The 144,179-nt window shown below is 48.6% G+C and overlaps 1 protein-coding gene across 4 annotated transcripts; it reads left to right on the top strand.

Moving 5' to 3' along the window:
• Window positions 1–72,561: 72,561 nt before the first annotated feature.
• LOC144949594 (uncharacterized) lies at window positions 72,562–133,191 on the top strand. Of its 4 annotated transcripts, none has more exons than XM_078879549.1 (6): window positions 72,562–72,708; window positions 105,913–108,753; window positions 114,735–114,869; window positions 117,065–118,609; window positions 121,133–121,240; window positions 122,707–122,811. In XM_078879549.1, the coding sequence occupies exons 2-6, from the start codon at window positions 105,951–105,953 to the stop codon at window positions 122,757–122,759; spliced, it is 4,644 nt and encodes a 1,547-aa protein (XP_078735675.1). In that variant the 5' UTR covers window positions 72,562–72,708; window positions 105,913–105,950; the 3' UTR covers window positions 122,760–122,811. The 4 variants fall into 4 exon arrangements, with proteins under 4 accessions (XP_078735675.1, XP_078735674.1, XP_078735676.1 ...); XM_078879547.1 differs by lacking the exon at window positions 122,707–122,811 and adding an exon at window positions 132,164–133,190 and having other exon boundaries at window positions 72,563–72,708; XM_078879548.1 differs by lacking the exons at window positions 114,735–114,869; window positions 122,707–122,811 and adding an exon at window positions 132,164–133,191.
• The last annotated feature ends 10,988 nt before the right edge of the window (window positions 133,192–144,179 follow it).

Here is a 144,179-nt window from a genome sequence, read left to right as displayed (position 1 = left end):
GTCGGTGGGCCAAGTGTCGTTGAGCGGCGCGGTAATTGCCGTGGTACCACTGCCGCCCCAGCCCCGCCGTGGCGCCACGGAGGATATATCCTCAACCTGGATTTATTCATACTCTCTGGGTCTTTCGGTAAAAGTCACGTACGTTGGTTCAAAGAAAAGAACAAAAAAACTACGACGTTTCGATCGCAACACGAGCGTTCGTCATCAGGAAGAAAAAAAGAGCTAGTTGCGTTGCGATCGAAACGTCGTCGTTTTTTGCAATTTTTTGTTATTTTTCTTTGAAGCCATCTACGTGACTTTACCGAAAGACCCAAAGAATATGAACCTGTATTTGCTTTTACGAAGCAAAATAGGCGTGCGTGTATCAAAACAACAGCATGTTATGGTGCTGGTTATTAGAGTAAAAAAGGCTTTGAGACCGTAGCCATGAAACATGTTAAATGGGGCCGTTTTTTTTGGAGGGGGGGGGGTAAGATTGTATTTTTAGGAATGCCAGCCCCGAGGGACACTTTCCGCAAACACCCGTACCGAGCAAAGTGAGCCCCTCCACTTAACGGCAGTGACACTGTAATTGTGACAAATAATGGTTCGCTCCCATTAGCTGAGCAACGCACCATTTTTTGTACGAAGGTGCTTGCAAAGTTCATCCTGGGTGGTAAAAGGCAAAGGTGCAGCCCTGTAATTGCGTAATAATGCCGCTGTAAAGACCCCCCCCCCCCCCCACTCCAATGGAGGGGATTTTGGCCTACTCTTCCACGCTGGCCAAATGTTGTTGACGAGGTGGGGGTACCCATACTTGACCCCACTCCACACGACCTGCCGCTCAACTCTGGCCTACCCATTTATGCTGCTGGATGAGGGCTGATGTAGTGGGGGGGGGGGGGTGTAAAAAACAATGTTTTGGCCGGGGAGGCTGAACTGCAGTGGCCTAACCGTTACAACCACCGCGGTTGCATCTATCCTGGGTGGTGTTAAAAACGTAATTTAACGTGAGTTTTTTTTTTTACATTAAGGGACTGCACGCACGGAAAGCGGTGCACAAGCACAGGAAAGAACCAATGAGGCTCACCACATTCATCAATAACACTGCCGTCACCATCATCATCATAATCGTCAACATCAGCATCAGCAGTGATTTATTCACTGCTGGACGAATTCCTTCCTATGCCGATCGTCATCCCTCATGGCTTTGCAATGGCACAACCCAATGAATGGAACATTTTTGCCAAATTCGAATGGTGACTTCGGCACAAAAAAATGCCTGTTGCTTTTTGCATGACGTCACGGGATTGTTTTAACGTCCACTGTGAACGTAACGGAATCTTTAACTTTTTCTGTGAAGCAGACGGCACGTACAGTTGTTTTCATTTACACTAACGGTATTGACCAGGGCGGCCGCTGAGCTCGAACCACAAACCTGAACTCTGTGCTGTCCAGTTGCGCCCCGCCAACAAAGATTGTTTTGCGTTTAGCAAAACCTGTTGCGCTATGGCTCACCTTCATCTGTGTTACTGCCTTCTGATCGAAAACCCCCCCAATTTAATTGGCTACAATTTCAGACAACATCTCTTCTCTTAGAATAGAGAGAGAGAGAATAAACATCGCCCGACTTGTCGAATGAGATCGCTCTTACCGCTGCGGGCGCCTACAAAAAAAAACCGAATTTATTTTCTGTGTGTTGTTGTAAATGCCCCTGGAGGTTAGGAATGGCCGAAGATGGGCCATCGCATCCCCCATCCCGTGGGGTGCCTCGCGGTCCATCGCTCTCTCTCGGCCGCTTCTCAATAGGTTTAAGTGGCATTGCAGCGCAGCGTCCTAGCGGTTCACGTGCACGCGCCATCTGCGAATCTCTCCTGTAGGACCCGTGGTGGCGAAAGCCTCGCGCGGTCAACATTGGCTCCTGCGCGTGCAATAAAATCGGACTGCCCGTGTCTTCCTCTCCCTCTGTTCTACTCCTCTCCTGTGCTGAGATCGCACGCCTTGAGCCTCGCTGAAAGCTGAAATTGTGAAGTTGATTACTAAAAATTTGATAAATAAACAATTAAGCAAGCTACATTCTCCCCGCCCCCCCCCCCCGAACAAAGAGCGTGACCGTCAAGCGTAGTGAGTTGATGGTCTCAGCCCACTCAGCGATTACGGAACGCCCTAACCATCACAATAAAATTTGGTTCTGCACTTTGGTTTTGCAAAATTCCAACTGAGATTCAAATATATCGCTTTAATTATCACGCCATGTGCGTCACTCCCTTTAGCAGGGCGGTGTGGAAAAGCACTACCTCTCAGACGGTAGTTTTGCGATATCATCTTCCGCGGGCCGTTCTTCCAACACACGGTGGTGCGATATTCCGGAAGAGTTCCGAATGGGGAATCTTCATCTCATCGGACGGTGACGTGGCCCAGTCGTGGCGCGCGTGCCACTCGTTGCAGAGACTTGCTGTTTGAGCCTGGGTGGGCCCCCCTGGTTAATACTCTGTATCAATGCCCCCCCCCCCCTCTGGTTAATACTCTGCATCAGTGGTTCTTAACCTGGGTTGCACGCTGCACCCCGTGGGGGTGCGAGACATGGGCAGATTTTTTTGCGAAGATAAATAATCGAAAATCAAAATTAAGCAGGGGCACGTGAGTAACAACTTACTTTGTTTCATCAAATCCTACGTACGTATTAACATCGCACGTGTTTAAGCGATTGCGAACCAAAGGGGTGCAAGGCTGCAGTGAAGGTAAAGAACCACTGCTCTGTACTAACCGTACAAATACACTCACGTCTGCTTCCCAGTGGACGTTAAAGATCCCGTGAAATTTTATATAAATAGAAAAACAAGAGGTGGTCACGTTGCGAGCTGGCATCACGGTACAAATTTGTCAAATTTGATCTCTTGCTCTCAGTTCACTTCGAGTTGATCGTCGATTATCCGGCTGCTTCGGGGGTGGAGGAGGCGGCGCCGGAATTTCAAAACGCCGGATAATCACGACGTTATGGTTGTAGGTGTTGTCATATGTTTATGTTTTAAAATGTGTTTACTATGTGACATTCGCATCAATAAACATACAAATAGACGAAAAAGTATCCGATTTTAAAACGTTACTGTACCGATTTTACAGCTTTCGTGACTGCAGGGATTCATCTTCTTGGTTCTTTCGGTAAAGTCACGTAGAAGGGAAATAATAAAATAATAAAAATAAAACATATTAAAATAATTCTCACGACGTTTCGGCCACAACGCAAGCAGCCGTCCTCAGGTGAAGAACAGGTCTGTCGGAAAGACAGCGTCTGAATGACGTCGTGAGAATTATTTTATTATGTTTTATTTGTATTATTTTATTATTTCCCTTTTATGTGACTTTACCGAAAGAACCAAGAAGAAGTTACTGTACCCTACTTACTTTTTACTCGAACGTACTTACCACTCCAATCCCAAGTACTCTGCATGGGGTGATTTGTATACGCGCAGTGTTTTCATTATATAATTTGTACGTAGTATATAATGTACTGCATATAATATTTGAGACTTTTTTTTTGCCACGCAAACGGTGCCGACCGCCGGACTGAGTTTCAGCCTCAGGAGCAGTTTCGCCGGATCGGATAACTTTGGAAGCAGCCGGATAATCGAACGGTGTCGGATAATCGACGATCAAACCGCAATTGGGGGGAAAAGGCCACTTAAGCAACATCATTTCCCGACTGGCCGATGAATCTCCACGTGCATGCCGGTGGCACGTTCAACATTTGTGCCGGACTGGGAGGGGTTCCCTGCCACGGGGCATCTCAACGTGTGCTTCATGGTCGACGCACCTTCGATTAGCGCTCGTTAGCCGACGTACGGTGCGAAAGAAGTTCAACATAATGTTCATATATACGGTGCGGTATAAATATGAAGTGGTGATGATGATGAACCGGGAATTGAATTGTTTGTGGTGGGAGGTGTGAGGGTGGGGAGGGGGATATAAATACACAATAGCTGAATTATTGTTTCAATGATTTTATTTATTTTAATAGTTATAGTTTCTTTACAAAATAATGCCAAATGGGCCAATAGCATATGGCCAACGGAGGCAAAGAAGAAAAGCCACATCAAGAATGTATTGTTTAGACGTGAAGGCATTTACACCCAACTGAGTGGAGCAGTCGTTTGAGTTACTTTTGATATATTTTTTTGCAAAAACAAACCTTAATTTGCATTAATTAGTCCAAATTACCATTCAGCGATGATTTAACTGCAGCCAAGGACGCGTGCGCACGTGATGTGCACAATACCGCGCACTTAATAACCTTGAGCAAAGGCAATTGCAGATGAATTACATTTGTAAATAACTAAATAAATAACCCGTAATAACTATGGTCACTTAGGTAGTGGTAGCGTGGTTTACGGTTATTCCGTTCGCTTGCTATTTTAAAAAAAATATATATGTGAATATAACAACAAAAATTACGCTCATGGAGTAAATGTTTTCAATTGAAATATCTCAGAAAACACAAATCTCAGGGAGCGAGGCGAACGCTGAGAAGGGGGCCCAATTACGCTATTAGACGACATAAATCAGTCCGATAGCATCATTCAATTTGGCCCTGCGTAGCTGATCAGGCAAAGCAAAAGCGCGCGAGGCTGCAGCAACACACGCACGAAAAAAAAAACCCCACACGCACACAACAAGGCGCGTAATATTACACGATCGGATGGCCTAAATGGAAAACGAGCTGTGCATGAAATTTTTAACAGGTACAGTGCCTCTTCCCCCGCCCCACCCATCAAAAATAAATATAAATAACCGCAGCACCTGACATTGTAGTCTCAATGACCACTCCGCAGTTTGAAAGTTAAATATTTCCACCCTCCACCGCAGCTTCTTGGTTTAAACGACTCCAGTGATTGACCTTTCTGAAACACGTGGGGCGACTTCTGGGTTTAACGACTCCAGTGATTGACCTTTCTGAAACACGAGGGGCGACTTCTGGGTTTAAACGACTCTAGTAGTTGACCTTTCTGAAACACGCGGGGCGGCTTCTGGGTTTAAACGACTCCAGTGATTGACCTTTCTGAAACACGTGGGGCGACTTCTGTGTTTAAACGACTCCAGTGATTGACCTTTCTGAGACACGTGGGGCGACTTCTGGGTTTAAATGACTCTAGTGGTTGGCCTTTCTGAAACACGTGGGGCGACTTCTGGGTTTAAACGACTCCAGTGGTTGACCTTTCTGAAACACGAGGGGCGACTTCTTTGGTGCTTCTGGGGTAACGGAACGACATCTTGTCACTGAAGAGAGTCGCACCAGGGTGATGATGATGATAATAATAATCCCACGTCCTCCGCTGCGTTGTTGCCAATCAGGGTGAAAGGGGGGGGAAAAAAGTGAAAATGCGGCTATTATTTATATTTAATGAACCCTTGCCTAATTGTAAAAGCGGCAGCGATTTCATTTATTAATGGCATTCATCACAAATGTACATTAAATGCATTAACGTTCTACTCGTCTGAGTTGTAATTCAATCGCGTGTATTGTGCTGGTGCGGACACACACACATACATGTCGGTATATATTGTGGTCGCTATTGTCTATCTACTGCTGGATGAGAGGTTTTTCCCCCCAAAGCCTTCGTCAATGACTCTAGTGCCCGTGACGCCCAAAGCCAGGACACGCAGGCTTATTATTTTAACTTTCAGAAATCACAAAAGGTTATTTCATTATTTTCACAAATGTTCAAACTGACTTCCATTAACAGGAATAAAATTAATTTAGGACTTAAAAAATAAATTACGGCTGCCTTCTTCATCTCCAGCATACAGAAACACTACATTGAACGCGTACATCTTTCGGCAATTTTCTTTCTACTTTTGAACGCCGTCTGAAGCTGAAGAAAAAACTAAAATATTCATCTTGATAATAAACAAAATATAAACTTAAAAAAGAAACACATTTAATATTTTAATGCCAGCGTTCAAGCAAATGAAATAACCCCGTCTGAGTTACTAAAATAAAGATAATAACCCGATGTGTCCTGAATTTTGGACCACCCTGTGTATCTATAAACTTCTGTCTCCGGCACGGACCACCTCGTTTGGCTGCTGCTCCTTTCATAGCCTCGACCACCGCCCATCGTGCCTTCCTCTGACCCACACTGCTGAGGTTACGCTACGTACTTATCTTGGCAGTCATGGTAATAATAATCATAATTTAAAAAGATAAAGCGCCCTTAAACAATCGTTCTCAGTGGCGCTATGCATTGAAAAGTGGAAAAAAAAGTAAACAACAACCGAGTAACGAAAAAGTGAGAAAGACGGTTGAAAAATAACCGTCGAGAGAGAAGGACATTTTCAACAGATACGTTTTTCGTCGAGATGCAAAGACCTCGATGTGCGACGAGTGGCAGACTTTAGGTGTTGTCACAATTGCCAAGGCACCGTCATCACCCCCTAGTGTGAAGCCTAGACCACAAACTGCTGCGTTATGTTCCCAAAAAATAAATGTTTTTTTATTTTTTTATTTTTCTCATTCTGTCTTTAATTCCCAGAATTCGCCTCTCAACGCTGCCTGGGCTCTGCATTTGTCATATTTTGTTCCATTTTACGTCGTTCGTTCTATTTCGATTTAAAGCTTTCGTGACTGCAGGGATTCATATTCTTGGTTCTTTCGGTAAAGTCACGTAGAAGGAAAATAATACAATAATACAAATAAAACAATAACATTATCACGACGTTTCGATTACAACACAAGCAATCATCATCAGGTGTGAAAAACACAGCAAGAAAATTTGAAAAAAGTGGCGGTTTTTTCAAATTTGTGTGCCAGCGTCATGGTAAAAAAATTACAAATTTTAAAAAGTTATCCGCGAATTACTCTGTTATGAAATGTGCATCGCAATCAATAGTCGCTCTCTAAAGTAAAAAAAGATCTTCTACTCAAGTAGGCCTTCCTAGGTAAACGAGCGTAACAAGAATGGAAACCTTGACATTTCTCGTTATTACCATTCTTCTTATTCTTCGGTCTGGCATTGTTGGTGATTGCCACAGATTACAAATTGATGTCGAGATTTGATATCCCGTTTCGACTGCTTCAGGAGTAGCCGCGTGTATTTGTTTCAGATCGCTGTTGAATGATCCGATTGGGCGGTCCGTTCACGCTATGTTTGCACGGTCTCAGATGTCGCAAAACGCATTCAGAAACCGGACTCTCGTTAATTTTCCACTCATTGAGAAAGTGTTCACATCGTCCATGGATTCCAATTTAAGAAGGACCAGGATCTTCCTTGGTAGGTCAGATCCTGGTTGGAGGATTGTCGTGGTCGCTCACGTTGGGATTTGTCATCATTAGTGCCGGCACACGCCTGTCACCCACCCGCTGTGGAGCCGAGGGTTGACGGCCCGTACAGATGGTGTGAAACTTCATTCCCTGCGGCCGTTGAGGTGCCATACCCTGGCTTGCCAGGAGAATGCGGTACAGGAAGTGTGGATTATAAAGTAAACAATGTTTTTTTTATTTTTTTTGTTTTACCAGGTAGGGCCCGCAGAGCTGTTATATTGCTCTTTTTCAGAAGCCACCTGGCCACACGAATGAAAGCTCAACGAAGTGGCTTATCACGTGGAAATATAAAGCAGCCAAATATTCTAAACGCACGTTGATTCTAAATGTGGGTGGGAAAAACCGGAGAAAATCCACGCGACCACGAGGAGAACATGCAAACTCCAAATATGCAAGTATCCGGGTCGGGATCGAACCCACGACCTACTGCATAGAAGGCGAGATAGTTAACATCTTTCAACTGTGGCGCCCCATCTCCATCTGTCCCACATGTATGAGATAGAGCGTTGTCCCCTCGCACTCGTGTTTTTTTTCTCTCTCCGAGAGCTCTGGCTTCCTCTCATGTGTGTTATCACTGATTAAATGGCTGATACCATGTTTAATATATAGAGGATGCCAGAGCTTGGGCAATCTTTGGCGGCGCCAGCTCACCGCCTGCCTGCTACTTACCTTCCAACTTGTCTGTGGTTCCTCTCCAATTGTGAGATGCAATTTGCATGAACGACGACGAGGACGCGATATAAAATATTATTATTGTAGCTGTGCCGTGTTGTGCGCACTAAATAACAAAGGTGGGGTGGGGGGTGTGGGGGAGAATAATACTTAGTGGCAGTTCACTGTACTGGGTCTAAATGTAGCCACGGGGCTGCCTGGCTGTTAATTGGAGGGTGATATAAACAGGAGTGTTAACGAGCAGGTGCGCGGGCCAATCTTAATGAGGTCTCGTCACATTGATGCCGGAAGTCAAGTGCATAAACTAGCCGGAGAATTTAGCGGTAATAGTTTTGAAACTCGTGAAAATTGGAGAGAATTATTGACAGCCTCGCTCCCCGTTTTATGTTGTTTTCTATTTAGTGTCAATGCCAGCTCTATGCAAAACATGATTGTGGCACCGGATTGTTGGATGGATGCGCCGTTCGAAGGCCTACATCTAGCAGTGAATAGATCAAGGCTCTTGATGATGATGATGGTGCTGTGATGTTTAATACATTTTGAGGTGGCTCGAACTGACTGTTTCGCAGCATGTGGATGCTCAGTTTGAATCCAGATTTCATGTTAGAGTTGCGATCAAATGCTGATGGGGAATCTTCTCTGCCATTCACCAATGTTGAGTTAAAGGGTAAACGCGCGGTCCTGCATGTGCTCGCTCACGCCACTGTGGATGGAAGGGCCTCTGCTGTACGGAGCTCTCTAAATAGCCCCTGCAGAGGATATTTGGCCTCCTGTTTGTGGTCAAGAACACTAATTGCTGACACGGCGTGGGGAGGCTTTCGTCCAGTATTTTACTCAATGGCTGTAACACATTCCTGCGGAGGGAGCTGGTAGGAACGTTGGGTTGCTCGGTCAATGGCCAGGGTCAACGGCGGCGTGGTGTATTCCGCAAATATTGCCGACTGTGAGGGCGGGCACAAGCCGACGTGAGTAGGTTAAACGTTGAGTTTTATTAGGGCACCACGGGGTGACCAGTCCCTCCCCACCCAGCTCCACCCCTCCCACCCTCCACCCAGCCCCACCCTCCCCACCCATCCCCTCCCCACCCTGCCCACCCAGCCCCTCCCCACCCAGCCCCTCCCCACCCTCCCCTCCCCACCCAGCCACACCCTCCCCACCCTCCCCTCCCCACCCAGCCCCTCCTGCACGACGGACGGACGGACACAATAATCCCTTGTGGGTTGGTGGAACCAGTGGGTTCCTACCAGTATAAAAATTACATATTATGATTAAAGTTAACAATATGTATAATACTATGCTCGTCTAAAATATATACCGAGTGTATTTCATTTGGTTTAAAATATAACAAAACAGGAATATATCTTGGTGGGTTGCGACCTAGTTACGAGCAACATAAGACTGCTTATTGTTTACTTGTAAGAGTTCGTGAAATGTGGTAATTTTTCAGAAAAACAAACCCCAATTTTGATAGTTGTAGCATATTCTGCACAAATTCAGGTGATCCGTAAAGCTACAACGTTTCTGGGGCCTTTCAATGTGAACACGTGGTGGTGGTGGTGGTGAGCTGACAGAGCCCCTGCTTCCACCCCGCCTACTTTCACATAGCCACACCCACTCTGCCACTAGCACAGCCACGCACAGTGAAGGGCCCCATGTGCTCTTCCTGCCCATAGCCTCACCCACTGCCCACAGCCCCCACCCACTGCTCATAGACCCCCACCCATTCCTACATAAGCCCCGCCCGCAATCCACATAGCCCCGCCCACTGCTCTGTTAGCCCCACCCACTATTCTGGTAGCCCCGCCCACTACCACGGTGGCCCATCCCACTACACGAGTAGCCCCCACCCACTGTTGAGGTAGCTCCGCCCTTTGTCCACATTCCGAGTCGAGCGAGAAGCTAAGAACGTTTTAGAGCCAGGCATGTCCAAAGTCCGGCGCGCGGGCCAATCACATGTGGCCCGAGGGCAGATTTCATACGGCCCGCAGCTTCGGTCTTATAACGTGTTATTTATGGCTCGCTAGCTCTGTCAGAATAAATACATCATAAAACTCATGGACATGTAAGGTATTCTATACAGTTTGTTCAATGTTATCTGACTGAATGAAAGGCAGAATTGCGTTTTTAGAGTTGTTCCCGTCTGCCTGAGTGGCTTATATTTGGTTACATTGTCATTTGAAAAATAAAGGTAATTGTGACAATGAAAATTGTTTTACAACGGTGTGTATTTCCACCTAACTTTTGTGGTTAAATCAATGTCAAAAGGAACTATTGGCCCCGGGGCATCTTCACTTGATCGAATGTGGTCCTCTTTGCAAAAAGTTTGGACACCCCCTGTTTTAGACGAAATCGAGATTTTCACGACAAACTCTTTAAGACACCGGGAGCAGCATTTCTGAAACCAGGGGCTGTCCCCGGCCAAACGTGGGGTCGTTTGATCGCTTGCTTTAGTGATGTGTCATCTCCTGGCCCGGGAATCGTCAATCAGTGAAATATGCCATCCCATCTGCCAGACTGAGCGTTGCGAACGGGACATCGTGAAGAGTTGCCTTCCTCGTCTCATCGTTCAGCCTCAACGCCGGCACTGGGGTTTGACGCCTTTTAGCAAAGCGAGATATATTCTAGATTTGAAGCTTTCGTGACTGCAAGGATTCATATTCTTAAGGTTTTTTCGGTAAAGTCACGTAGGTAAAACATTAAAATTAATAAAAGTAAAATAAAATAAAAATCACGACGTTTCGGAGGCAACACAAGCTTCCGTCTTCAGGTGGAACCGTCACAGCCACGACAGCTGTATCCTGCAATCTCTCATTTACCTGATACAGCTGTCGTGGCTGTGACGGTTGTGTTGCCTCCGGAACGTCGTGATTTTTATTTTATTTTACTTTTATTAATTTTAATGTTTTACCTACGTGACTTTACCGAAAAAACCTAATAATATGAAAGCGAGATATATTTTTTTTCCGCTTTCCAACTAAAATTGAAAGTGTTTATGCATGAGCTCCGTCATGCCATCCGTCCGTCCGTGCGTGCATGCGTGCCACCATCGGTCCGTCCCTCCGCCCTGTAAACGGGGAGGCATGAAACCAAGATCCAGGCCGATTCTCGGTGGCTGCCCACACAGTCTGGAACGCCACCCCCTCTGCACATTCGTGGCATCACCTGCCTCGTCTCGACCTTCAAGGGACTTGTGTATATATATACTGGTTGAGGGTGGGAGGAGCCAAGGTAGGCCCTGAATATTATTTTTTGTGAGGTTCGGTGCGGCTGAAGCACGCTGTTAGGAATGAGCCTTTGTTGTGTAAACTAGGTGCTTGATGCAGTAATCGTGCTGTGACGGTTCCACCTGAAGACGGAAGCTTGTGTTGCCTCCGAAACGTCGTGATTTTTATTTTATTTTAATTTTACTTTTATTTATTTAAATTTTTTACCTACGTGACTTTACCGAAAAAACCTAAGAATATTAATCCTTGCAGTCACGAAAGCTTCAAACCTAGAATCTTCAAGGGACACTTAAAAAAACTCACCTCTGCGACCACGTGCTTTCGAGTGACTCTGAGCTTGGCTCCGCGCCTCCCAGTTGGGGCCGTTTTGTCCGCAAAATTTGCGCGCGTTACAAATTGCATCATTATTATTATAACCCCTGTAACGATGATCCAATGAGAATGAAACGTTAATGCAGAAGTGTGTTGTTATTAGGGAATTCATCATCATCATGATCGATGGGCAGATAGCCCGTTGGTGTCCACTGCGAATTTCGTTATTTGTTTTCACTTTCCTCCGTCTTGTGACAATACGCTCAAGTCGTGGCCACATCTTTCTGGCACCAAATCTCTTAATTGTCGCCGTCAAGCCATCCTCTGTTGGGTCTTCCTCTCTTTCCGGTTCATTCCAGGGGAATTATTCGGGAATTATCCAGTCGAAAACCTGTGGGCAAACGCACGTGGTAACGGAACTCATTATTCTCACGTGTGTGCGTATGAGCTTTCCACGCTCGTTACTTTAACGCGGCATGCATTTAGCCTTCATCATCAAACACTTGCCGTTTCTCAAACACACGACATCGGACAGTGCCCATTCATGCTGACAGCCAGTGCTGGTTCCATTACCACCGCTGTGGATGCTGACTTCGTAAGACGTACTCTTAGTTTTTTCGGTAAAGTCACGTAGGTCAAAAATTAATAAAAATAAAATAATAAATATCACGACGTTTCGAAGGCAACACAAGTCTCCGTCATCAGGTGGGACCGTCACAGCCAGATTTGCTGTATCAAGTAATACAGCACCTGATGACGGAGACTTGTGTTGCCTCCTAAACGTCGTGATTTTTATTATTTTATTTTTATTAATTTTTTACCTACGTGACTTTACCGAAAAAACTAACAGTATGAATCCTTGCAGTCACGAAAGCTTCAAATCTAGAATTCGTAAGACGTATTTTTTTTTAAATCAACCTTGGTGGGAGCATGATGATGATAACGATTACGACGATGGTTGAGCCTGACTGGGATTAGGACTCATATTCTCGTGATTGGAAACACTGCCTCCAATCACGAGTTTTTTTTAAGCCAGATGAGGAAATGACACATTCCTTATGGCTAGAACGGTGGAATTTTTCTAACTGCGCTATGAACCTGTAAGTACGAGTTCCATTCCCGGCGATGGCTAATGGCGAGTGATATTTGAACTTTTTATCAGTCTTATCCCCCTTTCATCAACCTGCAATCACCAGCGTGGTGTTGTACGGTCAAACAACATCCATCCTGCACCTCCGGCTAGCACGGTTGGCTACGTGCGGTGCGAAAGAAGTTCAACATCCATGCGTACAACATCGTCACTTAGCAGCATGTATATAAACTATTCACGTGGTGAATTGGCAACACAATAATGTAAACTTTAAAGGCAATCAACCAGGTGCGCAAGCAGAGTGTGAGAAAGTTTTTTTTTTTACTACCATTAATCATGTTCGTACTATGAATCGGAATCTGGATAAATACGACTGAATGATAAAAACCATTGTGCTTGGCTTTTGTAAACTATGAAAGTTATTTATATTGGTTGGAAATTGATGCAGTTATTCAAGCTCTTACGAGCCAAGGCCTATTCTTGTAAATGGGACAGCTACACTGGGATTCTTTATAATCTATATCGCTGCATTTTGTATTCATGTTGAACGTCTTTCACACCGTACGTAACCAGCCGTGCTAATCGGAGGACTACAAACTAACACACAAATATCAGTTCGAAAGAAATTAGTTTTCAATCTCGATGTTTTACTTGTCTGAATTCCAACCATCCGATAGGGTTTGCCAAAGACGCATAAACCCGTTGTGTTGATATAACAAAATACGCGGATAAACAAAGAGATATTATCTTGCGATATTTTGCGCAATGGCCCTACTTAACGGCACTTCGAGAGGCAAAGTGCTGGCGCAACGTACTCCATATCATGAGGCCCGATAATAATTAAATACAACAAATTAATTGTGTTGGCATTAGTTTAATTCCCCTTGTGTGGACTGCAAGTTGAATTAAGGATGTGATACAAATTGCCGTCATGGTGCCGCATGTTCACGTGTGTGTGTGTGACTGCGTGGATATACGCACACTGGGAGCCGTGGCGCAGTGATTAACGCACTTCGATACACCACAAATGCTTTCCGCAGCTGTCAAATTGATCGCGGGGCGTTTTTACACCCGACACGGCTTCGAACGCCGAGCTGCCCCGTCGACGCAATCCGCTTTGGTGCAGATTTTTTTTTGTTGGCGAGCCCATTCGCAATTGTCATCTTATTACTCGCACATCCTTATCGGTCGACCCATTTTGTTAACGCCGATAGATTAAACAAAGCCGACGAAGTCTAGCGTTGCTATCGCGCGCGCTAAAATCAAACCTCGTCCGATGGGGGACTGGGGTAGTGGCATAGCACGGTCGGCATGAGCCCTGTTCATTATCATCGGCCATGATCGATGCACTGCTGGATGAAGGCCTTCACAAGCTGCGGCCCATGTTCCACGGGTCCTACGGTGTAATAATCCACCCAGCACCTGCACACGATCTGATTTTCGTTGCTCCGTCTCTTCAGGAGGTCCCTACCCCTAGGACGCGTTCCAGTCCTCTGCTGCCACTGCGCCATGAATCCAAAACCACTGGCGATCATTTTGTCAACTTCCACGTCTCAACAAGGCGACTTCGTTGATTGTCCTGCGTATGCTCTCCAATCACGGCGTTCTTATTTCTCTCTCCCCTTTGTAATCGACCCTGCCGTAAGTAATGCAATGTGGGGTGCGGGGGGGGGGTCTCCCTATCCAGTCAATGATTCCCATGTCTTTGTGGACTGGTGCCGTGAAACCTCTGGCCCGTAGAACCCCTGTGCAGTTGCACCGCCTATACGCTCGGACAGTTTTCGCCTCCCTGGTCGGGATGCGGTGATCCGTCCTGGTTTTTTTTTTTGGTGAACGGCTGGGGGAATCCTTGGGACGGAGGAGACCGATATGTTTCAACGGAGCGCCATTTCTGCGACTGACATCAATCCGAACCGAGCGTGAATTACAAAACGGCGCATCGTGCATCAACCCACATTATCTGCTCAACAATGCACTCCCTCGCAAAATGCAATATATTTTTCCCTCTCGCTCTCTCTCTCTCTGTTCCCCCCCCCCCAAACCCCCCGTGATTTTTGAATAATAGAGGTCACACTTTTCTTATTCAGGCAGAATGTCTGTTTAACAAAGTTTTGTTGTTGTTGTTGTTGCAACCATTTAAATTCACACGCATCTAATGATACTTGCAGTTCGGAGTTCGCACGCACATTTCAAAATACATCTGACCGTTTTCGCTGTTGTCTGCGAATATTGCTAGTTCATTAACAATAATATTAATAATTATGCTCGTTTTTCAGAAACATATTTAAAGCGATGGCGTTGTTGTGTGTGTGTGTGCAGTCGTTAATGATTGTGCTGAGAGCAGCCACTGATAAGAACGAGGTTTAATCCCTGGTGGCTGATGCATGGATTTGAACTCAGGATTTAAGCTGGGGGGGCCATGAGCCTGCTACAGCACTCCGATCCCTCCCCTGAGCCACTCAGCCAACTCAGAATAAACCTTTCTAATAACAAACTGCGATAATCGTAGAGATGGAACGTGAGCATGTTGAACTAGTTTCGCACCGTACGTAGTCAACCACGCTCATCGAAGGTGCGGGATAAGGACAAAAAACTAAAACATAAAACGCAGTTCTAAGGAAATTAGTTTTCAATCTAGATTTTAAAGTGCATAGCTCCAGTGGCTTCATTATATTGGACGAAAGAGCGTTCCAGACGGCCGAGCCAAAAGCCGCCGCTGTTAGCATTATCGGAGTTCGCATGATGATGGTTTATGCTCCCTGACGAGGTCAGCGAGGCATTTTTGCTCGTTTGTAGCAAGCACTTCGTGTGTAACGAGTATGACCTCGGTCGATGTAGCAAATCAATCGACTAAGTATTCTAATCCACTTATATTTGTTTCGTGGTCGATTTTTCTGACCCCTTTAAAAATGGTGGCAGCCCCTAACCAGCTATGGCAATCGTTGAGTGGCTCACGCAGCTGATGACGTCATCAAGCCTATCACCTCCCGTCCAGCGGCACTCTGACCTCTGAACCACTCATCCACCGCTCTTCAGGGAAATTTAGTGGTTATTCTGTCGAGGCACGCTAGTCACGGCCATGAGAATGTGGAATTCCCAGCACTGGCTCAACCCTGCCCCTATTGGACATGAGAGGGGGTGGAGTGGTGGCGGAGTGCTTAGCACACTGCATTGTGAACCCAATGGTCTGAATTTGATTCCTTGCCACGGCTAACATCGATGATTTCTGAACTGGTTCTGGGCACCTCGCCCTGTATCACCCCGCACTGACCAGCACGGTGAAGTATGGTCAAACAATCTCCATGACCCAAACGGGATCGGGAGACCTTCGTCGAGCATTATTTGTTTTAATCGATGAGCAGAGTTGGCATTTTAATGAATGAACCTCTGTAACCTGACACCTCCGTGGTACGTGTACCGAGCCCCGTGAAAGCCACACGTACACACGTACAACAACCACAACGACACATCAGACATGGATAATACACACCAGGTGGAGCGGTGGCGCAGCGGTTAGCGCACGCCAGCGGCGACCATCAGTGCGGGTGATATTTCAACCAGTCCTGGGGTTCTCCGCACAACATTGGCTCTCTCACTTCAACAACCCGCAAATGACTCACGTACGATGACGCCATCGCCAAGGGGCCTTCATCCAGCAGTGGATTGACAACGTTGGTTTCACATTACGCTGATGGTCTCTTGACCACCGCCACCACCATCATCGTATAACGTCGCTTGAGCTAACACCTGGTTAAATAAATAAACTTGACGATTAAATATTCTGATAAACCCACAACCACACACACACACAATGGGCAAGCCAAACATATTTGAGAACCGGATATTAAAAAAGCCACACAGAATCCACCACGCATTACAATAATAATGATAATAAAAACAAACATTTGAATGTTAGTAATCGCTCGCTAACATCGAGGGCGATTTCACGTCACAGCGTACGATCGTGTTTTTTCTGCAATGTTTTGCTGTCTTTTCTTGGATTTTCTGTTTGCACTCAGTCACATATTCACTATAAGATGTTTTTTGTTTGTTGCGGTTGCACCCGATTCAAGAGCCGAATGGCTCACAGGGCTATACCTAATAAATGAACTTGAACTTGAACCGAGGTGGCGTTCCGAAACGTTATCGGGATTGGGCTGACTTTCTATCTCTTTCTCTCTCTTTTAGGACATCGCATGCGTGTAACACAGAAACAAGAGGGCGTTTGAAAAAATTAACCCGTAAAAACAAAGTTTTTCACTATAAATCCTTTATATGCGTGGCATCGGTTTTATTTTATTATTAATTTCTGTTTTTCTTGAGTAAGAGTTTCATTTTTATCACATTGGTATTTTAAATTAAATATGAAAAAAAAATGTCCTAAAAAGTGGAAAATTTTTGAAAAAATTTTTTCACGAAAATAAATTGTCACGCACAACGAGTCTGTGTGCAAAATGTCAGCTCGATTGGATCACGGGAAGTGGGTTAAAAAACGACCGAAAGATTTGCACGGTCGTAAGCGCGCAAGCATGCAAGCAAGTGAACTTAATATAAAGGATTTAAAAAGGCCCAAAGACATATCCACGCAGCCAGAGCAAGACGCACGCACGCTCGCTCGGCGTGCGCGCTCGGAACATACTGCGGTAAATTACTGGAGAGGGTTACACTTTCCTAATATTGTTAGCAACTGTATCGTACGCGGGGACCCCTTGTGCGCACGACGCGTTGCATGAATGGCGCGTGTGTTTATGCGAATCGCGAGTAAATATATACAGCGCGCTGACATTTTAATGTCGGAAAAGTGGATTTAATTTTTTTGGCACGCCTCGCCGAATTTTTTCTTTTCTGTGTCGTTGCTGTAAGGGATTTGTTTGTTTCAGAAACCCAAGGCGGGCTAATGTGTATCAGCTGCCACCAGTTACGCTCGGACTGGTTTGTAAAAGAAAACTTTATATTTTTTCTCTCTCTCTCTCTCTCTCACACACACACACAAGGTTTGGAAAATGTTAGCGAGCGGAGTGTTTGGAATTATAAAGTGATTCATGTAAACATTATTTTGTTTAAATTTTTGGTGTTTCCGAAAAACAAGCGCATTATTAAAGTAACTCGCGGGGGATTGCATTGTAAGTCGTTCCATATTGTGGCCAAACATTCTACCCCAGTGCTATAGAAAATAAAATCTCAGTTGCAACACTGCCACGGCCATTCACTGCGCAGCCGGTTATTGTTGTTGGGTCCTTGCTTAAATATAATTGAATTATTATCACACGAAGGAAGCGCAATAATTTAATCTTGAGTCCCTGAGATTTTCTGGAAATTGTGTATTTGTACGAGTTATTAAAATAAAGATTCCTAGGGGTAACGTACTTATTATATTTAATATCCATTCATTTGCAACATGCCTCCGTAGCATAATGATCACAGCACTATACGGAAGTCGTGTGTTCGATCAGTTGAAACGATGGTGCAAACTTATTAAATTCTACCCCCCCCCCCAACAACCTCCCCCATCCCGCAGCGTGGAAAAGTAGACCAAGGTATTCTCGATCGGGACTCTTTCGAGCTGTCCGCTGTGTTGGCTCTTCCGGCAGCAGTCACGTGAGGAAGCAATTGCAGGGTTGTGCCTTTACCTTCGATTAATTGGTCATGTTTTAGCTGCATGTGTATAGAGTGATAGTCGCATTGCTGTTGCGCTACAATCGATTACGAGTCCCAGGTGAATCGGCCGTTACCTGGAGCATCAGTAAACGCCACGTGCTAAAACAGATTCCTGTGCATATCGAATGCTGCCTTACCGTACTGCGTTTACGATACAGAACAAAGGTCACCAGTGATAAGAGCAGCAGAGCTTCTGTCAGGTTGTGGGTTCAATCTCTGCCCAGGTCCGTCCCAGCTCCACCACCGTCATCATCATCATCGCCATAATCATCTGTCTGCGGTGGGTAAAATAAGTTATCACCTGGTGAGGATTTGCCAATTGGCACAAAAACAACTAATCAATAAGTCACGGCCATTAATCAATCCGCCGTTGGATGAAGGCCTCTCCAGGGAGTTTCATGGATGTATGTAGAACTTCTTTCGCACCATACGTAGCCAACCGTGCTAATCGGAGGTGCACGATGGATGTTGTTTGACCGTACAACACCACGCTGGTGATCGCAGGTCGGTGAAAGGGGGAGAAGACCGAGAAAAAGTTCAAATATCACTCGCCATTAGCCATCGCCGGGAACCGAACTCATACTTACAGGTTCATAGCACAGTTAGCGAACTACCACCGTTCTAGCCGTAAGGAATGTGTCATTTACACATCTGGCTGAAACAAAAACTGCCCCAACGTTCCTTTAAGCATGGCGCATACTGTAAACATTACTAAAGTATAATTATTGTAGCTTGACTGAATAACTTCCATCGTTTTCGCGATCGTCGCAACCGATTATTTGTGTTACAACGATATTTGACGTCAATGTAGTTGTTGTTGTTGTTGGTCTGGCCCAAAAATCTGTTGAAGTGCTATGCCCCTGCTGCACTGCTCGTGGTGTAGAGATGACGGGAATGACTCCATTAGTATTATTGCTCCTACCACTACTACTTAAATAATGTGCTGATGTTGCATTCGCAGATATTACGCATGAATTTTCCCCAGTGTCTGGCAGAGTAGAACCCGCGCACACGCGCACACACATTCGTGTTCTCGGTAGGTCGGTCTTGTTTTTAAAAAAAGAAAAAATCTCTTTATACATATAAAGCGCAAAGGCGGAACATTTTGCTCTGTCGTGCATCGGTGTAGCATTGTTTGAACAGGTTATGTATTTAGCAAAGCCGGGAGAAAAAAAACGCATGGCTACATTGTGCGGTGATGTAATGCATTATTTATGTTGTTGTCCTTGGAGGAGGAAATGGATATGACGGTTTCTCGAGTGTGTGCATTTTACATATACTTGTGCGTACGTCCATGTGTGTGTGTGTGTGTCTTTGTTATGCGCTACATCGGTGACGAATATCTGAACCAGTCCTGGGCCTCGTTTAGGTCGCCTCAGCCTCAAATTAGGTACCTGGTGCGGTATGTAAACATCAACAATGGGGAGACAAAGGCGGCCGGGTGTGCTGCTGGCTACTCACCCCCTCGTGTACCGTGCCGGCTTTCATAGGTGCTTGCTAACAGCACTTGCCTCAAAAGTCCGTTAAGGCTATACGGGGGATCTTTGTCTTTGTTACAAAAAATATAAATACATGGGCGTACATGCTTCTGAACACACGCAAAGGCGTGTGTATGGAACATGCCATTCTATTGATTCATAAGCAGATGACATCATATTTAAATTCATCATCATCATGAAGCCACGGTCAATCCACTTCTGGATGAGGGCGTGCTCAGTTTCAGCGCGGTTCGTTTGAGAGCGGATTAAGCAAGTGAGCTCGTGTTGATCGTCTGTGAAATGTGCACTCTTGTACGCGTGTCTGGGTAACACAAACCCACAGCTCTACGCACGCACGCACGTGTGTGTGTGTGTTTTTGAGGCGTGTGTGCGATGGAGCGGGTGGGTGTCGGGGAGAGACGCGGCGGTGATCCGCGTCCGTCATTGCGTGTGCGAGTTAGCCAAGGTCACGCCGGGGTCAACAGCTTCATCACAAATGCTGGTAAGGGAGATTGTCAGAAACGGGCACCGAAGCCGTTCCTCCGTACAATCCCACCCCCAGTGAGGATGAACCGCGAAGGCGATGCTCAGGATCTGTGCAAAGCGGAACGGAGTAATGGCAGCGTCAGAAGGAAACTCGCGCCCTGGGTGATTACGCGAAAGGGATCTGCGTGCATCGGTCAGGGACCTCCTTGCTGTGCTGCCCTCCGATGGCTTCATCGTCAGCTCTGCCTGTTGAGCGGCACAGCGGGCGTTGTGGTAACATCCTAGATTTGAAGCTTTCGTGACTGCAAGGATTCATATTCTTAGGTTTTTTCGGTAAAGTCACGTAGGTAAAACATTTAAATTAATAAAAGTAAAATAAAAATAAAATAAAAATCACGACGTTTCGGAGGCAACACAAGCTTCCGTCTTCAGGTGGAACCGTCACAGCACGGAAGCTGTGGTAACACTTTGTGTGTCTCATAGCAAGAAGGGCCTGGGTTCGAATCCTGATTCGGTCATCTGTCTGTCTGGTCTCCCCCCTGTTCTCTGCGGGCGACACTGGTTTCCTCCCAGAGCTAATAAAAACAGCGTCAAGAACGTTAGTCAAACATCCCAATCCTGAAAGAATTACCTGCAAATTACTCAATTGGATTTACGCACTGCAGTAGCAACATCACCCCCAACTACGAAAACTTGGCAGGGCCCTCCTGAAACAGATATCTTGAGTCGCAGGGAGGCTCTCCTGAGTAAACCAGCATACCAATAGCGATAATAATGTTGTGAAATGTGTAACTAAGAGGTTTTGCTTAATGTTTAAAGTTTATTCTCCATTGTGTTACGGCGTATATAATGATTTGACTGAGAATAATTTGTTTTCTCATCGCAATTTTTTTCGGATTTTTATTTTTATTTTGCTTTATTGTAACAGTTAGCAACACTGAACATTCAATCCAGAAGTCACCAGTTCGATTTTATCTCCCCACGAGGCAGTACATACAATGGGGAAAGCTTCTTAAATCTCCCTTCAACGCCTCTGTCCACCCTGCAGCAGTGTGAATGGGTTCACCTAGGCGAGATGTTAACTACCTCGCCTGGTATACAGGAGGTTGTGGGTTCGATCCCGACCCTTACGCCTGTATATTGCATGTCTCTCTCTCTCCCCGTGGTCGCGTGGATTTTTCTCCGGCTCCTTCGGTTTATTCCCTCCACATTTAGAAGTCAACACGCGTTCAGAGTATTTGTCTGCTAAACATTTCCACGTGAAAAGCCTCTGCATTGGCCTATCACTTGCGCCAGGTGGCTTCTAAAAACAAAAAGCTACATAGCTCAGTGGGGCCTTAGTTGGTAAAATAGGAAAAATGATTTAGTTTAGTTTAAATAGTTTAGAGTAAATCCAGCGGGTCGCGACTGGTGGGTCAAGTGCGAGGGCCATTTACACCACGGCAGCAATCCGAGCATCGTGCGGTCAAAAAAACCTCTCCAGCTCAGCGTTACTTAAAGTAAAAAAAAAAACCCATGAGCGGTGTGCGTTTAACGTTTGCGAAGTGGCACAGTCTGGGTCGGAGTGTTGCCTGAAAAGGAAATTTTGACGTGCGTTCATTTAAGGGGGAGTGGGAATAGCGGGTCAATGGAGCATTTTAACGCACAAAAAACCTATTCATCTGGAAATTATTTTGAACTTTATTTGAAAAGGAAGGGGGGGAATATATATTTATATATAACAAGTAAAGACCCAGATTCTGCCGGAGGGCAAGGAATAAAAAAAAAACAGGTTTAGCGAACATTTTGGCGACGGGATATAACGAGCGCGACGGAATGCTGATAAGTAAAAATTTTACGCGTGCAGGGACACACTTGCGTAGAGTATGCGTCGCCCGGATTTATTATTCTAATTATTCTTCGTAAAATTTAACCGATGTTATCCCGATTGTGCTGTCCGCGTCATGTCGTGAGATGACGAATCCATGCTGACGGCTCGCAGGGCAGCGCAGCCCTCCCTGCTAGAGAACGGCCCCACGGCAGCGGATATCACAGAGCTAGTTCGGAGATCCGTTCTACAGGTCACCTCTGGTCTACACAGCAGAGGGCAGCGCTCTCCAATCGACTCTCTGTATGAGAGCAATGTTCGTCGCATTCCAATCAATCCAATATATATATAAAAATAATATAGCCAGGTTAACTGCAGAACCCAATTAATGTGAAAAGTTGTTTTTGGCATTAGTGACCGGAATGAGACCATCATCTCACTGCAGTACTGCAGTGGAGTACATGGCTTCACCAACCCAGGAACCCAGGATTTCCCCTACGGCGCCAGCTCAGCGCTTCTGACCTTTGAGCCACGTGGGCACCGCTCGGGTTTATTTTATTCTAGAAATCATCTCATTCCCTAGACGGGAATAGTCAGCTAAAGAGGATACCCAAGTAGTTAATGACGAAGAAGAAATGTTAATCCGCTCACGGGTTTCACACAGCGATGCCAGGAGGTGCAAAATGGCATTGTCATAACCTTGGGAGTTTGTTCATTTCAAGCATCTGACGTTCTTGTTCTGACTTTTTGTGTTGGTTCACAGGGCCAGGTGGACAACCCAACTTACGAGGGCGGTTCTAGCCATTCCCTAGACTTTTTTCACGCACGCAAACAACCCCCCCCCCTCCGTTTAATCCCAACATCGTTGCAGGTCATCTATATCTCAAGATAATCTCCACTAGGGGTGGGCCAACGATGCCAATCAATGACATGATGAAATGTACAGACCGCGTCTCACTCAACGGTTCAGCAGAGAGACGCGTCCCTCTGTGTGCCGCTGGGGGCATTCCGGTGTTTGTGCATGGGGTGGGGGTAAATGATACGCTGTGGATCGAGACGGCGCTGGGAAATCAATGATCTGGCGATGCTTCTACTGATGCTTCTGTTGCTGCTTCTGCTGTTGTATTGGCAGTGGTGCACAAGCACAAATAACAACAAAGCAATTCGACGCACTTGTCAATAAGGACGTGTCGCCTTAAAGAGGACAAAATGCATGATATGGGCACCGTCTCGGGCAATGTGCAATGTATGAAGAACGACCGTTGCAATAAACCTGGACGATTGTATAATCTTCCCTCCATAGGCAGTACTATTGACAAACGTATTTAGCTTTTGTTTTGTTAGTTTGTGTTGAGCAATAGGTCAGCTACGATGATCCTGGAACTACAACTCGCCGCTATGCGAGCAGAAGTCTGGGAATGCAGAGGTGTGGACTCGAGTCATGTGACTTGGACTCGAGTCAGACTCGAATCATGAATTTGATGACTTGCGACTCGACTTGGACTTGCATAACAATGACTTTGTCCCACCTATGAGATGTGGACTCGAGTCATGTGACTTGGACTCGAGTCAGACTCGAGTCATGAATTTGATGACTTGCGACTCGACTTGGACTTGCATAACAATGACTTTGTCCCACCTCTGTGGGAATGACAGGGAGGCATCCTCGCTATCGTCCTCTAGACTGCCCGATGGTCACCTTAATTTTCCGAATGAGACTCCATCCCTATGTGACCCCTCCTCTCTCGGAGCAGATGCTTGCAAACGAACACGGGACGAGCACAGCAGAGACAGGAGCAAGTTGGACAGGTAGTGTGATGATATTCACGTGCACCTCTTTGGCAAGCCACTGCCGGACAGCGGCCTTCCCACCCCCGTGCAATGTCGATCGTGGCAGTTGTTTGACCATACTTCGCCGCGGTTAGTGAGGGGTCAGGGTACAAGGCGGGAGGTGTGGGCAGGGCCGGATTAAGATTGTGTAGGCCCCTGTGCTACAGGTACTGTGAGGCCCCAGTAATATTTTTTAAAGGAAAACAAAGTTAAGGAAAAAAATGTTTTTTTTACAAGACTAACAACAAATAAAATTCAGCATTCACAAGTGAAACAACTTTTCACTTCATCTCTGGAGGCCTTCCAGCCGGCGGAGGCCTCTGGGCTGCAGCCACTAAAGCCCCCACGCCTCAATCCGGCCCCGGGTGTGGGCCGGACCGGTTCTTCAGCCATCGCTTGTCAGTGATGTCAGCCGTAGGCACGAATCGAACGTGTCTTCATAGATATGCGCGCTCGTTGAAACTGCTGTGTCATGGATATTTTACTCGCGGTTTCACAACCAACATTACGATTCGCAATTGTTTTCTTTTGGCTTAGATCATCGTGGAGGTATAATTCCTTAGTCAAGGCGCCCTTCCTTCTCTAACCCAGCTTAAATATACGCTGCCAAGCTTGGTGGTGTTCATTCAGACGCTGTCTTTCCGACAGACCTGTTCTTCACCTGAGGACGGCTGCTTGCGTTGTGGCCGAAACGTCGTGAGAATTGTATTTTAATATGTGAAATTTGTATAATTGTATTATTTCCCTTCTACGTGACTTTACCGAAAGAACCAAGAAGATGAATCCCTGCAGTCACGAAAGCTTTAAATCGACAAAATGCCAATTATATTCTTAGGGTTTTTCGGTAAAGTCACGTAGGTAAAACATTAAAATTAATAAAATGTTTTACCTACGTGACTTTACCGAAAAAAACCTAAGAATATGAATCCTTGCAGTCACGAAAGCTTCAAATCTAGAAAAAAATGCCAATTAGTTTGTTTTTTTCACTAGAAGCCTCCACCACCCAGCGCCAGAGCCAGACGAATGAAGTGGCCACGTCGTGGGGCGAACGTGACGATGGATTTGTGGGGTTGTTTTCAAATCAGCAACACCGGAGCAAGGCTGCAAAGCAAAAAGCGAAGTGTTGACAATTGTGTGCGACGATTCGCTGGGTGTTACATCCAGCATCATCAGTCGCGAACAAAAGCTCAACTCTCGAGTGCCGTGTAATTATTACTCTCCAACAATGAAACGGCAGATGGTAAAGAATAACGATGGAGAGGGATGGAGTTACACCGTCCGTGACGACGTCCACGACGGCGATGACGACTCGTTGATGAAATCAGCCCCTGTGCAGGCTCCTGGGTAGATGGGTCGCCACGGTGGCTATGAGATGTTGACTACCTCGCCTGGTATACAGGAGGTCGTGGGTTCGATTCCGACACTGACGCCTGCTGCTGTATATTTCGAGTTTGCATCTCTCTCTCTTTTCCCCCCAATCCCCCTCGTGGTCGCGTGGATTTTTTTTGCCGGGTCCTGCGGTTTCTACCTCCCTCCACGTGATAAGCCACTTCGTTGAGCCATCATTTGTGGCCAGGTCGCATCTTCAAAAGAGCTGCATTGCTCAAGTAGGCCTTGCCTGGTGAAAACAAGTTAATAGTAAATAGATTATGACATCACAGGGGCATGAGATGTGACGACGATAACGAGAGGAGGTTCCTTCATCCAGAAATGGATTGACCAAGGCCGATGATGATGATGATGATGAATAATGGATGATACCTTCACAGACTACCCTGTAATTTTTGAACAAGTGCTTGGAACCGGCATGAATTGAAAACGATAAGCCGTGAGAGTGAATGGAACACGTGAGTGTGTGTGTGTGTATTCATTCTTCATATATCATCGCGGCTCTTAAACGCTCGCCAACTCCACACACTGTACCATTCGGAATCACTATCGTGTGTGTGTCATCGCGTAAATATATAAACGTGTCGTTAAAACCCGCCACCACCCGACACGGCCAACTAGTAAGGGTTGTCACGTAAACAGAACGTGGCCAATTCGTCACTAGTACAGCACACCGGTGTGTTGGAGGGCCAAGCCACAAGATTTACAATCTGAGTACGACGTGTTAAACTCATAGTGTATCGTGTGCGTGTGTGAGTGCGTGCACAAGTGTGTAGTGGGGAGCGGTGGTGCAGCGGTTTGCGCGCTATGACACGAACCCGGCGACCCGGGTTGCAATTCACGCATACCGCCAACACCGGTGACAATTATCTGAACCGGTCCTGGGCCTCCCCTAGGTTGACTCAGCCTCAAATGAGTACCTGGGTAAAAAACATCACCACTGGGGAGACAAAAGCGGTCGGTCGTGGTGTTGGCCACCCACCCCCTCGTGTGCCGTTACGGCTTTCATAGCTGCTCGCTAACAGCACTTGCCCCAGCAGTCTGTTAAAGGCTATCTATACGGGGGATTTGTATCTTTGTTTGCTTAAGTGTGTGAGTGTGTGAGTGAGCATTTGAGTGTGTGAGTGAGTGTGTGAGTGTGTGAGTGAGCGTGTGAGTGAGTGTGTGAGTGTGTGAGTGAGCGTGTGAGTGAGTGAGCGTGTGTGAGTGAGCGTGTGAGTGAGTGTGTGAGTGTGTGAGTGAGTGTGTGAGTGAGTGAGCGTGTGAGTGTGTGTGTGAGTGTGTGAGTGAGTGAGCGTGTGAGTGTGTGAGTGAGTGTGTGAGTGAGCGTGTGAGTGTGTGTGTGAGTGTGTGAGTGAGTGAGCGTGTGAGTGTGTGTGTGAGTGAGCGTGTGAGTGTGTGAGTGAGTGTGTGAGTGAGCGTGTGAGTGTGAGAGTGAGTGTGTGAGTGAGTGTGTGAGCGACTGAGTGTGTGAGTGAGTGTTTGAGTGACTGAGTGTGTGAGTGACTGAGTGAGTGTGTGAGTGAGTGAGCGTGTGAGTGTGTGTGTGAGTGAGCGTGTGAGTGTGTGAGTGAGTGTGTGAGTGAGCGTGTGAGTGTGAGAGTGAGTGTGTGAGTGAGTGTGTGAGCGACTGAGTGTGTGAGTGAGTGTTTGAGTGACTGAGTGTGTGAGTGACTGAGTGAGTGAGTGATTGTGTGAGTGAGTGTGTGAGTGAGTGAGTGAGCGAGTGAGTGTGTGAGTGAGTGTGTGAGTGAGTGTATGAGTGTGTGAGTGAGTGAGTGAGCGAGCGAGTGAGTGTGTGAGTGAGTGTGTGAGTGAGCGAGTGAGTGAGCGTGTGAGTGAGTGTGTGAGTGAGTGAGTGTGTGAGTGAGTGAGTGAGTGTGTGAGTGAGTGTGCGAGTGAGTGAGCGTGTGAGTGTGTGAGTGAGTGTGTGAGTGAGCGAGCGTGTGAGTGTGTGAGTGAGTGAGTGAGTGTGTGAGTGAGTGTGTGAATGAGTGTGTGAGTGAGTGAGTGCGCGATCGAGTGAGCGCCTGGGTTTTGGCCCGGCCACTCGACGCTGCGTATCTCGCACGATAGTTTTAATAGTACTCTGGGAAGCGAGTTGTTCGCCCTGTTAAATAGATTAGTGCGTAAGTGTCTCTCGCAGTGACGTCAAGAGGATTTCATTAGCCTAGCCGAGCCTGTGACCCGATTCCGATAAGCCCCTTACACTCCGACCGCTGCCTAGGTTCTATGGCCCCATCATTGCCAATATATGGGCTTAAACTGAGCCAACAACCTGGCCATTAGAAATCCGCGGAAGCGATGGAGTGGTCAGTGGCAGGCAGAGCAGCGCAGTAGTAATACAATATTTACGAGCCACATTCGTAGACAACACTACCTTGAATAAGGAGCGTAAATGTGCGTGCGCAACAGGGATGTGCGGTCAGGGGAGGCAGAACCTCGCCTGTCATACTCCAATGAAAAGTAAACAAATAAGAAAATTAAACGTAGTTAGAAATAAAATAAATCACTTTACCGGAAGAACCAACGAGCATGGATTCCGGCAGTCACGAAAGCTTCAAATCAAGATTGAATAAAAAAAATAAGATTTTTTTCCCCCACTGATCTGTGTCATGCCATTTCTGTATGATTCCAATCGTTTTTAGAGTCAAAATCGCCAAATTTGCGGAGCTCCGTTGCAAACGCAGGCAGCGACGAGCTCAGCCTCCACTCTGATTGTGCAACCCCGCAGACTCTGGATGGAGCGCGGGCAATGAGCGCGTGCTAGTTGCTATCTCCCGGTAATGATTTGAATCATACAGAAATTACATTTATAACACAGATCAGTGGAATTTTTTTTATTTTTTTTATTTTTTCGTAGGCTCTGCCTCGCCTGCCAGCACATCCCTGGTGTGCGACAACTTCCAACACAGCAACAGCGGCATCACCAAATACCGCAATTTGTTTAATTTTGAAGTATCATACGAAACGTGGTATAATCATTTTGACAACGGAAATGTATTGTGCAGCGCTATTGCGCACACGTTTTTGGATGTACTAAATCAAATGCGTGCCGATTTCTTTTTTTTTGCAGTTCATTGTCACTGATTAATGATCCCTTTCTTTGTCTTACTCCACTCCAGCCACTGGTGTCAACTAGAGGGAGGCGCGTTATACGTGGGCGTCACGAGGGCCATCTGCCAGCCACTCGCCTCCACCTCTGTCACTCATTCATCATCAGCAGCAGCAGGGACAGGGGCCTTGCTCAATCCTCTCCTGGATGAAGGCCTCCCCCCCCAAGCCGTCGTCATCCCTCGCGATGTGACGATCCGTGTAGCTCCTGCGCACGAGCATGGCTCATTACTCCATCTCCACAGAGGACATCTTCTCGGGCGTGCTTCACTCATTTGGCTGCCACTCCATCGCTACTCTCGACCACAGGCCAACATCCCTTCGTAATTGTAACGTCAAAACAAGAAAAAAGTGAATAAAGCGGCCCGTTTCGATCGTTGAAAAGTACATGACGTTTATCCACGAGCTGATGCGCCAGGAAGAGGAATATTTCCCAAGTATCAATCTAGATTTGAAGCTTTCGTGACTGCAGGAATCCATGCTCTTTGATTCTTTCGGTAAAGTCACGTAGGTATACGTGACTTTACGTATACCTACGTGACTTTACCGAAATAACCAAAGCGTATGGATTCACAAGTATCCTTTTGCTTTGACTCCTCATCCGCAATGTGTGGCAATACGCAAGGGGTTCCGGGGTGTGTTTCCCTCCTTTGACTGTAACTCCGACGTTTGTCTCGCCGCTTAAGAATCATCCTCACTAGAGGCTCTCATTATCAACCCTTCTCCATCTACCCACCCCCACCACCCCCCTCTTGCCACCAACCACAACCTACCCCCTGATGCCCACGTAATCTGACGCATGATTCATGATGATGCCCCCCCCCTGCCACCCAGCGACGGTCCTTACTGATTGGTCTGTTAATCCCTGCATATGTGACGGGCCACAGAGTGGGCACACAATACAACAATTCACGGCCAGTGTGTCGGTTCACTGCTGCATTACAGCCTCTCAATGCCGAGTCAGTCGTTGGATGTTGTTCGACCATACTTCACCACGCCGGTCAGCAGTGTGCGTTGGTGAAGGGTGTGGGGGTGGCGAAAGGTCAAGTAGCGGGTCAGATGTCGCTCGCCGCTAATGCTAGCCAGGGCTGGGAGTTAGACTCAGGTCAACTTAGCTTTGTGTGCGCGGTGTGCTCAGCGGCTTAAAATATAAATGCGTTTCCGTGTTAGTGCACATTTTTAATATCATTTTAAAAAATAATGCCATCGCTTCTAATATATCCCCTGTTTGATTCCATTTCCATGCCTGCATTGTTACACTGTACGGCGCTATTGTCAGATTCATTAATATGTATTACTCTCATTCATAACGCTCCTGCTTTGCTTTTCAAACCCAGGTCTCTCTTGCAAAAGGGATATTGTGTTCCAGTCGCCTTTCATCTAGCAGTCTTTCCCAACCCAGAGGGCTGACTGTGGTGAAGCCACGTAGGAGGAGAAACGTGAGCAAATGCTCAGGGCCTTAAGTAACCCACGGGTCGGGAACCCCGATTCATGGGCAACTCGGGATGAGCCATATGGCAGCTTAAATTCAGATCGCAATAGACATAAACCATCTCACGAACGCGAAAAGATAATTAAACTCTCTCATTGTTCTCTCGTCTGTCTGCCTAGCTCTTCTTTTGTATCGGACCCAATCGTTGCCTCTTGTCCACATCGCTCTCATTTCACTCCAAACACTTGCCCTCGTCACAGTCTCTCTCTCTCTCTCCTCTCATCTCACGACATCTCTGATCCTCTTTCTGTATTGATCTACATGCTCTACGTTTCTCTACAGCTCCCTCTCTCTCATCTCATCTCACGACATCTCTGATCCTCTTTTTGTATTGATTTAAATGCTCTACGTTTCTCTACAGCTCTCTCTCTCTCTCTCTCGTCCCAATACATCTCGATCTGTCGCCTTCTTCTCTTCTTTAGATTTATAAAATCACTTGCATTTTATAAATCGAAAGGGGGGCTAGGGGTGCCCCCCCCAAATAATTTCTATCTCGGGCCCCCCACTGCATTAGGCACTACCGCTGGAAACTAGATTGTATACACTATATAATGTTTCTATGAAAACCATACAGTCGGTGCATGTGGTAGATTTAAAGTGTAATGTTATACGATACCTGATGTTGGCTTTAAAAAAAAAGAAGTGTCCATTACGGTGAGTTAATTTTTAAAGCTGCACTTTGTGTGTAGACATTTGGGTAGTATGCCTTCCTTCCGATGCGCCGCCACATGTCTTTACAGATATCCAACACATACAACATTGTAATTCACGACGCTAAATACATAAACATGACACAACGGACTGAACATCGTAGGACAAACGACCGCGGTGTTCACATTGGGTGTGTTATCTTGCCAGCACACAACATGTTTAAATGGAATTTGATATCTATAGAAAAAAAGAGAACATCGTGTTGTTTTTCATGCTTTTTTTTGTTTTGGAACGACATTTTTTAGATAATGTCCAAAAAGTATACACGGTGTTATGAACAAAAAAATGCAGACGTTTAATTAGTTTTTGTTTCCCTTAAGTAAATAACCACATGGCAGCCTCCCCCCCCACACACTCAGGTAATGATCGTACACAGTTGTGTGAGCTTGCCTCTCTCTATCTGTCTCTCTCTGCTAAAGGTTGCGGCGAACACACGGACAAATAATGAAGCGTGATCGCGGTTAACTTTGGCACAATGCGCGCTTGTTTAGTGTCAAGCCACTGTTATCACGTTGCGGCTTCGTTAAATGCACAACGTACATGTTGTGTATATCATTCATTGTAAAATTTCAATCACAGCTCCTATGATCACTGTTACATTGCTTTTATAGCTTTCTTTTGGTGATTTCGAAAATGTTTTGGTTTAGCCATATTTGTTTGTTGTAGTACAGAGTTAGATTGATAACTTTAATCTAAATTGTCTCATGGTTGTTATTGTTTGACGTGCATCCCACTTACACACAGCATTGAAATACGGTGCTTTTTTCTGGAAGACTTTGATGTTTTTTCCTGGATTATTCTGTTTGCGCGTAGTCACTATAAGATGTTTTCTTGTTCATGTTTTTGTTTGTTGCGGTTGCACCCGATTCAAGAGCCGAATGGCTCACAGGGCTAAACCTCATACATGAAACTGAAACGTTAGCACGATACTCAACTACCTGCTGCCGCGATCGAGTGGTTGACGGTGACTGCGGCTATTCAATCGCCAGTTTGTTGTTGTTGCTGTTGTTGTTGTGTGTGTGTGTTGGCGCCGACTCGGTAGTTCGATTTGGCCTCGACGAAGGGCAAAGACGCAGGCCTGCAATTTTACTCGCACGCCGCCACTGCCGACGGAAGGGGCCTACCAATCGACGGTGCTCTACACACATTCACCTGGCCCGCTGGGTGGGCAGAAGTGTCGGGCGGCGGAGGATGTAAGATCTGCCGCGTGGGAAGATCGAATCGAACGTGCGAAGCTCTGGGTTCACCACTACACCCGGGGCAAAAAGAAAAATCTCCGATTGCCTTGGCTGATCGTTAATATCTGCAGAACACGCACTCCCAAAGTGTCCCATACACTGTACTGTCATGTGAACATTGCGCCCTCAATCCGATAACAATGTCGTGTAGATTTATATAGCCTCTGCATGTAACCGTATCTCCAACCGCTGTATTGAGACAGTGGGCATATTTATTTTATTTAGAGAGAGGCAGTCAGCCAAATCAGATGCAAAACACAGGGAGCCAACAGCACTGATGCCTGATGGAAGGGAGTCCCAGACCTTGGGAACAGCAGAGGAGAATGAGCGACCTCCCTTTGAGCGAAGATTGATTGTATTATTATCATTATTTTAGTTTTCTTGGTTCTTTCGGGAAAGTCACGTAGAAGGGAAATAGTAAAATAATAAAATAAAACTATTAAATTCTCACGACGTTTCGATTGCAACACAAACAATCATCATCAGGTGTGAAAACCACAGTAATCGACACGTCGTGAGAATTATATTGCTTTATTTTTATTATTGTATTATTTCCCTTCTATTTGACTTTACCGAAAGAACCAAGAATATGAATCCCTGCAGTCACGAAAGCTTTAAATCGAAATTATTTTAGTTGTTTACCTAGCAAGGCCTCACCGGGTCTCAACTTTATTTTTAGGAGAGTCTTGGGAAGGTTTCGCAAGTGTGGTGCAATGTTGCCACGTGTAATCCCAACTGAGTAATTTGCAGGTAATATTTCAGCCTTTGGTTGTTCGGGCCAAATACCCTGCAGTCAGTGACATTGTGTGCGTGTGTGTTCGTAGCGAATATAAATCCGTGGTTACTCGAGCAGAGAGCGCACGGAGGGGAGTAGAGTGAGATGAGAGGGGAGAGGTAGGAAAGTGCGTGGAGGGGAGTAGAGTGAGATGAGAGGTAGGAGAGTGCGTGTAGGGGAGTAGAGTGAGATGAGAGGTAGGAGAGTGCGTGGAGGGGAGTAGAGTGAGATGAGAGGTAGGAGAGTGCGTGGAGGGGAGTAGAGTGAGATGAGAGGTAGGAGAGTGCGTGGACGGGAGTAGAGTGAGATGAGAGGGGAGAGGTAGGAGAGTGAGTGGAGGGTAGTGGAGTGAGATGAGAGGGGAGAGGTAGGAGAGTGCGTGGAGGGGAGTAGAGTGAGATGAGAGGGGAGAGGTAGGAGAGTGCGTGGAGGGGAGTAGAGTGAGATGAGAGGGGAGAGATAGGAGAGTGCGTGGAGGGGAGTAGAGTGAGATGAGAGGGGAGAGGTAGGAGAGTGCGTGGAGGGGAGTAGAGTGAGATGAGAGGGGGGAGGTAGGAGAGTGCGTGGAGGGGAGTAGAGTGAGATGAGAGGGGAGAGGTAGGAGAGTGCGTGGAGGGGAGTAGAGTGAGATGAGAGGGGAGAGGTAGGAGAGTGCGTGGAGGGGAGTAGAGTGAGATGAGAGGTAGGAGAGTGCGTGGAGGGGAGTAGAGTGAGATGAGAGGTAGGAGAGTGCGTGGAGGGGAGTAGAGTGAGATGAGAGCGGAGTTCAGCAAAGGAAGAATCCATGGAGAATCTAGAAGATGAAGACATTGGCGCGCTCCAGTTTGTCTTTGCATCGTCAAAGTGTCAGCGCATCTCCATGCTCAATTGAGCACTGAGTCGTGCTCCTCTCTACTTAGCGGTCCCAAGTTGGTGATGGGAAATCCCCCAATCCTCTTGCGGGGGTGAGTACGGACAGCCAGGATGAATCATACTAATTATAATAACAGCAACGACGCCACATTAATAATGTGCCACTTTCCCCCCCCCCCCCCAGATTGTTTCACCATACGTACGGTGCGAAAGAAGTTCAACATACTGTAACATACATACTTCACCGCGATTGTCGGTGCGCGTTGAGAGCGGTAAACGCTCTCACACTTGGCCCATGGAATTCCCGGCTGGCTCGTGAACTCTGTTCGTCAGAGTCGACGATTCAGTTACAACACAGAAAGCTGGCTCCTAGGGGCCGTCCATAAATGACGTCACGCGATTTTGGACGATTTTTGACCCCCCCCCCCCCCTCGTTACACGGCGTCACAAAAAGTTAGACTCTCCCCTCAAATATGACGTCACAAAGCTCTGCCCCCCCCCCACTCCAAAACCATATTTACATTTTTAACACATTCCTGCGGAGGGAGCTGGTAGGAACGTTGGGTTGCTCGGTCAATGGCCAGGGTCAACGGCGGCGTGGTGTATTCTGCAAATATGCCCGACTGTGAGGGCGGGCACAAGCCGGCGTGAGTAGGTTAAACGTTGAGTTTTATAAGGGCACCACGGGGTGACCAGCCCCTTCCCACCCAGCCCCACCCCTCCCACTCTCCACCCAGCCCCACCCTCCCCACCCAGCCCCTCCCTCCCCACCCAGCCCCTCCCCACCCTCCCCTCCCCACTCTCCCCACCCAGCCCCTCCCTACCCTCCCCTCCCCACCCAGCCCCTCCCTGAACGACGGACACAATAATCCTCTGTGGGCTGGTGTAACCAGGAGGTTCCTACCAGTGAAATAAAACATGCTTCAAATCACTTTAAAGTTGTGTCATTGTAGTGCGTATTTAATGTGGCGCTGCACTCTGATGTTGTAGGAGTGTTGTTATAACAATTAGTGTTGTTAAAACAATTCTATATTTATTTAAAGTTGCTCATTTTGATGTGACGTCACATTTCTCATACCCCCCCCCCCTCGTCACACATCGTCACAAATGTCTGACCCCCCCCACCTCCCCCTAGGTGCGTGACGTCATTCATGGACGGCCCCTAAAGGAAAAGCGGGGGTGGTGGTGGTGGACTTAACACGAACTCTAGAGGCGGGCGGAGCGGGCACGGTGCAAGTGAATTCCTCCCGAGGGGTCAACGAACACACGCGCTGGACGCGACGCAGAAACGAGCACACGATGCGTGGACATTCGCCTCCACCCCGCGCGTCTCCTCTCACTCGGGACCTTTGCGTACGAGGATAAAAGTCTTCTTGGCTGTTTCGGTAAAGTCACGTAGAAGGGAAGTAATAAAATAAAACATAAAATTATTATGTTTTATTTTAATTATTGTATTACTTCCCTTTTACGTGACTTTACCGAAAGAACCAAGAAGATGAATCCCTGCAGTCACGAAAGCTTTAAATCGAGGATAAAAGTGTACGCGACGCACCATCATCGCATTGCCGCAGCGGGTTCTGAACCTTCGTTGCAGCCTTTGCACCACCTTTGTTGTCAATCTTTAAAAAATAAAAAGTAGAATGTTGATGACAGACGCTTGTATTGCGCCCGAAACGTCGTGATTGATTTTATTTGATACCTACTTGACTTTACCGAAAGAATCAACGAGTATGGATTCCTGCAGTCACGAAAGCTTCAAGATAGAATGTTATAATAAACACATCGGGGTTTGATGAAACAACGTAAGTTGTTGCTTACGTGCCCATACTTAATTTGTGTTTTCGATGATTATAACTTCGAAAAAAAAATTCTGCCCATGTCTCGCAACCTCCCAGAAAGGGCATCTTGCACCCCCAGGCGGGGGGGGGGGCGGTGCGTGCACCCCAGGTTAAGAACCCCACTGCGTCACCGTGTTACGCTCGACTCAATGTTGTCTAGGCCTCCTTCAACAAACACGTACGATGTTGTGCATTCCATAACAAGGGACTTAGAAGGGGCGCGCCGAGACTTTATGGGAGGGAGAAGTCTCAGAGCCTCTACCCCTCCCCCCCTAGCCTCTGACACTACAAAGCTGATACAATCTAGGAAGGTGTTCGACAGACTGACTTTGTATTTTTCTGAAAAAATTCAACACATTCGTCACTGCTTTAAATGGATACACTATAAACAATAGGTAACATATCAGACAATGGCCTTTCTTCATAATGCAGTTAGGTGCTATGAAGAACGCCCATTGCCCAAAACGTCACCTGTTACATATTAACTTCCTTTTAATCCCCCACACACGATGAACGCGTCTAGTTTCTTTGTTCTTGTTAATTGTGCTCATGCACCACTGCCAACGCAGCAGCATCACCATCACCGCCAGACACTTTTGTATTTTTCAAGTGGAATTTCAAACCAGCCGCTGCACACGCGACCGTCCAGGGGGTTCTGCACGGCACAATCGCGAACTCCAGAGCATCGCGACCCGATGGGACAGCGAATCTTCATTCTCGGGGGGGGGGGGGGTGTGGTGGTTATGAGCGGGCGTTGTGAGTGACCTGAAGCTGCGCCGCTCCGCCGCAGACAGCATTCGATGAATGAACGAATGGAATAATTGGAGCGGCTGAATATTTTCTCGGGCAGCGCGAATCGCACGACAGATTTACACGGGAAGGCAGCGGGACATGTACATGCAGAAAAAGGCACGCCGCTGAAATGCCTTCAAACAATAAAAGGACCCCTTGCTGTGGGTGACGGGGTGAAGTGCCCTGCACGACTCCCTGCGAACACAAAAGAACGGGACATTGTTACAGCACAAAGCATATTTCATGGTTAAACTCTTGCACCGATGAACGCACCATTCCCCCCTACACGTTGACTCCCATCGTTTACTCCGAAGTGCAGGCAGATAGAGGGGGCGGGCGGGAAACCTCGTGGGGCGTGTGCCATCGAATTCCAGTTAGCCGCCGAGATTCTTTTTTTAACCGTCCAATGTGGCCAAAATCAAATCTGTAAGACGACGGCAACCCTCCTCCCCCCGGTCCCCGTGATCGTGACAGAACAATTAGCACAGGCCCACAACATAAAAACCAACCAAACAAACAAAAACCCAGAAGTTTCAAACAACACGCAGGAATGTGTCAAGAACGCACGGCCGTTTTGTGCGTTATGCAAACGCAATCATCGTGAAGTGAAGTGCATTGTGGCCATCTTGTCTCAGGTCACCGTCAAGATAATTGTGAGTAGATGTGACCGGCTGACTGACTGCAGCAGAGATGCAGTCATAGATTCGTCGCCACGTGGTTTCATCAGCACAGTACTGCTGCAGAGTCTGCCTCTGGGAACAATATATATCGTCGTGCAAATGCATACGCCAGTGGCGATATGAATGGGAACCTGGATTGGGCATCCACTAGGTCAACTTGGCCTGAAATTTGACTTTGTATGGCGGGCTAGGAGGGCTAGGAGCAGTCGTTAATGCCGTATAACAATGCAGGCATGCAAATGAAAGAAAATAGTGGATATTTTGGAAATTCGTGAGAATTATTTTGTTATGTTTCATTTTTATTATTTTATTATTTCCCTTCTACGTGACTTTACCGAAAGAACCAAGAAGATGAATCCCTGCAGTCACGAAAGCTTTAAATCGAAATGTAGGTGCTCATTAACAGCACTTGCCTTAACTGGACATCTGTCAAAAAAAGCTTTATAGCTCATCGGATTCCTCCAGTATAAATAAATATTCTGATTATGATTCTGAGTCTATGCAGCAAAACAGCCAGAGAACAGAATGTTTGGTCTTTATTCTGTACTCAATGTGCATGCATGTATGTATGTTGATGTAAGAATGTAGTCATAACACACGTGTGTAGTCAAAGGCTTGTGTATTTGATGGAATCCTAAGAGAGCCTAGGTCTGACTCTGCGAACCATTGGAATCCTAATGGGGCATTTATTTGGGTCTATGAATCCTAAGAACCTCAAGGGAACACTAATCTGGCTTTCTGAGTCTTAAGATAGCCTTAGTCTGGCGTTGTGAACATTGCAAACTTTAAAGAAGCCTTTGTCTGGATCTTTTAGCCTTAAGGGAGCCTTGATCTGCCTTTGTGAAGCCTGCAAACTTTAAGACAGCCCTATGCTAGTACTACGAATTCATTTTAAAGATTGAAAGGCTCATTATTATGGTTATATGAAGCCTAAGAACCTTAGGGCAGCCTTGAACTCACCCTGTAAAGCAAAAGAGCATCGTGCAACACACTCGTCTTGACAGGGGCACGTAATCTCCTTTTCCATTTGAACACATTTTTATTATATCTTTTTATTTTACAAGGAAGGCCTCACTGAGCTATAGGGATCTTTGTCAGAATCGACCTGGCCACAAATGAAAGGTCAACGAAGTGGCTTATCACGTGGAAATGTATAGCTGCCAAAAACTCTAAACGCACGTTGTTTCTACATGTGGAGGGAAGCACCGGAGGACCTGGAAAGAAATCCACACAACCACGGGGAGAAAGAAACACGCAGACTCCAAATACACAGGCGTCAGGGTCGAGATCGAACCCACGAAATCCTGTACATCAGGCCAGGCAGTTGACGCCTCACCACCGTGGCGCCCCAGATACAAGAGGCCCCATGATGCGTTGTCTATTGCTGTATGTACGTGTAACTTCTTTCGCACCGCCGGTGTATCTTACACCTTCAAAAGAACCACACTGGCAGACGTCGTCACAATCGTGCCGCGAGTGCCGCCGAAAGTGACGCACTTCGATGTGAATTAGGCAGGAGAGAGTAAATGTAATTTCAAGTTAATGAATTAATCCTTACGTATATTATGCACCAGACTGATGACATATATATTCCCCCCCCCCCCAAAATCATTATTGAATTTAATGAGTTTTGATAAGGTCGGACACAAAAATTGACGGTAAATTGCCACTCTCGCCTGAAGGCTTGGCTTTCCATTATGCTGGGCTCAACTTCTTAGTCCATTGTATTGACAATAAAAGCACTTTAGAAGGAATCATTTTTTGGAGGGGAGGCATTTGCTGGTTTATAAATTTTTATCAATGTCCGCTTCATTCACTCGTATCCAGACACGGTAAGGGGAAAAAAAAACATTTTTTACGTTTTAATAACACAGGCCCCACGTTATGTTACGTGCCCTTAATTTAACTCAGGCATTTACCAAAGCTTGGCGATTTTTTTTTATACTTTGTTATTAATAGACATGTGCATGTAGTTAAACACACAGCCTTTGGCAATGTGCTTTGATTTGTAAAGGAAAATAGCTACACAATTTCAGAAGAATAGACTTTCTTTTATTTTAATTTTCCGTCTGTTGTCAATCCACAGTTGGATGAAGGCCTCCCCCATGGGGCTGTTTGACAATACTTCGACCCTTCACGTGGCCTCAAAGTGCACCTAGCCTGGCACAAGTGCCGCGGTGACGTCACCGCGACTTCGTGACAAACGGTGGTTATTGTTGCTGACCATACTTCTTCGCGCTGGTCAGTGCAGGATGGTGTGAAGGTGAGATACAGGAACGGTTCAGATTTCATCCGCCAAAGATGTTTTCCATGGCCCGTGATCGAAATAGTATCTCCACGTTCATCGCGCGAATTCCGAACCACTGCCCACAATCAGGTAATAAATGAGTAATTTCCACAGTAATGGGCCACTCACATATTCTTCTCTTTGGATTTTATCACCAGTTATCTCACCATTGTCCAATCGATCATGCCAAGAGAGAGAGAGAGCAGGCAATTCTCTCTGGAACTTCTTGCAGTAAACTCTAAACTGTGTTTTTTTATTTGACCAGGTAAGGCCCACTGAGCTATATAGCTCTTTTTTAAAAGCGACCTGGCCACAAATGATAGCTCAACGAAGTAACTTATCACGTGGAAATGTATAGCAGCCACATACTCTCAATGCATGTTTACAAATGTGGAGGGAAAAACCGGAGGACCCGCAGAAATATTTACACGACCACGGGGAGAACATGCGAACTCCAAATATACAGCAGGCGTCGGAGTCGGGATCAAAGCCACGACCTCCTGTATACCGGGCGAGGTAGTTAACATCTCCTAGCCACCGCGGCGCCCAACGGAACAACCTGTAATGATGCACTTGGGTGAGCCCACTTCAGTCAGACATTCCTACACAGCACGAGACGGCAATCCTCACAATCTGTAGAGAATGGACCACCAAGTTACGTATCATTGCGGGGGTGCGGGGGTGGGGGGCAAGTGGCAGATCCAAGAAAACGGCCAATCGCCACCCCCCTTCATACGTCATGCTTTGGTATCATTGCCGTTTATCGGAAAAAAAGTACATTGCATTTTCAAAAGTGTATAATTAATCCAGGACCATATTTGAAAAACTTGAAATTCACAACTTACAGCCTTTGGTAAGATCAGCCTCCGTCTGGGGGGGGGGAGGGGGGGCTAAGCCCGCAGGGGGGGGGTGAGAGCTCGATCAGAATGCACGACGATGGACAAAAGCAGATTGTATCGTCACTCTGTTAGGGTTTAACATGTTTCTGTAATGTTGTTCAACACTGATGATATCGTGTTCCCCTCCCTCCCCTAAGTTGTTCATTGTCCCCCACCCCACTCCCTTTAAAACAAAGTCATGCTATAGGAGTGGTACGAGCACGTGTCAATCAGTCAATGCATTCATAGCATAGAGTGCCTGTCTAAAAGTGTTATTTTTACGGATTGCTCTCTCACGCCACTGGTCGTGGAAGGGCCTCCGTTACAAAGTGCACTGGAGAGCCCCCCACCAGAAAGCATTTGGCCTACTCTTCCACGATGACCAGACCTTCCACGATGGCCAGACGTTTTACCGCACCATACGCGACGAACTGTGGTGTAGCCATTTACTTTTACGCTCGCGAACAAATTTACGGCGTCAAGAGTTTGAATTGTTATAAACAGGCGCGCATTGTGCGAAAATTTCATCGCTTAAACATTGGCTTAATGGTACAAACACGGGCAAATATTTGCTTTTATAATAAGCTATAGAGCAGACCTTTATACACACAGTTTTGTTTTATGCAATGTGCTCTCAGGCACTGTCAGATATAAGATGTTATTACGCTGCATAAAAAAAACATCGCAGATATGCAAGGTTTTAATTGTTGAAAAAAAGTTCCATTGTTATATATAAAAAAAAAACAGTTATGCTGCAAAATATAAATAATTACTCTTTTTTTTGTGGAGTACTTTAAACAATTTAGACTAAGGACAGTGTGCGGAAATTCTAAAAATAACGGCATTGCGTGGGGGGGGGGGCTTGTCTTCACAGCGATCTGAGTGTTCGCATGCCGGACTTGTGATCCAGAGGTCGCCGGTTCGACTCCATCTCCTGCCGCATCCAGTTGAAACAATGGGATGAGTCTCTTAACCAGTTTCTCCACCTCTGTCCACCCAGCGGCATGATTGGGTTTACCACAGTTAGTCGATAGGCAGGCCACGCGCGGTGGGTTAAAGTGTGGGTACTACTCCCACTTCTTCCAAAACGTTTGGCCAGTGTGGAAGAGTAGGCCAAAACACCCTCCCTAGAGTGGCACTCTGGAGATCCCTCGAGTGGAGGACCTTCTCCCAGCAGTGGCGTGAGCAGGGCATTGTAGGGCTGCGCCTTTTCGTCTCTTTTTGCAGCGATGTTTGAGTTGTTTGGGGGTATTTTTTTACGTAAAAAAAAATCATCACAAAATAACTGAGGCTCAGTGAATCAAGCCGATGCACTAATGGGACCAGTTAAAATCTACGCACAAGAGTTCACGGACTATGTACACACAACCAGTCTTGTGCAGATTTTCCTATTTTTCGGTTATAAAATCTCGGTTTTGCAATTACCGCAACTGCATGTTCAATTAACTTTAACTATATGTAATTAACGCCGAATATTCATTTCAAAATTATTAAATTCAGCAATTTCGCCGCTATTATCGTCAGCATCCAGTACAGGGCTTGCGAACCTCCCCGTGACCCATCAGAGCGCACACTTGTCCACGTTTGCAACAATCTCATCCACTCATTTACCCCCTTGCAGTGCGGTGGGATCATGATGACTTAAGAATGAAAAGTCCTAAATCAGCCGTGGTGGTGGTGGCTGGAGTGATGGCGCAGTGGATAGAGCCCTGGCGCTATGATCCCCGGTGACTTTGGTTACATTGCCAGCCATCAGTAGCAAACCACTTTTCGCCACCAACCCGCATTGACCACCGTGGTGAAGTATGGTCAAACTGGGATATAGTTGCTATCAATGAGGCGAGAAGCAAAATGGGACACCTCCACATTTACAGAGGGCTGCACATTTTTCCGAACAATAAATTTGTATTTGTTATGACAAATTATTTGGTGACTGTACTGCGTTTACAGTTGCTGAAAAGGCATAAAGAATAACAAAACCCAGAACATTCGTCAGTGACACCGTGGCCTTGAAAAGAAAAGTGTAAAATATGCGACGACGATTCAGGCAATGGCTCTTCTTTCACGGCTCTTACAGAGAGAAAGAGAGAGAGAGACAGAGAGGCCACGACCTCTCGTTGACGCATCTGTTGAGTTGTATCGTTTACTGTGACCGCTGAAGTGGATTGGGTTGGGAATGAGATGAAGTAGCAAGGCATGAGCTGAGCACGGGATGGGGAATCGCCCTGCGAGTCAACGTGGCACGGAGGGAGGGATGGTAGGAGGAATGGGTTGAGTGTGGGCTGTGTTCTAATAATAATATACATTTCACGTTTAACATTTACCAGGTACGCCCTCGGTTTTTTTTGTTCCACGTTAAACCACCGGCCGACAAAGGGAGCCTGTCTTGACAGTCCGTGCGACGGGGGATTGTCCCTTGAGCGTTTGTGTTTCCGCATTCACAGTGATATTGTTTGGTTTTATCGGTAAAGTCACGTAGGTAAAAAAATTTAAATTAATAAAAGTAAAATAAAAAATAAAATATAAATCACGACGTTTCGGAGGCAACACAAGCTTCCGTCTTCAGGTGGAACCGTCACAGCACGACAGCTATCGTGCTGTGACGGTTCCACCTGAAGACGGAAGCTTGTGTTGCCTCCGAAACGTCGTGATTTTTATTTTTATTTTTGTATTTTACTTTTATTAATTTAAATTTTTTTACCTACGTGACTTTACCGAAAAAAAACAAAGAATATGAATCCTTGCAGTCACGAAAGCTTCAAATCTAGAATCCACAGTGATATTGAGGAAGAATGAAGAGATGCTGAGATATGGCGGCTACAGGTTGGCAGTACCTGAGAGGTCTCACGATGAGCACGAAGGTGGCGCATTGCGGGACCATATCCTAAGAGGGGCTGGGCTGAAGATATTGATGAAGATAATTCCGCAAGGAAAAATGGGACGGATGGGAAGATGAAGGAAATGGATCAGTTGGTGGAACATAATGAGACAGTGTGAGGCAGTTGGTGAGGCAGTGTGAGGCTGTTGGTGAGACAGTGTGAGGCAGTTGGTGAGACAGTGTGAGGCACTTGGTGAGAGTGCGAGGCAGTTGGTGAGACAGTGTGAGGCAGTTGGTGAGACAGTGTGAGGCAGTTGGTGAGACAGTGTGAGGCAGTTGGTGAGACAGTGTGAGGCAGTTGATGAGACAGTGTGAGGCAGTTGATGAGACAGTGTGAGGCAGTTGGTGAGACAGTGTGAGGCAGTTGATGAGACAGTGTGAGGCAGTTGATGAGACAGTGTGAGGCAGTTGGTGAGACAGTGTGAGGCAGTTGATGAGACAGTGTGAGGCAGTTGGTGAGAGTGCGAGGCAGTTGGTGAGACAGTGTGAGGCAGTTGGTGAGACAGTGTGAGGCAGTTTTTGAGACAGTGTGAGGCAGTTGATGAGACAGTGTGAGGCAGGTGATGAGACAGTGTGAGGCAGTTGGTGAGACAGTGTGAGGCAGTTGGTGAGACAGTGTGAGGCAGTTGGTGAGACAGTGTGAGGCAGTTGGTGAGACAGTGTGAGGCACTTGGTGAGACAGTGCGAGGCAGTTGGTGAGACAGTGTGAGGCAGTTGATGAGACAGTGTGAGGCAGTTGGTGAGACAGTGTGAGGCAGTTGGTGAGACAGTGTGAGGCAGTTGATGAGACAGTGTGAGGCAGTTGGTGAGGCAGTGTGAGGCAGTTGGTGAGACAGTGTGAGGCAGTTGGTGAGACAGTGTGAGGCAGTTTTTGAGACAGTGTGAGGCAGTTGATGAGACAGTGTGAGGCAGGTGATGAGACAGTGTGAGGCAGTTGGTGAGACAGTGTGAGGCAGTTGGTGAGACAGTGTGAGGCAGTTGGTGAGACAGTGTGAGGCAGTTGGTGAGACAGTGTGAGGCACTTGGTGAGACAGTGCGAGGCAGTTGGTGAGACAGTGTGAGGCAGTTGATGAGACAGTGTGAGGCAGTTGGTGAGACAGTGTGAGGCAGTTGGTGAGACAGTGTGAGGCAGTTGATGAGACAGTGTGAGGCAGTTGGTGAGGCAGTGTGAGGCAGTTGGTGAGACAGTGTGAGGCAGTTGGTGAGACAGTGTGAGGCACTTGGTGAGACAGTGCGAGGCAGTTGGTGAGACAGTGTGAGGCAGTTGGTGAGACAGTGTGAGGCAGTTGGTGAGACATTGTGAGGCAGTTGGTGAGACAGTGTGAGGCAGTTGGTGAGACAGTGTGAGGCAGTTGGTGAGACAGTGTGAGGCAGTTGGTGAGACAGTGTGAGGCAGTTGGTGAGACAGTGTGAGGCAGTTGGTGAGACAGTGTGAGGCAGTTGTTGAGACAGTGTGAGGCAGTTGGTGAGACAGTGTGAGGCAGTTGGTGAGACAGTGTGAGGCAGTTGGTGAGACAGTGTGAAATAAAAAACAAATTTTCAGATAAACCGTAAATTCTGCAGGCCTGATTTTCCGAATTTTTATAAATGATCTAAAAATTGGGAACACATCCCTAAAGAATGGAACGGGATCGATCCAGTGACTGCGTTCGTGTGTGACGGTGGGTAGCGGTGGTGTAGCGGCTAGTGCGTTGCACTATGAACCCGACGACCCGAGTTCAATTCCCGCTCACGGCCACCAACACCAGTGGTGATTATCTGAACCCGTCCGGGGTTTCCCCTAGGTCGACTCAGCCTCCAATGAGCACCTGGGGCGGTGTGTAAACATCGCCACGAGGAAGACAAAGGCAGCCGGGCGTGGTGCTGGCCACCCACCCCCTCGTGTGCCGTGCCGGCCTTCATAGGTGGTGCTCGCGAACAGCATTTACCCCACCAGTCTGTTAAGGCTGTACCGGGGGAAATCTTTGTCTCTGTGTGTTGACGGCGTGCGGTCTGTAAGACGCACAGCTTTCCGCGCTGCTAATCCTGACGTTTGGCAACGTGCACTACGACTTTATTGCAACAACTGGCAGAGTCTTTGCTTCTTCTTCTGTATGGAGTAATAACAGATTAAAGACGCAGTTTCAGATGTTGTTATCCAACCGAATTGTCTGTTCACAAGCAGAGTGGACCTCGTCCATTCCTCCATTAAAGGCGTGAAGACGGCAGGAGTGGAGTGTTTCACGTCGCGGTCGATGGTTTGGGATTCGTGGCTGCGCACCTCCATTTGTGGCGTGGGCCATGCCCGCTCCTCATTCGGTTGATGGTCGACCATTGGCAGCGTGGCCGATACCTGAAACCAGTGGAGGTTCCAGTGCCGGATGAAGCTAGTACGGGGCCTGTAGCATATGTTGTTATAAAGGGGCACTAAATAAAAAAAAACACGTAAATATTAAAAGACATTTTTTTTTACTTGCATTGTAAAGTAATTGTATGTTTTCATTTGCTATACAGCCAGATAATACGACAAATCGCTAAACTTAAACACCCAGTCGTTCATAAAAGTTGAAGGCGGTATAGTACTATAGTAAGAGAGCAAGTGCAGAATCACCGAACCGCAATTGGTAGCATGAAAGCATTTAGCGCGGGGCCCTTGAAAGTGCGGGTGCCCGTAGCATCTGTAGCCACTTTTGCTACGAGGACAATCCGGCACAGGGAGGTTGGATGGGTTTGGTCCTCCCGGTACGACATGTGTGTATGGGGTCTTCGCGTTGCACGCACGCACATCGCTGTGGCCGTCTGCTGGACACCAACGCTCGGTAAACTTACACTGAAATCCGCTTTTTTCAAACTTTATTTTATTCACCTACCGTTGTACTTTTTTGTGCGTATATATTTACAATCTTTTAATTATGCGCGCTCGTTGATGCCTGCCGGCGAGACAGCCACTGCACATGATCTGCCCTCCCCCCTCCACCTCCTTTCCAAACCCCCCGTTAGTTCTGTCGCCAATAAACAAACGGGAAAGGCCGATGGCTATAAAACGTCTCCCGTTTGTAATCAACACAAGGCCCGCTCGCGTGGGTTTTGAGCAACAACGACAACAACAACGAACAAAAAAAAACGACCCCATGCCGTGGGGCACCCACCAGCCGACAATACTCGCCCAGAATCGCGGTAAAAGAGAGCCACGTAGCCCCAGGGTGCTGTAGGTGGGGATGGGGGTAACCGAGCCAACCCCACACACTTCCACCGCCACCTTCCAAAGGCTCAGCGCACCACCCCCAGCCCCCCTAGCTCCCCTTCTTGATTGAGCGTTGGAGCGTTTCTTCATACGCGCAGGGGATGTTGAGAACCGAGGTGCTGAATGAACGGGCGGGTGAAATGCGCGTGTCGTAGTGTTGTTGTTGTAGTTGTTGCTGTTGTTGGTGTTGAGGCTCAATCTGGTCGGTGTTTTATTCGCGCTTGTTTAACATTGACTGTCGTGTCCCCGCCCAGGACTCTCCCCCGCCCCAACCCTCCATCTCTCTCTCTCGACGTCCTCCCCTTTAAAACCAAGGTCACGGCCACAGGGCTGCAGTGGAAGGTTCACATGCGGTTATTATTATTATTATTATGATTGCCATTCTGCCAAACGACCGTTTGGGACTTTAACGATGTAAATTAATATGTACAGTAATATCGGGTAAATGTCGCCACGGTGGTTTATCCACCGCGCACTGTAAACCCCGGCTACCTGAGCTCGATTCCCCGCAAATGACTATGGGTGGGTGAGTTTGGGTTGCCACCTCTCTTGTTTTTTAGCAGCAGCGTTTCGTTTTTAAAGGAGGCAGCTGTCCTGTGGAATCTGTAAGTATTGTCACGGCATAAATAATCCTCAGGGGTTTGTCGGTTGTGTAACAATGCGCACACTCAAGACCATGCGGGTATTCTTTGGGTCTTTCGGTAAAGTCACGTAGGTAGGTTCAAAGAAAATTACAAAAAAACTACGACGTTTTGATCGCAACACAAGCGGTCGTCATATACATATGGGATGAGTTTCATCATTAAACATTTTAGTTTTGGATTTTTTGGATATGTGAAGACTTTCAGATTCTCAGATGATGTACATCATGCAATAATTCGACGTGTCTTCGTGCTACCAAGAGTGCTGCTACTCTCTGGATTTTGTATTTGGCCCAATTTTCAGATTGCATTCCCCTCGGATTTCTCTCAAAATCAGAAACACATTCGTAATATAAATACGAAATAGAATAGAAAATAGAAGAAGACCTGATGATGCAGGCAGTGATGAGAAGGAAACTGGCGCTATTTGGACACACATGTAGGATGGACAACAACACAAAAATGAAAAGCGTGGTGGTGTTCCTAAATAAATGTAAGGGAATGGAGAGGAAGACCTTGCAGAGAATGGCTTCACGGCGACATAAAGGATTGGTGCCAGAAAGACGTTGCCCTACTTGACGCATATTGGCACAAGAGAGAGGAAAGTGAAAACAAATGACGAAATGAGCAGTGGACACCAACGGGCTAGCTGCCCATGGATCGTGGCGAGGATGATGACTTCATCCTCTGATATCCGAGTGTTTTACCCCGGGTCTCCTTTGTCAGAACAAGTCTCGGTGTCCTCATGCATGGGCTGTCATCTGGTCAAATAAAGGGACTTGCTCGATGGTGACTCGTGCCTGTGTTTGTGTCGGTGCGGTAAGAGAGTGGAGATTTTCACATTGTATTCAGGCGCTCCTTTCAAGGGCTAGCCCCGCCGTGTCGTGAAGGCCCTTTCATAATAATCGCTGTTTTTCCCGTGACCTCAATCAGTGCTCTTTGTTCATTAAATGCAACGGAAATTAACAACGAATTGGGGCACATTCATCCAGTGTCAACCCTTGCGTGGCACGGTGCCAGCATTCCCTAAGACATCATCGCCAGGTAGTGTGGGTCAGCATATCATAATGGTTAGCCCTTTGCTCAATCCACTGCTTCATGACACACATATATACCCCAGATTAATGTTACAGTCTTGAAAAACAGAAACTATTTGACTAAGTACTGTTGAAAATAATATGCCCACTACGTATATTTTTCTGTGTAGCTCTATGATGCGTTTTCAGGAACTGATATTCCACTGCTGGATGAGGGCCTCCTCATGCCGTGTTGGTCATGGGTAGATGTTTGACCACACTGTTCAGGACTGGGTTGGATATTGCTCGCCACTCATGTTCGTTGTGGCTGGACATCGAACTAAGATCGCCGGGTTCCTAGTGCAGTGTGTAAACCACTATGCCACTACTCTGCTCGGTATCGATGGTGCACACCTGTTATTCAGCTGTTTGGATAATGGGGTTGGTGCATCACAGAGAGATGGAGCCACACATTCCGGACAGTTATATGGTGTCTCTGCGACGTAGCGAGTTGGTTTCTAACCTTTTTTCCTTTGGTGAGGAGTTGATCAATGGAGTTTATACGTTCATGTCCAGGTTGGTGAGATACTGAGTGAGCTTTTAGGAGTAAACTATAAACTAAACTTTTTATTTTATTTGACCAGATAAGGCCCACTGAACTATATAGGTCTTTTTCAGAAGCGACCTGGCCACGAATGATAGCCCAATGAAGTGGTTTATGTGGACATTTATAGCGGCCAAATACTCTAAACGCATGTTTGTTCTAAATGTGGAGGGAATTGACCGAAGGACCCGGAGAAAAATCCACGCGACCACGGGGAGAGAGACACGCAAACTCCAAATAGACAGCAGCAGGCATCAGGGTCGAGATCGAATTCATGACCTCCTGCACGCCAGGCGAGGTAGTTAACATCTTGCCACCGCGGCGCCCCTGGTGAATATCTAAGATGCTGCCGGAGAACGACAGCAGCGGGGAGTTGCGTAAACCAGGCGATCCACGGATTGAGATTGGTGGCCGCGGTCCCACGATATTCTTCATCGTCGCTTTTGCGCTCCTCGTCAACGCATCGTGCGCATCACCGACAGTCCACGCGTTTTCTCGGCTGTCACCCTCCTACAGAGCGACGTTCGCTGCACGAGAGTCACACTGCACGTTTTAATTCTCGGAATGGAGCTAAATTAGGTGCAACAACTAAATGTTATCGTGTTTTGTTGTTGAGGTTGTTGTTGTTGCATAGTCCTCGGTGACCCGGCTGACATCATCGACGCGATGCGTTCGAGTATCCAGTTTAATCACAAGCGGGCTGCCCGGATTCGAACCCAGCATCTCAGCGGTAGCCAACTCAGCGCTCTGACCTCTGGGTCACCCGGCCGACCATTTTTCTTTTCCTGATTATTAACTGCTTTCAATTATATTTCGATTTAAAGCTTTCGTGACTGCAGGGATTCATCTTCTTGGTTCTTTCTGCAAAGTCACGTAGAATGGAAATAATAAAATAATAAAAATAAAACATAATAAAATAATTCTCACGACGTTTCGGCCACAACGCAAGCAGCCGTCCTCAGGTGGAGAGCAGGTCTATCGAGAAGACACAGTCTGAATGTCATTCATATTATGTTTTATTTTTATTATTTTATTATTTCCATTCTACGTGACTTTGCCAAAAGAACCAAGAAGATGCTGTCAATTAATATCGATGCCACCACTGTCAACAGGTGGGCTCTTCGAGACTTGCACTCGAGGGCTTAATCTTTGCCGGGTATGTCCAGATGAGTTGGCCAGAAACAAAAATGTTCTCACACATCTCCACCACATCCAGTAGACCTCTCGCTGTGACTGTGACGAACCTGCCACCTACCCCAGTTATTACCAGCCGCGCAGAAAATAGTGAGAAATGAAGCTCCGCTGAGGCTTCACCACCGCCATAGAAATGTGGAATTATCACCACCGGCTCAGAGGTGTGTATAGGAGATGAGTGCAGTACTGCCGCACGCTTATTTGAATGGGAAACCACTCTCCCGATGGCTTTCATTGACTGCCAATGAATTTACCTTGAACATGAGTCAAAGGTACAAGTTAGAAGAAAGACGGTCAGCGTATCGCACGGCACTTTCAGATTCTATATGCACTACACTACACTATACACTACATTATATATACACAATACACTACACTATACCCTGCTATACACTACACCCTGCTATACACTACACTATTGTACAGTACACTATTATACACTACACTATACACTACACTTTTGGCTAGCCATCGAACAAAGACGGTCACCACAACGCGCGCTTTCAAATGCGCTTCTGCGGCCGTCTGGAACGCTCTTCCGATATTCGGAAGCCACTGAGCGATATCTAGATTGAAAACTCATTTCTTTAAAATGGCTTTTTACGTTTAGTTTCTTGTTCTTCCCCACGCACCTCCGAATCCCCACGGTTGACCACGTACTGTGCGAAAGAAGTTCGGCGTACATACAAAGGTAGTAAAGGTTCAGCCCCTGCAATTCCTTGCTAGTGCCGCCGCCGGAAAGGAGTCCACGAGACGGAACTCTGACAGGGGTGGGGGAGGAGGAGGAGGGGGGGATTCAATCAACTTTCACCATCGTTCCAACTGCTGCGATTGGGGGGGGGGGGGTTGAACCGGTGACCCTGGTCACCTGGAACCGGTGACCCTCTGGATCGCAAGGCCACAGTGTACGAAGCGTGACGCAGCAGCAGCTTCGCCAAACATCGTGGAGCACACGACGTGAATGCGGTGTGTACACACACACAAACAACACACTTCATTGCGGCATCATGCTGTACAAGGGGCCGTATTTAGGAGGTGCACGAGTGAATGGATGATGCTAATCCAATTTATTTTTGGCGGAGTGGCCTGAATTAGATCTCCTATCAAGGCATGGGCCGTAATCGCCAAATAAGGAAAGCGAGCGGAGTATGTGCACAGGCGTACATCTTCCTTAAAACATATCTCCCCTCTCCGCTCTCTTTTAAACAATTGCTGGCGACCCAAATTAAATTAAACATCAGGCTGCGCTCTGCGCTGCGAGATGGAGCCTCCAGTTACACGCAACGAGCTCATGTTTATTCATGGGCAATTAACATATGCAAATCGATGGCGTTAATTTCGCTAACCAAACTATAAACGCGCGGGGCGTGCAATTATTTATTATTATTATTATGACCGCGGAAAATTATTATTTTATTAAATTATTTTATGTTAAAACACATTTTGTATGTTATTTTATTCCACCCTCTACCCTCCCCCCGTCCCCCCCCCCCTATTGGCACCCAGCAGCCACCTCTTTCTCCCCCCCCACCTCCCCCCCCCCACAACCACCACCTCCTCCCCCCACTTTATTTTCCGTTTTAATTTGCACGAAGCTCTCTGCTCAATGCCCTCTGATTTATAGCCGGGTTTAGGACGATGCTATCGGATTTTTGTTGCCGCGCACGTGTTCGTTGCACGCGCTCGCACACACACACACCCCGCGTGCAAGCGCCCGCTCTGAATATGTATTTTTTTGACAGGGCAGAATTGACCACAACCACCACCAACAACAACGACAGAATCGACAGCAGCAACAACAACAACGTAAAAAATATATATATATCTCGATCTCCGAAACCCATCCGTGAACATTTATAGCGGCAGCCAAATTGTCGAAACGCGTGTTTCTGCAGACGCAGAGACCCATAGAGACCCATAGAGACACCTATAGACCCGCACCTCCAATGAGCAGGATTAGCTACGTACGGTGCGAAGGAAGTTCAACATACATACATCCGTTGCGACACATTCATACTTACTAGATCTAACCCAAAATCCCTTATTAAGAATACATACATCCCTGCGGTTGGATTTCAATGGTCAGATGGCCAATAGGCACCGGTTCAAAACATCTCGACCTTGCACCATCCCTTTTGTGTGTTTATTTATTTTTTAAACATGCCCAGGTGGCAGCCAACAGGCAGAGCCACTCAGAGGAATGTAGATCTGGGCCGAGCTCAGGGCAAGAGGTCGGGGCGGGTGACCTCTGGATCGCAGGTTTAAGGTGCGCGGCATCTCTCTTCTTCGCGAAGTTGACCCTCGCTGGGAGTCAGGGGGGGGGGGGGGGTTGGGGGGCGGCGGTGACCCATCAGTGCGCACCCTTCCCTCTCTTAACCTGTTCAAGCGAGACGGAAATTGTTTTAACGTTGACCTCGCCGATGATCCCTCGTGTTCCCCGTTCGCATCCGCGGATTAACTTCAACGATAACTCCGTGCGCACGACGTCCGCTCGATCGCAGCGTGCGCTCGCGTCTTGCACCGCGCGACGGACCGAATCAACTCAGGATCTCTCCGGTGCGGTTTCGGATCGGTCACCGCGTGTTGCCCGGTGCGATGTCCGACGTTTCGCCCCACCCCCTCCTCCTTCTCCTCCCCCCCCCCCCCCCCACGTGTACCGAGGAGCTTCTTCGGGAAATTAAATTCATAATGGCGAGCACACCATGCAGAGGTCATGCGCGCAGACACGCGCACGCACACTCTAGAGGGTTGCACGGCCAAAACCCACGCAGTGGCATATTGCATTTATTTACAATTTCTCCCCGACATGAATGCGTCTGTGTATTCTGCGAATGGTTTTCGTCAAAGAGTAACAGGCTTTTAACCAGGAGTGATTCTCTTAATACATTTGCTGAGTAGAGGGATGGAGTGCTTTTTTTTTCTTCCTGCGCAGAGATTATTGCTAAATGCTGAACTGCATAATATATAAAACACATGCAGAGCTTAGCGTGACCACATACAAACACACGTACAGTACATACATGCGTGCGCAGATACATGTAACCACGTGTGTGTGTTCCATGTCAGGACATGTTTGCTATGTGCGCGTCACTTAGTCCCCTGGCCGGGGCCTTGCAAACGCGATGTTCCATTTCAAGGGATTATCTCCAGGTGATATGATCTTCCAATCAGTAAATTATTTAAATAGTTCATTATGCAGATAACACTGCAAACATACGTTATGCATTATATGAGAATACAACAAGAAAGTACGTATGCACAGATTCGAGAGTATGCATCAGAAAAAATATCCTAACACGTTTGTCAATTGCCCTCTGGCCTAAAAGGCGATGTTTCGGGCAATGATCCTTTTTCATATATATTATTTCCTTTTTAGGGCAGTGCCACTGAGGAGTGCGATGTTGTTCAACGTGATTGTGAACCACTTCCAACGCAGCAGCATCACCACCAGAACTAGTTCAAGTTCATTTATTAGGTAAAGCCCTGTGAGCCATTCGGTCTTGAATCTGGTGCAACCGCAACAAACAAAAAACAAAAACATGAACAAAAACATCTTAAAGTGAATATGTGACTAAGTGCAAACAGAAAATCCAAGAAAAGACAGCAAAATATTGCAGAAAAAAATCACCGTACACCATCGCTGTGTGCAAAAATCCCAGTGGGATGCAAGTCAAACAACCAGTGGGCTTTATTACCTGAGAAAATACAAATCGTTTAGTTTATTTGTTGTGATGTGCTTACCTTTCCTATACTTGTAACTTTCTGACCCGCCCCAACTGGACGTCTGTGAACAAAAATAGCTTCATAGCTCATCGGATTTCTCAAGTATAAATATTCTGATTCTGGAAAATAAAACCTCGGGTAGCTGGGTTCGTAGACCAACGCGCTAACCGCTGCACCACCGCTCCGTTGCACAAGAACACACACACACACACACGCTCGTACGGTCGTAATACATACATTCGGATATTGTACTAAGTTGTGTTACATTTTTTTTCAGATTTCACTTGCTGATGCCTTTGCTAGAGCGGAGCGCGTTGCGTAACACGCGCAAGAAATGATGCTAAGAGGCATGATGGAGTGGTGTTGACTTTGCGGGGCGCTAATAAAAATGCATGACCGTTTGCTAACCTTCTTGTGATTATATAAATGCTATTTCTCACGAATAACTCAATCGCCGAAGCCCGATCTGGGAGCCGGCGTTTCTCTCTCTCTCTAAAAGTGTTAAACCGAGCCGATTATTAATAACAATGATTCAATGACCAAATCATCTTGTGACTGCTATAAGCATAGTGGTGTGAATAGTCATCATATATATACACAGGCGTATGTGCGTGAGCTATGTGTACACTGCTCACTCAAAAGAGTTTCTGAACTGGATGTTTAAAAGTGTTCACAGGCGGGTGCTCATAGTTTTACGTTTCAAATTGTCACCTTTTATATAAGTTCACACCAATCATGTGTTATTTAAAGAAATGAGACTCAAATAAGTTAAACATATCGGCGTGACTTGATATGATGTGCCCATTTACAGTGTTGCACTACTGCATACGCTTCGGCTTGACATCGGGAGGCAGAGAGAGAGAGAGGAACAGAGTAGAGCACATTTGCAAGTTAGACGTCATATTAACGTCTCTAACTTGTCAGAATGGATGATGGCCTATCGTCTGTATGTACACATACACGGTGGCGCGTTTGTGGCGAGATGTTAACTACCTCGCCTGGCATGCAGGAGGTCACGGGTTCGATCCCGACCCTGATGAAACCCGTATATTTGGAGTTTGCATTTTCTATTCCCGTGGCAGCGTGTATTTTTCTCCAGGTCCTCCGGTTTTCCCCTCCACATTTAGAGACAATATGCGTTGAGAGCATTTGGCTGCGATAAATATCCACGTGATAAGCCACTTCATTGGGCTATCATTTGTGGCCAGGTTGCTTCTGAAAATTAGCTACATAGAGCCCTGTGGGCCTTACCTAGTGAAATTAAAAAAAGAAGTAGTTGATAGGTTTTAATATGTTGAACTTCTTCTTGGTTCTTTCGGTAAAGTCACGTAGAATGGAAATAATAAAATAATAAAAATAAAACATAATAAAATAATTCTCACGACGTTTCGGCCACAACGCAAGTAGCCGTCCTCAGGTGGAGAACAGGTCTGTTATTTTATTATTTCCATTCTACGTGACTTTACCGAAAGAACCAAGAAAGCTTTAAATCGAAATTTATGTTGAACTTCTTTCGCACCGTACGCTATCCAAGCGTGATAATCGTAGGTGGAGTGGCAGCCTAGGGGGAGGGCACGCGCCTGAAAGGACGTCCAGCAACGAGATGGAGCGATGCAATCGGCTCGTGCGAAGGCTCTCGGTGGATCGTTGCATCGCAGGATCCGTGAGCGATGGCGACCACATGGGGAGGCCTTTCTGGAGGAATCCGACGAGCTATAAAGCTCTTTCTCACAGAGGGTTTTCATCCAGCGGTGCGTGGTTCGCGGCTGACGAGGAGGATGCTGCTGCTGATGTTACAGGAGCCCTTGCGACCTGCTTGACCTCGATACGCCATCGTGTGTGCCATGATGTCAACAATGTAACTCATTGTCAATGTACGTAGCTTCTAAATGCAACAGCATCTGACGATACCGTACAGAATAATGAGACGTGGGCATTCTCGGCGGGTTCTATGTTTATTGTATAGCGAGAAAGGGGCAGTCGGGAATGGGCAGATGGGGTAGAGGAGAGTTGAGGCAGGACTTGTGGTAGGGAGTCGAGAACACGGACTGCTGGGGGAAGGGAGTTTCCAGACTGTGGGGGCAGCAGAGGAGAATGAGCGACCTCCCACTAGAGCGAGGGGTCAATGACATTGTTTTTTTTTTATTGCTTCTATCCTTTTAGTGAGTGGCGCTTTCCTGGCCTCTCTTGAGATCTGAGCAGGTTCATTCAACCAAAGTAACTTGAAACTCTCTCCCCGCTCCCCCTCCCCCACCCCAATGACTTTTTTCTTCCCCGATTTATTCGAGTAATCCCACCGCTAATCGATCGCGAGTCATAAATGATCGGGATAAAGAGGATATCCCAGCGCGAGTTTATTTTTAACGCAGCGCCTTAGTCTGTCTCGACGTGCCCCGATTTAATTGTGAAGGGTGCGTGAAGAATCCAGTGACAAAAAAAATGCGTTCCCTTCGCATGCGCAATGAGCATTATCCGCCGGGCCGGTTTTTGTCTGCGGATGCGAGCGAGTGCATCCGAGGTGTCGTTCGCATTCGGATCGATACCGAGCGTGCAGGCTCTGTTAACACGAGCCACTGAAATAAATAACGGCGCGCGCTCACGCTTTGCATGCATGAGAATGCTCAAAACACACACACACGCCATACGACTCTCTGTTACAACCCCACCCACTTACGTGTGTCCCGTATGTCGGTGGTAATATATGAATGCAAATATATTGAGAAATAATATACGCACACACTAAAGACGAAATATCCCCCTCCCCTCCACCGCCTCCACTCCCGTGTAGCCTTAACAGACTGATGGGGCAAGTGCTGTTAGCGAGCACCTCTGAAGGCCGGCACAGCAGCACACGAGGGGGTGGGTGGGCAGCACCACGCCCGGCCGCATTTGTCTCCCCAGTGGCGATGTTTACACACAGCGCACCAGGTACTAATTTTAAGGCTGAGTCGACCGAGGGGATGCCCAGTATCGGTGCAAAAAAATCACCACCGTTATTGGTCGTGAGCTGGAATCGAACTCCAGGCTCATAACTCAACGCGCTAACCACTGCAACTACCGCTCCCCACCCAACACACGCGCACTAATTTAATCGATGTGAGTGTACGTTCATATATTTATTGCGCACGCACGCACGCACACACGTTTGTACTTCGCGGCGTGTCTGCGCCACGATTGCATTAAACGGGGGAGCCGCTCACATCATTCCACGCACAACAATAGGCGCGGCGTATTTTTATTTTAATTAAAAATTTTCTTCTTAATATTTTTCTTTTTTCTTTTTATCTTCATCCTCCTTCCAAAAGGCGCTCTCGACCCGAGACTCCACACGTCGGCATAACGGGCACAATGTCTTCCTATTTGGACGGCGTTTTACGCCGGCGCGCGAGTTCGCACGGCTACGCGCCTACACTCGGGGCCGTTCCGGAATTCGCCGGAAGGTCTCACAGCCTCCCTCCGTCCTGTATGCGATGCGCACCCGATGTTGATATCGCAGTCGACGAGAGGTAGCAGTAGTAGTAACAATCTTGTGTGGGGGACGAGAGAGAGAGAGAGGGGAGAGAGGAGAGAGAGGAGGGGGGAGAAGAGAGAGATAATGGCGGAGGCAATTTTTGAAGTGATGCAATATTATTAAAAGGCGCGCCAGAAGACACACTGCATGCATACACAATACGAATGCAATCAAGATTTTAGGGGGGGGGGGGGGTGGATGAGGGCGGGGTGGAAGCGATGGGGGGGGGGGTCGGTAGGGGAATTGACAAAGGGAGTTGTGTTGCTGGCTCGCTGTTATGCGAATTTCAGCTGGAAAACGATACGATGAGAACAAGACGTGATCTGTAAAGCGCACGCGTGTTAATGTCATCCAGAATGGCATGTGTAAGCAACAGCGCACACATGCTTATCGTTAAGATTTCATGTTGCATTTTTGCTCATTTGCTCGTGACTTATTTGAATGACATTGCGTATCGCTATCAGCAGCCATTGCCTCTATTCACTGCTGGATGCCGTTGCCAATCCCTCACCGTCACGCAACGCCACAGTTCAACCCAATTCCTGGAAACGTAATCGATTTCATCGCTCCGTATCTGCAGGGGTCGCCTTCTCCGGAGTGTTCTCTCCGTTGGCTGTCGTTCTGTTGCTAGTCTCGTCCACCGCCCGTCATCACTACGAGCCACGATACCCTTTGCCCAAGCCCACTCACGTTGCTTAATGGGCGGTATGATGTCTCAGATTTGTAAACGGGACCGCCCTATCCCTGTGTGCTTCATTATATCTGGATTTGGTGCTCTCCGATCATTGAGGCAATTTATTACTCTACCGAAGATCGATTCGAGAACTGTACTCGACGACTTGGATAACACGGAAATAGAAACAAAAGGTCTCACATGTGCCGCTGGACGGGAGGCGATGGGCGGGGCTTGGTGATGTAATAGTCGGCATCGTCACGCTGGGCGTGGCTTGTAGGGATTTCCCGCATTCATTTTTAAAGATGGACCACAACAAACGTAGCCTATTAGACATTTTAAACGATTTTTCAATTCGATTGATTAATCGTCCCAGCTTGCCTATTTGTTTAATGCATCATACGTGTGTAGGGCTGTTACGGGAGGGCTGTAAGTGCATACGATCCAATGGGTAACAAACACAGTGGGCGGAGTTACGGGAGTACACGGGGGGTGCCCGCAACGACGTCCGCGTCAGGCAGCCTGGGGGGTTGGGATCCTGGTGAGGAGTATAAAGGGGGAGGACAGAGAGAGCTCGGGGCTCAGTCTGGGAACGAAGGAGGAAGAGTGAAGATCCTCTAGCTAGAGCCCTGGACTCCCCTCGACGCCGCCCTTGTCAGGGCTGCAGAGGATCGAGCCAGAGGCGTGGTTCCGTGAACCAGGGTTAGACCCTGGGACTCCGGAGACCGTAGCCCGACTCACCAGTGTCGGGCCAGTTAGCCTCCCCTAGCTCGTTAGAGGAGGACTTGGGGATAGGTGAGGTTAGCTAGGGGATATCCCCAGTTAGCCGGGTGAGGGGGCCGCTACCCCCTCTAGTGTTGTCCTGTACCGACAAGCTGAAATAAATATACGTGTGCCTCAACCTGGGTGTCCAGCGTCTTCACCGGTACTTCATCTGGTGTCAGAAGTACTACGGACATGGAAACACGTCAGACAGCTCGAGCCAGAGTACCGGAGGAGGACACTCCTGAAGTCGTTGAGCCCGAGGCGGCTCACCAAGACATGGCGCAGCCGGGGGCCGACGCGTTCCTACCGGGGCATCGGCATGAAGAGGGGCCGCAGCCAGACGCGCTACGGCTGGCTCACGAGAGACTGGCGGAGCTACTGTACGCCGCTGCCGCCACACTGGAAAACATCACGCGGCTGGGGGCTGGTGGTCCACCACGGGGCGAGGGGAGTCGTCGACCTGAGCGCCTTCCCGCCATTTCTGAAGACTCCAACTTTGAATTTCCCGCCAACGTCACGGCAGCTGCGGAGGGCGTGGCCGGGCTCAACCTCGGGTCCGACACCGCTCTCGCTGGGACAGCTGCGTCATCTCCAGCGGAGGGAGCGTCATCACATCCGCGACAGGCGATTCCATCTGCCATTCGCGCCGACGCACAGCCGAGTCCCGGGGATAGCAGCCTACAGACTTCCAAGGCGAACGCTGCGCTGCAACAACGGCTGCCTCCGCTGAAAGAATTTGTTGGTGCAGAGGGCGACTGGGGCGGCTTCCAGCGACGCTTCATCGCCCACCAAGAAATGGCAAGGTGGTCCGACGATGAAGCCCTCTGCGCGCTGCCGGCGCTACTCGACGCAGACGCGCTCGCCGCCCTCACATCGGCGCCGAAAGAGAAGCGGTCTACTCTGCCGAAGGCACTACAACTGCTGGCCGGGGTCTATGGACCTTCAGCGGAATGCAGAGAGCAGTTCTACGAGCGCAAGCGGGGTGAGAAGGAGTCGCCCCTGGCATACAGGACGAGCCTCCTAGCGCTGGCTAAGACGGCTTTTCCCCGTATGGACGACGATGGCGTGGACGCGATGGTCACGGAGAAAATACTCCTCCTGGCAGACGACCTGGACATCGCTGTCGTCGCACAGGAGGACGCCGAGATGACCTCTCTTCAGGCGGCGCGCCTCCTTCACGCCAACCTTCTGTCCCTGCGGCGGAAAGCCAGCAGGGCATCGGCAGGGCGTGCGGTGGCTGCAGCCACCCTTCCGACGGAGGAGCTCTTCGCCGTCGACCATCGACGGCAACAGGCGCAAGAAGTACGGTCGGCCCGGGACGGGTCAAGCCGTTTCAACCGCCCGTCGTCTCCACCGGGGCTCCCGCGGTGTTTCAACTGCGGCGTCCGGGGCCACGTCGCCTCGGGGTGCCGCTCTCCTCGACAGCGCGGGACGACGCCTCGACGGGACGCCGGGCCTCCTCCTCCCAAGCTCCAGCAACATGACCCGGCGAGTCGCGGCACCACACATGTTTGGCCAAAGCACCTACCCGTTGCACGCTCTCGCACCACAACAAACGGGGGGCCGATGTCGCGTTGCGAGGGGCCAACGCGGATCACTGCGGGGACTCAAATCGAGCCCAAACAGTGGTCCGTGTTGGCCCATCGCGTGGTAGCCGCGTCGTCAGGGTCGTCGGCCGTGGTCGGACACATTGACGGGGTAGAAGTACGCATCTTGGTCGATACGGGGGCATCGGCGACAATCATTTCGGAATTAATTTACAATATTCTGCCCGTACAAAGCCGGCCTTTACTGCCGGTTAACGTCCCATTCTATGCCGCTAACGGGGGCTCTCTCGGCATCATGGGACAGATTCGAGCGCAAATTTCTATTGGGGACATCAAATTGTCGGGGCCGATTTTCGTTTCCTCCTCGCTGGCGGTTCCGTGCCTGCTGGGGACGGATTTCTTAGGGAAAATGCCCATTCGTATTTTGATCGACCAAGGATGCATTGAGCTTCCATCGGGGCGGCGCATGGCGTTCCTGCCATCCCCTGCGGCGGCTCGGTCGGCGTTCGCGACGGTACCGGCGTTCGTCGTTCAAACTGTTCGTGTGCCGCCGGGAGCTCAAATGCTAGTGCCTCTGAAACTTCGTAAGCCCTTCGCTAAGGGCATAGGGGATCAGGGTGTTTTGCTGGGACCGTCTAGGGCCGGGGTTAATGGGCCTCATTTGATTCCGGCCCAGACCGTCGTAAGAGGGGACGGGGACCCTTTCATCGCGGTCCTCAATGTGGGATCGCAGACGGTGGTGGTTCCTCAAGGGACGGTGCTCGCTCACGCGACGCCAGTGCCCTGCGAGGAACCTGTCGCGAACCTCGTTGACACTGCTTCCCGGATGCTCCCACATTCGGACAGCGATGAAGGGTGGATCGACGCGCTTTGTGCGGGATCGACGGACCTGACAAATTCAGAGCGCCAACAGCTTAGAACGCTACTGAGGGAATTTTCCGACGTTTTCAGTCGAGATAAATATGATTTGGGTTGCACTCACCTGCTGCGTCACCATATTGACACGGGTGACAGCCCGCCAATTCGCCAAAATCCGTTTCGGTTAAGTCCCGCCGAAAAGGACCATGTCAAATCGGCTGTTGATGACATGTTAGCCGCCGACATCATTTCTCCCTCCACCAGCCCTTGGGGAGCGCCGATCGTCCTGGTTAAAAAACAGGACGGCTCGTTGCGGTTTTGCGTGGATTTTCGGCGCCTTAATAAAATTTCGGTTGCCGACGCATACCCGCTCCCACGGATGGACGAATCGCTGGACGCCTTGGCGGGAGCGCGATTCTTCTCCACTCTAGATTTACTTTCGGGATTCTGGCAGCTTCCTCTGGACGATGATTCTAAGCCTAAAACTGCTTTCCGTACACCGCACGGCCTGTTCCAATTCAACCGGTTGCCGATGGGCTTACACTCAGCGCCGGCAACTTTCCAGCGATTGATGGAATTGGTTTTGGCTGGATTGCAATGGGAGTCGTGCCTGATTTATTTGGATGACGTTATTGTCTTTGGTAAAACTTTTGACGAACATCTCCAGAGGTTGCGGGCGGTTTTCCTAAAGATGCGGGCTGCTAATTTGAAATTTAAGCCCCAGAAATGCCATTTGTTACGCGAGTCGGTGCGTTATCTGGGGCACATCGTAGGGCGCTCGGGTATTGCTACCGATCCCGCCAAAACGCAGTGTGTCAGCTCCTGGCCGACTCCCACCACGGTGGGAGAGGTCAGGAGTTTTATTGGCTTCGCATCATATTACCGACGCTTCGTCGCTAATTTTGCAACGATTGCAAAACCCCTACACGCGTTAACATCAAAAGGGGTCCGGTTCCACTGGGGTCAGGATGAGGAAGCCGCTTTCTGCTCCCTTCGGGACGCGCTGGTGAAGGCTCCTCCCTTGATTTACCCAGATTTTTCGAGGCCGTTTTTGCTCGACACCGACGCGAGCAACACAGGTATTGGAGGCGTGCTTTCCCAGGTGGTTGACGGCGTGGAACGGGTGGTCGCGTACGGCAGTCGGGTGTTGTCTCCAACGGAGCAAAGATATTGTGTCACCCGTAGGGAACTGTTGGCAATCGTCTATTTCATCCAACAGTATCGCCCATATCTGTACGGTCGGCATTTCACCGTCCGCACAGATCATGCGGCACTGCAGTACGCCCTGAAGGTTCAACAGCCATCGGGACAATTGTCCCGATGGTTGGAGGTCCTCCAGGATTTCAGTTTTGAAACCACTTATCGTAAGGGCGTCCGCCACACCAACGCTGACGCTCTGTCGCGGATGCCAACCGCCTCCGAATGCGCATGCCTCCTGGGGTCAGGGCGTTGCAAGCCAGTAGGGGACATGATGGTTCCGGTCCTGGCGGCGGCCGCCGACGATGAAACGGTAGTCCCCATTGATATCGCCGAACAGGGGAGAGATTCCCTGCTTGGATTGCCCGTTGATGAATGGGGGCGCCTCCAGTTGGAGGATGCCTCCCTCCTCGCGTTGCGTCGTCGCGCCGGGGAGAGGGGGCGTGTGACGGGTCATGCCGACGCATGGGAAACCCATGCGGGCTTGCTTATGCATTGGGACGGGAAATCCCAGCGTCACCGGCTGGTGGTCCCTTCTGGCCTACGGGGTAAGGTGGTGTGGGCTGCTCATGAGCGCCTCCTCCACCTAGGTACCCAGAAAACACTCGCCTTGCTCCAGCTGAATTTTTTTTGGCCGGGTATGACAAGGGATGTCGCTGATCTGTTGGCGGCATGCCCTCAGTGTGCGCAGCGCAAACCACCGGCACGGGAGTCGAACCCGCCCTTGCAATCCATCCAGGTCTCCAGAATAAATGAACTGGTCGCACTGGACATTCTGGGGCCATTCCCCGCCACCTCCAGGGGAAATAAATATTTGCTTACTGGGGTCGAATATTTTACGCGCTGGCCTATGGCCTGGCCCCTGGCGAATCAGTCGGCAGCAGCCATCGTCGACGCCTTTGTCCAAGGTTATGTCATGGACAAAGGTGCCCCGGAGCGGTTGTTGACCGACCAGGGTAGAAATTTTTCGGGGAAACTCCTAAAACAAGTCTGTGATCTCCTAGGAACGAAAAAAATTCGAACCTCTCCCTATCACCCGCAAACGGACGGGATGGTCGAGCGTCTGCATCGCACCATCACGTCTATGTTGTCGCAGCAAGTTTCGGACTCACAGGCTGATTGGGACTTACAAATTCAAGGGGTTCTAGCGGCATACAGATTGGCTCCCCATGCTGCGACGGGGTTTTCACCTTTCTTTCTTATGTATGGCCGCGAACCCGACCCACCTGTTCGGGCACAGCTGCAGATCCCCGTGCCGCTGGGCAAATCTAAATTGGACGATCACGTTAAATTTAACCTTGACAAACTGACTGAGGCGCGGGATGCGGCGAGGCTAAATTCTGACAGGCGTCAGAAGGCGAACGAGCGCCTCAGACTGGCTCGCGCGCACGTGCTGCAGTGGAAGCCGGGGGACAGGGCATGGCTGCACTGTCCCCAGGTACCACTCGCGACCTCCTCTAAACTCGTACGCCCGTGGCGGGGCCCCGTCGAGGTTGTTGAGGTTTTGAGGCCTCAGTGCGTTCGAATCCAATGGGGGAGGCGCCGGTGGTTTGTACACCCCTCTAGGCTGAAGCCGTTTGTTGCGGTGCGGGGGCCCACGCCACGCACGCGAGGCCAAGCATGTGGGGGGTCGACCGACTCGGAGGGTCCGTCGCTGCTCTCGCCTGATGTGTTGCCGGCTGTCCCACCCACAGGTGCACCGGGAATGACGGGCTCACGCCCTGGAACCCACACAGGTGATGCCGACAGTCGCGCGACTTCAATCGCGACCTCACCTCGAATGGGACAGCCGCCACCGGATGGTCCGCCGTCCGGGGTTGCCCCGTGTGACGGGCCTGCGGCAAGGACGCGCGCTAAAATGCGCAGACTCTTATAATATACAGCAGGAAGAAAAAGAAGAAAAAAAAAAAAACTTTTTTTATTTATTTTCCTTCACGTGTCATGGTCACTGTATGCTGCGTCGGTGGTGTGCTCCTTGCACACTGTGTGTGTTGTGTTGTGTGGGCGCGGTGTGTGTGTTGTGGGTGCGTTGTGCGTCGTGGGTGTGCTGTGTGTGCTGGGGGGAGTTCCTGGCTAGTTGTATATACGTGCTTTTACGGATTTCGTATTTATGCGGGGGGGGGGGTGCGTCGGACATTCCTTTCGGGGGTATGGTTGTTGTTCTTGTTGTTGTTCTTCAATTTGCATTTTGTTGAAAAAAAAATGAGGCACACACGGGGTCGAGGGGTAAATGTTCCTTTATTTGGAATTGTTGCAGCCGGGACGGCTGCGAGCTGTAATGGGGGGGGTGATGTAGGGCTGTTACGGGAGGGCTGTAAGTGCATACGATCCAATGGGTAACAAACACAGTGGGCGGAGTTACGGGAGTACACGGGGGGTGCCCGCAACGACGTCCGCGTCAGGCAGCCTGGGGGGTTGGGATCCTGGTGAGGAGTATAAAGGGGGAGGACAGAGAGAGCTCGGGGCTCAGTCTGGGAACGAAGGAGGAAGAGTGAAGATCCTCTAGCTAGAGCCCTGGACTCCCCTCGACGCCGCCCTTGTCAGGGCTGCAGAGGATCGAGCCAGAGGCGTGGTTCCGTGAACCAGGGTTAGACCCTGGGACTCCGGAGACCGTAGCCCGACTCACCAGTGTCGGGCCAGTTAGCCTCCCCTAGCTCGTTAGAGGAGGACTTGGGGATAGGTGAGGTTAGCTAGGGGATATCCCCAGTTAGCCGGGTGAGGGGGCCGCTACCCCCTCTAGTGTTGTCCTGTACCGACAAGCTGAAATAAATATACGTGTGCCTCAACCTGGGTGTCCAGCGTCTTCACCGGTACTTCACGTGTATGCATGCAAATCTAAACAAATTACATTTATAGCCAAGTGGGAACCCATTGAGACAAACGTGTCCATTGCAAGGGAGATCTGTAGTGTACGGAGAAAGCACAGTGCAGACATTGATATCACAACTCCAGCAGAAGCTGGATATACGCATACCTAATATAATCACAATTCTAAAAGTAAGCAACACAACATCACGTTTTACTGGTTGGGGGGGGGTCAAAGGTCAGGTTCTGATACAAGCACAGATGACCATGCTTCCAAAGGGGTGTGCCTTTATCCGGATTCTACTGGCTAAAAAGCAATATGAGACAGAAAGCGAGACTTCCCAGCCAAAAGAATATAAAACCTCTAACATGCGTTACAATAAACTTAAGAATAACTTAAAACAGTTCACGTGAAATTACATTACAGGCAGGGTTGGGAATGATTTTGGTGGGCTGCAGTACAGCAAGCAAGCTATTCGAACTCTGCTGTCATTCCATTCTGCTTACAATGGTCTTGAGTCTGGAATTGAATTGGGACATGGAGTCAACAGTACGGATCGCTGGGGGTGGGAAGGCAGTTCCAGAGATGAATGAACGACTTCCCACTCAGCGAAAGTTGACCGGGGGGGGTTTGACAAAAAAAAAACCTTGGTTGATGGAGCGCGCGGGGGTAGGCAGTTGAGTAGAGTGAGGGGAGAGGTGGGCGGGCAGAGGTAGGAGAGTGGATGAAGGGGAGCAGAGCGAGACGAGTACAAGGGGGGGGGGGGGAAGAGGACAGTGAGAAATTGACCCGCCGTTGGACTTGGAGCCAGCAGAGGGCCTTGAGGGTGAGGCGATGTGGAGTCATTTGAGAGTGCGGGCGGGGGGTGGAGGTGGGTCTGGCAAATGCTCAGCAAGCAGGGCACCACCGATTAGCAAGGTTGGTTACGTACGGTACAAAAAGAAGTCCAACATCTCTACATACAGACAAACCTCTCTTTTTTTCTTGACTTAACTTATTTTTTATTTACCTGGTAAGGCCCACAGAGCGAAAACTATCTCTTTTTCAGAAGCGACCAGGCCACAAATGATTGCTCAAGGAAGTGGCTTATCACACGGAGACTTTGATGCAGCCAAATACTCTCAACTCATGTTTCTAAATGTTGGAGGGGGGAGGGAAACCGGAGGACCCTATTAAGGGGACCTTGAATAGGTATGTAGATCAGAAACGCATAACCTGATCAAGGTTGTCTAAATCTGAGCCTCGCGAAGCAACAGTGAACCCTGAGAATATGCATTGCTCCTTCCTCGGGCTCCCTGAACTTGAGGAATCATGTTTCAACATGATTACAGCATGTTGCTATTTTAATGCTGTATGTTACGGAAGCATTGGGGGTGGGGGGAAACTGGTTACCGCACTGTGTTGTGAACCCTGCGAACATGAGTTCGATTCCTGGCCAGGGCTATTATCAGTGGCGAGCGATATCTGACCCGTTTCTTGACCCTGCCCCCAAACCCACTCCCAATCCCATTCACTAAGCCAGACTCACAATCGTCGTAAAGTATTATCATTAAAAAAACCCTCCTCGACTGGTACGGCATCGAGAGACGTGTTATCATTACTTCATTACATGGTGCATGTATAAACACTCATTAATTGTCTGAAATCATCTTCATATATAGAGGACTGCAGACCTTGGGCAATTATTGGTTGTGTCGAGTCACTGCCTGGCTGCCTTCCAGCTTGTCTGTGCTTGCTAGGCGATTGTGAGATGAAACCTGCATAAATGATGACGCTATACATACATCTAAACATTATCATTATTATGATAAGCATATTTTGAAGAACATTGAGAATACAATGACTTTTTGGAGGGCAGACCTTGGAGGTCACGTGTACACTTTGAAACAGCTTACGGGATTTGGCAGGAGGAAGTGATGGCAACTTGTGGTGATTCCGACGTCGGCCGCGTTGACCTCTCGACTTTGATATTGAGAATATCATCATCATCATCAGCCACGATGAATCCACTGCTGGATGAAGCCCCCCCCCCTCCTCCCAAGCCGTCGCAATCTCTCACGATCGTGCGATGCAACCATTCGCACACACGAACCGATGTCACGGCTCCATCTCCCTGAGTGTGTTGGTCCGTCTCTCAGAAGCGTTCCATTCCTTGCTTGGCCACCAGGTCGTCGTTATTTTTTGACAAGTTGACCAAATCGTTTCTTTCCAGCGACCTGCTCTCTGCCCAAGTGGCTTGCTTACTCACCGGTCAGAAATCGTCTTTACCCCGGTGTCTGTTCTCTGATTCGCGTGGCTCTGGCTCTGTCTCTCAATGCAATTGCAGCCGTGTTCTACTAATATATCAGTTATCATTCCAAAGTCCCAAGCCTGCCCGTATGCACTTAAATGTGGACCTAGCCCTGTCCACCTGTCACTCACAAATAACACGACATGTGCCACGTGTCATGAGGCCCAGTGTGAACTGGTATTGAGCGCGTATGCAACACACAACCGTCTGTAAGGACAATATTCAGCGGTCCCTCGGTTTGCGATGCTATCGATTAACCATGTTTTGATTAACGACCCGCCTGCCACACGGTCCCATTGTTTCTATTAACGATGAATGTTCGATTAACGATATGTTTATAATAACACGCGGCCGCCAATTTCGGCCAATATCAGCGATCCTAAGTGGACTCAGCAGGTAGACTTCAGCCAATCAGCGACGCCCTTTCATGAGCGTTTATTTTCTGCTCTATATATGCAACTTTTTATGCTCTATTTATTAATTACTTATCCATGCTTCTATTAATATAAATGTTTTAACATGTTCTTATAACGTTTATTTAAAAACAATTTGCGTGTTTAAATATTAGAAATTATGTTTTTTTATGGTCAAAAAGGTCAACTTCCCCGTCGTTTTGGAACACATTAAACCTTTAACGTGTGTTTCCTAAATTCTATTAACGATCACTTAAATTAACGACGGATTTCGTGGAACAAATTAATATATCGTTAACCCGAGGGACAACGAGTAGTTTGGCGTGTGTGCTTTGTCGTCATGTGTACTGCACCATATCGAGGTGCCAGAACTCCCATCGACTGGTAAGACCATCATCACCTTTGCTATCTGATCGATGCGTTGTTTTTATCTCTCTCTCCAGGCACAAAACCCACGTTGAGAAATACACACATATGTACAGTGCTGCACTCACTCACTCACCTGTAGATTGGTCGATTTGAAAGAGCCCCCTCGGAAAAGAAACACATTACAATGAGGGGCCGGCTGGGAGACAGTTGGGAGCTTCGATTAGCACGCCTGGCTGCTACGTACGGTGCGATAGAAGTTCAACACACGTACGTACGTACTCTGGTGTAGCTGCCAGCTGCTCACTGGACCTGCAAGCCCGAAGTCGACCTGGGATCGATTCCATGTCCCGGCGCGGTGGTAGAAACAATCGGAAAGTTTCCTAAAATCCCCCGCACGCACCACCGCCCCCTGCCCGAAGGGGGTTGGTGGAGATTCGGGGAGAGTTCCAGGAAGGATAAAAGTAGCGGGGAGAAGGGATCCTGGGATCTGAAATGGAGTGATTGATCCCCTGATGGCGTTACGCACTTTGCTGGAGACGGAATGAAGGTCCGAGTCCAAGACTCACCCGGGCTGGAACCCCTTATAAACTCCTTTACACTCGTAAAATCAATTCCACATTCCTATGGAGAGAACTTCAAACGTAGGCAGCTTTAATGTGGACAAACTTTGGTTTCCCGCCCACCTACCCACCACGGAGAGAGGCTGATATATCATGAATGATGATTGAGGATTCATAATGGCAAATGGTGATTGATGACTGATGATGATTAATTATGATTTGATGATTATTGATGACGATTAGGATTGATGATTATGGTGATCATGATGTGTTTATTGATTATTGATGATGACTAATTATGATTTTTTTTCAATTAATGATTTCATATTAGGAATATGATGATGGTTTTTATTGTTGACGACTGATGATTACAGATGTGTGATTATGGTGACGACTATGAATATTGAGGATCGATTATTGTATTATGATTGTTGTTGTTAAGTTAGGATTGAAGATGACGTATGATCGCTGCTGCTGATGATGATTACTGTTGATGTGGCTGATTTGAACCCTGGCTGGAATATAAAATCATTCTATCATGATGCGCTGTCTATTCATGGAATTTATTAAACTTACCAAAATTAATACCACTTTCTGACCAGAAGGCATTTTCAGTACTGCACTTAACACATTCCTGCGGAGGGAGCTGGTAGGAACGTTGGGTTGCTCGGTCAATGGTCAGGGTCAACGGCGGCGTGGTGTATTCCGCAAATATGCCCGACTGTGAGCCGGCGTGAGTAGGTTAAACGTTGAGTTTTATAAGGGCACCACGGGGTGACCAGCCCCTCCCCACCCAGCCCCACCCCTCCCACCCCCCACCCAGCCCCTCCCTTCCTCCCCAACCAGCCCCTCCCCACCCTCCCATCCCCACCCAGCCCCTCCCCACCCAGCCCCTCTCCATCCTCCACTCCCCACCCAGCCCCTCTCTCCCCACCCAGCCCCTCCCTGTACGACGGACGGACACAATAATCCCCTGTGGGCTGGTGGAACCAGGAGGTTCCTACCAGTATAATAGCAAGTAGCCTATACACAATGCAGATCGCAATTAGCTGATGTAGCAAGATACGCTAAGTGTGATTGTTACGTAGAGAGGCGTGTGGGTTATGAATACAATTAATTTTTGTGCAGATATCCATGAGAGTGTGTCGATCGGCAAGTCGTGTGCGGCGGGGTAAACTGTGGGTACTCATACATTCATATCTCTCCCAAGATGCCTGGCCAGCGTGGAAGAGTAGGCCAAATACCCTCTATTGTACGAGCTCTTCTGAGTTTCGTCTAGTGGAGACCCTTTTTCCAGCAGTGGTGTGAGCGGGCAATTGCAGGGCTGCGCCTTTAACCCATTTAAATGTGGAGGGACGGATGGATGAATGAGACATTGTCTGCTTCTCGATTTTGTTATTTATATTCTCCACAATGACGCTCGTGTTTATTTCGCGTTATCATTTAAAGGCAGAAAGGGAATCCCATTATAGGTCTATCTATATGTATAAAAAACACGTTTTTGTAATAGCAATATTAAGATATTTCTGCCCATATATTGTAATAACAATGCATAACCCCTTCATCAATCCACTGCTGGATGAAGGCCTCCCTTCCCTGGGTGTGTCAGCGCTGATTGACCATACTGGCCAGTGCGCGTTGGCAAGGCTTAATTGTATCCGCGTCTGCGAAGTGGATAAGATTTCCATGTCCCGGCACACCGCATCCAGTATGCAATCCCGCTGTGGATGTGGCTACTAGTCGTCACGTGCTACTTGCTCCAGCCTACCCAGCGAGCCGGAAAACGTGCAGTGGAAAATTAAGCCCCCGCACAAGAGAGCGCTTGGTTGACAAGTCCCAGTGTGAGATGTAAAATTGCGCCTTATCTTCAAAGAGTTAGAGACGCAAAGGGTGTTTAAGAGAATGCTAATGGTTAACCCCGGCGGAGCGGTGGCGCAGAGGTTAGCGCGCCTGAGATATCAACCCAGCGGCCTGAGCACCTATTCGCCCCTGAACACGATGAACATGAGTGGCGATTCATATCAGAACGAGTGCTGGGCCTGCTGCTCCTGCTGCTCCTCCTCCTTCTCCTCCTCACCCTCTTCCCCAACCCGCATGGGTGAAGTACGTGCAAACAACTCCCATTACCCACAATTGTGGTGTAGTGGAGGTGGTGGGGGTGAGGCACCTCATCCAGCAGTGGATTGAACACGGGCTGTAAATGTTTAAGCCCCCCCCATCCCCAACCTCTCCTAAAGATGCCGGCTGTTAGTAATATTTTTATTTTAATGTTTGATATATCGCTTTATCTTGTGTTCTAAGCGCCTCCCCCACCCACCCCCCCGAGTCTCTCCACACACCCCCACCCCCGTCTTCTCTTACCCAGTGGCCCAGCCCTGCCTGGATCCACCCTGTCCCTCCCTCCCCATCCATCCGCATCCCTCCCTCCTCCCCCTGTCACCATCTCATTTCTCTGCACAACGCGCATTTCGCTCGCCACGAGATGTCTTTTTTTTAATAGCGAAAATGTTCACCCTCGCCTCGTCAGCTGCGTGTCCTCTTTGCCATACAAAGATACTGCCATGTACACAGAATGTGTACTTCACCCACAAGTATGTTATGTATGTTTTAGACCAACACACAAATTGATTACCATTTTTTTTAAATAATTGGGCCACCACCCGGTTCCAAAGCGTAAATAATAATCAACAGCTCAACACATGTCTCAATAACACTGGCCTTAAAAAGTAATTTGAAAAACAAGCAGTTATAAGCGACGTGTCGGGAAATGGCCCTTGTTCACAGCACAAACATGAACACAAAATTTTAAGATTAAAGCCCAAGAAATGAAAAAAATTGCACAAACATTATACTCTGAAGGACTCCGCCTCCCCACTGAAATAAGGAATAAAACAACCATACACACGCATGGAAGCCGTCCGATTGCTGCCAGGACAAAATGCGCTTTGCAAATAGTTATTTTGTTTGCTCGAGTTTGTGTGTCCACACTCTGGGAAAGCCCTCTGCTCAATTTGACCGGTTTTCAGCCGCGTTCGCCCCGTTCACAGCAACACAACTTTATGAACATCGGTCCCTCTTTACGAGAGTAGGATGCCTCCCCTCCCCGCGGGCCCCCCGTATAGCCAGACGGGCAGAGCTAATACATAAACCTGAGTTGGAAAGCGTTCAGAAGTCTTTGGACTCTTGGAGTGATCAAAAAGTTGCACAAGCCTTTTTTTTCTTTGGGGGGGGGGGGGGGGGTATGTGATAAATAAACAATTAAAATCCATACACCAGAGATTACGGGGAAATAAAACAAAACTTCACAATATTTTCCAAGAATTTGTTTCAACATGTTTAAACACTTAATTAATAAATAAACGCGGCTACGCACTGCACAAAATAATAACCGAAAACCGTGAGCGCTTTGTGTTTAAGGGAGAGAGAGAGCGAGCGAGCGGTGGCGCAACGGTTAGCGGCGCACAGCGCTATACGAATCCGACCAGCTGAGTTCGATTCCCGGCCACGGCTAACATCAGTAGCCAATGATATGTAGATATCTGATTCAGTCCTGACCCCCCCCCACACACACGTCGACACAGCCTTAAATGAGTGCCTGGAGCGTTGTGTGTAATGTAATCACCATCAGCACTGGGGAGACAAAGGCGGCCGGGCGTGGTGCAGGGGCACTACACCACTGTCTAAAAAAATACTAAACTGTCTGTGTAAGCGTACGGTGGGGTATGGGTTGGTGGTGGGGGCGGGGAGCCCGGGGTCTGTTTTGTCTTTTGTATATATAATGAAAAAAACGGTCCTACACGCCCTTGTACAGCCGCCTCTGTTTGGCTAAGCCAAAGCAATCCTGGCAGAGGTTCAACTATTTTGAAACATAAACAAGTTATTGCGTGCTGCGCTATATTCAACGCGCTCCCATCTATTGATGTGCAATTTTATAGCGAGACAATGGAAGGCTTTTTAATGGCAAGGGCTGACCCATTCGAACGCAGGGGTGGGTTGGTTGGCGTGTTTGTGCTTTGGTGGCTGAGTGGGTGGGGGTACACCAGCCGGGCTGGGACAGGCTGGGCTGGGGGGGGGTGGTGATGGGGTGGGGTGGGGTAGGTAGGGGGGGGTTTGTCTGATGATAATAAAAATAAAAAATAAAAAACACACTTATTCTTTGAGCGCAGCTACACAGCCAGTCGAAGTTGCTGGGCCCTCCGGCTCGCTCCGTCATTTTCGCGCTGCGAAAACTGCGTGCTCCACTTTTGGTGTCGAGTGAGCGAGCGTTGCGAGTTGACTGATCTTGTCTCATCCGTGAAGGGACCAACCAACCCACCCACCCCTCTCCCCCCCCCCTTACCCCCCCCTCCATCATCAACATCATCCCCCCCCACCACCACCAACCCCATCACCCTCAACCCCCCCCCCCACGACGTCCCACAAACTCGGAATGCACCGCATTACGATTTAATCATGCGGGAATTCTTCATTATTCATTTGAACATAATCTTTTACAAACGATATTTCGCATGGAGAAGTAGGCGTCAGCTACTCGCTCAAGGTAAGCAGTCGCGCACTCTGCCTCTCCGGTGCGTACGCGGCGACACACGTGTACGCGCACGCACACGCGCGAGTACTCACCACGTCAACGTGTACACGCTCCGTGTTGCGGGCGCGCGCGGATTCCCCGTCTTACACGCGCGCGCGCGCGCTTGTGCATTCGCGCGTACACACATGCGCACACTCACGCCGTCTCGTGTACATGTCCATCGCGCGAGTGTGCACAGATTCTACCACGCGCGCGCGCACACGTGTGTACACGCGCACACCACATCGTGTACACACGTCGATCACACATACACGCACGACTGTCTGTTTCGCACACACGTGTACACACACACACACACACGTGTACACACGCGCACACCACATCGTGTATTCGTCCATCGCGCGCACACACACACGTGTGAAATGCACACGCACTTATATAAAGTTTCATCCGTTTCGTAGCGAATTAAGGCTACCTTAAGCGATCGCTTTAGGCTCGCCAACTCGCTCTGTTGTACGATGGTGACGACGCTGCTACGCGTGTGTTCCATAGTACGGTGCTCGTCACGGGCTATGATCAACACACGCGTAAAGCACACACAGCATATCGTCATCATCGGTCATGATCAATCCGCTGCTGGACGACGGCATCCTTCCACGCCGTCACAGTCTCTTGCTATCCGTGCGGTGTGATCATTATAATCATCATCAACATCATCATCATCATCCATCTGGCATCAGGCACACACAAGCTGATTTAATCGCTCCGTCTCCTCGGTGGGACGTCAGAACCATGTCGGTCGCGTTCCCAATTCCCCCGTGCGTTCAATGATAATCGCATCAGATTGCCGCTGTACGTGTTACATAAAGCGCACGCAGTCTACGCAATACTGTACCACGGTTGTGAGTCATTGTTTTCATTGTATCTGGTGCTGCTGCGAAGGGCAGCCGCGCACAAACACAATAAACACAACACAGTCGTTAACAGCAACAACATCACTGTGGCTTTGCAAGAACAAAACGTGTTTAATGGGCGACGTTTCGGGGGCAATGTTCCTTCGTCGTGGGGAAGGAGTAGTCGTTACCCTATTTAGTAGATGCCGTCTTGTGTACGCGTTAAAGAACGCCCTGGTACGGTACAACACAGCGGGCGCCGATTGCAGAACGTAAGATGTCAGTGCGTGTTGGTTATAGGCGTTCGGATGGCTGCGTTTAGTTTCGGCCGCATAAAAATGCATCTTATCTCTGCATTGTTACAATCCATACGTCACTTGGAAAACCGCGCAGTTTAGCAGTGGGGGGAGAGGAGCGGACACTCGGTGCGTTTAGGGGCCAATGTCCTATCACGGGAGGGGTGGAGGGTTCGTTGGGTAGCCTTCTTGAATTTAACGCAATCTTAAACAATGTGCAAGATGACAAAACAAAAATAGCCCGTTAGTGCTAGACAGACGCGATGCGGTAAAGTACTGTATATTCTTACAACGGAGAGATAGCGAGGATATTCATCCAGCATTGGATTCATCGTCGCTGATGATTACGTGATTAAGCATCGCAACACCTATTCGTGCGTGCGCTACCGATGCACAACACCACTGCAGTCGATACGTTACAGTACCCGTGGCATTGTAGCTACCGCGCTGCACGTCCGTAACACATTGCCAACCACGTGCGCATTACACTCTTCATCATCAGCACATCGCCATCATCATCATCGTCACCATCAGCCATGATCACTCCACCCAAGTCTTCCCCGAAAGGCGTCGCCATCTCTTCGCGCTCCGTGCGTTGTCGACAACCCACGTGTCAGAGACCCTGATGCAGCACAAGCCCATTCCATCGCTCCATCTCCATCGCTGCCTAACCCGGGCAACCCCCCTCCTTCTCCCCCATCCATTAACGCGGGCGACGAACGCGGCACGGGCTCGGGGCTGAGTGAGTGAGTGAGCGGGAGGGGCTGAGTGAGTGAGTGATCACTGTTATAGAGCAGCGCAGCCGTGCTTGCCTGGCCGGGTTTCGGCGGGGTCGCTGAATCAGGGGGGGGGCGTGCGACCCACGCCGGTGTGTCGCCAGGATGCCTTTAAGGTGCGCTTGGAGCGGGAGGAGGACGGGGGGGGCTGTGTGGTGCTGGTGGGGGGTGGTGGGGGGAGTAGGGGGGGGTATGTTTAGTCATTGCACCCAGTTAATCCCAAGGGCATTCTGTGCACTTACACCACGTAAAGCGCACCGCATTTATTCCTGAATGGAGGCGTCCGTGAGCGACGCTGTCCCTTTAAATATAACCGGGGGGGGGGGGATGCTTCCGAGCGTAACACGCGCACGTGTTTGTGTGTGTATGTTTAAATGGTATATAGAGTGTAGTATATATTTGCTTCTGTGTGTGTGTGTCAGCTGTGAATCCCGCAACACAAAGTTCGGTTTCGCGGCCACGTTCGCGCCGCCGATTAGCGCGGTTGGCTACGTACGGTGCGAGAGAAGTGCATTGGGCGAGTGATACATGAACAGGTTATGGGTTTGACTCAGATTCAATATTAGACGATTACCCGCTACGAATGCCGCCTTTGCCCCCCCCCCCCCCCAGTAGGGCTTTCCCCTCCTGTTTGTAGTGGGGAGCGGTGGCGGAGTGGTTAGCGCGCTGCGCTACAAACCCGGCGACCCAAGTTTGATTCCCGCTCATGGCCAACACCATTGACGATTATTTGAACCGATCCTGGGCCGTCCCCTAGGTCGACTCAGCCTCAAATGAGTACCTAGTGCGATGTGTGGTAAACATCGGCACTGGGGAGACAAAGGCGGTCGGGCGTGGTGCTGGCCCACCCACCCCCACTCGTGTACCGTTCCAGCCTTCACAGGTGCTCGCGAACCGCACTTGCCCAAACAGTCTGTCAAGGCTACGCGGAGGATCTTTGTCTTTGTTAGAATAGTCCGGCTGTCAGTCACGCGATGACATCAACAAAATGCTCTCGCGCTCCTTTGACTAAAATAACCCGGCTGACATTTAAAGGGACTCTGCAGGGCCTAGCGGCGTCGTGCGGCGCGCGCGTTATTTGGCATCGCCATCTCGAGGGGGCGCAACACTGCGGCTCGACTCGTAACAAACAACAACAACAAGAAGATAAGTTCAACCGCTCTAATGCATTGGCGCAGTCGGATTGCTCTGGCAGTGCACGACTACCCGTGTTTTAATTGTCATACCACCCACCCACCCGTTGTGTGTTTTTATTCATGTATTTGATATATATTGTGTGTTATCGACGTCACGTTGCGGATGAGACAGAGATAACACTGGTCAACAATTTTTTTTTTTGGCCTGGACTTTTGCAGCTGTTTTAGACTAATTTCAGGGTGCTGATTCCAAATCTGATCTCAGATTTGCTCTATCACATCTCATTTTTATGCTATCGGCATACCCCATTTTCATTGATTTTACCCGAAATTAACTGTGTCACTTATGATTGCAAGTTGTTGCGAGTCAGTGACTGCTTTAGTGTTAAAATATGGTGCTGTATTTTTAGAATAGTGTGTTTATAATATAATTTTATGTAGATATCCACATTTATTTAATATTTTTCTTCTGCAGTTTTTATTGAAAATGCAATATTTGATATCTCAAAAACCTGATGTGATAGACAACAACTGATTTCAGATTTGGAATCAGCACCCCAAAATTACATTAAAACAGTTGTAATACCTTATGCCAGAAAAAATGTGTTGACCAGAGTAATCCATTCGGATCCCTCGCGGAGCAGCCCGCAGAAGTGGACATCATAGAGCTGCCTCGGAGTTCACTTTAAGCGAACCTCCTCTGGTCCGTCCACGTGGCTTGGAGGGGCAACACTCCCTTCTCTTCTCTCTGCACACGCGAGAAATGCTCCTCGCACGATTATCAAATCGACATACGGTATTCATTGTCAGAGGTTGAATTTAGACAACGTGAGTGCAGAAAGGAGGTGGTTTTTTTGGTGACGTTTGCCCGAAGCCATCATGCTCAGGATCTCAGCAATGCCAGTCCAGCGCTCTGATCGCCTGGCCAAGGATTTACTTCTCCCAATTCTCCGCCGTACAAAAAAAATCACCGATCCGCATTGGCCAGCGTGGTGAAGTATGGTCAGACGACTCTCCATGGCCGACGCGACTAGTGGAGGCCTTCATCCAATAACAGATTGACAAAACGACGTAAAATTATATTTTGGTCACACAACAGGTCATATTGCCATGACGTTCTATATAAACTAAAATTATAATAACATTCAATTAATTTTAACTTGGAAAGCCCCCGATGAGCCGCAAGACTGTGTTTCAGGAGAATCCTGCCACATTGGGATGTTTGGGTCACATCCATGAATGAGAGTTTTGGCTTCTTGCGGGAGGAATCCCCGAGGTGACCGGAGAGAACCCAGCAAGCACCGCACCGCATACGATGGGGTGACACTCATCACTGCCATCAGACCTCCTGGCCTCACTTCACAGCACCCCCCCAGCGCCTACAACACCTGGCAAGCCTCGACCTCTCCATGCATCCTCGTACTGACCGGGTTTTCAAAATAATACTTCGCTTACGAGGTCTCACCACGTCGGACATTCGGGGTGTAATTCCCGATCCTGTCGATGACTGCTGCCCACACGTGCCACTCGATGAGTCTGTGAACACGTGCCACTCGATGTGTCATGTGCACACGTGCCACACAACGTGTCCGTGCCCACGTGTTCCTCGGCTTACGACAGTTAACGATAGCACGTTCGAATTGGTTCCGAACACAAGGCGCGTTGCAATTAACGTCAGCTGATGAGTCATTGCACTGCAATATTGCTCTCAGATTATTGCACTCACGACGCATTAACAGCGGTGTTCGTACGCGGCGGCATATCATACCGTACAGCGCAGCCCCACTGGCGATTGAAGGCCCAAGAGCCATCCCCACAGACTCCCTGCTAAATTCTTGTAATCGAGTCAAACGATACAATCACACGAAGGGCATCGCGAGCTTGGCTCACGCACGCGGGGGGAGCGAGATCGAGCGCAGATGGAACACGATACACGCACGGAAAGATCGCACCCTTTTCTCGTTCTGTTTAGCGTCGAGCAGTTGTTTAACATCGACTGTGTCAGACTCGTCAGAATATTTTTTTATACTCGAGAAATCCGATGTGCCCGCACGGCTCGGTTCCACAGGTATCCAGTCGGAGCGGGGATTAGCACGTTTGGCTACGTACGGTGCGAAAGAAGTTCAACGCACAGTGCATGCAGAACGTGGCAACAACAAACGGTGGTCAAACACGACACGAGCGTGCGATGTGATGCGGGCTTGTGGCTGCGCTGGCGGACATTATAATATTAGCACCGTTGAAATGTATCAACGCCATTGGCAGATGGAATTTGAACGTGGCTTGGAACTTCTCGTTCTACCACTCAGTCTAAAGTTAGTGCCCCGGGGTGACGGCGTGAGCAACATCGGCAAACGGGGAGATGAAGCCGGCTGGGGGTGCTCGCTAACGGCCTCGCGTTGCGCGATGCTTTCGAGCACTGCGCTCCGAACCTGGCGAGCCAAGTTCGAGTCTCGGCCACGGCTACGACGAGTGGCGAATTATCCGGCTTTAACCGCCTTTGATGTGAAATTGTGGTTGTTGCTCGGCGTCTACATCAGCCGTGCGGAAGAAGTGGCGAATGACACCTGAATGGGTCTTATACCTCCACGAGTTTACGGCCACACAAACCCCGTGCCCGATGTGACACGGTCAATTTTGGGGTAGGGTGGAGGAGAAGGGGGGGTTGGACATGGCACAGTTAAGACAGCAACAACCATAACCTGTAAATAAATATTAAACCCTCGCCAGAATGAGTAACGACGCGATCTGATTTTGCCTATTGTGCATTCTGCTCTCTCGCTGTCACCCGCTGTGTGTATGGGCATAGCAGTGTGATGCCCCTCGCCTCATTGTATTTTGACTTGACTATAAGCAATTCAATGGGGGGGAGGGGGGGCGCGGGCGGGGCTGAGGTTTTAGGAAGTGGGGGGCAGAGAAGTGGGGGGTAAGTGGGGTGGTTGTGATTAACCTATCCCAGCCGCCACCCCAAACTATTCCGGCTTCTGTTGTGCTGCGTGTGTGTGTGCGGAGAGCGGTAGTGCAGCGGGTTCGATTCCCACTCACGGCCAACACCGGTGACGATTATCTGAACTGGTCCTGGGTCTCCCCTAGGTCGACTCAGCCTCAATTGAGAACCTAGTGCGATGCGTAAAAACGTCTCCACTGGGGAGACAAAGGCGGCTGGGCGTGGTGTTGGCCACCCACCCCCTCGTGTGCGGTGCCGGCCTTCATAGGTGCTCGCTAAAAGCACTTGCCCCAACAGTCTGCCAAGGCTATACGGGGCATCTTTGTCTTTGGAAATGCGTTTGACGGCCGCTGATATCAATGCGAATCCGTCCCCTGAACGCAGTGGGCAGCGGCACGTGACGTCAGCTCGCGTTCTTAGAGGTCCGCTTTGTGTTGCTGCCCAAGAGGCTCTCGCTGCGGGCAGGAGGAGGGGGGGTGAGGTTTGTTGGGGGCAGCGGCGTGGCGAGGTGCTGATGCGATTACGAGGGAGGTTCTTCTTCTACCTTTGAGATGACGCTTAGGAACAGGGCGGAGGCGGGGACGGTGGGGGGTACAATGAACACGTTTGTCAATAATAATGATGTTTAGTTTTATTATAATATTTGTAAAGTGTCGGTCATGCAAAACTGCATCTAGCATACAGCCCATGAACAAACTACAGTGACAAGCTGGAAGGGCAACAGCCGGGCGGTGAGACGGCGCTGACAAACATGTTGACCAAGCTCTGAATTTCTCGGCATATGAAGATGTTTTCAGCTAGTTGATGAGCGTAGGAAGCCCACGGAGTGGGGGGTGGTGGGGGGGGCAACATGCAACAACGTTTAAGGCGACGTTGTTGGGACGCACGCCACTTCTTCACAGCACAAAATAACAAGGGTTGTTGCTCGAAACGTCGCCCTACCATTTGTATATTTTTTCTTTCAAGGCCACGGTGTCATTATTTGTCTTTGTGCACCAGCATCACGGGATTAGTCTTGTGTCATTTTGAAATGGGGACCGCACTCCGAGCGTTTCTGTTAGCAGCGTCGCTCATTGCTCAGCAGGCAAGAGAGTTGAGAGGCTGCGCCTCTCTGCCTCTCTCTGTCCACGCCGATGTCGTCGCCTTTATTGGACTGGAGGGGCCAGACGCCGGGTGCGTGGTCGCACAGAAGTGCACCGTCATTAAGCTCGTCTGCCTCATTAATTAATCGCGTTGCGCGTGCATCGCGAGCATTACGGTATTCCATCAGTGCGCGGGTGCGTTATAATGCGCGCGTTTTGTATACAGAAATACGGTCAGGTCTTACGTCAATCACTCATCATGTGCTGCACGTACTGTTCATATTCAAGGGTATTTTTTTTAGGATGCAAGTAGTCTCTTAATGGGAGTACAACTTCAATGCGTAACAATTAACGCATGGCGGAGGAGCGGTGGCGCAGTGGTTCGCACGCTGCGCTATCTGTTGAAGTGCGTCGGCTTGAGTTCGATTCCCCTTTCCGCAGCCAACGTCAGTGAGAGTGGTATCTGAACCGGCCTTTGCCTGTGTGGTGAAGTATGGCCAAAACACCCCGAATATCGATACCGCGTGCAGATTCCTCTATCCAAGTGGATTTACTAAAGGGATGTACATTAATATTATTGAGGATAAACATATGCATGATAATCAGTGTGCCTGATATTTAATTCAGGCGTGTCAATGTGTGTGTTATTTATTTATTATATAAGCTTGCGAAACGTGGAGCCCTTTGAAAGAACATCCGCGCCGTTTTGAAACATTCAGGCTAGCCTGCCCACGGTCCATCCTGGGTTTAACCAGATCCTTGAGAGATCTGGACACAGTCCCATCATCAGTGAGCTCCTCCGGCAGGCGAGGCTACGTTGGCTGGGTCATGTAGACCACAGGCCCAGCTACCTCGGGCGCAAGCACCTTCTGTTTGGCTGGATCGAGGGGGCATAACGAGCCCGATACGGGCTAGAGAAGAGATGGACTGATGCGGTAAAGGAGGATGTGGAGTTCAGTGGACTTGCTGATGATCGGCTCGTGAAAGACGCGACTGGGCAGTTGGAGGCAGTCGCCCTCCAGCAACAACGGAGGGCGGAGGAGCGACGCTCACAACAATGAGTGGAGCGCCAGGTGCCTAAAACGCTGCGAGGTGGCACAGTAGGGGGTACAGGTGGTGCATCTTTCAGTCATCTCAGTCTCCCCATAACACCTGGGTCTATCCCATGACCTCCTGCCAGTGAGCCTTCGATATTTGACGTGGCCTCAAGGCGCACATAGCATGGCACAAGTGCCGTGAAGACATCATCGCTACTTCATGGCCATCAGAGTTTATTAGTACGTGTAGAGTACTGGCACAGTGGTTAGCGCTGTATTGCTCTACGTAGCTGGGAAGCTAGGTTCGATTTCCGCTCATGGGCAAATAACAATAGAAAATATCTGAACCGGTCCCGGGCCTCCCCTAGGTCGATGCAGCCTTTAATTAGTACTTGGTGGGGTGTATATCAGCACTGGGGAGACAAAGGCGGCCGAGCGTGGTGTTGACCACCCATAACCTCATGTGCTGGGCCGGCCTTCATATGCAGTCATTAACAGCACTTGCCCCTATAGTCTGTTAAAAGGCTCGATAGGGGGATCAGTTTTTGCAAGTATTATCATCATGTGTACAAGCACTCCGATCATCTTGTGATTTTTTTGAAATATTGATCGAGTGATTGATACCACATTCGCAAACACAGATGCGCGCGCACACACACGCAAACATGGAAACACACGGCCGAAGGCTGCAAAAATGTGTTAATCTCGGCACAAGCGAACTGTTCATGGGAGAAACGTGTGTTTATCGTTACGAGAAGTAATGTAATTTAAGTCGTTGTATTGAATTAAAAACGCTTTATATTTAGCTCGCGTGTGCCAGTAATTCGTGGCCAGTTGTTATTCATTATTTTTAAGTGTCCGGTGGAGAGAGAGTGAGAGAGACAGCCAAAGGAAGCCTATGGGGTGGATGGGTGTATGTGGGGGGGGGGAGTAGTGAGTTGATTATTTTAAACGCTTGGATGAATGCCGAAGCTAAACCGTGGGTGACCTTCCCGGGGCAAGGTGAATGAATGAATATTGCCGGGGTGAGGGCCACCGGCCTCTCTTTAAAAGCCGCTCTTAAATTCCTGGGATTTTTGGGATTTATTGAAGGACAAAAAAAAATACACGCACGGGCGTGAGGTGCACCGAACCGAGGACCTTTAATGAGGCAGTGCGGCTGAATGTTCAAGAATTGAGGAATAAACCTGTAAACTGGACACACATTGCCACGTAAGCGGTTTTTGTTGTTGTGTAGTAACGCATTGGTCTTCCTTACCACCGCGCAGGCTTTTATAGTTGTGTCCGGGGGAAAAAACCCCGCTCCGTTGTGTGTTTGCTGGGTGCAGCGCATCTTGTTCTGCGCGATGGGCAGGACCAAAATTAACGTGGTTTCTTGTTGTGGTTGTTGTTGTTGGTGGTGTAGTCATTGGTGACTGGGATGAGGCTATCAATCCGCTACACCAGAGAGCCCAGGTTTTTAATGGCAGGTGGCTTACCCTTTTGATCCACATCCGAGCGAAGCCACGATCCCCGAAACGTGACCCCACTGCCGAAACGACACGGTGTCCCGACGTTCCGCTCCCAGCGCGGCGAAGCGAAAACGTCGGACATCGTGCCGGAGAGAGCTGTCCTGTTCTCTTCCTCGTCCGTTGAGTCTCTTTTGTGACCTCCCTTGCAAGGGAATGGTCTCAGTTGGTGCCCAACTGGTTATTAATAATAAGGGAAGTTGATTCACTGCACGTGTGTGCACGAAAATACGCGTACACACTCGTGCAACTGGCGCCCTTTAGTTAACAAGGCGTTAGTACACTGAGATTTGTTGTCCCTTTGGCAGGGATAACATATTTATGGTTGTCAGCACTATTACATATTTTTACAATCTACTTTTTGTCATGTGGGTTTATTTTATTTTATTTCAATAATTTGTATTTTGGATGTAACACTGGCACGTAATATTCTACTCATGAGAAAGGATTATTTCTCTCATTTATTATTTAGCCTATATTGTAATTACTATTGACTATATGTTCTGGCATGAATTATGCCATATGCATGCACAACACGCATACAGACGCGCGCGCACATTTTTGCACGCAACGCGAAAGGGAGTGAGAAAAAGGGAAGCCACCGATCCTGCGATGTGGCGGTGTTTTGAGGCCGGTTTTTATTATATATATTTTTAAAAAACGTCTTTGCTGATATAGCAAATTTGACCTTTCTATGGAGAATGGGCCTTAACCAAATATTTATTTTTGCGGACGACAACATTGGTGGCATTATGTGGCTTTATGGGTTGCTATTGGCCGCACGGGTTTTCCATCATTATTGTAGTTAAATTGCATTATAATATCCCAGTTTTATATATATATACATAGAGAGCCCTTTGTTAATCCATTGCTGGATGAAGGCGACTCCACGCCATGGGCAGTCACGGGGGTTTGTTTGACCATACTTCATCACACTGGCTCAGTGAAGGTTGGTGAAGAAGATGAGATCCAGGCCCACTGCAGATGAGACTCGCCCAAATGATGTTAGCCACAGCCCGGAATCAAACTCAGGCCACGAAAAAAAAATCATCCCTTATTAAAAGCAGAAAGTTGCTAATGTGCTTTGTAGTTTGCGCGTATAGACACACGTTATGCATTCAAAATTAGTGGTGGTGGTGGTGGTGATGATGACTACGATGATCAGGATGATAATGAACAGAGCTAACCAGGATAATTGGTCTTCTCCCTACCGTCGTGACGACTGTCACTTTCGCAGCAAATGTACGTGCGTATGTTGAACTTCTTTCGCACCTTACGTAGCCGACCGTGCAAATCGGTGGTGCGGCGATTTCCCCCGTCATGCCACTGCGGGTGGAATTCAAGAAACTTGCTTCCCAACCCCCAAATTGTTTCCACCGCCACGTGGATCGTCAGATCGGATCGATGCGGTGCGGTGACCTTTGGGTTGCAAGTCCGGTGCGCGAACCGTTACACCGCAGCGCTATCCGTGGTGCCCTGGCGCGGTCTCACAGCGGTAGCGGCGGCGGCGATGGCGGCGCTATTAAAAACGCGGGGCCGTATCCATTAAGCGGCAATGAATCAATCTGATAATCGATGGATTGGTCCGGTCGTGAAATCCAATCACCGGCGGCGGCCGTAGGAAATCAACGGCGTGGCGTGACCCCCCTCTCCGCTGTGTTTGAGATGCATTCGAGCGATTGAAGATTTTAAAATGCATAGGCCAAGCCGCGGGGGGGAGGTGGGTGGGAACCACCCCTGCCATCACCATCACCACCACCACCACCACCAAAATAATCACCACCATCACCACCACAATCACCACCACCATCACCACCATCACCACCACAATCATCACCACCAACATCACCACCATCACCACAACCACCACAATCATCACCACCAACATCACCACCATCACCACAACCACCACAATCATCACCACCAACATCACCACCATCACCACAACCACCACAATCATCACCACCATCACCACAACCATCACCATCATCACCACCACAATCATTACCTCCACCATCACCACCGCCAGCACCACAGCTCCAAATATGTTCCCCACGCACACATGGCTACACATGTAGGTGTGTGTGTCCCTATATTGACTCAGCATTAAATAAGTACCTGGTGCAGTGTGGAAACATCAGCACGAGGAAGACAAAGGCGACCGTGCGTGGTGCTGACCACCATAGGTGCTCACTAACAGCACTTGCCCCAACAGTCCATATGACTATAGGGGGATCTTTGTCTTTGTCTGCTTGTCGGGGGAGCGGTAATGTAGTGGTGAGCGCACTCCACTATGAACCTGGGGACCTGAGTTTGATTCCCGGCCATGGCTAAAATCAGCGGGGAGTGATTATCTGAGAAGGTCATAGGCATCTCAGCCTTAAATGAGCACCTGGTGCAGTGTTTCAACATCGGCACTGGGGAGATGATAGGCTGTCATGCAAAACTGTTCGTGAGCTTCTACAAAGGCCAGTTATACGCAAAGACAAAGGTCCCCCGTGTAGCCTTTAACAAGACTGCTGGAGCAAGTGCTGCTAGCAAAACACCATGAAGTCACGAGGGGGTGCTTGGTCAAGCGCCATGCCCGACCGCCTTTGTCTTCCCAGTGCGGAAGTACGAATGTTAAGGCTAAGTCGACCTGGGGTGTGGCCCAGGACCGGTTCAAAAAGCTCGTCGCCGTTATTGGACGCGAGCGGGAGTCGAACTCATGCGGCCTGGTTCGTGGCATCAGTGCGGCGTTGACCTCCGTGCCACCACTCCCCCAGGTTATACAAAGACGCACGCGGCGGACAGACGCGCGGACACGCAATGGCTCGCACTTGCTTTGTTGTACATTAAAACAATGTTGAGACGCAGCTTTTAGCCTAAACACTAAGGGATCAATTATAAGCCGAGTCAAAATTTAAATAATATGCCGGTTAATGTTGCGTTAAATGTCACGGTCTTCACGCGGAATTCAGCGCCGCAAAAATTGAAGAATAATTCTGCAGCTTCATTGTTTATTTCGCTCGTACCGAATTGTGAAATAAACCGAAATATCGGCCAGAGTGAAGCGTGCCTGGATTGAGAATGCTGTACAAATGTGGTACACGGTCTTTAGAAACAAGAGGTGATTTTGGTTGAGGGGGGGGGCGATGGTGGGGTGGGGGGCGCATTTTTTTAACGAGTTAACACCAAAGTAGATGTCACGGTGACGCAATTGATCAGCGCACCGGACTTGCAATCCCGAGGCGACCGATTCGACCCCATCTCCCAGCATGGCACTTGTCCCTGTTACTTCTAAGCTACTGATATGTAACTATGAATCAGCCAATTTTGAAACTGTTAATGAATAAATAAATAAACAATGTTCAATTGTCACCCACGTGTGCAATGTGCAGGCACCAACTGTTATCCACGCTATCTCTCTGGCTTCGTTGATTGGGTGTTATGAAGAAGGGGCATTGCCCGAAACGTTGCCTGTTATATATAAATGTGTCTATTGTTAATGTTCCCTTTGTAGGCAGTGTTATTAACGAAGAGGTCGAGCGTTTTCTTTCTTTCTGTGAATCAAAACAAAGGGGCAAGTTGCTTAAATTGCCCACCCGGCAGCTCGCGCGCGGTGGAGTAAAGTGTGTGTGTACCCGCTCCATAACAGGGTATCTGGCGAGCGTGGAAGGATAGCTTGAAGAAACAAAATTGCCTGCAGGAGGGGGCAGTGCCCGATGAAGCTAGTGCAGGGCCTGTAGCATTATGTTATAAAGGGGCCCTAAATAAATTAAAAACAAGTAAATATTCAAACACAACATTTTTTACTTGCATAGTAAAGTAATGGTATGCTTTCATTTGCTATACAGCCAGATAATACAACATATCGCTCACCTTAAACACCCAGTCGTTCGTAAAAGTTGTAGGCGGTTAAGTACTATAGTAATAGAGCAAGTGCAGAATCACTGAACCGGAATTGAAAGCATTTAGAGCTGGGCCGTTGAAAGTGCGGGGCCCGTAGCTACTACACATGTAGCTACTTTTGCTACGAGGATAATCTGACACTGGGAGAGGGCCCTCTGCACCTCCCTCTAGTGGAGGCCCTTTCTGCCACCAGTGGCGTGAGTGAGCGATCGCAGGGTCTGAACCCTGTGCCATTTCCCCCGCCGGACTTGGTCCACGTTACTTCGTCTTCGGACTTTGCCATCATCACAAACACACGCTGGGGACACGTCCGGCGTTTGCGCCGGTGGTGGCTGTGCCCGCGTTAGCAAGGGGAGTTAGTTAGCCCGATGTGGGCCTGTGGAGCGTCTTGGACGTTGTTCGCCTCGTTGATGCGCTCTTGAAATGTAACGTCGCAACACGATTGCACACGGCGAAGCATTGGGCGGTGGTCAAAATGTGTTGTTTTTGTTACCAATCAAAATGTGGTTGTTTATCTAGAACTTCACGGTGGCTTCACGTGACACGTTGACGCGTATTATAATAATAATAATAATAAGCAGCAATTGATTTTCGTATGTACGTATGTATGTAGAACTTCTTTCACACCTGTACGTAGCCAAACCGTGCTAATCGGAGGTGCGCGTTGGGGGAGAACAACTAAACTAAACACGAAATTCAGTTTTAAATAAATGAGTTTTCAATCTAGTTGTATCCATCTTCCCTACCGCTCCCTCCCCCTTCCCTACCACTGCCCTCCAAATATTTCTGCTGCCCAACAAGGTTCGTCTCATTTGGAGCGTAGCTTGTGTCACGTGTCACACCTCGCCGTGCGCTCGTGGCTACGTCGCTGCACTGCCGCCGCCTGCTGTAGTCCAGCGTTGACAACTCATTTCTCTAGAACTGCTTTTTGTGTGTTTAGTTTGTTGTCCTTCCCTCCCCCCGCACCTCCGAATAGCGCGGTTGGCTACGCACGGTGCGAAAGAAGTTCAACGGACGTACAGCGGCTAGGGTTGGTGGATCACTGCGGGGATGTCGCGCAACTCCCTCGCTTGCCCATGGGCGTCGAGGTCACGATCTCCTGGCTTGCCCAGGGTATTAAGACGGTACAGCAAGTGGGTTCATTCCCATTTCGTAACCGGGATTTGCGTGCTGCCGCCCTCTCGTGTGCGTGGGTTTTCTGGTTTACTCATGAATGGAGTTGGCCAAACACCCCAATATAGCAGGATCACCAAATAAGTCGTTTAACTCCAATGTAGGGCCACAGAGCTTGGGCAATGGTTGGGACCATTACTGGCGACCTCCCCACTTGTCTGTGGTGTTCCGCACCGCCAGGCGATAAATGTGCGCGTTGCAAATCTTGAGATGCGATTTGCACGAACGGAGGTGCAACAAACAAACAAATAAATGGATTAAACGACGATTTACACTTTAGATGTATTCATTATTGTTTGTGCGCGAACAATAATCACGACGATGGTCACAATTTGCATCCCCAACCGCCGGGTGAGAGCATCCCCACGGCGCCGTGTCGGCAAAGGGGCCTTTGCTTGACCGGTAACTTCGCCGCGCTGGCGAGCGTGGGGTTTGCTGGGAAGCGGGCGAGTGCCCAGGAACATCGTTCAGAATCGTCGCTCGCCACCGATGTTGGCCGTTGCCAGATATCAAACGCGGCGTAGCCAGTGCCCCAACCCTTTGCGCCATTGCCGTCCGCCACCCGTGTTTGCGCAGTAAAAAATTACATTTTTATATGTATGAATATTTGAGACATAGTAATTGCCGTGGGTCTGTGGCGAACGGTCAACGCCTCACACACAGGATCCTGGACTGGCTTGTGCACGCGTGTAAAGAGAGCCCACCACTCCAGCTGTCCTGCTCAGGGATCTTTATTCCTCCGATCAACACCACCACGGACACTTGTAGGGCACCAACGCCGGGGTCGACTTCAGCCTCGTCTCTCACCTCCTTACATCCCCTCTCTCACCCTCCTTATAAACCCTCTCTCCTTGCCTCCTCCTCATACAACCCTCTCATTATAGCCCTCCTCCTCCCCTCTCCTCCTTATGAAGCCTCTCTATCCTCTCTCTCCCCTCCCCCTCTGCTCCTTACAAACCCTCTCTCGCCCTCTCCTCTCTCCCGCCAGTCTCTATCTCTTTGCCCCCCCCCACTCCCAATTCCCAGTCCCCTATCCCTTGTGCGCGCCTTCATTGCCAGCGCCCTTCTTTAGTGATTCCTCGGGTCCCTTGTCCTTTGCGTGACCCCCGTCCCCTGCCACACTCAAGGCTGTCCGTGACCCCTCACGAACCGGCACACAGAGACAATGCTGTTGGACATGGGGCTCGTCTGGACATTTCAATGACAATACAGAGACACTTTGGCTTTCATTTTTTTCCTCCTCCGACGAACGTTTTGAATTCGAAGAATATAATTAGAAATGCCAAGTAGGTCAATTTGTGGGCTACTTTACATATATAAATACGTTGCAAGTTTGCACAACATTCTTCAATTACGGTACCTCACATCAGATAATAATTGGGAGGAGAAGAAGAAGAAAAAAATATTTTAAAAATAAATATGTCGGAAGGAAGCAAAGGAGGAAGGAAGAGAGAGAGAGAGAGAGGGGGGAGAGGGGAGGGGTGGGGTAGAGGAGAGTTAAAATAAGATTCTTGTAAAATTGAACACACATGTGCTTGGAAATATATCCCCGCTGGATAAAGGATGTCACAAGATCAGAGTGCATGGGAAGGGCGGCTCTGGGGTGTTGAAAGGGAATTGGCAGCAATTGCACGCGGCGGTGTTCGGAGAAGGTCGAAACGATCTGGCCGAGTTCGGAGTCGCGCGGCGCGCCGAAACGTCGCCCTTCTAAGAGACGATTGGGACAGCCAAAGACTTCCGTCACAGTCGTCGACGTCGTCTTCACGCGAACGTCGCGGGGGAGCTGGCGCGTACGGCGTAGCTGAAGCGGAAATGTATTTGGGGGGCTGGGCGGGCGGCCCCCCACGGGCCCCCCTCCCCCACCTACCTCTCCCCCCTCCGCCCACTTCTTTCAATGAAACAAATCTTATTGAGATGACAGAAGAGATTATAGACAGCAGAGAGAGAGAGATGTAGTGAGACGAGAGGAGAGCGGACACAGACAAGATAGAGACGCGGGCGTTGATTTGGCTGCTCACGTTCGTTATTTGTTTCTAGTTTATGTTTCATTTGAGCTGCTATATCATGAACCCCGATTTATTTATTTTTATTTTATTTTTTTTTTCTTATTCATGAATCTGGCTCCCCCTCTGGGTGCCGCTTTTGAGGCCCCTAAACCCCCAGCTCGACTTTTTTTTCTGCTCGACCCGAGCCGAGTGGTGCGCGAGATTCCCGCGGACTTCAGGGGGTCGCGCGGACTTCAGGCATATAAAAAGTGGAGCGAGGATCGCTCAGGCTCGCCACACGCTTACAAACAACCTCCTATTCATATTATTAGGTTTTTTCGGTAAAGTCACGTAGGTAAAATTCTTTTAAAATTAATAAAAGTAAAATAAAAATAAAATAAAAATATTTTATTTTTATTTTATTTTACTTTTATTAATTAGGTAAAAAAATGAAAGTAAAATTTAAAAAAAATATTTTTATTTTATTTTTATTTTACTTTTATTAATTGTAATTTTTTTTTACCTACGTGACTTTACCGAAAAAACCTAAGAATATGAATCCTTGCAGTCACGAAAGCTTCAAATCTAGAATTAAACAACCTCCTGGCTGGCGGCTCTCGCTCGCTCTCGTCACAAGTCACACGTCACAGACGATCGTTGCGTCACGCGAGGCCCCTCCCCCCTCTCTCTGCGTCAATGGCGGCCGACGTGACACGTGGGACGCCCGCGGTTCGATTTGCCGCGCGTGCGCACTAGGCGACTCTTTCGCTCGCGACGATGCACTGACCTCGTGCATCGGTAACGAATTGACTGTTTCAAAGATTACACAGACTGCGAGGACATTACGGCACGTACGTGTGTGTACGTTGAACTATATTCGTGCCGTACGTAGCCAGCCATGCTAATCGGGAGGTCGCGTATATATAACTCGCCGGGTACGGAGTGATGCTGAAAGGTTGGATATGCGAGAAAATAAAGAGACAATTACGCCGTGCACAAATTAGTGCACTGGGAGTGGACGGTTAATTTGATCAGGTCTGACACAACGACAGTTGGACATGTGACATACTGTACTCGACTGTATATGCCACTGTAAGACCAATGGGGTAAACGAGACGGAACAAAGAGGGAAGGACGGCACGAACGGAACGGTAAACTACGGGACGAGCACGACTCGACTGTTGAAGGAAACCGTGGGCACAATTTTGTTCACGAAAGAGAGCGATCATTTCCACATTCCTATGACAGGGGCCATTTTCACCAATCTGATAACCACTATTCGTTGGGTCCTTCGGTAAAGTCACGTAGATAGGTTGAAAGAAAATAACTAAAAACTATGACGTTTCGATCGCAACACAAGCGGTCGTCTTCCTGATGACGACCGCTGTATCAAGTATCAAGTAAGAGGTCTCTCTTACTTGAGAGGTCTCTCTTACTTGATGCAGCAGTCGTGCTGTGACGGTTCCACCTGAGACGGAAGCTTGTGTTGCCTCCGAAACGTCGTGATTTTTTTTATTTTACATTTTATTAATTTTAATTTTTTTACCTACGTGACTTTACCGAAAAAAACCCTAAGAATATAGTCGTCTGCCCTGCCAGTGACGCAACGACGTCGCTATGAAGCCGGGGGATCCATCCACCCATTGGAGTAATTCACGAGGGCATTTAAAAAAGAAAAATTGGCAGGCGGCCTCGGCCCGTGACGCCGGCCCCCACCCTCGTTTTTCCGAATAACGTCACGGAGTCTTCAACGTTCGCTTGGAAGCAGCGGGGGCGAGTTTTTTTTTCTGCCTCCGGATTTAGCAACGTGCGTCCATATATATTATTGAGATTATTTTCGCCGCTGTAAATTTCCACGCGGTGAAGCCACTCCGTTGAGCTATCATTTGTTGTGGCTGCTGAAAAAGAAGCTAATAGCTCAGTGGGCTTTACCTGGTAAAATAAAAAAAACTATTGTCTAGTTTTATTCGTGTATATTTTTGTTACTGATTTGTTTCCCTTTCCTATACTTTGCACTGTAACGTTCTGACCTGCCCCTACTGAACATCTATGAAAAAAGAGCTTTCTAGCCCCATCGGACTCCTCCAATATACATACATATTTTGATTATGATAATACACTGGCGGTATTAACCAGGGCAGCAGCATCCGCACCACGAACCTCTGTGACGAGCGGCAGACGCGCCACCAATGTCACCAAAATCTTTGAATCTTAATTTTCTCAAATACTTTTTGGCTGTTTGCACTACTCTCAGCTTTGCTGCCACGGGGACATGTAAGAATATGGTCCGGTGTAGAGTTTCATTTGGAAAAGGGAAAAAAATGCTTTTAATAAAATATCTTAGCAAAAGCAAACATATAAGGAATAATAATAATATCCTCTGGCAGAAATAACGTAAACCCACCCTTAGTTCAGAATTCCATTTTACAACACAAGCGACTGATGAAATGTGGGATCAAAAAAAAAGTGCCGATGACCAAATCTCCCAGAATGCACACGATCTCGTCAGATCTCTAAAGCTAAGCAGGTCTACACCTGGATAGCACTTGGATAGGAAACCACGTACGCAAATGTATTTCTTTAACTCTTTTTATTTTACCAGGTAAGGTCCACTAAGCTATGTAGTTCTTTTTCAGAAGTGACCCCACGACAAATTATAGCTCAACAAAGTGGCCGATCATCGTGTAGAAATTTATAGCAGCAGCAAAATACTTTAAGCGCACGTTTCTAAATTTGGAGAAGTATCCGCACGACCACGGGGAGAACACGCAAACTCCAAATATTCATCCATTATAGAGGTTTTTTGGGGTTAGTTTGCGTAAATATAAATGTGTCGTTAAACCAACCACCACCCGATAAGTCTATTAGTAAGTCTAGATTTGAAGCTTTCGTGACTGCAAGGATTCATACTGTTAGGTTTTTTCGGTAAATTCACGTAGGTCAAAAATACCTTGATACAGTAAATTAAGCTGTGACAGTCCCACCTGATGACGGAGACGTGTGTTGCCTCCGAAACGTCGTGATTTATGATTTTATTTCTATTATTATTTCTATTTTTTTACCTACGTGACTTTACCGAAAAAACCTAAGCGTATAAGTCTATTAGTAAGGTTTGTCACGTAAACAAAACATGCCAATTAGTTACTACATCAGCACACTGGTGTGCTGGAGGGTAAACCCACAACATGAATCATTCGAGTACGACGTTTTGCTGGTAATTACAACCAGCTTCATCAGGCGATAGCCAGAATTGTGGAGAATTCCTCCTGTTTCCAAATATACAGCAAGCGTTAGGGTCGAGATCGAACCCACAACCAACGCAGATTTTTTTTTTATTCAAAGCCTTTAGAATTTGCATATAAACACACCCTTTCGGATAAAGGTCAGCTGTGTTTATATCCGAAGCAGTGTAGTTTTTATTAAAAGTTACCCTTCTTGCCATTACCAGTGCAATGTAAGCATTTGTTGCTTATATCCGAACTGTGCCGATATAAGGCGTGCTTATATCCAACTCCCACTGCGATCATTGTCAGCAACGCTTGTTTGTTCAAACCGTTACTATTTCTCTCAATGTAGCCAATCATCGATTCAGTGATGAACATAGACTGTTGCACTGTGCACATTCCGAGGGGCTGAACCATTATGTAAATCGTGCACACAACAACGAGGAATTCCGATCATCACGGTTGGCTACGTACTGGTGCGAAAGATGTTCGAAATACATACAAAGAAAATACGACATTTTTACCGCCCAAAAAAAAGAAACGTTGAACGAAATGAACCGTCAAAGTTCAAAGTTCATTTATTAGGTATAGCTGTGTGAGCCATTCGGCTCTTGAATCGGGTGCAACCGCAACAAAAAAAAACATGAACAAGAAAACATCTTAAAGTGACTATGTGCAAACAGAAAATCCAAGAAAAACCAGCAAAATATTGCAGAAAAATCACCGTACATCAACCCTGTGCAAATGAACCGTCGAATGTAAACGAACAGCCTTTTGGCGATCCACTGCTGGATGAGGCCCTCCCCACGCTGTGTTTGTCTCGGGGGGAGGGGGGGGGATAGTTTTGGCATACTTCACGCTGGTCAGTGCGGGTTGGTGATGAGGGGACCCCCAGGATCGGTTCGATTATCACCTGTCGCTGACTTTAACCGTGGCCGAGAATCCAACTCAGCTTTTGGGTTGTGCGGTAGTTTGGTTACAACCGTACACACCACTGCTCCCCACAGCGCAGAACACAATTACAGTACAGTGTACAACGTGGATTCACATACCCAACATCTAAATGTTCCCACATCTCATTGCAGTGCGCAGAGAACTGGGGAGAGCACATTAATGGGCCCATCCAATGTGCCCTCTGGCACAATTTGACTTATAGCTTCTAATAATACATTCGACTTAATGTCCTTTATTATCATTATCATTATTACATGTATTGTTGTTATTATCTGAAACGTGTTCCACACCGCAACCATTTTCGACCCGTGTTTCTTTTTTTTAGTTATTTTTTTTAGAATAAATATTTCACGTGGACAATGCCGTAGCCTGAGATGGTACACGTTGTTCGTAAGGGTGCGTTGGGTGTCCGGTGACACGTAATTGGAAAATTTTATTTGGTGATGCTGCTGCAGCTGCTGCATTGGCAGCGGTGCACAAAGCACAAATAATGACAAATAAACCACTCAACACACTCACGTGGCCTTTAAAGGAAAAAAAAAACATAGGTGACGTTATAGGCAATGGCTCTTCTTCACAGTTCGTAGAAAAGCCAGGGATGTAAGAGGCCCTTCTCGATTATATATATTTATCTACTTATTTTGAGGGCACGTTACGACACGTCTGTAAACATTTTAAGCCTACAGCTTATACGGTATGCATGTAGACAATGAACATCGCGTTCTTAAAAAACGTCGAGCGTTGTGTAAGCATATTTCATGCTGCAAACGTTTTATTGGGAGGTATTTTTCCCCGCAAATTTCGCCACGCGTTTGTTTTGCGGGGAGTGGTGGTGCAGCGGTTAGCGCACCGCGCCATGAACCCGGTGGCCTTAGTTCGAATCTGGAACCACGGCTAACATCAGCTGCGAGTGAGATTCGAACCAGTCCTACGCCTTACTTCGCTCGACTGAAGCCTTAAATGAGTCGCCGATGCATTCATTGCGTCAACATCAGCACGGGGGAGACAAAGGTGGCCTTTCACGCTTTTCCGACCACACCACTTCGTCGTTGAATAGGTGGCGGCTAACGGGGCCTGCCTTGTCACGCCGTACGTGGAGAGGGACGTGACTGTATGTGCCCAAGCACACAAGGCCATCGCGTCTCTTCGTACAGCCGCTGTCGCTTGCGTAGAACTTCGTTAAATGTACAAGGCCCCGGGTGGATTAGCAGTAGACTCAGCGCATTAGTCGCCGATCAACACGGGGATGTTGACGGGGTGTCATTGTTAGCACACTGGACTTGCACACCAGAGGTCACCGGGTTCAACCTTCCTAGGTGGCAGTTGAAACGAACGATGCAAGTTTCTTAAATCTTCACCCCCCCCCCCCAACTATCTCGCCTTCGTCCACCCAGCAGTTAGTCGACTGGCAGGTCACGTGTGGTGGGATGAAGCGTGGGTAACTCTCAGCTCTTCCAAATAAGTCAGGCGAGTGAGGAGGAGTAGGCCAAAACATCAACTCGAGGGCCCCTCTCGAATGCCCGCCAGTGGACACCTTTTCGCCAGCAGGGGCTTTACGCAAGAAATGTCAGGGCTGAGCGTTTTCCCCTTTGTCTATAAACTCGTATTCCAATCGGCTTAAGCAATAAATACATTGCCCGTTGTCAAATCAACTGCTGGATGAAGGCAGCCTCCCCGTGCATCAGTGAGGAGGTTATCGCGTGAGCATCGTTCATCAAGGCGCTGGTCCGTGCCGGCCAGCGAAATAAACATCGCAACAATCTTACTGTACTGTGGGTTGCTGCTTTTTTGTTGTTGTTGTTGTTTAAACATTTAAATAATTGCACTGTGATAATCGGCATCGTTAAAGCGGCGTAATTAGTCAATTGCGAAACAGTGGTTGGTGCACTGCGCTATGAACCCCGGTGACTTGAGTTCGAATGCTGAGCCACGGAAAATTTCATGAGTGGCGAGTTGATACCTGAACTTGGCCTGATCTTCTCTAGAGTGTGCTCACTTGAATGAAGTATGGTCAAAGAATTGTCGTGACGGGCACGGTTTGGGGGAAGCTTTGATCCAACAGTGGATTGACAATGGGAAGTAAACTAATGCCCATTCAGACGCTGTCTTTCCGACAGACCTGTTCTTCACCTGAGGACGGCTGCTTGCGTTGTGGCCGAAACGTCGTGAGAATTATTTTATTATGTTTAATTTTTATTATTTTATTATTTCCCTTCTACGTGACTTTACCGAAAGAACCAAGAAGATAAACTAATGTAGTTCTTTTTTTTTTACATCTCAGAGTCGATCAACAAGTCGAATGTGGTGGGGTAAAATGTGTGCTCCTTAGCGAGTTGCCTTTGAGCAGAAGCCCTTTTTGCCATCAGTGGCGTGAGCAAGCAATTGCAGGGCTGCGCCTTAACCCTTCCTTTTTAGCTTAGCTAGACCAAGCACGTACACATAAATAAGTCTCCCTTGCGAACGGCACATTTTAGTAACGGTCTCTCGCCTCTTTTTTAAATAATCACCATCGGAATCTACATTTAGAGTGGATGAATCCGATGAGCTGTGAAGCTCTTTCTCACAGATGTCCAGTGTGTGACGTAACTAAAGACGTCACGTGACATAACGTGCAATGAAGCGACAGGCCGTGCTCTCCCCGCTGGACAAACTCCCCCCCGCCCCACAGAATTTTTAAGGCGAAATGGGTTTTGATGCCAATAGCTCGCGGAAAACGCCTAATTGGCACGCTAAAGCGGTGCGTCTTCCCGGCGAGGAGCGTTCTTACGGCGCTGCTTTGCGTCGTCCAAGTCTCCAAGATGCTTCGCGCAGCCTCATCGCAGGTCTGCGGGGTGTGCGTGCGTTCGTCCGTGGCCCGGACGCACCCTCGCACCGCGGCGGAACGCATTTTGGCTGCCACGGTGGTGAATTGAAACCCTGAACTGGCAATCGTCACTTCTCATCTTTATCCTGTAATTTTTATAGAAATATATTTTTTCTTTCAGTTATTTAAACACACCGGCTTGCCCATTGCCGCAGCTCCTCGTGTCTGGGACCCCCCCCCGCCCCCCTTCCGAGTGAAAGCTGTGCGCGTTTTGAGCTGACGACTTGCCCGCCTTTGTTGCGAAGGATATTAATGTGGCCCCGCAAACGTGGCTGAAATGCACCGTCGCAATGAAGGGGGGGGGGGAGACCACAGATGGCTTCGACAAGAGCGCGTAAAGCAGCCTATAACTCAAAATTAATTATTTTAATTACCTATTTATTTTAAAATGCACTGCACTGCGTACAATGGTGTAACATCCATTATGGAGGCTTGACGCAAATAACTGCGGGGAAATTTCCATTTTTGTCATTAAATATTCCTCATTAGATTGTGATAAATGCGAGCTGCATTGTGGCTCACTAATTAGTACGGAGGCCCTGCATACAAGATAATACCATAAAGAAAGGTATTTTTAAAATAGTAATTGATTTTTATTGCAGACATGCGCTGTCAAATATCGCAGGACGAATTCAATTAAAATAATGTTTTATTTTACAGCGTGTCAAGAAACATTCTCGTAGTGTTGTTCATTACGCGATTAACACGTAAATATTGCACGTATATATATTTTAAATATCTCTCTCTCATTTCTTTCTCTCTCGCTCTGTAACAGTTGTCAAAACACACCACCACTGTGATGTACTTCACATGAACGTCTAATGCGGTACGCGTTATGAGCAAAACACAATGTTCCATTTTTATGGATATTTTTTTAGTTTTTCCTCGGAACATTTAACAAGATAATCATTAAAGTAACAAGGCATGTGGACTATTTCCAAATATTTAACGAAAATAAACTTGGCTCGCCACGCGTTCTAACGTCGCCCTGTGATCGGGCTTGGCTTTTTCTCGTTTTATTTCATTAATAAAACGCTAAAAATGTTCGACAACTGCAGCTTTTGTTCGCGCGACGATGTGGATGTCTCTCTCTTTTTTTATTTGTTTAAATTTAATCTTCACTCCAAGCCTCCTTATCTTGACGATCTCTCGTTCCACATGTTGCTTTCTTAATGCGATTACAGAAAGAGGCTTGAAACAGATTCCCTATTAATGTCAAATATAAATAATAAAAGTCGAAAAACAAATACCACCCCCCCCCCAAAATAAAATATACGAACAGCCAATGTTCTATGCATGTCGACGCATTCGTGGGTAGAGTTAAACAAAGAGCTCAAGACGTTCGTCGATAACACTGAGGCATTGAAATAAAAATAAGTACAATAGGTTACGTTTCGAAACACATTCCTGCTGCGGAGGGAGCTGGTAGGAACGTTGGGTTGCTCGGTCAATGGCCTGCAGGGTCAACGGCGGCGTGGTGTATTCCGCAAATATGCCCGACTGTGAGGGCGGGCACAAGCCGGCGTGAGTAGGTTAAACGTTGAGTTTTATAAGGGCACCACGGGGTGACCAGCCCCTCCCCACCCAGCCCCACCCCTCCCACCCCCCACCCAGCCCCACCCTCCCCACCCAGCCCTTCCCCACCCAGCCCCTCCCCACCCTCCCCACCCAGCCCCTTCCCACCCTCCCCTCTCCACCCAGCCCCACCCCTCCCATTTTTGAACACACGACGGACGGACACAATAATCCCCTGTGGGCTGGTGCAACCAGGAGGTTCCTACCAGTATTAAGATCGTTACAATGGTCTCCCTGCTCAAACGAGAGCACGGTGGTGCTGACCTCTATCGCTCGCCAACGGTGGAAACTCCACACTCTTTCGGCGAGAGCGGTGACAATATAACACATTGTAAGGGTTGGCGGCAGTGGTAAAACTTCTGCCTCGCAGTAAGAAGGCTCTGGGTTCGATTCCTCACAAAGGCTGTCTCTCTCTGTGAGAAGTTTGGATGTTCTCATCATCTTCTGGCATGGGTTTACCCCCAAAGTTATCCGGTTACCCTCCAACCGCTTTAACGCACAGCAGACATGGTGGCCTTGGTGTTCGCCACGCACACCAGTGTCGGTAATGGGGGGTTATTTGACCATGCTTCACCACACTGGTCAGTGCGGAATTTTGTGAGGTGGGGGGGGGGGGTGTGTGGCCGGGACCAGTTCAGATATCATTCGCCACTGATGTTCGCCACTGGCCCGAATCGAACTCAGGTCGCTGGGTTCATGATGCCGTGTTTCTCGCATATTAAACGCCCAACAATACATGTGGTAAAGGCCAAAGGCGTAACCCTGCAAGTTGCTCGCCCCCGCCACTGCTGGCAGAAGAAAGACCTCCGCCAGAGGGAGGCCTAGAGGGGCTAGAGAGCATATTTTCCCCTCCTCTTCCATGCTGGTCAGACATGTTGGAACAGCTGGGAGTACCCACACTTTACCCCACCACGCGTGACCAGCTGATCGTGAGCCCGTTTGGGAGGCAGGGGGTGGGATTGTTTCGACTGCTGCGCCGCGAGATGGCATCGAACCCTGGTCGACCTCTGGATTCCAGTGGCCTGCTGACCACCACACCAGAGTACGTACATTCGTACGCTCAACTTCTTTCGCACCGCGCGTAGCCAACCGTGCCAATCGGAGGTGCGGGGGTTAGGTGGGGAGGAAGGACAACGAACTAACGCACGCGCAAAGCAGTTCGAAGTGGCAGCAGCAGCAGCAGCATCCCTCCCAACGCACGAAAAAGACAAACCCACCAACAAACTGTGGCTTTTCCCGTCCTTCATAAAGACCGCTATTATTGCGGCCAGCTTCATTCATTACGACTTGAATTTCTATAGTGAATCCACATGTCATCACTAATAACCCTCCTTGTTTAAGTGAGAGTCTTTTTTTGTATGCCAGCCGTGGCCAGACCCCGCGTGTCTGTTTCCTGAAGTTCGCCTCTTTTAATAAATTGAACCTTTGTTTGGCCAAAGTCTCCCCCCCCCCCCCCCTTGGGCGAAGCAGCCTGTTACATTTATTGTTCTACGATTCGGTTTTAATTGCTTCCAGTTTTCATTCGCCCTCTCACCAGCGCCTGGCCACCGTTCGTTCATGCGGTTTCCGCAGAGAGAGTCGAGCGGAGGCGGCTGTCGGCATCCTCCTAACATCATCGACATCATCGTTGTCATCTTGTTATCGTCTTTAATGTACAATCATCACTGTCGTCGTCATCGTAGACATCGTCACCATCGTCATCATCATCATCGTTCGCACTGTCATCGTTATCATCATCATATCGATCATCACTATCATCATCATCACCATTGTCATCATCACCATCATCTTCATTAACGTCATCAGCGTTAACAAGGTACTATTTTATCCTAATTCATGGCAAATTCTCAGTGCCATCGTGGCAATGTGCCATTGTTTTTCATGGGCGCTTCGCTGGTGCGAGCATCGCCAATGCAGCACAGTCCTCCATAATAGAGGGTTTGTTTAGCTAGATCGCGTAAATATGTGCCGTTAAGCCCGCCACCACCAGACACAAGCAACTAGTAAGGTTTGTCACGTAAACAGAACGCGGCCAATTCGTTACTAGTACAGCACACCGGTGTGTTGGGGAGCTTGGTATGCTCTGTTTACGTGACAACCCTTACTAATTGGCTGTGTCGGGTGGCGGCGGGCTTAACGGCACATTTATATATTTACGCGATCTAACCCAAGAAACCTCTATTATGGATGATATTGGTCGCGAAAGCCTACAGTGCTGTCGGGTTATTTTCCCCAGCATATATATTGGCGTTAAAATCGGATCGAATCACCAGGCTGATCCCCAGTCTGAGTGAGTGACTGCACGGGAGAAAACCATCGCCTGCACGATCCGAGCAGGCGAGCGGAGAGATCCGTGTTTATCCGATCGGGTGAAGGAAAGCATACGGACCCAAGTTGTTTGAAAGACGTGGGTGGCACCTTGGGACGTGTGGCGTGGCGAGGGAGCGGCAGAACCGAGCGAGTGGGAGAGAAAAGGGTCAAGAGAGGTCACCAGGCGCACACAAAAAAAACGGCGAGCAAGCCATCGCCGCGCTGGGGGCGGTGTGCCCTGCTCTGCATCATCGTGAGCCGTGCTCAATCCGCTGCTAGATGAACGCCTCCCCAATCCGACGGGCCCTTGCTGCACACGAGGGTGACTTCGTCGCTCCATCTCCTCGGTTGGCCGTTCCCCTCGGACGACAGCGACGCCCGCCGCCGCATCCTCACCTCCTCTGTTCACCCAACAGATCGCGAGTGGCGGGGTAAAGTGCGGGTACCTCCCACTTATTGCAAGTGTGTGGAAGAGAAGGCCAAAAACACCCTCTCTGGAGGGGCTCCCCGGAGCTCCCTCCAGCGCAGGGTTGTCCCGCCAGCAGTCGCACGACCAAGCAAATCTCAGGGCTGCGCCTTTTACCGTCGTGTTTATTTAACACCCCGGCGGTGTGCAATGCGTGTATTAAATGCGCCGGATTACAGCGATGAACTCGCGCTTTGCATTTATTTATTAATTCCGCGCATACTGGCGCCGCTTTTTTCTCTCCCAAAACAAGCAAGCGCACACACACGCACGCAAAAAAAAGCGCCACTCCGAAGCGCTGTGTGGGGAGAGGTGGCTTTTCGCGCGCCGTTAGGGACACGCGCTCCCTCCCTCGCTCGCTCGCTCCCTCGCTCCGCCACTCCCGCTCGCAGACTCGCCCGACTGATGCCCATTCACAAAACCCGCCCGGGGGGTAGGCGGCGGCGGCGGGGGAGGCGGCGGGTGCAGAGCTCGTCGAGAAGACAGCAAAGCGCGATTCGCGACCACCCCGCCCGCCCGCCCGCCAACCCGCGTGGACGGGGGTCGAAACGTCTCCAATCGGCGCGACTCTCCCCCACGCCGTACCCCCCCCCATCCCTCGTTCCGCGGACTAATTTGCGCGGAAACGTTCATTGCATGCAACAACAAAAATAATAAAGACGCGACGCGGGCCGCCGTCGTGCCTCGCACGTGTGCGCCGCATGCGAGACCGGGATTTTTCACCGCGATTCCTGGAATTTGTTTTTATAGTTTTCTTTTTGTTCACGGCGCGATTTTACACGTCCACGCACGCACGCACACGCACGACTCTGCCGTGCGTCACGAGCATTGCCGCGGTTTTGTTCGTCGACGCCTCCGCGATGCAACGGCTCGCACACCGGACTTGCAATCCAGAGGGTCAAAGGTCACGGTTCGATCTCCCGGTGCGGTAGTTGAAATAATGGGCAAGTTTCTTCAATTTCTATCCTGCAGCAGTGATGGGTGCGATGTACTTGGACGCTCGGCAGATTCCCTATGGTGGGGTGTAAAGTGTGAGGACTCCCACCGAGATGCCTGGCCAGCGTGCACGAGTGGAACAAAAAACCCTCCAGTGAAGACCCTTCTGACAGCAGTGGCGTGAGAAGGAAATTGCAGGGCCGCGCGTTTACCGTTATAATTACCGTGTGTGTGTGTGTGTGTAAAGAATGTGAGTGTGGTTTATTTGTTGAACGGCCAATGGACGCGTTGTCCTTGAGCGAAATGTCTGTGGAGAGCGCGGGGATGAGTCTGCAAAAGCCGGGCAATCACTCGCTGCTCTGCCACTCCGATGCCACCGGTCAGCTGGGCTGCCACGAATTAAATTTGTCGTCCTACCAGAGAGAAACGGATGCATCCTCAAAGTTAATTCCATTCATTCTCCCGTAAACGCTCACTGTCGTGAATACAACATCGATGGGGTGGCGGCAGCGGTCAGAGGACTGCGCTGTGACGCCGGCAATCGGAGTTTGTTTCCCGGCCATCGGTGGCGAGTGATATGTGAACCGATCCCTAGGCCCCCCCCCCTCCCCCCGACCAGTGTGGTGAAGTATGGGTCAAACAGTCCCAATGGCCAACAACCGTGGGGATGACTTCATCCAGGCGTGGGGGGATGCCTCTGGATTGCAAGTCCAGTGTGGCTTTCGATTGCAAGTGCAGGGTTATGACCATTGTACCACCACGGTAGTAGCAACATCCATAAAAAAAAATTGCACTCTGGAAGTAGCGAAATGTGAAATCTGCAACATAGAATATTTTTTTGTTTTGTTTAAACGCTGGTTATATTACCAGTCTTATCACGTTGTTTACACATGAAGAAAAAAATTGGCCGGCATTCCAAACATGAATGCCACATATCATTTACAGAATGCCCCTTTTGTTGGCGGCTCTACTCTTGGCAGGATTCGGAACTATGTACAGAGATCACTGGGGACTCGACAGAGGAGGAGGGGTTTAGTGTTGCCGAGAACTCTCTGCGTCCTTGACGTTTAATCGTCGGCGATGACACGGACCCAGCGGTGGCGCGCACCGTCGCTCGTTGCAGAGGTTCGCGGTTCGAACCCAGCGGCTGCCCTCATTATAACAGCGAAACGTCGGACATCATCCCGAAGAAAAATAATACAATTATTTTATTATGTTTTATTTTTATTATTTTATTATCTCCCTTCTACGTGACTTTACCGAAAGAACCAAGAAGATTTACGCAATTCTTACAGCGCAAGTCCAGCACAAGGGCGCTACGTTTCACAGACGAGTGCACGTTGCCAGCAGGTGGCGAGGTGGCTCTGTGGCCTTACCAAGTTGCTTGATTTGCGAATAATTATCTTTCAAAATTGGAAAGCGCGACGCCTCCTCCATTTCCAACCAAAGGTCACGGAACACTTTAAACGTCCACTGTACTGGCAGTGGTGCACAAATACCAAATCTCATACGGCATATTAATTTGTATGCCTCAGACGTGCCATGGGAATGTCGAATGGCAATCGCCGATTCTCTGAGCCGTGAACGGAAGTTGAGCATCGCCCCACGCTCGTTTTGATTGACACGAGGAGGTCGTGGGAGCGACGACATATTGTTTAGACCACTACTCGGTGAGCTACGGCCACCTGAAAAATCGATTCCGGGCCATGGCTAATATTGGCGGCGAGTGATATCTGAACCGGTCCTAGCGTGGGGGAAGGAGGCCTTCGGTTAAGCGCACTGTGCTTGTGATGCAGAGGTCCCCAGTTCGTTTCAATCTCCAGGCGAGGCAGTTGCAATAAAGTGCACGTTTATCAACCCTCCCCCCACCATCGCCCCCACACCCACCACCAATTCACGGACTGGCACTGACCAGCTTGGTGAAGTACAAGTCAAACAACCCCTTTGACCCTTGACCGACTTGGAGCAGGGAGGCCTTCATCCACAGTGGACTGACAACAACAAAAACTTTAAATGAATTGGGATCTCCTGTACCACGTGGGGCTGCTACGAACACAATGTGCAATAGTTGTCTGCACGCGAAAAAAAAAACAGATTGCGTTGTTCATCTGCGTGAACAGAAGGTCCCTTGTTTTAAAAATTCTCGACCTGCACTTGATGTGATCTTATTACCTTACGTGCAATATATCCCTGACCAATGTAGCATGGTCTTGTCCTCGATGTAAACATTGCCGTCTGCCTTATTAATTTGAACACTCGTAGCTCCGTGAAGCGAAACGTCGGACGTCGTGGCGAACAAACTACGCAGTCGAACCGCAAAACGCATCGGAGAGCCATAAAGTACAGCACAACCGCGACAAAACCAGAGCGGTTGAAATGTTCAGTCCATTAAATCCACTGCTGGATGGAGGTCTCCCTCCCCACGCGAGGACCAGTCCCGATATCACTCACAACTGACATTAGCTGTGGACAGTCACAGAGACAATTCGGTGAGGTCATGAGTGCCTTGTATAGGCAGCCCTAGATCCAGTTTGTATTAAAGTTTTTGACCAAATTTTTCACGGCTTTTCTCAACCCACCGCCGGATGCAGCCCTCCACGTGCGGCGCCAGTCGTGTCATAGTGGCTGTGTGACCATACTTCAACACACTGGTGGGGAACCGGGCGAATTACCAGCCGCACACTCACAGACGGCGGGGAATTCAACTCGGGCTGCCTGCAGTCGTTCGCAGCGCAGTGTGCTAACTTACCCCCCGCCCGCGTCACCGCTCCCAACCCTCTCGCTTGAGTTGCATTAATTGACTTATTGCACATGCCGGCCATTTTAATACGATTGCGCGCAGTGACAGCCGCGTCTACCACTGCCAGCGCAGTTTTTTTTTCTTCTGAGCGCCTTCCGACGCTGAACGGGGCAAGAAATGTCGCAGTGTTTTTTCCCAAAAGTGGCGCAAACTAGTGAAAGCGCGGCGACCGCTACCGTTTGGCCCGGACTGAATGATTTTTTTTTGGTCAACGCACGTGCGCGTGTGCTTGTGTGTGCGCGTGTGTGTGGCTCAGGCGGTGGCATAAGCGGCTAGCGCGCCGCGCCACGGACTCAGCGACCCCGCATTCGATTCCCGCTCACGGCCAATAACAGTGGTGAATGTATGAAGCGGTCCCGGTTCTCCCCTAGGTCAACTCAGCCTTAAATAAGTAGCGGGCGCGGTGTGTAAACATCAGCGTTGTTGGCACCCCCCCCCCCCCCCCAGAATTCATAGGTGCTCTCTAACAGCACTTGCCCCAACAGTCTGTTGAGGCTGTACGGGGGAATCTTGGCCCTTTTGCATGCGCGAAAGATGTTCAGGATAATTGTGCACGCGTGCCTGCTGCCCATCAAGCGTGTGTGTACATGTGCATGCACAAAGCACAGTGTGTTTATTTTACATCGCGGCCGCAGAGTGCAGACCCAGAGGGTCGAAACAGCAAGCGGCCAGTGACAAACCCCCACCACTGAAAGGTGCAACACAGATCAGAGTGTAGCGCGTTTCTTCGCGGTCCAGAAGGAGTGGTGGGAATTCCAGGTTATTGTGGCAAAGACCGGCCTCCCCATATAGGGCAAGCGGTGAGTGACGGTGGCCTTAATCTGTCCACCTTTGATAAATTATAACGATGATGGGCTCAGTTGCTTCGAACCAGGGTGTGAACTCATTCCTCTGTGATTAGGGGCCCTGATGCTGTAATGAGTGAGCTGTCATCTTCGGAGTGTTGTTTATTCAGCTTGCGGCTTATTGGGTACAGTATGTGGTACATATTGATTTGCGTTATTTTTAGCGCGACAGAGGACGTTATTTAATTTTCAGCACGAGACAAAGCGTGAAGTGAATCGTCTGGATTATCATGTGTATCATCACATCTTGGAGGGGTAAAAGTAATTTGAGATAAATTACAAGAATGCTTAAAGCATCTTCACCACTTCTTATTTTAACCCTTCGCCGTCAACTGATTTTCCCCACCGGTTCCATTTTTTCCACTGCAAAATGCCTTTTTGGATCAAAACGGTTCTAAATTGGCTTGGACTTGGACACGGTTCTGTCGATCTATTCCCATAAGTTCCATGTTTTGTGTGCGCAGTGCGAATGATAACTCTTCTCTCAAACATCCCTTCTCCTCTCTCTTGTCCTTTTAGGCATGTGCACTGGCTAACCACAGCATCTGGGCAAAAGCATGCCAGGTGCATCCTTACAGCCCGTGCTCTCAACTCCGCACTCTCACCTCAGGGACCTGCAGGGAAGCATCAGCACTGGCAGGAGCACCTCCAGCAACACCAGCAGCCGTGCATTTTGCGAGCCGCAGCAGCCGATGGAGGGCGGCTCCGACGAGAACTTGAAAGCGCTGAGATCCTCGGCGATCGGGGGCGGTGGCGGCAGCGGCGGCGGCTGTGGCGTTGGCCTCGGCATCGGTGGCATCATCTTGCCGGGCGACAGCGGGCAGCCACACTCCGCCCCGCGCAAGCTGCTCAAGTACCCGTGCGGCATCTGCGGCAAGCGCTTCCGCTTCAACAGCATCCTGTCGCTGCACATGCGCACGCACACGGGCGAGAAGCCCTACCAGTGCCCCTTCTGCGACCACCGCGCCGCGCAGAAGGGCAACCTCAAGATCCACCTGCGCACCCATCGGGCCGGCGGTAACAATGGCGGGAACAACGGCGGTAGCAACAGCGGTCACGGCGGCTGCGGCGACGGTGGACCCGCTTCGGAGGTCGTCCCCCTCTCCGGGTCTCCGGCGTGCGACGGCGCCGCCGTTCGGAGCAAAGAGGCGGAGCGGCTGCTGAACGAGCTCCGTGAGCGCGCCATCCTCCGCGAGCGGCAGCTCAAGAGGGCGGCCGCGGTGCCCGCCGGGGTTTGCGGCGGCGGCGGCACCGTCGGCGGCGTGTTGGTGTCGCCGCAGGTGCCGCCCGTTGTCGCCGCACCGCCCGGTCGCGCCAGGCTGGTGGGCGCCGCCGTTAAGGACGCTGCTGGCGGCGGCGGCGGTGTTGGCTACGGGCTCGGCCGAGAGCTTGGCATGAACGCGATGGTCGTGGAGAGGGAACACGGCACGGGGAAAGTAGTGGCGGCGGCGACGACGACGGTGGTTGCGGCGGTGGTGGCAGCGTTCAAGTGCCCGTTCTGCCGCGGCAAGTTCCGCACGCAGGAGGAGCTGGAGAGGCACCAGCGCATCCTGCACCTCCCCTACAAATGCTCGCAGTGCGATTTCGCCGCAGCGCGGGAGACGGACTTGCTGCGGCACCTAGAGGGTCACAACGGCGTCGTCGCAGCCGCTGCCGCCGCCGCCGCCACCGGCACCACGGCCACGGAGAAAAGCGCCGAGACGCGGGGAGCTCCGGCAGGTGCCGCCGATGAGCAGACGTGCTGCGGAATTTGCGGCCAGCGCTTCGCCCAGGCCTGGTTCCTCAAGAGCCACATGCGCAAGCACAAGGACTCGTTTGAGCACGCCTGCGAGGTGTGCGGACGCCGCTTTAAGGAGCCGTGGTTCCTCAAGAACCACATGCGCGTGCACGGAGGCGGCGCCGGCGGCGGCGGCGGCGGTGGCGGCGCGGGGAGGAAGCCTGCCGACGGCGACCCTCGCACCGCCACGGTGAACGGCGTCGCGCAGGCCATGCCGTCCGTGTCGGCCAGCGCCTACGCGGCGTGCCACGCCTGCGGCTCGCTCTTCTCCAACAGGAGCAGCCTGCTGGCGCACAGCTGGTGCCACCACGCCGCCCCGCGGGACAGAGCCGCCACCGCGGACGAGGAGGAGGAGGAGGGGGCCACGGAGTCGGGGTGGCACGGAGCCGCGGCGGCGGCGGCCTCCAAGGCCGGTTTCCTGCAGACGTTCGGCCTGCTGCCTCCCGTGGCGACCGGGCGAGGCCCCAACAAGGGACCCATCCCCGAGCTGAACCCCATGAACAGCTTCCAGGCGTGGCAGCTGATGACGACGGGCGCCATAATGGAGCCGGCGTGCGCCGCGGCGACCTGCGAGGAGGAGGGCGCGGACGACGAGGACTCGGGCGACGGAGCGGAGCCGGCGGCCGAGCGCAACGGCCCGGCGCTCGCCGGCGCGCGAGCTAAGATCGTCCTGGCCACGAGGGCCAAGCGCAAGCCCGACATGCTGAGGGCCAAAGAGCTGAACTCGAAACGCCCGCGGTGCCAGGACGTCGCGACGGACAGCCGGGGCGACGAGTGCGGTGCGGGAAAAGCGGACGAGCTGCCGCCGCCGCCACCGCCGCAGCAGCCGCCATCGTCGTCGCCGCGTTTGGAACCAGTAGAGGAGCCGCCGTCCGTGGACGCGGGCGAGGAGGCGTGTGCCGACGAGGAAGTCGCCGTGCTGCCGTTTTGCGATGAGGTGAAAGCAGCCGGAGGTGTGGAGAGCTCTGAGAGTGAGCAAAGAGGCGAGAGTTTGGAACTGCAGCTCAACAGCTTGATTGAGAAGCTTCGCATTAGCTCTTGCGACAACGCCGTCTGCAAGGCCATCTCCGCATCGGAGGACAACAAAAACACGGCGGATGAGGAGGAGGAGGAGGAGCCAGCGGAGGAGGAGGAGGAAGAAGAAGAAGAGGAAGAGCAGGAGGAGGAGGAAACTTCGCCGCCAAGTCAGGGTTTTGATGCAGCTTCAGACGAGAAGGCAGCCTCACAATCGGGAGCCGCCCTCCGGGATCCAAATCTCCTGGGAGGAGAATCGGCGGGACGCTTGGATCGCGACGCGGTGACCGCGGATCTCGAGAGCGGGAACGAAATACCGCGGCTGCCGAACCGGAGAGAGGGCGGCGCCATCGCGGACGGTGACGCGAGGTCTTCGAGCGACGAGAGCCCGGAGCGCGGAGGCGAGGAGACGCCGGGGACCAACCCGGGCTCCGACGGGAGTCGCCCGGATTCGGCGAGCCGAGCCAGCACCCCGGAGTCGAGCGGCGTTGTCGCGGCCGCGGAGATGGAGCCGGATCAGTCGGAGAAAGAGGAGCGCAGCAGCCCCTGCCGTGTCTACACCGCCACAGGTGAATCGCTCGGTCAGTCGGTCGGTCGGTTTATTTCGGATGAGGCTCAATGAGCTAAAACGATCTTTTTTCAATGGCAACAAATACTAAAGCGGAGGGCACTTTAACAAGCAGTAGATTTTCGCGACCAATATCATCCATAATAGAGGTTTTTTTGGGTTAGATCGCGTCAATATAAATGTGTCGTTAAACCCGCCACCACACGACGCAGCCAATTAGTAATGAACCTTACTAATTGGCTGTGTCGAGTGTTGGCGGGTTTAAGGACACATTTATATATTTATGCGACCTTACCCAAAAAAAACCTCCATTAGCAGAGAGCACGTACCCTGGAAAGGGAGGGCTTCATCGGTCTTGTTCAGCTTTGTAACTCTCATTTCACCCAGAGGGGATGCTGCCACAGTGGTGACCTGCAAGACAAAAAGGTCGCCGGTTCGGCAGTTGAAACAACGGTGCGATTTTCTACATCACGTTGTGACGCACGTACACACCGCTGCCCCCAAATCAGACGGGTCCCCGCCGAAAGGTGTAGGCATACATTTTTTGTTTTAATAAGGGTGAGGGGGTGAGGAGGGGTGGCAGGGATATAACCCAGAAACGCACATAAAAAATTAAGAAAAGAAAAACTTAAGACGTGAACTGGATGAATAATTAACATTTTTAAAGTGGCGCATTTCTATCCGTAGATCTCAATGCGTACCGTGTATGGAAAGCAGGAAATTAACAGAACCTCCTGGGTAAACGGCCAGAACTGTGGGATAAAGGCCAGTTTAAAGAAGTGAGTTCTCAAGACAGACTTCAATAGGTATTAGCAAAGGCACAAAGCGTTGTTCCACATCCCGATCACCCCAGGAACAGAGCCTTGACCTTGGGAGTCCTCAGAAGAAGGCAAATCGATGATCTCCGGGACCTCGTTGGAGAGTGAATGTGGATCAGTTCCTGCAAATATTGCGGAGTTAACCCGTTGAGAGCCGAGTAGGTCAGCAGCAGATTCTAAAAGTCCACTCAAGTTTTGACTGTGCTCACATAACCTATGTGCCCGGGATGCAGGTTAGGCAATTAATTGAGTAACTTCCCTTGGCAGTCACGGGCGCAGATTTGTGCGAGTTTCCGTGTCAAATGCAGTTTAAATGTACTGTATCGTGTGCGCTGAATGCCAATTTTGTTAGATCATCACATCTACAGTTTGTTTGTGAGGAATAATGGTTGGCAACACTCGACTGGCCATTCAGAGGTCGCCAGTGCGTCCCTCGGGGACAAAAGGGAATTTAAAATGAATAATCGTGATGGCGAATAACACGAAGGTAAAGGTGCAGCTAGGCAATTCCTTGCTTACACCACTGCCGTTAGAAGGACCTCCCTCTAGTGACCTCGCCAAAGGGGGTGCGTGGCCTTCTTTCCCACGCTGGGCCAGACGTCTTGGCACATAGGCGGGGAGCACCCACAGTTATCCTCACCACTTGCACCATTGTTTTCGAGTCAGGGAACTGACTCGAATTGTATCGCGAGTGCGGCGTGCAAACCGTAGCGCCATGGCAACAAACCACGGTGGTCCCAAAGAAGATCACTGAAAATAAATGGTGCGCTCCAGGAATCTTCCCCTCCCCCCCCCCCGAATAACGGCATATCCCACCACCAATATACCCAATTGTGTGTCTGTGGAACGTGGCATTTGTTACGAGGTCTTTCTCGGAAAAATTGCACATTTTGAATATATTTTACGTGTAACCTTTTAATAAATATACGCTCGCCAACCGAGTGTTTTTAAAACAATCCTCATTTGTTGAATCTAGACTTGTGACCTTATAAAAAAAAACATGCATACGTTTAAAAGGCCTCCAATTTTCACGTGAATGTTTTTTTGTTATACTTAATAATAATGCATTATTTATTGAGCACATAATCCTCTTTAAATTGTGAGACGTGCGTGTGTATACAATGCATCAGGGCGGAGTACCACGCAGACGCAGGCTGCCAATGCAGTTAATTTTTATTTTTGTTATTTCGTTATTTCGTTCCCAGTTGTTTGAGCTCATGGCATGAATAAAGAATTGCTGTGAAGCATTTCAGCAGAGGGCGTGTGCAGGACGCACGCCCATAAGCCAGAAGGGGATGATCATCGATGGGCAAGGGTAGCGATTTGTATAGCGGCAGCCAACGAGCGGAACGCTTCTCGACCGTGGGAGATGGAGCACCGAAATCAGTTTGTGTGCGGGCATTTCAGCGGATGGTTAAATTGCGGGCTAGCGAGTGGCGGTGGCAGTTTTTTTCGGGCAGGCCTTCGTCCAACAGAAGGTAGATCAGGGATGACGATGATGGTGACGATGACGATGAAATCGATGATGGCGTGTTGCTCAACAAATTGCTTCTGGCAAGGCTTCACCATCCCATGTGTCCACATGGCACCCAACCTCGACAGTGTAACGTCCTAGGAGGTCAGCATTTCAGAGTCAATGGAGACTTTTAAGTCCCAGCTGAAAAAAAGTCCATTTCTCTGTCTCTCTCTCTCTTGCGTTTTTATTTATATCTCTCTCTTTCTCCAGCCTCTCTCTCCCCAGTCATTCCCTACGTATTCCTCCCTCTTTTGCATGCACTGCGTTCCGAGATATAATATTGAAGGGGGTGACTTACATATCAGTCATCATGATTATTATTCATGTTGGGGGCCGTGGTGACGTCAGCGCCACTGAGCGCCTGGTGCAGTGGCTCGCACGCCCGCAGCGTGCGATCTCTGGCCACCTGGGTTCGATCCTCCAGCTGTCGATCAAATCAGCGGAAGTGCTATCCGAGTCTGTCCTGGGTCTACTCTGGGTTTGCATGCGTTACGTAAGAGCCCTTGTGTGTCAATCCACGCGGGTCACGGGGGGGGGGGGCGGGGGGGGGGGTGGCGATTTGTCCACGTATCGCCACGCTGCTCAGTGCGGGCCACTCAATGAAGGTGCGGAGCGTGCGTGCTTGAGAACACACGAGCAGCAACGACGGCGTTTGCGGCACACTGCTGTCCTCACAGCCACCGTGTGGGCAAACGTGGCCTTCGATGAGCACGTGATCGGTTCACGCTGTACAGACATCAGCACTCGGGAGACAAAGGTGGCAGGGGGGGGGCGTGGGATGCTGGAAACAACCACCATCACCACCACCTTCTCACTCGCCTTACTCGCCGCTCGCAAAACCAAGAACTTTGCCCCCTTACGGTCAATAGCGGCTGAATGGATTGCTGCTCCCTTAGTCCCTTTGTATTTTTGTTTTCACGTACGTCTGCAAACGTCCTTGCGCGCGCGCTTTTGGGCACAGGGTGAGCACGCGGAGAGATTAACTTCGGCTTTATCCCGATTAGCCATATGGTTCTATCTCGGGCGTTCCAAAGTGCATGTACGTCAGGTGTGGCTGGTACACGTAATTGAATTAAGGTCTCTCGGTTATTGCTATTCACGTTCAATCTGTCGGCACGCTCTGAATCCAGGCTGCCACCCACCCGCCTTCTCTCTCTCTCTCTTCAGCGTAATCCCCGGTGCTTTTAATGCAGCAACAACAAGAAAAACAACGCGCACACAGACGCAGCAGCAGCAGCAGCAGCAAAAAAAACGCATTTTTAATTCCTGCTTTAAGAAGCCCTCCCATTAATCAGCACGCTCAGGAATGCGAGTCACTAACACGAGTGTCCACTCGTGAGAAATTGTTGAACTAAATCGTCAAGGTGTGAAAAATGTTGAGCACCTCCCCCCCCCCAATGCATAATTCAGAATTACAGTAATGTGCAAGATTCCGGCTACAATCACCAAGTGAAAAACCCATCCGTCAACACAAAATGTAATAAACTTTGTCCGCAAATCACGCCACGTGACAAATGGGGTGCCGCAGTATCCCCCAGCTCAGTCCGGTTCATCTTGAGATTAATGCCCCGGAGAGCTTAATATGGTTTACGGAAACGCATTTGGTGCAAAATCGGTCTTTTTGTTGTTGTTGTTGTTGCTGTTGTTGTTGCTGCTGCTGCGCGCACAACACCGAGCTGATAAAGAGCTGCTGCCACTGTAGCTGCACGGCCTGGAGTGATGGGCAACCTCTCTGCCGGCCCTTGATTTCGCTGTCTTCCTGCGTCACGTATTTCTTATCGCTCCGCTTGCCTACCTTCATACCTGTTGCCTGCCGACATAGAGTCAAGAGCCACGTCATGGGATGGTTCTAATATCACTTGACACCGCTGCTAGTCGTGGCCGGGGATCTAACCTTGGCCGCTGACCGCTGCACCACCGCTCTGCCGGGTGTTCGCTGGCGAATTTTGGCGAACGCAACTAACACACGAACGGATCTATGGGAGGAATTACAGAATGATTAAAAAAAACAACCCAATGTTTGAAAAAGACGAAAGTACGACATTTTTGTCGTGCTTGTGGCCTTGTTATCTCTGAATCCAACGCCCACCGCCGTTCCCTGCGATTGTCAAGGAATGCTCACTTTGACAATTTGTGTGTGTGGGGTTGTGTGTGCGGATGTGACTGGGGTTGTGTGTACGTGTCTGTGTGTATGGATGTGACCTTTGTCTGTGTGTATGGATGTGACCTTTGTCTTTCGAGTGGGGAGCGGCGGTGTAGCGGTTCGCGTGCTGCTGCGAACGAACCTGGCTACCCGGGTTCGATTCCCGCTCACGGCCAACACCAGGAACGATTATCTCAACCGGTCCTGGGCCTCTCCAAGGTTGACTTTGCCTCAAATAAGTAACTGCTGCGATGTGTAAGCATCGCCAGGAGGGAGACAAAGGCGGCCGGGCGGGGTGTTGCCCACCCACCCCCTCGTGTGCCATGCCGGCCTTCATATGTGCCCGCTAACAGCACTTGCCCCAACAGTATGTTACAGGCTATACGGGGGATCTTTGTCTTTGTGTGTGGATATGACCGGAGTTGTCTGTGTGTGTGTGGATGTGACCAGATTTGCGGTAATGTTTAGAGATCCGAAAGGAATAACGTCGCGGCTATATATTTTTTTTTTAAACAACGCTCCGCTAATGTTTGAAGACAGAGCTCACCCTGCTGCGGAGCGCGCTGAGAGCTCAGACCACGTGATGAAGGGCGAGGGGGGCTGCTCGAAATCAAGGAGGGACCATATTGCCCGAGAATGGCTCGTGAATAATTTTGGATGCTCAATTTTCAGAAGATTAAAAAAAAAATTTTTTTAAGAGTAATTGCCAACATTGATGCTGCGGGAACTTTTTTCTTTTGCGACATAAAGCCTGCTATTTCCACACGTGTTAAGAGCATTAAATGATTCGGAGTGCGATGACTAATGATAATTTGCAAATGAGTGCAAAACCGTATTTAAATACAAATGAGTTTAAAATAGCTTCAGACTTCTTTTGTTAAATGTTCCCACTTAAAAATGTGGGATAAAAGACTGGCTCTGAATAGCAAGTAATATGCCTCAATTTATTTTTCATGCGTTTTAACATTTACACGTTAATGAGTTCATCCTTCACTTTTGAAAATAACATATTAAACCATACTAAGTGTCAACAAACATGTTTGTTTGCGCTAACAGAGAACAATTAATTGAAATACATTTCTGTCTTTAAAAAAATATATATTACAAAAAACATATCAGTGTAGTGTTTTATTTTTGTCTTTGTTGCAATCTTGTGATCTCAGAAATAAGTTCTTGGTTGTGTTTTTTCTTTCTCCAAAGTTCACTGAAAGGTCTGTCTTTAGTAACAGCACGAAACACTTAAAACAAATCTGTTTAAAATTAGATGTTTACATGAGACGTCCCAAAAGCATTAGCCCCGGTTTTTTTTTTCATTTGTTAAAAGAAAAATTCTCAATGCATCTTGGCAGCTGGACAACCAAACACGAAACCACCACAACTAAAACTGAGAGTAGAACGCCTGGAGGGATATTTGATAGATGTATAATTTTTGGCAATTTCAAAACCGCTCGCCTAATTGTCTAATTCTCGGCCAATTAAAAATTAGCATTTCTTATGCCCTGCAGGTACGGCAGCCTCTAAAGTGGAAGGCCACGGTTCAAGGGGCAGAGGTCGCGGGTCAACGCCAAAGGACTGTCCGTTTTGTGGAAAAACTTTCCGCACGTCCAACCACCTCAAAGTCCACCTAAGGGTGCACACAGGTAAGGGCGTGGGGCAGCGGTGTCCCTCCGGACAACGAGTTGGACGTGGCGTGCATGAGGCAGGGCAGCAAGTAGGTTGCAGACCAAACTGCGCGGAGCTTAAATATTTCTCGTTTTCTTTGGGTTTTTCTCGCCGAGAGATATTTATTTTTCGAGACGTGTTTTTATTCCACATCCTATCCCTCACATCGTACATTGCAACATCCTGACCGTCGGGCCGATAGTGCCTGGGGCATCGACGGTATCAGGCACATCGGACTCATCAGAGCAGGCGGGAGGAGGGCGGTGGAAGGGTGCATGGACATTATTGTAATAAGAGTAAAAATGACACGTGCACATTTGGCGTCCACGCCGTTGTTATAGCACAAGGCTATCACGAAGCACTGTTTTACAGATAGGTATTGTCTACCAGTAGGAGGAGGGGTTGGGAGCAGGAAGATGTTGCTATTTAGGCTTCACCCAGTCAAATATTTTGCGAGCGATTTCCAACTGTAGCAGATTTAGACTGTGATGCTGACACACATACAACCTTCTGTTATATATATATAACAAAAATGTAACCAATGAATGATCCATTGATACTATCGACCGTGCACATTCTGTAGGATTAAACCGTTACGTACATCTTGCAAGCGCAACGAATTTTCGACCCCCAAACTCGTCAAAAGGGGAAAGAAATGAACTTTTCCGTGTAAACATACAGCCCTTTGTCTGCCAGATGAGGGCCTCCCCCCACAGCGTGACCGTCGTGGTGGTGTTTCGACCGTACTTCTCCACACCGGTAATTGTGGAGATAGCCATATGAGCATGGTACAGTACAACAATCGATTTTGCAGCATTGCCCTCTTCTAACCACAAATTGGCCTGCAGGCGCTTGCCACTCCTGGCCGACAGAGTGGCCCAAAATTCAGGACACACAGGGATATTTTATTTACTTAAAAATACAATTTTATATCCCAAGTTAGTATAAGAAAAATAATATTTTTAATGGAGGTTATTCTTCTTCCTGTGGGGTCACCTCAAATCGGTCATTGACAAAACTCGGCTAAGAACCCCACATTATTTGAGACAACAAAATATGAATGTTAAAACATGACGCTTTGTAATATAAAAAAAAAATAATCCTCAATTAACTTCAAAAGAGATTTTGTGCATCATGCATCAATGTTAATCGAATACAGTTTGAACATTTGGTAAAATAAATTAAATAACCCTTCATGATTTGTTAATATTTACATAACCCTGTGTGTCCTGACTTTTTGGCCACCCTGTATGTATGGTGATCGCCCTTCCAAGCACTATCCAGGCTCATCTCTGCTTAGCTTCCAAAATCTAATGAGAGTGGGTGCATTCCTGGTGGTTTGGTCAAAAGCATCCCCCTGAGCAATACCTCCTAACACAAGGCCTTGACGCAATTATCCCCCAGCAGAAGCGTCACCCAGGAAGGTTCCTGTTTTAAAGATCAATGCTTTACGCGTTAAAGTAGTTCTTACTTGCTCGTATGAAGCAAAGCGTAGATAAATTCAATAAACGTTACGAAACTCCCGTGGGGACATCGACTCAACAGCAGTAGTACAATGCACATCATGTTTTCTCACTCTGTACGACTTGAGGTTGAGAGCGTTGATGCGTTAGCTCCGTCCGTACCTCCCGTCTGTACCGGGCAGTCATGGATGATCCAATACGAATTCAGTTTGTAGTCGCAAGTTGTGTTACTGTTAGCGACTTACCCTTGTAAAACAAGGCAAACGTCTGCGATTAGCACGGTCGGCTACGTGTGAAAGAAGTTCAACATACACACTTACGTATTAACACTTATTTGAACATCTTAACACCTGTATAATTGCCAGAAAGGGTAAAACCTATTGTTATGTTTTCGTCATTTTGTAACTTTTTTTCCATTTTATGGTACAACACTGGTCACTGGCTCGATTTGATCTCAGAATATTCCAGTTGAAACAATGAGAAAGCTTTTTATAAACCCCCCCACCCCCACCTGTCCAGCCAGCATTATCAACAGGTCCACCGCAGTCTGTTGATTGGCAGGTGTGGTCAGCGTGCAAGGGTAAAAACCTCTCTAGAGGGGCTCTCCAGAGCTGTCTGCCAAAGACGTGAGACGGCAATTACAGGGCCGCACCATTGCCTTGTGATGACGTGGCTTTTGTGCCCTCGCTTTGGACGCGTGCGAGGAACAGGTGAGAAGCCGTACAAGTGCCCCCACTGCGTGTACGCCGGGACCCAGCCCTCGTCCCTCAAATACCACCTGGAGCGACACCACCCGTCGGCCCAGTGCGGCGCTAGCCCCGACGTTGCAGACTACGATGACGCAACACCTGCACAGCAGCCACCGCCACCGCCGCCCCCACCGCCGCCGCCACCGCCGCCACCACCGCCGCCACCGCCGCCACCGCCGCCGCCTGCACCGGCCGACACCCCGGTACCACGACCTCTGGCTTCAAATCCCGTGGATCCCAACTCCGGAAAACCGCCCTCCTTTGCCCCCCGGCCTGGAAAGCTCCAGAGCCTTGGGCGGGGCTTTGTCAGCGGCGGCCACTCGAAAGGCGTGGGTCCAGCGGCCGCGCAAGCGCAGGCCGGCAGCGGTGGCGGTGGCGGCGGTGGCGCTGGCGCTGGCGTGGAGATCCGCAGAGAGGGCGACGTGAAAGCGGAGGAGCGCGACGCATCGCGGCCGCTCTCGGAAGAGCACGGCGCGCTCACCAAGCTGATCTTCAGCTCGCCCGAGATTTTCCAAAGCGTCATCCTGTCCAACCTGGCGCAGGCCTACCGGGGACTGGTCGGCAATGGGCTGGACTCGGTCACCAAGTTCTACCAGATGCTGCGCAACTCCAAGCTGGCGGCGTACGGTGACGGGAAGGCCTGCGCGGCGGGCCACGCGCCGCCGAACAGCTCGACGGCGCAGGCCACGGACACGAGCAACCGCGCGGACGACGAAGGAAGCAAATTGCACCGCAAGTCGGTGAGGGTGGACGCCGACCCGCCGAAGCGCGACGTGCATGATGGCGCGCCGGCGAGTGCTGGCGGTGGCGGCGGCAAAGTTGTTGTTGAATCGACCGGCTCGAGCGTTGCGGAGAGCGAGAGTGTGTCCAACAACAATGGGCTGCACAACGGTCAGGGACTCGGCACCTTCCGCCGGAAGCGCACGTTTGACAGCGATGGGCTGACGATGCCCAACGGACTGCAGACGGAGCCGCTCGACCTATCCAAGAAGGCGCACGCAGAGGCTGCGTCGCTCAAGCTCCCAGGCGATGGGCCGTCACGTGGCGAGGCCTCAAGCACCGACACATCATCGTCGTCATCGTCGTCATCGTCGTCATCTTCGTCTTCATCCTCCGGCCTCTCTACAGTCTCGCAGGACGGCCCGCTCTACCGCGGCCGCCCGTCTGGCGAACGCGACGCGCCGTCGTTTTGGGCCACGGCATCCATCTCGGAGGGGCAGCAGCTGAGGCGAGCGGGGGCGGCCGCTGACCGCTCGCGATCGCCCGGGCCCACCGAGGGCCCCAGCGGCGGCGCCGGAGCGGGCGGCTTGCCGACGGAGCGCCGCTGCGGCACGCCATGTGGGAGGGCGGGAGACGAGCGAGGCGGCGGCGGCGGCACGGGCAGACCGGCGGCGACAGCGACGGCGCACGCTCGCTCGCTGGCGGTCGGCTCGGCCGGGCAGCTCCTGTCGCTATACGGCGGGCGGCTCGGCGTGGCCGGCCTCAACTGGAGGAGCGAAGCAAACGGTGCGAATGGCGTCGACCGCGTAGGTTTTTCGCGGTTGTGCTCTTGTACGGCTCTCCGGTGTGTCTTCTTTCAGGTTGTACCGCGTGTTGTTCCGCACAATGTCCAACGTTCGGCCCTCCATGTGGGAGTTTCTTCAGTTTCTAGGGTTGCCAAACGTCAGACATTGTGCCGACCAACACGCGGTACAAGCTGAAAACTCATCCGAGGGCTATGGCCGTGTTTATTTTGATATATATTTTTATATTTTTTTTTATATATATTTTCCCATGCGCGTGTGACAAAAAAAGAACCTAATTGCATTTTTGAAATTGTAATGCTCCTTTGTGATGTCTTGCATTTGGCCATGCAGACAGACTAATATATGTTTTTTTATATATACGGCAACAATATTCCTTAGAATAAAAAAAAAAACTTTAACTAATTATTTAAAACCTTTAAAAGCCTGAAAAGCTCCATATATTTATTTGAGAGTAATTTTAAACCAATTTGTTCATACAAAAAACACCTCCGATAGCATTCAAGTATTGAAGTCACAAACAGCATTTAAAACCGCAAAATATCATGATCAAAGCCCCAGAGATCAGTTTTTATTCACATTTAAGTTGAATACCTTTGTAAAAACCCAACTACATTATGGGGAAATGGCATGTTTACAAGAATCTCTTGTTATTGTTGCAGGGAATATCATCACCCACAGTCCCTAATTTGCCTACACGTATCTTTAGAGGCACCGCGTTGACGAGATGTTAACAACCTTGCCTGGTATACAGAACATTATGGGTTCGGTCCCAACCCTGATGCCTGTATATTTATAATTTGCATGTTCTCCCCATGGTTGCGTGGGTTTTTCTCCCGGTTCTCCAGTTTTTCCTCCCACATTTATAAACATGCGCTTAGAGTATTTGGCTGCTTTTCATTTCCACATGATAAGCCACTTCGGTGAGCTAACATTTGTGGCCAGGTCGCTTCTGAAAAAGAGTCATATAGCTCAGCGGGCCTTACCTGGTAAAATAAAAAATGTTTTTATAGTTTAATAGTTTCGTTTTGGGAATGTCTTGGGACTTTCTTCTCGTCGGTTATTGTACTTTTGTCAGTTCCAGCGTGAGTGGCCAGTCTTTGAGTACAATGGTGTCCAAGTCTGATGTTTAAACCTGACCTCAAAGCAAACTCCTGCCAGTAGTCCATGGGCCAGAGCAAAACCGGCACCAACCAAGGTAGAAAGGTGTAGGTGTACCAATATATATGTCACGAATAAGATTTCATTCCTTGATAACCCCGCTGATTTCAAATGGTCCTCACATCATTCCCCCTCATTGCCCATGTAAAGAGATTGCAACCGCTAAAGTTGCGCCATCTCAGGCGGTGCGGATCATGGAGTTCAGGTGGCACCAGGGGGGGGGGGGGGGTCATTGACGCACTGTGGAGGTTGGCAGTGCCCTCCTGGCGATTTGTTCCTCCTGGTTATTGATAAGGTTACAGACAGGATCCACAAAGTTCTCTACCGCCTCCCCCTTCCTCTCGCTTCATCACGGCTTACATGAGTTTTTTTGCTCCGCGATAATGATGTTAATTGTCCATGAGAGGTTTTTTTGTTGGGAAGAAATATAAATGTGTCGTGAAAACCGCCACCACCCGACACTCCAATTCGTAAGGTTTGTCACGTTAACAAAAGATGCCAATTGGTTACTAGCTCAGCACACCGGTGTGTTAAAGAGCAAACCCTCAACAATTAAAATTCGAGTACTGTAACATTTCGCCGGCAACTACAACCAGTCTCATCAAGCGACAGCCAGAATGTGAATTGTATAAAATCTATACGACTATCGGTAACTGCTGAGCCAACTGTACGTTGCTGCTTATTTAAAGGCCGCATCAGCATAATCGGCATTTGTGTCACCTTGTTGATGAGACTTGAAAACACCCGGAGCGCTGTGTGAAATCGTGGATGTCTCTTAGCCATGTCGAAACTATTTTGCGGGTGTCTGGACACCCCACGGGCGCCCCCCGCACCCCTGGGGTGGCAAAGTGGTTACAGCGGCAGGACTCGCAATTGGTAGGTGGCACGTTCGAATCCCGATCAGGAATCGGCTCAACTCATCATCCGAAGGCGGTTAATGAAACGTGTACCACTCTGTAGGACGGCAGTGGTCGGTCGCTCACATGGCAGAGCAAGCATCCGCCATGGCAACGTGGAAATTCCACCACTGGCTCAGCATCACCAACGGTGACAAACGGCTGCTTCGCGATAGCGACGAGTCCATTGCCCGTCTGAGGTTTAACTCCCGATCACGGGAAGGAACATTTACCTTCGTTGAGGGCCAAATAGGACATTCAAATATACAACCCTGGTGCTACCCCAATAACAACGCCGAATCTGGTCATGGGCCGTACCGTAACGGAGCCGCGGCAGGCTCTTTTACCCAGACCCACCCGTGCCACAGGCACCCCGTCCCCTGACGAGCTGCCGGTCTGGCTCACACTGGTGGTGTCACGTGTGCGTGCGTGCGTGCGACGGTCGGCAGGGTACATGAAGAGCCACGTGCGGGGCCAGGGAGACCTCATGTGCAAGCAATGCGGCAAGGTGTTCAGCCAGCCCAGCCACCTGCGGACTCACCTGCGATCGCACACCGGTATTTCCAGCAACAGCAGCGGCGGCACCGCGGAGAATGCGATTTGTCCGCGAATAATTTGTTTGTTTGCTCGTATTCAGCTGTTAAGAGTTGCACGTGTATCACACGGCGGAAGCGTGGACACTGAGTCACGCCTCAGCTGTTCGCTCTACGATTCGCGAACTGTGCAGTTGGTTTCCGCGGTTGTGCGGCATTGCTTCTCCGACGCGTATTAAAACTAAACGAAAGAACTGACGAATTTTATTTCACCAGGAAACCAGGTAAGGCCCACTGAGCTATATAGCTCTTTGTCAGGATCGACAAACGATAGCTCAACAAAGTGGCTGTATCACGTGGACATGTATAAATGCACGTTTCTAAATGTGGAGGGAAAAACCGGAGACGAAGAAAAATACACGCAACCACGGGGAAAGCATGCAAACAAATATACAGCAGGTGTCAGGATCGGGATCGAACCCACGACCTCCTGTATACCGGGCGAGGGAGTTAAAATCTTATTCTTGGTTCTTTCGGTAAAGTCACGTAGAAGGGAAATCATAAAATAATAAAAATAAAACAATAAAAATTCTCACGACGTTTCGATTGCAACACAAGCAATCATCATCAGGTGTGAAACCTCCAGGAAGAAATTTTTAGCTGAATTTTTTAATTTGTTATTTTTATTATTTTATTATTTCCCTTCTACGTGACTTTACCGAAAGAACCAAGAATATGAATCCCTGCAGTCACGAAAGCTTTAAATCGTGCGCTCTTCGGGATTACGTCCGACGTTTCGCTCCAAGCGCTGGGAGCTTCTTCAGGAACTGAATCGTCGCGAACGGAGCGAAACGTCAGATTACCATTATGCCGAACAACAACGATAGAGAGATACAACCCGAAAGAACACATCAGACAGCGATGTATTTGTTTGGCGCTTTTGTCAATCCACTGCTGGATGAGGAGGGCCTCCCGGCTGTTTGATCGTACTTCACCACGGCCGGTCAGTGCGGGTCGGTCAGTGAAGGCAGGGAGCACAGACGTGGAAGCCTAGAAGTACAGTACAACAATTTGTGTTTCTGCTTTCCATCTCCGCTATGCACAATGTCGCACGGCAACAACCCACGATGCCTTTGTGATGCATGGTGGTCGCCGGTGAAAACTTCCGAGATCTGAAGAGATTGGCTCGTTCGAGTAGATCTGCCCATAGGCTTGGTTGTACAGTAAGGACAATTGCAGCCCCTTTCGTCAGCCCGTGTCGGCACTGGGCGTTGTTTGACCATACTTTGCCACGCTGGTCGGTGCGGGTTTCAAGAGATCCTTGCAGTTACACGACAGGACGTTGTTTAATAGCGTGATTTATTCGAAATCTGTCAAGAGCTTGAAATTCTAATTTCCCATCGTGATCGTAATTTATATTTTTTGACGCGTCTAATGTCATGATGTCTAGCCGTTACTCTGAGCGCGTGAGTGTTTATTACATCTCGCAGGACTGTGCAGGATGGCAGCGGCTTGGGGAGGCCTTCATCCAGCAGTGGATTGACCAAGGGCTGCTGATGATGACCATGAATCACTCTTTAAGTGTGTTCCATTTAAATTGAAGTATTACAATTCACTCTTTGCAAAAAAAAAAAAAATTCAGTCGTTTTGTCTTTTCCATGCTAAATCCTCTTTTTTAACTCACTGGGTTATCGCGAGGTGATCCATCCATAGATACCCCACTATAATAAACACTTATTAATTGGCCGATAATAGCTTAATATATAGAGGACCACAGAGCTTGGTGGTGGTGGGGGGAGGGATATGACACCGTGGTTTATCACTGCGTGGCTGCTACCTTCCTCCTAGCGCTGTGCTCTTCGCTAATTTTCATCCGGGCGGCCACTGTCACCGATAAGACACCATCAGTGTGAGGGCCGCCACACATTTGAAACCATTGTTGGGTTTGACAGCAGCACGACGATGATGGGGGCGTTTTCACTTTTGTGTATTGACGGGGGCCGCACGTCAGAGGCCGCAAGTGGCCCGCCGGGCCTTGCGGTGAAGAATGATGGCCTAGCAACTCTGAGTCGCTTTCTCTGTAGGAGAGGGAGTGTGGCGTGGTGTTGTTATTATAGTAGCCTCTACAGATCTCCCACAAATGTTATTTGATAGATTATATTTTTTACACTCTCCTCTATAAGATATGGAGCCATCGTTGGTACAACAGTCTGCCAGCTGGTGAAAATAAAGGAAAGAGTAGATGTGTGTGTGTGTGAATGTTGAACTTTTTTCGCACCGTACGTAGCCAACCGCGCTAATCGGAGGTGCTGGGGAAGGACAACAAACTAAACACAAAAAGCGTAGAGCAATCAGTATCTATAAATGGATCACCCTGTATGAAGACTATAATTTTGTGTCAGTGAGGAGAAATCGCCCTTGAGCAAATCACCCAGAATGCCCCTGTGTCTCGTCACATCTCAAAAAGCTAAGCGGGGCTGAGCCCGGACGGCGCTCGGATGGGCGACCGCAGGCCGTCGTGAAGCGCCACACTTTCGCCGTTATACTGCACGGGCATGCTTCTCACGTCGATGTCGCGCGCCGTCAACCGAGCCGCATTGGCCACCAGCGGTGCAATCCGGTGAAACGGCACCCCCCCCCCCCCCCCCCCGTGGCATACGCGGCGTGGGGAGGTGGCCCTCATTCAGCAGTGGATTCGCGACAGGAGGGCTGCGAGACGTTTTGATACTTTTTTTTTCTTTTTAGATTTGAAGTTTTCGTGACTGCAAGGGTCTATACTCTTTGGTTTATTCGGTAAAGTCACGTAGGCAACACAAGCTCCCGTCTTCAGGTGGCACCATCACAGCATTGCCCACGTGCAGAGATGCTGTCGGTGTGCATGTGTGCGTGCGTGCGTGCGCGCGTCGGTGTGTGTGTGCATGTGTGCGTGTGTGCATGTGTGTGTGCGTGCGTCGGTGTGTGTACGTGCACACGTTGCAGGATTAGCAGGACGCCCTATGCGATGGAAGGAATGTTTACAACTTTTTGTTATTGTTAGCAACTGTTTTGGTTTTTGCACTAGTTTCACATATACATTTGCTTTGTGCCAAGTTCATTTGAACATTTTCTACTGTTCTACAGTGGTTTTTAACCACGAAAGTGATGGTGATGGTGATGACGACGATGATGATGAAGATTCAGAATCAATTAATAGTACGGTATGGAGTTGTTGTTTTTTTATTTGAGACTTCGTTCACTAGAAATACAATGTCAATTCGTCAAATGCTAATGGTGTACAGCACCTTTGCTGATCCACTGCAGGATGAACATAGGCCAAGAATTAAGCCATCTATATCCAGACGCTGGGTAGATTTTGTGCCGTCCTTCTACACACTACTCAAGTGGTGATGATGATGATGATGATTTTTTAACTGAAATTATACTGGTGAATTGCAGTCCATTTCTTGACATTTATCCGAGACCAAGTTTATTCCGAGTGAAGTATATAAAACAACCTCCAGCCCTTCGTCAATTAATTGCTTGGATGAAGGCTTCCCCACACTGACGTGTTGCTCATTGGAGTTGTTTTACCCTACTTCACCACACGAGAAACTGCCGGTTGGCGATGGTAAGCGGCATTAATTTTGGGTAGCATCGTACAGTACAGTGCTGCTAAACTGACCTGGTCTGCCGACGATGTTACCCCACTGCAACAACAACTGCCATTCGCCACTAAGTAGCAGTGACATCACCACGGCGATTGTGCCAGGCCGTGTACGTTAAGGTCACCCCCCTGAAAATGTTGCCACTGACCTGGTATCGAACTTGGAAAGGTCACGAGGTTCAGAGTGCGGTGCGCGGACTGGCGCTTCACTGTTCCACACCGAGTCCCGTTGGACACCATGGGGCCCTGACAGAAATGTAATTTTAAGAATGTTTCTAAAAAAATAATCTTCTTACATTGCCATCAGTACAGTTGCCCACGAGCAGATGTTTAGTAGCAGACAAATCCTTCGAAGGTCAATACGAATGGCTCATTTGGGATCCACATTTGGTTATTGGGTCAGGCCACGTGGCGGTAGTTTTATGCCAAAAATTATTGTCATTAACCCTCAACCACCTGATACGATTGTCACGTTCACACAGATATTACTTATGCGTGGCACTCTATTTATACGTGCCAAGATCGGAATTTTGTCGTAAAACCACTACGTGGCCTAACCCCAAAAGTAAATCCCGTACGGATAATTGCGTTGGCTACGAAAACCTGTTGTTTGTGAAACTCATTTGCACTGCGAGTACAATTATCAAAATGCTGTTGACTCATTGCAGCCTGGGGGTAACCGATAATGCGGCGTGATATCTCAGCGAAGATATCCTCCTCCATCAAAGCTGCCATTATCAAAGGTGTCCCCCCCCCCACTTTCGCCGCACCCGGCGAAACGAGCCGGGGGTTACATCGCTCCACACGCCTCTCCCGTTTCCAGAGGGACGCCGCGAGCTTTTGTAGTCTTGCGCGTCTCTGCGGGTCTCTCGCGCGCGCGCGCTTTCTCTAATGGAAGGAAGTCCATCGAATTTTATGAGCCCCCTTAATTCCTCGTGGCGGCGCTTTGCACGAATCTCCCCCATAAGCAACGGCGCTTCCGAGGCTGCGACGATGGACGGCAACGCGGCCGCGGTTCGTGCGAAGGAGGACAAGGGAATAGAAAAAACGAAACGGGAGAGCGAGTCTCTGTGCATTGGCACTAGCGGTTGCCGTGATATATTTTCTCACAATACGATTTTAACATTTTCATCATTTTCATCATCATGATCATCTCGATGTCAGCTTCTCATAAGCTTGGAATTGTATTTTGCATTTTTGTTGTCCCTTATTGTATGTGCGCCTGCTGCATGTCCAGTAAGTAATGATAGAGATTACTTAAGTGTTCTCCGACGGCTCTTCACTTAACATAATGCTGCCGCAAGTCTTCTCTAAGCACTGCAACTTTAAGATCTATAATGCTTATAATGCACATTCTGTCGGTTGCACTAAAATAATTAATTATTCAAACCAGCCATGAAGATGTTGTTGGTGTCATCATATATCAGCTGTACCTTCATTTACAAGGGATAACATCGAGCAAATCACTCAGGCAATGGGTAATAGGTATTTAATATCGAACTTGAATTGCAGTGTCTTTTCATATAGATTTTTTGGTCAGAAAAAAAATCAGAAAAGTTACAACAATCACGAGATGAGATATTTTGCTCGCTTACAGCGTTCATCCCAGCTACCTGCGTGGTCTACCGGTGGGGAGGATCTTTGTCTTGGTCTTTAGACAGCCATTTGAAGGGAAAGCGAGGTCAGGGAACCGTCAATAAACCATCGATCATTTGTGGCCGTGTCCCCGTACTGCGTTCCGTGGGATTTCTCCGGCAAACTGCGGCTTCCCCTGGAGCAAAAAATGACCCAGTAAGGACGTTCGAGGAACATCGCAAGCAGGGCTTTCTTAAATAAAGAGGCTCAGCGAGGCTTTTCTGAGTAAATAAAGGATTATTATTATTAATGCTATCGCCTTGCGGCTTTATAAATCCGTTACTGGTTTGCGCAGGGGTCATCCGTAATTATACAGTGCTGTGTACAGTAATTTAGCAATTTCATCTTCCGAGCTTATACGAGCGTGAGTTATTCATTAGCATCCCGCTCACTTTCACCGCGCTATAAATGTGCGCGGAAATTATAACAATTATGGATTGGATCTGCGCATACGCGGCGTCTTTTAGTCACATTCTTGGCTTCCCCCATTGTTCAATTTGAGACTGCAATCAATTAAAAAGCGTCATTTTACATACATAAAGAGAGGCAATATTATTAAGGTTCCATTTAAGTGCTTTTTCCCCCACCCCCAAGAATATATTATTGATATTTTACACAGTGATCAGATCGCCAGGAGTGTGCCTAATTCCTTCAGATGTCGGAAGCGAGCAGGGTTGAGCCTGGATTCCACACTCGCATGGGCCCAACCACCGACGCACATAACAGGTGTTATAGGCTGCGGTGAGGACTGAGTTGTCAGCAGAGGGCCGTGTTCGTTTTGTTAAGCATGTCCGATTAGCACGGTCGGCTACGTATGGTGAGAAAGAAGTTCGAAACATACATACGCAGAAAATCCATTGCTGTGCTGTACATCTAAGGGCCCGCTCAAGTGTTGGTAAAATGAACCCTGATGACAGACGCGAGCTTGCACGGGAGAGGGCCCTCATCCAGCAGCGGACAGACGATGGCCTGTGCATGGACAAGTAGGCAATAAGCAACACTGGCTGACGCCCAGTAAGGAAGGATCAGATTGTTTACATTGCCAGGATTTGAACCTATAAGTAGGGAGCCCAGAGGTACGAATGTTAGACCACCCACCCAGCATGGGAAGGTTGCTTCATGACTCCACGTGACTTTATTTGGACTCGCCGATCTGATTACAAGTCCCCTGACCCCGTGCGATTAAATTAAAAATGTAAAAAATGTCTTAATATAAATATGTGTTTTTTTACAATTGTGCCTCCTTGTATTTAAGCCACAATGGCAAAGGCACAGCCCTGCAACAGCTCGCTCGTGCCACTGCTGGCGGAACGACCTCCACTCGAGCGAGCTCTGGAGAGCCATTCTGGAGGCTATTTTGGCCTCTTCCACACTTTACCCCACTTCCTTAACACGCGTGGCTTGCCGATTGAATATTGGCGATGTAACCATATTGGTGATGTAACTAATTATAATACAGGGACTCCTCTACTTACGAAAGCGCTAGGTTCCAGAGGTCTGTTCGTAAGTCGATTTGTTCGTATATCCAACTTCTGTAGATTCCAAACATGTACGGCATGTACACTAAACACGGGGAATGTCTTTACAAGTTGTATAATCTCTTGTAGATGCCACCAGTTCTTCTTACTGCCACCCTTAACACTTTCACCACTCTCACGCTTCTGAAACATGATGGGGGTTGATAATGTTCGTGAAAAATACAGAGTGTCGTAGTGAACTGCACAGCGACAACACAACAACAGACAATGGCAGTGGCCCAGGCAGAAATGCTGGGTAATGGATGGGAATGCTGGGTAATGAATGGGAATGCTGGGTAATGAATGGGAATGCTGGGTAATGAATGGGAATGCTGAGTAATGACACCGAACAACCACCGCCATCTATTGCGCGACGGTTGAACTTAGGACGGTCCGAACAGGCAACTGGACATACGGACAGGTTTGTTCGTATCTCTGAAAGTTCGTACGTCGAATGTTCGTAAGTAGAAGAGTCCTTGTACTTTAATTTTATTTAGCGTCATTCATGCCAACAGCATCAAAAAACGCTATAAATGATTTAATTAATTATATTCGTAAGGACCAAATCCCATATACGCGGTTGTGTACGGATGGCGCGACAGAATCCCAACACGCACACAGACATACCAAGAAAATAAAAAAACCCCTACTACTACCAAGCAAAGTCAAAAATGAATAAACAAATTTGGAAATGGCACCAAAACTAAAAAAGCACAAACAACAACAAAATTATCACAACAAAGAAACGAGTCCATTAGGTCTACTGGCATACAATCACCAACTTCCCAGCCAAGCCAAGGAAACCTTCACAGGAGGGGGCGGTGGTGGCAGTGGCCAAAAAGTTCCGACTCGTTTATACCGCTGGATGGACAGAGATAGTGCGGCGTCGGTGGAGTTCAGAAATTCGCCGCCCCTTCAACCACCGCGCCGGGAGATCGAAAGGAACCAGTTACCCTCTGGATTGCGAGCTGTAGCAAAAACACGGCACGGCAAATCCCGAGCGCGCTTAACCGTTAAAACACAGCAACATCGTCGCTATACATGTATATGCACACTGCACTGCAGTGTTCAACACAATATGTGTTTCTATTCACTTGACGTTATATGATTCACAGCTGACATAATATAGTGCGTAACACGTGTGTGTGCCCCGTTGCCCGTGCATGAAAAATATTTCACTCGCTCTCTCTCTAAGGGACAAACGGATGACGCACAAAAGTCGAGATTAGTGCGTCTGCTAATAAGTCCCAACATGGAAATCTGCGGATGTTTTTCATGATTTCAATAGAACATTCGCATTGCGGACGCCGAATAGTTGTCGATTCACGTGGCAAAAAGAGGGTTAAAGAGTAAACATTTGTTTCAAGGCATTATTAGGTTTTCCTACGTATGTTTTGCACACCCCAAAAAGCGGAACAGTTTACTAATTAGTCCTACTATTTGCCTTGCTTGTAATCAGTTTTTGATTGCGCCTGGGGCCTGAATAATGAGGGAAGCACAAAGCGGATATTTCTCTGTTTGTGTGTGCTTCTCTGTATGGAATTGAGTATTTTAAAGATACGCAATCTGCCACATTTAACGTAAATTTCCATTGCTTTTATATCGCATTTTTGCGTCGTTCTCTTCAGCCCACGAAAGCAAGGTGTAATCTCCACCGTCCACCTTAAAATCATTTTGCTACAAATTCTCTAAAGCCTATGTACTGCATATTCCTTGAAAGAATTAACATTGCAGTTGAAACAACAACCAAAATATATACACCAAGATGAAAACACGATCATCTTTGACAGACAAGGTCAATATGTTACATGCAACGTTTTACAAAGTGATATCCTGAATGTTATTGCTTCTGCGTGAACAAGCACTGGCTTTCCTGATTGGATATGGCAAATTATTGTAAATGAAATGTGTGCATGTGTGTTTGTATGTTTGTGTGTGTCTGGGGTGAGCGGTGGTGTAGTGGTTATCGAGCTGCGCTACACAAGTCGCGATTATCTGAACCGGTCCCGGGCCTCCCCTAGGTCCATTCAGCCTCAAATGAATACCTGGTGTGGTGTGTAAACATCGCCACTGGGGAGACAAAGGCGGCCGGGCGTGGCGTTGGACACCCTCTCGTGTGCCGTTTCGGGCTTCATAGGTGCTCACTAACAAGACTTGCCCCAATCGTCTGTTAAAGCTATACGGGGGATCTTTCTCTTTGTTTGTGGTTGGTGCAGCGGTGGCGCTGTTGGTTAACTCACTGCGCTACGAACCTGGCGATCGGAGTTCGATAGCCTGTTCCTGGCCAACATCAGTGGTTAAAGTCTGAACCTGTCCTGGGCCTACCCTCGGGTGACTCAGAATTCAACTGAGTATCCAGTGCAGAGCGCGAACATAAGTACCGGGGAAACAAAGGCAGCCGGGCATAATTCTAAGACTTGTATGTACGATGGGTGTCATGTGCCGTGCGTGGACACATTTTGTGGTTCACCAACGATTTTTAACATCTAGATCTTCGAGGTCGTAGGGTGCTACTGTGATGGGGCGATATTAAAGTATATTGTTCGATGTATTGTCCACTTTGCAAATGATTACCATGTTGTGATCGTTGTGGCTCATGTCAAAAAATATAATAATCTATTTTTCACTGACCAAATATTTATGAAATAACAAAAGCACGAGAATTAAAGCTGTAGAGAAATAGCTATTACTCATTAAGTTAGGGCTTCGCAAGATGCTTTGTGGGGTAATTGATGGCGTGGCAGATATGTGATCTCATTGTTTTTAGTCTATTTCATCATTTCGTTACTCCTCGTGTAACTGGCAGCGTGTGCGTTATCAGCGTTACAGATTGTAAAGCTGCAATCATTAAAATACATCTGACAGGCTTATTATAAGTGAATTGCAGTTGACAAACTTTTCCGTGTTATTTTATTACTACTACTACTACGCTTGGTTACCCAGCGAAGCCTCACTGAGTCTCTCTTTCAGGAGAGTCCAAACAAGTTTTGTCACGAGAGGGGGAGGTGATTGCTATGTATATTCAAATCTAGTAATTTGCGTTTTTTTACGTTTGGGAAATTTGGAGCATGACGCCAACACACGACGGCCTACTCTTGCGAATGGCGTCATGGGATATTTAACGTCCGCTGTGCAACCAATTGAGTGCGGTGTTACGGTTATTACAACTGCAGCATTAACCAGGGCGGCCGCTGGGTTTGAATCGCGAACCTCTGCAGCGCTCAGCAATGTCACCGTCCTTTGTCGAAAATACAACAAAGCACAAAAACAGTACAATAAAACTGCAAACTGCAAATTACAAAGTTATGGGTAACTTGTATTGCGACATGCATCATATGCTGGAAATGCAATACCGTGTCATTTAGTAAAAATGCTATCACAGCAACCCTAGGTGGCTGTTGCATAACTTGTGGACCTGCCCTCCTCATTGTCAGGCCTTGTGGTGGCTGTCATTCAGATTGTCTGGGCTCCACTTTTGAATATATGTAAAATAAGACATTAACAAAAGCCTGCCCATGATAATGACGAAAACACTTTTTTTGCAATTAGCTAACACTAACATAGTCTTATCTTTGTATTTTATCACAAGTTATCTCACCATTGTTCAATCGATCATGGCAACAGAGAGAAGGCAATTCTTCCTAAAACTCCTGCAGTAAACTAGAAACTATTTATTTTATTTTATCAGATAAAGCCCACTGAGATGTATAGCTCTTTTTCAGAAGTGACCTGGCCACAAATGATAGCTCAACGAATTGGATTACCACGTGGACATTTATAGCAGCCAAATACTCTAAATTCACGTTGATTCTAAATGTGGAAGGATAAACCGAAGGGCCTTCAAAAAATTCCACGTGATCACAGGGAGAACATGTAAACTACAGATATACAGGCGTCGGGGTCGGGATCGAACCCACGACCTCCTGCATACCAGGCGAGGGAGTTAACATCTCGCAACCGCGGCACCCCCCGTCCAGCTTGGTGCTTCCGTGCCCAACCAATATTTTTACCCACCAGCTGCCACTGCTCACATGACTATTTCATCCGCGTCGGAATGGCAACAGAGGTGATGGTGAATTAATTCCTTGCATCTCTCTGTGTGTCCACCCCCCCCACCCCCACCCCTGCCCCCGCCCCTGCGACGGCCAACAGGCGAGCGCCCCTACCGCTGCCGGCACTGCCCCTACAGCGCCTCACAGAAGGGAAACCTCAAGACGCATGTGCAGTGCGTCCACCGGCTGCCCTTCGACAACAGCGAGTATCCCGACCGCCGGTTCAAGCGGCTGCGGGGAGACAGCCCCCCACCTCTGCCCGGCGGGGACGCCGGGGGAGCCGACGACTTCTCGGGCGACGGTCGCGCCATGCTCTCCGCCGAGGATGCTGCCGCCTCGGCCCCCTGCTCCCCGCCTGCCCTCCCTTGAAAAAAATGCATAACGATGAGGATGATTGCGGCGCCGATTCACGCTGGGCTGCTCATCGACGACATCGATCGCGGGCTCGTGGTCGCTGGTGGACTCGAGTGGGTGGCGTGTGATGAGTGGCCGCAGCCGTAACGAGAGGTCTACTGGATGTGGTGCGCCGGACACGGAAAATATTTTTCCGGGTCGCTGACCCAGGGAGAACCGATCGAAATGAAGCCTCGGATGTGATACGGCTGAAGGGAGATGTAGTACCAAAACGTGAATGGCTCTTATCTTTGTGGACGCAAACCGGAGGTCGTTGCCCTGAGCTGTGGGACCTGCGGGTCTGACGCTGCCTTCGTTATTGGATTAAAAACAAAAAATACTTTCAAATTGCGGTCAGGTGTGCCGTTATCACGCTCTGGTTGTGACACCATGATGGCACTCTGATACATTTATCATCACGATAATTTGATTTGATGTAGAGTTTGGATGTATATACTGTATAGAGTGAAAAAGTGATTGCATCTAAACACGCTGTACAGAAACAGCAGGCAATGTTTAATTCATAGAGAGAACCAGGCAGTCAGTCATAGCCAGGCCTCAAATCTCGCCACTTGAACAGGGGTAGATGGTTAACAGCCTGGAGGAAGGGGATTCAGGACTACGGGAACAGCAGAGGAGAATGAGTGACTGGGTGTGGAGGGTGTGGAGGGTGTGGAGGGTGACTGGGTGAGAAGGGTGTGGAGGGTGACTGGGTGTGGAGGGTGTGGAGAGTGACTGGGTGAGAAGGGTGTGGAGGGGGTGGAGGGTGTGGAGGGTGACTGGGTGTGGAGGGGGTGGAGGGTGACTGGGTGAGAAGGGTGTGGAGGGTGTGGAGGGTGTGGAGGGTGACTGGGTGTGGAGGGGGTGGAGGGTGACTGGGTGAGAAGGGTGTGGAGGGGGTGGAGGGTGTGGAGGGTGACTGGGTGAGAAGGGTGTGGAGGGTGTGGAGGGGGTGGAGGGTGTGGAGGGTGACTGGGTGAGAAGGGTGTGGAGGGTGACTGGGTGTGGAGGGTGTGGAGGGTGACTGGGTGAGAAGGGTGTGGAGGGTGACTGGGTGTGGAGGGTGTGGAGAGTGACTGGGTGAGAAGGGTGTGGAGGGTGTGGAGGGTGTGGAGGGTGACTGGGTGTGGAGGGTGTGGAGGGTGACTGGGTGAGAAGGGTGTGGAGGGTGACTGGGTGTGGAGGGTGTGGAGAGTGACTGGGTGAGAAGGGTGTGGAGGGGGTGGAGGGTGTGGAGGGTGACTGGGTGTGGAGGGGGTGGAGGGTGACTGGGTGAGAAGGGTGTGGAGGGGGTGGAGGGTGTGGAGGGTGACTGGGTGAGAAGGGTGTGGAGGGTGTGGAGGGGGTGGAGGGTGTGGAGGGTGACTGGGTGAGAAGGGTGTGGAGGGTGACTGGGTGTGGAGGGTGTGGAGGGTGACTGGGTGAGAAGGGTGTGGAGGGTGACTGGGTGTGGAGGGTGTGGAGAGTGACTGGGTGAGAAGGGTGTGGAGGGTGTGGAGGGTGTGGAGGGTGACTGGGTGTGGAGGGTGTGGAGGGTGACTGGGTGAGAAGGGTGTGGAGGGTGACTGGGTGTGGAGGGTGTGGAGAGTGACTGGGTGAGAAGGGTGTGGAGGGGGTGGAGGGTGTGGAGGGTGACTGGGTGTGGAGGGTGTGGAGGGTGACTGGGTGAGAAGGGTGTGGAGGGTGACTGGGTGTGGAGGGTGTGGAGAGTGACTGGGTGAGAAGGGTGTGGAGGGGGTGGAGGGTGTGGAGGGTGACTGGGTGTGGAGGGTGACTGGGTGAGGAGGGTGACTGGGTGTGGAGGGTGACTGGGTGTGGAGGGTGACTGGGTGTGGAGGGTGACTGGGTGTGGAGGGTGTGGAGGGTGTGGAGGGTGACTGGGTGTGGAGGGTGACTGGGGGTGGAGGGTGACTGGGCGTGGAGGGTGACTGGGATCACCACACCAATGTGGTGACATCACAGGAGCTCTATGATGAAGTGCCTGACTGAATTTAAAGGCTCTGATTTTTTTCTCTCATTTACGAAACTACAAATTTGCATCAGCTGATCCGAAACACACACAGCCTAGGGTATGCATTTACAAGACAAGAGCCGTTTACATATTTTTTGGTTCCCATCTTCCTTTTACTTATTCGCCTGGTGTTTATTTTAACATATGTATAAATTTATAATGTTAATATCCTTTTATTTATCCTGCTGGGAGGCACCATGGCAAGGTGTCTAACTCACACGCGGAAAAGTCGCGATTTGAAAATCATGGTTGGCGGTTCGCCCGGTCCGTCATCCCTCCCAAGTTACGCTAAGTCAAGAGTGGGTTCTTTTGACGAGAGACTGGTGCCTGTCACAGGAATGTGGAATGTCCACTGCTGGCTCAGGACCACCAAGGTAGATGAGCGCCGCCCAATGCTTATTTTGCACGTAAGAGGACGCTTGAACTTTGACCCTGACTATTTATCCGGCAAGCCTAAAGTGAGCCGCGAGTTTTAATCTCGTTCAAATGAAATCAAGAAACTGCTTTGGCACCGGTGTGGAAGGACAGACTGAAGACCGCCACCTCACCACCATCTTCATCGTCAATGCCGCCATAGAACAGAAACATACACTGGGCGAGGGTGTGGCCATTAAAAAGGCGTCAAACCGTTATTCATTTGCCGGTATAATTCTGCAGGAGTTTGAACCGAGTGGTGCAATTTTGGCAACGCATTCCTCACATACGTTTTTGTTTTATCACGAGGTGTTCGATGAGAACCCACCCCAAAAAAATGGCGTCCTTACGAGAGTGAGCAAAATGTGTCAATTTGTACGCGAATTATGAATGGCGCTATTGACACAAAAATAAATAATTCCAAATGTTTGCCCATGTGCGTTCTGCTTGTACCACGTGTTGTTCGGCACTGCGTCTGACGTTTTCCTCCACATGCTGAAAATTCACTTCCTGAAGAAGCTCCTGGCATGTGGAGCGAAACGTCGGATATCCAGCTGTGCAACACGCAGTACAACCCCAAAAATAACCCATCGGAGAGCTGTACAGTACCATTGCAACGACAAAAAACTAGGAGTGGAATTCCAAAGGATGTTTGGCAAAGCATCTGTGTGTATACCGTGTATAAAAATAGGCTAGACTGATGATTCAGGCAATTAACTTTCTTCAGTGGAAAGACAGATAACTCTCTCCCTGAATGTCACCCTCACTGTGTTTTTCTATGAAAAGACGATGCTGATGATGAGGGTGTTGAGGGTTTTTTCTCACTTCCTGGTTTGGTCTCATCGTGTGGACTTTTGCGCTCATACTATCGCGTGGATTTAAGCGTAGGCCGCCATTGTACCATTATTGGCTGTAACAAATCCATCAGCTACACTCCCAGGAAATTGAAGGACAAGGTGTGTGAGCCAGTCGAATTGGCATAGTAACTTAACGGTCAAGGCTGGATTAAGTTTGAGGGGGCCCTGGGCTGTTATAGTTTTGGGGTGGGGGCAAGGCCCTCTTTGTGTGTTCAATTCCCTTTAGGGGTTTACTGCCATGAGCCACATCTAATATTAAAACGCTCCACTGTTATTCACCTCGGTTGTTTAAGTTTGTAAATGTGACCAACAAATTCTAAAGCTATTGCTTTCATGACCAAATTCCACATTCGAATTTATCATAGTATTTTCTTTCAACAATAATAAATCTGTGTTCAGGATATCTATATATATTTTGTGGGGGGGGGGGGGGGTGGACCCCAGTCCAAGATCCTGGGCTGTAGTCCTTGCGTTAATCCGGCGCTGGTAATGTGTACATTTACGTACAATCGATAGTAGTTATGATTTACTTATTTATGCAGGGAAATCTCACAGAATTTCTAAATGTTGGTCAAACGTCCCAAGCAGGATACCTCAATTGTTCTTGACACACTCAGTACGGCTTTCACGGATCAAGACAAACATAACTGGTGTTATGCAGGAGGGCCCCGCTGAGTGATATTAAGGCCACGTTTTAATCAAAAAAATGTTTGCATGCGGGAGGAGGAAACCGGAGTGTCTGGAGACGCATTGAGCATACAAGGGGACAGCAATTCTAAAATAAATTTACATTTGTATTTTTCGGCTATGCCTCTGTCCAAAATCACCCAGAGTGCACCCAATCCCATCAGATCTCATCAGATCTCAGATCTCGTCAGATCTCAGAAGCTGGGCAGGGTGTGAACTTGGACAGTGCTTGCACGGGTGACCACCATGTGCACAAGACAGGTGGAGTAACAAGCCGTGGGCAGCAGAGGGGGCAGGCCAGCAAAATATATTGTTCTGCACTTCCCCAACCTTCACCAACCCACGTGGTGAAGGCGTTGGGGAAGGCCCTAATCCAGCAGTGGCTTGACAAACGGGCTGTACATAAACACTGTGTCAGGCTTCTCCATGAATGTTTATGACAATGAACCCTGTGGCATCCTTTCACTCTCTTGGAATGATTTCACGACGCTAAATTATTAAACGGGTGGCAATGAAAGACCCATTGGTGATTGTACGTGGTAACTCTTCATAACACGTGTTCTCACGGAGTTTTTTTTACTTTTCAGTTTTATACAACGTCCGGTACTGGTTCTTTACCTCATTCGGTATCATTTAAAAAAAACGTACGATCGATGGTATTGTCAACGGTGCAGAGCGGGAGTCAGCTGAGCTGTAGACGATATTAACTCAAGGTCATCTCACGGTCTCTTGCCGGTGCATTTTTATTCCAACCACCTTCAACGCTAAGGGTGGAGGTCACGGCTTTGCAAATTGCGTGCGGTGCGGTCAAATATGGGTTACCCTCCATTTCACTGAAGTCATCTCCTCGATGGAGATATTATGTTCTACGGCCTAAATTAAATCTGGCGCAACACCCGTGCAAGTGCAGCATCATTTTTTTTAGAGGTGCATTCCAATATGATGGTATTTAAAAAAAATATGGTGATGGGATACACGTGACTCTTTTTACCGTGGTGAATATGGAAATGGGGAGGGGTGCGGTGGGGTTCGTCGTTACTTGACCTATCGAGGTGACCGATTCTTTTTTTCTGGACCACACTCCGGGACGACGTCCCCCAACCGTGTCACGTTCGCCTGCACCGCTCTTCAATTCATCCGCACCTCTGTGGCAGGGCGTGGCACGTGCTCATCGACGCGCACATCACGACGACGATCCCCCCCCACTCACCCACTCACGAACTGCTCCCATTGGGTAGTGGCCAGAGTGATGATGCCACGGACTCCATGGTCTTCGTTTCTGAAACATCACTGCCGCCCAGAAGTCTTCTTTCTAATTATCAGTATTGTATTTAGCCAGTTTTTATGTTGGGGACGGCAGGTGATTATTTATTTATTACCCAACTTACGTTTATTTACCCTGTACTCAACTATCGATGCTATGTAGTGCTGTGTCATTGTATGTACTATGAGGAATTTACGTTGAAATAAACATATTATTATTTATTACTGTTATTGTTACTTTGACACTGGATGTAGCTCATTTTTTTTTATCAGCGTTGTACAATATTAGTCTTCATTTATTTCAATGCGGATGCAACCACGGGCAAGAAAGGCAGCGTGGTCCAAAATTCCAAACTCGCAGGGAGGGGGCGCAGGGGGGTTCGGGATGTTACCACGTGTCCTTGGGCGCAATGTCCGACGTTTTCCTCCGTGTGCCCGGACCTTCTTCAGTGGATTGAGGAACTCGAAATACCTACGTCAGTCGTAGTCCGAGATAAGGTTAACGTTTCACACTCGGCAAAGCTGCGTGTTCAAAACCCCTTCACAGACTTCGTTCGGCCACTACCACCCCCATTGTTAAGTGGTATCTCCAACTTTCACTGGCCCGTCTTGTGTGCAATACTAAGCTTGGTGAAGCCCATGTGGATGGTGGGTGGGGGTCAGGTTGCGTGCAGTCACCAAATCAGGCCACCAACATATATGGGTTTTCAATATTGATCCCAGGATGCAAACATATAAGTAACTTTACCGAAAGAACCAAGAATATGAATCCCTGCAGTCACGAAAGCTTTAAATCAAAATTTTATAATACGAATTTAGAGCTGGAACGGTTTGTAATTTAAATCGCCTAAAAATTGTCATCGACAACTTATTAATGTTTTTGGTTCAACTATCTGACCCTCTTAAAAATGGTGGTTGCCCCAATAGCCCGCTTCCCGAATGCAGGAAACCCCGACGAGCCACGCCCAGTGGTGACGCGACAGATGATGTCACCAAGATCCACCCTATCACCTCCCGTCCAGCTGCACGCATTGAAAATTAGGTGACAATTCCAAACGAAATTATATTTGCTATTAGTTTAGTGCAACGTAATTCGTGGAATAATCGAGCCGATAATTGATCGTGTAATAGATTACTTCAATAATCGGATATCTCAGCTCCAGAATGCATTTGCAAATTAATTATTATTATGTGTGCATCTCGCTCATTACCACGAGGATATTGGTTTGGATATATGGCCAAGAAAGTTTTCTTTATATGTGTAAGGAAACTAATGTGCATGGAGAAAACCCCACGCTTATGAAGGAAGAGCACTCAAACCCTGCACAGGTAGGTAAGCAAACCTGTCCTGCCTCTTATAAGCAGCAACAAGGCTCAGCAACATGTGGTTCTGGAGCCGCATGCGGTGACCCTTTAAGGACTGCAGTGGAGTTCTTGACATTTTGACAAAAAAATGGCTCTTCTTGTTATGTTGGTTGCCGACTCCTGACCATGGAAGTCCAGTTCACCATGGAAGTCCAGTTTACCGTGGAAGTTCAGTTTAGCATGGGAGTCCAGTTTACCATGGAATTCCAGTTCACCATGGAAGTCCAGTTTACCGTGGAAGTTCAGTTTAGCATGGGAGTCCAGTTTACCATGGAATTCCAGTTCACCATGGAAGTCCAGTTTACCGTGGAAGTTCAGTTTAGCATGGGAGTCCAGTTTACCATGGAAGTCCAGTTCACCATGGAAGTCCAGTTTACCATGGAAGTCCAGTTTACCATCGGAGTCCAGTTTACCATGAGAGTCCAGTTTACCATGGAAGTCCAGTTTACCATGGAAGTCCAGTTTACCATGGGCAATTGTTGGCAACCTGCAGCTTCAGAGCCGCATGCGGCTCATTCAAAGACCGTTTCGTCATGTTATTTATTAAGGCCCATCGTCTCGTGCTTTTGCGGGCCTTGAAATAGTTTTTTTACTGAATTCGAAAAACAAGGCACTTCTCTGTACTTCGGTTGTGACACGCAGCTAGGTTTCTGCGACATGAACCCATTGTGATCCGCAAACCCTGCCTTCAATACCCCCTCTCCACTGGCACATCTGAGCCGAGCCAGCACAAGACATCATAATCTGGCACAGGGCCAAGCAGGGCCAGGGGAGTGGCTAGTGACACGAGCATTGGGTGTGACGTCAGTCGTTACAACTGAAAAACGTTATCGCTGCCATGCTGTCAATTGTATTTTTTTTGTAAATCACTGATTTAAGGGTAATAACTATCAATTGAAAGCTTCACGATTTTTTTTATTTTGTAAGGATTTGTCTTACTAAATGAGCCACGATCAGAACAATATAATTATAGTTTGCAAAATTGGTGATTGCTATCGTGGACCCTCCATCATACAATCTATCTACGGGACAGAAATACGTCGTTTCGCAATCACGTGGTCACTTTATTTATATCGCGACCTGATTTGAGTCGCCTCAACCCCACACTTACGTCGCTGACAGCATCGTCCGTCCTGTCTCGTTATCCGTCGCCTCTAAGCCTATGCCTCCACCGCCTACTACCCTGTAAATCACTTGGATTTAGGTCGTTTCGATATTCATCGTCGCAACTTTCAGGAACGCATCCCCGACATAAACCGTGGTGCTGCTGCATTGCCATATCATGACAAGCCGAGTTTTCTCCAACCGTTCACTCTATGCACAGTACATTTATCCTACTCATAGCTTCAATAATCCTTCAACAATCCATACTCCCTCTGCCACGTGCACATAATATAATGAATGCTACTAAGCTTCCTAAAAACAAATTGCATTTCGGAGTTTACTGAAGAAAAATACCAACGTCTTCGAAGCTTGCTTGCCAGGCACTACTAATTAGAATACTTTTTTTTTAGAATCGGTGAGCTTTTGAATTTCCATTCCTCGTTGAATTTTCGACAGCAGGATCTGCTCCCATGTACCACGTGTGTCAAATTGTTCTGACATGCGGACCACTTTAGCCAAAACATGTCTCCTTGGAGGGCAGGGTGCATATTCAATAATAACCAACTGTAATTCATTTTGAAGTGCAGTATGTATTTATACGTGAATACCTGGTTATTTCGATGCAAAATGTAATGTTTTTTTACAGACATATTCACAGATGAAATCCATGCTTCCTAAATTTCAACTTGGGTGGAGCGATGGGAGCAGTGGTTGTCTCGCTGCGCTACAAACCTGATGACCTGAGTTTGAATCCCAGCCAAGGCTGTCATCAGCCGCCGGTGATATCTGCACCTAGTCTTGTGTCCACCAATTCAGCAACCTGCAATGAACCGGCCAGCATGGTGAAGTATGGTCATACAACCCTACAACCGACATGACATGTAGAGGCCTTCATCCCAGAGAAGCATTGTTTTATATTTATCTTGGTATAAATTTGGAATAAAAATACACATTACAAAATTGACCAGTCCACCAGTGTGTTTCAGTAAGGTGTGTGGAATATGGAATAAGTTAACCCAGGTCTGACAATGCCCCACAGAGACTGTGTTTAGCATTTGACACAATTGCATGTATACTGACAGGCATTTGCAAGATCCATGATGGTAAGTTTGCAAGAGACCAGTTTTTCTAGGGGTTTTGTGCAATCTTTTGAAATTATCGGGCTTTCAAAAATCCAGGCAACAACAACAAAAAAATAATACACGAAGCCATAATGTTGCAAATAATGGAATTTCATGTTCATATTAATGTGATGTCCGCATATAATGGGTGTGTGCGGTGTATTTGGAGAATTATAGAAGGACGCGTAATGTAAAAATAAATAACGCTTCAAAAGTGTGTTGCTTCTGCGGCCCTCTCCCCCTCCCACCACTGTCTGTCATTTGAAAATGTATTTTATAAGTACAATTATTTATTCATTGTTTTTTTTTTGCGGGGAAATTTCCGTTAAAATTGATAAACGCTCGCCGATCCCAGCTCCGTTGAATTAATTTCACACTCGAGTGGCTGCTGAAATTAGGAAGCTTTAAAAAAATCTACTCAGAAACAATGTTTATTACAATTCAGGAATGTGCGATAGAGTCCTTTAAAAATAATCAAATAAAGAGTGCTTCCGAAAATATTATTTTTTCAATCCGCTAAAAGGATAACGAACAACCACAATCAGAGACCATTGCTGCCTAACATTAACATTTGCAATGGGTCATACACGTACAAAGATCTGACGGTGTTTGAAAGTGTCACAGGGAAATTAACTCAGCAAGCAGCGAAAGTATGAGTAGAATAATTCTTGACAAAATGCCATTCTACTGCTGTATAAAAAAAAAAATCTATGAATCTGCAGTAAAAATGCATCGTATTTGTGTCCTTTTATTTTCACTCTGCCTGATGAGAATGTCTCTTTTTGTACTGCTCCATGGCCGATAAAGGAAATATGTTGCTACGCATATATGACTAAATATATAACGGAGCACATATTTCTATTGACATCATATATGCAATTTCACACTGCTTAGCTTGATACATAGCATTTAAACAGCCGGCTTCTTTATTTATTTATTACTATTATTAGCCGTTTTTTTACCTGCACATTTAAGAATTATTCATAAAGAATTGCACAAGTGAAAATAATAATAGTAATATATTTATTAAATATTATATAAATCTATATACAGCAAGCAGTATTACTTATGGGATCAGAATCTAAATTAAAATTTAAAAAATGCAAACTTTCACATTTAGGGACCTATTTAAATGTAATAAAAATGTCAATCTCATAATGCAAATGTGGAAAATAATCCAACTTGCACACATTCTCTTCAGTGGGTTCTGGATATTTTATTTGTGACATTTATTATTAGTCTGTAACGTACTGGTTTTTTTATCGATTTTTTACCATCGCCATTATCATCGGCCATGATCAATCAACTGCTGGATGAGGGTTCTCTCGCAAGCGACCGCTACCTCCTAGCATCCTACGATGCAACAATCCACCCACCGAATCCTCACGCAAAATTGATGTAGATTTGTTTTTTCATTATGTAATTTCTTAAAAAGGGAATTAAAATGTGCGCTGCATTGATTAATTAGAGCGAGCAACATTCGTTGTGCTGTAGCAAATCACTTTTTTCTTTTCCTGCAAGAGACCACACAACAACCATTGACTGCTACCAAATGTTTCTGCTCACAATATTAATGTCTTATTTTAACAAAAGTAAAGTATCCTGCCCGGCAGTCCGAGTTCGATTAATAGCAAACACCAGCAGCAAGTGATGTATGAGCCGGTTGTGGGGTCTCCACCTGCCCCCCCCCCTGGCTACTGACCGGCGTGGTGAAGTATGGTCAAAGAAGATGTTGTGAAAGGACACTTACCCAGCAGTGGTCCGACAAAGGGCTGTCAATTACTATAAGTGTTCTTGTAATTTTAATGCAGCCTTGTCATCTTAACATAACATATAGAATCTTCAAAGATGCTGACATTGTTAAGGCAAAATTGAATATGGTAATTGGGCTGGGTTTTTTTTCTTCTGTAAGTGAAGTTGGAAGGCTGTTTGATGGGTTGAGATATAAAATGTTGAATAGCTATGAAATGTGCATCCATACACTAATGTATTATGACATTGCATATATATTGTACCGAAGGTTTTTTTTGTAATAAAATTAACTGACAGTTAAAAATGCATAACGAACTTTATTACACTTATATTGCTGTTAGAAAGTTATTGTTCTTCTTCCTACGAAAACTGAGAAATGAATCACATCTACAAACGATTTCACTTTATAACCCTAAAAATCCACACGATAACTTTCCACAGCAAGATCGGGTGGTGGGGAAATAATATTACGTCGAAGAAGGTCGTGCACGTTTGTGGCTTTATCGAACGCTTTTTTCCGATGCATTCGATCTAGCAAACCAACAAGATGACGTCACGCGAGATGACGTCATCGCCTTGGCCAGCAATGCAAAATCCTTTTAGCGCTGTTTTTTTTTTTAAATCGGCGAGTTTTCGTGGCTTAAGTCCCGAAAAAAACCCACAACGTGACAATTAAATTCTGTTCATATTTAGATTATCTTTATGAGAGTTACCCCCCAACCCCCGTCTCCATTACAGATGGACAGACGGACGAACGCGGCTAATGCATTAACGCTTTCGACCTTGGTTGGAAAGCGTTAACAAAAAAGGAGAGAAGAAAATGGGAGTAAAAAATTAAACAAAAAATAAAAAGAAACGGGGAAGCAGAATAGTTTGCAAAAAAATACATTTTCGACAGTTTCTTCACATTAATCATCTATCAAAAAAAAGCATAGCAAAAAGATAAAACAGGAACAACCGTGGAGCTATGCTATTAATATGTAAATTTTTCTCATGAATAATAACAGAGGCTCATAAATATTGATGGCGTCCTTTGGAAACAGACATGTCACAATAACCTCTCATAAGATTTATATACACGTCAAATAATAACACTGTATATTGTAACAAAAATGCATTCACCCACAAATATATAACTGCGTTCGGGGG

The sequence above is a fragment of the Lampetra fluviatilis genome, chromosome 54 (assembly GCF_964198595.1).
Source record: "Lampetra fluviatilis chromosome 54, kcLamFluv1.1, whole genome shotgun sequence".
In the NCBI taxonomy this organism is placed as follows: domain Eukaryota; kingdom Metazoa; phylum Chordata; class Hyperoartia; order Petromyzontiformes; family Petromyzontidae; genus Lampetra; species Lampetra fluviatilis.
Note: the sequence above shows the minus strand (reverse complement) of the source record. Positions and strands in the feature narration are given on the sequence as shown.

Coding starts and splice junctions, on each gene's coding strand:
- LOC144949594 (XM_078879547.1), top strand. CDS start 105,951: ATGCCAGGTGCATCCTTACAGCCCGTGCTCTCAACTCCGCACTCTCAC. Junction 118,610..121,132: donor CTGGAGGAGCGAAGCAAACG/GTGCGAATGGCG, acceptor GACGGTCGGCAG/GGTACATGAAGAGCCACGTG. Junction 121,241..132,163: donor TCACCTGCGATCGCACACCG/GTATTTCCAGCA, acceptor GACGGCCAACAG/GCGAGCGCCCCTACCGCTGC.